At 45.6% G+C, this 144,179-nt stretch overlaps 1 protein-coding gene and 1 gene segment (V, D, J or C); both read right to left on the reverse strand.

Moving 5' to 3' along the window:
- Positions 1–20,498: 20,498 nt before the first annotated feature.
- Positions 20,499–57,555, reverse strand: LOC138579685 (T-cell receptor beta-1 chain C region-like). The segment is given in 7 exon segments: positions 20,499–20,819; positions 24,332–24,438; positions 25,374–25,391; positions 32,469–32,801; positions 35,825–35,901; positions 49,805–50,057; positions 57,480–57,555. Coding segments are annotated over 7 exon segments (876 nt in total).
- Positions 57,556–72,629: 15,074 nt separating this feature from the next.
- On the reverse strand, positions 72,630–88,016 carry LOC138580100 (M1-specific T cell receptor beta chain-like). 2 transcript variants are annotated; one of them, XM_069650381.1, is made up of 6 exons: positions 87,486–88,016; positions 82,890–83,222; positions 79,143–79,475; positions 75,355–75,375; positions 74,458–74,564; positions 72,630–72,953 (listed from the first exon to the last, which is right to left on the reverse strand). In XM_069650381.1, exons 1-6 carry the CDS (start codon positions 87,703–87,705, stop codon positions 72,927–72,929), a joined length of 1,041 nt encoding a protein of 346 aa, XP_069506482.1. In that variant the 5' UTR covers positions 87,706–88,016; the 3' UTR covers positions 72,630–72,926. The 2 variants fall into 2 exon arrangements, with proteins under 2 accessions (XP_069506482.1, XP_069506481.1); XM_069650380.1 differs by having other exon boundaries at positions 72,630–74,564.
- Positions 88,017–144,179: the final 56,163 nt, after the last annotated feature.

A 144,179-nucleotide genomic window follows, 5' to 3' on the forward strand; every position in this document is an offset into this window, starting at 1 on the left:
GCTACTGGTAACTCCAGCAGACATACAGAATTGGCATCTGCAGGGAAAGGACTTTACGGTGAAGGACAACCTATTATATTTCCAAGAACGGTTATACCTGCCCAGCACAGATTTACAGAAAAAGGTAATCTCTTGTTATCACGATTCTTTAATGGAAGGACATCCCGGTATGACCAAGACCTCGGAAAAGATCAAGCGCTACTTCTGGTGGCCGTCTTGGAAAAAAGATATCAGAGACTTTATAATGTCCTGTGGAGTATGCGCCCAAAACAAGAGTCAAAAGGAAAAACCAGCCGGCCTCTTACGCCCTATTGACATCCCGCCTCGCCCTTGGCATACGCTTTCTATGGACTTCATCACCGATCTACCTCCATGCTCCGGATACAATACGATCCTAGTAATTGTGGACCTATTATCCAAGATGGCGCATTTCATTCCACTCAAAGGCTTACCAACAGCAGCAACTCTGGCCCGAGAATTTCTCGAAAACATCGTCCGACTGCACGGTTTTCCTTCAGTTCTAATTTCGGATCGAGGTAGTCAATTTATTTCTCATTTTTGGCGAAGCTGCTGTCGGTCGGCTCAAATTGATGTGAGACTTTCGACCAGCCACCACCCTCAAACCGACGGACAAACCGAGAGGACCAATCAAACTCTGGAACAGTATTTGCGCTGCATGCTACAACAAACTGAAAAAACTTGGAAAGATATCCTTTGGATAGCCGAATATGCCTACAATAACTCTGTCCACTCGGGAACTGGGAAGTCCCCGTTTTTTCTTTTATACGGTAGTCACCCTCGAACCTCGGAGTTGGATCCACTCCAAGATCTTGGAACACCAGCAGTAGACCACCTGCATTCTACAATCACCCAAGCCTTTAAGGAAGCCGTTTCTCACCTTCAAAGGGCTAAAGAACAATACAAGAAAAGAGCAGACCAACATCGGAAGGAAGCCCCCCAATATCAAGTAGGAGATCAAGTCTGGTTATCCACCAAATATCTACCTCTAAAAGGACCACGCACATTCAACCCAAGATACCTTGGTCCCTATTCCATCACTACCATAGTAAATCCAGTAGCGGTCAAGTTGGACTTGCCCCTCACATGAAGATACATCCGGTCTTCCACGTCTCTCTATTAAAACCCGTGCAACCTCAAACCCGACTAACTACATCTCCAAAACCTATTCTAGTTGATGGAGAACTCGAGTTTGAAGTCAAAAGCATCCTGGATTCCAAGATCTCCAAATCTAAAATATTTTACCTGATTGACTGGAAAGGCTACGGTCCCCAAGAAAGATCCTGGGAACCTGCAGAATATGTCCACGTGCCTCGACTAATCGAAAGATTCCATCGAACATTTCCTAACAAGCCCAAACCCCCGGAGAAGCCCGGTTTGGGAGGGGCCTTGAGGGGGGGTGCTGTCATGATCTCTGCTTCCAAAAGATCAGGACTTGCCCGACTCCCTTGGAAGCAGACCCATAACCCCGGTTCCGAGTGCCAGCCAGTCCCAATTGGGACCTTTTGGACCCTGTCCTGGCGCCAGTGGCACCAGGCTCATAAAGATGCCCAGTCCCAGGGCTGGAAGCGCCGGGCTCATAATGCTTGGGTGGACTTACCTGCAGCAGACCATGCTTCTTACTTACCTGCCAGTTGAACCCCTGATCCTCTTCTGTTTGGGACTACTTTTCCTGTTGGGTGGGGCAGGAGCCACTCCCTAGGTTCAGAACACTGGAACTCTTCTGGAAAGCAGGAACTCTTTTCTTACCTAGGCGTGGCTGTGGAAGGAGACACCTAAGCACTACAGGAGGCTATTTAAACCACACCCGATGGATGAATCTTGCTTTGCGTTATTCTGCATTCTCTGCAGCAGAACGCTCATCGTGTCTTCTGCTTCTGATCCTGGGCCTAAGGGAACAAAGGCTTACCATCCTGGAATCCAGTCTTCAGCAGCACCTGTAAAGACAAAGAAAGAACAGGTTAGCACTACGGTCTTCAGTGGCAGCGCATCTCTTACCTGGTCCATCGGCTGTCACCAACGCCTCGCGCTGCATTCCGGCATCTGAAAGACAAAGGCTTACCTACTCTTCGCATGCTCCGGAGGTCTTCGCACTGCATTCCGGCATCTGAAAGACAAAAGCTTACCAGCTCTTCGCACGCTCCGGAGGCCTTCGGCGCTGCATCCCGCATCTGAAAGACAAAAGAAGGTGCGTTTAAAGACATTGGGCAACTTTATTACTCACGTGCCATTACTCCTTCCCACGCCGAATCCAGTGGGTATTCCAGCACCCTTCAGCTTCTCTAAAGCTCCGAACTTGTACCTGCAAGATAAAAGGGACAGTTAGTGCGCATCGTGAAGCAGGCTACAAGCGCTTACTTAAGTGCTTCCAGGCGCTGCTATTCCTCACGCGGGTTCGATCCTCAACTCTCATCAGCCCGCCATCCGCCATCGCCGGAACCCTGCAAAACAAGAGATATCATTACAAAAGACTTTTAAGACATTTGAAGTGCCCAGAACTTACCGTTCGTGCAGTTAACGACGGACAGCAGTCCTCTGAGGTCAAGAGGCCTGCCCCCTTATCCAGTGAAGGAACTGGTTACGGCACCCTGCCCCGAGGCAGATGGAGAGCTCGCCGTTCACTTACCTAAGGAGAGGGTGTTAACCTTTGGGGTTCTACAGGAGAAGAGAAAGGGAAGAGGAGAGAGGCACCCAATAACCCCAGTTCATTAATCCCATATTTTCTATCTGCAGACATCTTACTCTTCGAGTCAGACATACAGTGCACAGAGGTCCAGCCCAAAGAGCCAACCGTGTGTTACACATCACCTTTGAAGATACGGCATTCACCCAGTCAAGACCGGCGCCTCTGCGGGAATCAGGTGAGCGTTACAAGACCCCACACTTCTGCACCATATATACACGATGCAACTGGCTCAGCATGATACATACCTAGTGTTGGTTTGATAGTTAAGCCGCCCATCTCCAGATCAAATATATATACTGCCCCACAAGCCTGAACATTTTCTTTGTGGCCTCAATAATGTGGTCTGACCGATTAGCGTTACTGTTAATGGTCACACCTAAATATGTGACATTTTCCACCCAACCAAGCTTTTTCCTGATGCTAAGATGGGGGGTAGATTTTTGGTCTGCCTGCCGACGCACATGACTTTAGATGCTTTTAATATTTATTGACTAATCTCTGCTATCCATATATTTGACAGAGGCGTGAACAAGATTTTCTAATGCTAATGTAGTGTGTGCCAACAAAACGGCATTGTTGGCATAAGATAGGACACTGATGTTTCTCCCCCAATTCTCGGTGTATCATTTGTGCCTTTATTTAAAACATTTGACAAATTGCAAACGTATATGTTGAACAATAGGGGGGGCAAGGACACACCCTTGCCTGACCCCAGATAAGATGTCCAACCAGGGGGATAGTTTTCTTGCATTGTCTAACAATACCAATGTGTAGTGGGGCCATTATTGCAGGATCTGCCGCCTACCATCCTCACACGAAACAACATTATAAGTTAAGAAAGGACACATTTGAAACTGCACTTTAAATTCTCCCGGAAATGTAGCTGGTACAATAAATAGTTAATTTTGTCAGACAAGTAGGGGACAGATAAGGCATTAGCTTGCACAATTAGTGTGTTTTAAAATAGAATAGATTAGGTGACACGAAGGCGTGTACTAAAGATAGGGGCTCACTACACAAGTAGGGCAGAACAACAGTAGGTAGGGTAAGGTTTCGGCTACCTATAGGTAGGGAGAAATATAATGTGACAGGCATGAATCAGGAACTGGGTAGATAGAAAACAAATGTGTCCTGCAGAGGAAAATAACGTGACAAGCATGCCATTTTAAAACTGCACCAAACACAGCAGAGAATTAAACACTGCAGCTTTAAAGATAGGAGCCCGTTAAGCACGCTATGTGAACAAATACATTTAATTCAGATAAATGCTGTGGCCAGCTAGATGGTAGCTACCTCAAAGGAATGTCATAACCCACGGTTCCATAGGGGAGGGTTACATGGCGGAACAAGATACTTTTATGTACATCCAGCTGTCAAGGTAAATTAAGTTCTTACAACACAGCCAACCATTTAAATCTATGGGATGAGCTGAACATCCCAGGACTAATGTCTCAGCGATCGGCTAGGTGTGACAGAGAAATAAGATGTGACTAAAAAGACGATTAATTACTGCGCACATGGCCAAAGCAGAATGATTAATAATAATAGTTTTTCATAAATTTGTCAAGAACAGGATGGCACGATTACTGTTGCAAGAAGTGTTCCTTGAGACCCGAGACATCATGGCAGGGATAACATAAGCTGTTTTATTTAATTAAGAACAAAAGCAATACGCTTGTCTTCTCCTCCATCTACATAAAACATGTCATCATGCAGCCAGTTCATGGAGAGTGTGACCACATGTTAACTGATAAGCACATGTCTTTTGTCACTGCAGATGTAAATTAGAGCCTACCAATCATATTCAAGCATGATGAGGTAGGACATTTTTATGGGATGGTGTTAATGGGTGGGATCTTAGATAAGAATTGTCCAATCATTATTTTTGGACATATAGAATGAAATATGTAGGGATCCAATGACCAGGAGTGATATGTTTTCATAACTGTGACATCAAAATGTCCATAAAAACTGCTGTTTCCTGTTGAGATGTGGAAAAAAGCTTGAGTGAGAGCTTGGCTGTTAATCTGGTTTTTTCCCCCAGTTTATGTTGCAATGAAGCTGGGTTACCTTGCATTTGGCATACCACAATCCGCTCTGTATTTTCTCTTTTTTGGCAAATATCAATTAGAGTTCTATTTGACTTTTTGACCTCTGTTTCATCTGGTAGTTCGGTTGGAGCTTGTGGACTTTGGGTTGCCGACCCCGTCACGCTCTTTTTGGACAGCGAATCGGTCAGGAGAGCAGATTTCTTTTGTTGTGCACAACTTAAAATGAAGGACAGCAGGGGACGGCTTTGGAGTGGAACCCTGCCTGGTCTCCCAACCCTTGGAAGCAACAGGAGGAGGTGGCAAATTGAGGGTACCCCAGGACCCACAACCCCCAAAAGACAACGGAAAAGTGAGTATGCCATATGCATGGTCACAGTTGGGGGTGGGGAATTCATTGTATGATATTTAAGAAACTGAAGTTGATTAAGAATAGCCCTAGATAAGGCCTTGGAAGAATGTGCAGTAGGGCCCCTGAGAGCGCAACCTTACATTGAGGGTAGATTTAAAGAGACAGAGTGGTAAGGATACCCAGGGGGAAAAGAAAGAAAATGGAAGACAGCTGTATTTTATTGTGTTATATTGTGTTTTAATTAATTACATTGTTGATTGCCGGCATTGTGTTGTGTTGTGAGACAGGTCCTGTAGAGGTGGGTTTTTCTTTGTGTGTTGTGAGAGTAGCTGATAGCATTGTTCGGTAGAGGTTGATGGCGTAAGTATGAACATTTAGATTGTGAGTGGATTTTGTTGTTATGTCCCAGAGGTAGGATATGGACATTGGGGCGTGGCGCCAGACAATGAAAATGGATTTAATAGGTGGTGTACATTTGAAGTGGGGAGGAGGTGTGAGTAAGGGAACCGTGTGAGAGAATTGTGAAGATCATTTTCTGTTCTGATTATTGGTAAGCTGACCACTATTTGTATTGTTTATGCTGTGTAAGTGCCAAGCTGCGCGCTGCTTAAAAGTTGTCACCATGTCAGATACCCCAATAATTCACCTATGCAAAGCATTCCGTAGATATAGTGCCAATATCATTAAATATCATGCTGAGTGGGTGAAAGGGCCTGCTCGGAAGATGTACCTGTCATGGCCATAAGAGAGCACTCACTGTGAAAATGTACTCCAACACATGTGCACATACGTACACACCACACACAAGGGCAGGAAGATCAAGAACTGGCTAAGGGTATTAGAACTCTAAAAGACATTTGAGGAAGAAACAGAGAGGCCTAGGAAGGAATGGAAGCTTAATATGTGTGTGGGGGAACGTGAGCAGCCCACATCGCCGCCGCCTCCTTCCTCGGAGGAAAGCGCTTACACACAGCCAACAGCCTGGCCATCACCAGCTGAGGCAGGCATCCACACAATATTCACAGTACAACCTCCATATGAGGAGAGAACACCAGCCCGACCATCCCAGGAATATACCCGGTACAAGCAGCAGCTGTAGAGTGTAGTAATTCCAGGTATGAATCCCCTCATGAGGAAAGTGATGATGGTAGGAGAAGTGTGAAATTACTAAAAGTAAAGGTGCCATTATTGCAAATGGAGGATGAAGCAGGGCTCTGAGCACAGTTAAGGGATGAGGAAGAGTATGGAGGGCTACATAGCTTAGAAAAGCAGCTAAGAGCAGCCAAGGAATAGCTCCAGAGAGTGAGAAGTATGCAGACAGATGGTCACAGGGCAAGACGCGTACCCATAGGTAATGGAGAGAGTGGAGAGGCCATGATGGAACCAGAGAAATGGGAAGAAGAACAAATAGCATTGAAACTCAATGGGAAAGGCACAGACAATAATTATGTGAAGGTAGTGGAGTATGAAGAAATGTAGGAATCAGCCAGGGAGGAAGTCAGGAGGGAGACACAGGAGGAGATAGAGCAACATGCACAAAGGGAGAAAGAGAGGGGACAGAGAAAAGCAGCAGAGAAGACGCAGAGAGAGTTACTGGAAAGACAAAGAAGGAAGAGGGAGATAGGAGAAAGGGATGAGTATGTATAGAGGCTAACAGAGATGAACAGTAGAAATGCACGAGAAAAGGAAGACATTGAAAAAATTAGGAAGGAGAATTACCCCAGAGACCAGGGACAGAGATGTGTTGCCAGAGATAAGGAGTGGAACATATGTAAGGGAGCCTGATAAGGGAGTGAGTTTTGATCTTATACTAGAGGATGACGAGAGTGGAGAAAGTGACAGAGAAACAGATTGGGTAGACATTGATGGTGAAGAGGGGGAGAAGAGACAGTGCAAGCCCCACAAATGGACACCACAGGACCAGGCGTGGGAGAGATAGATTTACTGGAGCCAAACCTAAGCATGTATCCACCCCTCACTTCAGTACTGCCCATAAATGAAGACAATAAATCACCAGATTTCTTAAGAAACAGGCAAAAATTACAGCGACGCCATGTAGCTGAGACATTGAAAAGGAGAACTTGCGCAGCATCACCTTTGCGCTTGTAAGGGGTTACGCAATTCCCACTGCTCCACAAGGGTTTAGGGCAACCCCAATATACTCCATGTAATTGGACAGACAAAAATAACTTGATGGATAAGCTGCCATCACTGCATCACTGTCAGCAGGGGTGGGCCGTTGGATTTACAAGCTAGAACGAGAGACAGCTGGGATAGCAGTAGCTGCAGTTACAGAACTTAACACCACTACATATGATTGGTCACCCTTTCATAATTACAGAGCTAATGTAGGGAAGAACCTGAGGGAGCAATTTCTAGATCAATCTGACGTAAGTGCCATAATAATTAAGATGGGGCCTACTGAGGACAGTGCTGCCTATATTCAAGACATTAAAGAACATTGGCATTTGAATACTAATGACAATTGGGATACAAATATACCAATGTTTTATCATATTCTATGTCAGGACGTACCTGAAGAAGTACAGAGACAGTCAAAAAATATTGTGGGGATTGACATGAGACCATGGCCAGCAATACAAGTAACTATCGTCCATCAATGTAGGTTAAAACAAGAGAAGGATCAAAAGAAAGTAGAGGAAAGGCAAAAGGAAGAGGCAAAATTGGTAGAGAAGAAATTATCCAAAATGGTGGTAGAAGGATCAGTATTGATAAATACAGGAGACAGGAATAATGGACAGGGAGTTATCGTGCCACAGCAGGCGACGGGTGGTTATTTTGCAGGAAGAGGGGAGAGTAGTTTTTACCCCAGAGGAGGAAGAGGATTTGTTCACAGAAGGAGAGGATTTGGGTTTGGTTGGGGGACAGCCCTGCTTTGATGGGAACTGGAGCAGTGTGTTGGACATGTGGGAACATAGGACACATTTTACAAGTGTGTAGGAGTAGAAGAGCAATGCAGCAAGCTGCAATGCAGTATGGGCCAAGAGGGGGGAATGGGGTATCCAGCACCATATGGTGCCACACAGCAAAACTATGAGTACTATGACTACACACAATATTCACCAGATCAGACACAAGCACAGCATGTGCAGCAACCCCAAGGGCCACAGATACAGCCACAGATAGTGCCACAACAACCACAGCAGAAATTGACGTAGCAACCACAGAGTGCAGTGCAATCAGAGCAAGCAGTGACACAGTGGGATACCAATATTCTGCTCGACATCACAGATAGGAGTGACAGCAGATGTGGGAACACTTTTACAGGGACAGGACTGAACATGTATCCCCAATAGGACAGCAGACAAAATAGCTTGATGTGTCCTATCCTATTATCAACCACAGACACGGAAGAGGAAACGAGGGTGGCGGTATCTACAGGTGACCAGACTCTTTCCTTCTTAGTTAACACTGGGACAGCAACATCCTGTGACAGTAGGGGAATTGACGGTAGCTATCCCATTCCTATATTCCAGGAAGGAAAACACCTGTTAACACATTGGGGAGAGATCCTATGGTCAAATTCAATACGTGAATATCATTAACAGAGGACAGCATAATATGCTGAACACCAGGCATATACTTCCAGACAGAAAAAGCCTCACATTGAAAATAGAGAATACAGGGGTGCCGCAACAAATAATGTTAGCTAAAAAGGTACCGTCATTTAAGGAAAAAGATTTGGCAAGGGCACCATTCACACTATGGATGACCAGTACATATGCAGTGGGGTTGTTAAAAGAATTGAAGCAGTAAAAATAAAAGTGAAGAAAGGGTCAAATTTACCTGAAGTGAAATAGTACCAAATGTCCAAAGAAACAAATTAAGGTATAATTGCTCATTAAGCAGGGAGTGATAGTGCCATCCGAATCTCCTTGCCACGCTGCAGTATATATAGTGAAAAAATATCAGGAGGGGAGTGGAGATTTACTTATTTATTTATTTTACACTTATGAAAAGCACAAAACTCTCGGGCATCACGGGTTAGCAAGATTAGCAAGATTATACCTGACTTCTTATGAGTTGGTGACAAGTTGTAGGATGCATGTGCCCATTACCTCGTCCATGCGCGCGCAGACAGATTCCCAAAGCACTGCCACTGTTTGTAAATATGTTACAGGACTTGTTGATGTCCATGACTAAATACCTCTCTTTTTTATTTCTTGACAGGAAAGGAACGGCGGGGAGGTATCACAAAAGGCACAGAAAAAGACAATAGAATCCAAAGCCACTGCAGATGTCAACGTTTTTTTTATTTTTTATGTTTTCCTGTGGGTCAACATAAGTAACATAAAAACAATAAAAGAGTGCCGCCTCTCTGCCCAGCTACCAGGGTCCTGAGGGAGAAGAGAACAAACCAGACCCAGGACAAGAGCTCAAGTGCATGATGATAAAGAAGATAAAGGAAAAAAAAAACTTGAGAGGAAAGGAGAACGCATTGCACCACTTGAGGAACACTGATGCTGAACTTTGAGGATGAATGTTTGCTGGAACAATAAGAAAGGAGTTGGTGCTTTGACTTTAACTGATTAAAATTAATTAAAAGTTTCTAACGCGCATATCCCAAAGGAACAAAGCGGCAAGCCACATATAGGCGCAGAGTTAACATTACAGTATGCTGAGGACTTTTTGAATACATCACCAACACAGTATTTCTGATACTGCTGAGGACTATTGTTCACAAGAACGACCTTCTACAGCAGACTATTCTCTCTACTTTCCTATCTCAACAGTGTATTAGGACTATTGTATATACTATTCTTCACAGGAGCAAACCATCTTTAACAGACTATGTAGGAATTACCTTCCTACCGCAACAGTGTATCGGGACGATTTTATATACTATTTTTCACAAGGACAATCATCTTTGACTGACAACTTTCTCTACTTTCCTTTCTCTACATTTTTATTGGGACTATTTCTATACTATGTACACAAGAGCATACATCTACAAAAGACTGTTTTTCCTACTTTTTATCTTCACATTTCTTATTGGGACTATTTCTATTTTCCACATGTTTATATTTTTATGTTTTTATCAGCACTATTTTTTTGTATTTTTCAATGAACCACATAATGGTGAAAGTGGTTTCAAAACCATCAATCAAATATTTTATTATTGTCAATGGATGCAAAATGTTTTTAAACTAGTATAGACAGCTCATCTCACTCACTTGAAAAAATATGAATTGACTATCGCCCCGTACTGTATGAACTGTGTGAATGTTTTCATATCCTTATAGTCCTGATATCTTCATAACACCCTGATCAATACACAGCAGGACACCTCTACAAACAATTGACATCATGACTATTGCAGTATTTTTGTTTTCCTTTCTCTTTTGTTGCTTTTATTTCTTATTTTGTGTCACACTAAATTTGACTGATTATGATGAGGTGAATGTGTCCCTATGGCACAATATTAGTGAAGAAGTTAGAAAACAAGTAGATTTCCAGTTAGAGCAGGAAATGCTCTATTCCGGACAGTTGTGGAGACAGTAAGGGCTAGGAGAAGCATTACAGATGAGGATTTCATGAGAAAGTATTTTGATAATTAGATAAATATTGAACGAAACTCATGGTAAAGGTCAATGGAGAGGGTGGAGAGAGAGAGAGAGAGACAGAGAGAGAGAGAGAGAGAGAGAGAGAGAGAGAGAGAGAGAGAGAGAGAGAGAGATATCAAGGGGACGCTGTTTTGTTTGCTCACTTATCTGACAGCCTTTCGAGTATTCATACTTCAAGACGTACCGAGTACAAAGCACATTGCTTGGTACATCTCACAGTATGCCAGACTAGAGGACAATTTCAGGGACAATAGGCTATGATAAAGTATTCCACAGGATCAGAATTCCCATACGTAGACATGTATGTAAAAGAAGCACATATGATGGAGAATGTAAGAATGAAAATTAAGGTACTGAAGTACATACTATCAGGTACAATAGGAGGAGATGTTGAAGTAGTGGATCACCAATATTAAGTTGTAGAGATGCCCAATTTAATTTGAAACATCATTGTGCCGACAGACAGCAATTACGAACAAAAGAGAAAGTATATTCCTCAGGAGGATGGGTTGATGGAATAATGCGATGCAAAGCAGAGGCAGAATGGACTGTACCAATAGAAGTGATAAAAAACGCGGACAGAGTGTGCAGTGAGGAACGGAAAGAAACTGCAACATGTTTAACATGGGTAGAAGATGAAGCAGGACCACTACCCATAACCAAACTGCAAGCACCAACATTATGCTTTAGAAATAATGGTTCAGCAAAGCTTGGCGATAATTAAGGTTGCAAACACATTATGGATTTGCCAGGAAGGAAAGTTGGCACAGCTGTACCAATGGACCATTACTGGGCTTGCAGTACAAGAGTTTATGTGCAGCTTCACCCAACTGGGGTGGCATCTATACCCACACATGATGAGGAGAATGGGACCTTGACAGAGGACATATACTCCCTGAAAGAGCTGCATGATAAAATGGAGGAGGAAGTAGATGACATTGAGGATGATAGCTGGTTCAGTTATCTATTCTCCTGGATGCTGACATGGCTGACAGATGCATTCAAATTTCTGTTGGCAATTTTGGTACTGGTCCTAATGGCTTTTTGCATCTTGAGAATAGCATTAAGCCAATGTAAAAAGACTGTCAAGAAGGCACTCCAAATGACAGTAATGGTTAATGTGGCTGACACCGTACATCAGTACACTCAAACCGATGAGGAAGTTTACTGTCCGATACCAATTAAGGCTGCCAGTCAGACAACCTGGAGCATTGTTTACATGCCCAAAAGATTACCATAACTACAATGAGCACTGAAGGAAATGTGACGACAATGGTGAGTGTTGGCTTATGACATACAGCTCAGCAGAATACGTAGCACAAGGAGTTAATATGAAGGGGGGGGTCACCAGAGTGTGGCTGCCCAAGGATGGCTATAATATGATGAGAAAAAATGAATGTATGGTCGATGACTGTAGTGGGGCAATTTTTGGCTAGAAAGCAGGTGCCCCCCTGCCTTCCCCAGAAAGCACAGAATTACAGAATCAGAAAGAACACATTTGAAACTGCACTTTAAATTCTCCTGGAAATGCAGCTGGCACAAAGAATAGTTAGCTTTGCTACACAAGTAGGGACAGAGGAGGCATTATCTTGCACAATTAGTGTGTCTTTTAAATAGAGTAGTGGAAGGAAAGTGTGTACCGAGGGTCTCACTGCACATGTAGGGGCAGCATGGCTATAATAGGTAGGGTCATGTTGCAGCGTACCCATTTGGAGAAATGTCATGTGCCAGCCAAGCACTAGGCCGGTATAAATGAGTGGTCGATGACTCGATCCATAGGGGGAATGTAGTGGGCCAATTATTGTATGCTCTGTCCCCCTGCCGTCCTCAGAAGAAACCAAAATTATAAAATAAGAAAGTATACATTTGAAACTGCACTTGAAATTCTCCTAGAAATGCAGCTGGCACAAAGAATAGTTAGTTTCGCCACACAGTTAGGGGACAGATAATTCATGAGCTTGCACAATTAGTGCGTTTTAAAATAGAATAGATTAGGTGACAGGAAGGCTTGTACCCAAGATAGGGGCTCACTACACAAGTAGAGCAGAACACCAGTAGGCAGGGTAAGGTTGCGGCTACCTATAGGTAGGGAGGAATATAATGTGACAGGCATTCATCAGGAATATGGTGTCCTGCAGAGGAAAATAATGTGACAAGCAGCTGCCATTTTAAAACTGCACCAAACACAGCAGAGAATTAAACACTGCAGCTTTAAGAGAAGACCCCGTTAAGCATGCTGTGTGAGCAAATACATTTACTTCAATGCTGTGACCAGCTAATGGTAGCTGGTTCAAAGGAATGTCAAAACCCAAGGCTCTGTAGGGGAGGGTTACCTGGCGGAACAAGATACCATTGTGTGTATCTAGCTGTCAAAGTAAATTATGTTACAATAACACGGCAGACCATTTGAAGTCTATGGTATGAACTGAACATCCCAGGACATTTCATAAGTAGTTGGCAGATTAATGTCTCAGCAACCGGCAAGGCATGACAGAGAAATGTGATGCAACAGAAAGACAAGTAATTACTGTGCACGTGGTGAAAGGTGAAAGCAGAATGATTCATAATAATACTTATTCATAAATGTGTCAAGAACAGGATGGTGCGATTACCATTGCAAGAAGTGTTCCTTGAGACTCGAGACATCATGGCGGGGATAACATGGACTGTTTTATTTAATCAAGAACAAAGGCGAAACGCTTGTCTTCTCCTCCCATCTACATAAAACATGTCATCATGCAGCCAGTTCATGGAGAGTGTGACTGTATGTTATCCTATAAGCACATGTCCTTTTTTACCGCAGAGGTAATTTTGAGCCTACCAATAATATTCAAGCATGATGATGTAACATATTTTTATGGGATGGTTTATGTGTGGGATCCTAGATAAGAATTCTCCAATCATTATTTTTGGACATGTAGAATTATATATGTAGCTTAGTAAAGGGAACCAGTGACCAAGAGCAATATTTTTTCATAACTGTGACATCAAAATGTCTATAAAAACAGCTGTTTCCTGTGGAGATGGGGAGAACATCTCGGGGAGAGCTTGGCTGTTAATATTGTTTTTCGCACAGTTTATATTGCAATAAAGCTGGGTTACCCTGCATTTGGCATACCACAATCCACTCTGTGCTGTCTCTTTTTTGGCAAATATCAGTTAGAGGGCTATTTGGCTTTTTGGCCTCTGTTTCAGCTGCTTTCAATCCTGTGATATGTGTTTTCAGAATGGGTGCTAGCAAGCCCATATAATGTCATAGATGCCACAGTTTTCCATGGTTTACCTTATCAAACGCTTGGCTAAGGTCCAGAAACCCCAGGTAAACTGGACAACTGTATCCTTTAGTGTACTTGTCTGTCCCCAGTCTCTCCATGGGTCACTAATTCCATAACCAAGTCATCCCAGCTATAATGGGGTATTAGCCGGTTGATGTGAAAAACCCTGCACATCTGTTTATGTTCTTTGATTTACCTCACTGACTTTTCCAAGTACACAGTATGGCCCAGTCGACTTGTTCTCTTGAATATCTCTGTAAAGCGCTCCGTTGTGTATCTGTATAGTTGTATTCCTCTGTAAAGCACTCTCTTGCTTCAAAATAAAATTTAAAATAATAATAATAATAATAATAATAATAATAATAATAATAATAATAATAATAATAATAAATATTATAGCTGGGAGGATAGCTCAGAGGCAATGCACTTGCTTTGAAACAAGACAACACTGAGCAGCATGGGTTTGAATCCAGGTTCCGCACTCAGAGGCTGGACTCTGGCATGAAGCGTGATATAAGAACATTGTTTCATTTTGTTTTTCCTACTGTTACTGTGTGTCCATGTATGTGACATCACAAGTGGATTTATTTGAGCTAGCAAGAAATGATGCCCTAACAGTCGGTCGAGAAACGTGGTGCTGAACCTCTTAGAATTGTGCACCCAGGGTTACAATTTCTGGTTGCAGTCCGCATCCTCTCAATTTTCTATGTGCACGCCCCTTTGTGTACTTCTGCCAGTCCTATAATTTGAGTGCTTTAACCTTGTGCACCAGCCACTAGACAAACCTAGAGGTGGTCACTTGTATCACTAGCTGTTTAGGTCAGACAAGCCCTCTTCATGCTCTTCACGTACAGCAGTGGCCCTGGGTCGGACCCTTATGTCTGATTTGCATTAACTGGATACGTTGTTTCCAAAGATCATCCGTTGACTGGGCATATTGTTTGTTCCGTTAGGAGTCTATGGGAGTAGGTTATCTAGATGCCTTTTAGCCGCCTGGTTTCCCATAGGAATTCATTTTTGTAAAAAACGAGGCAGATGTCGGCTCGTGTGAGGAGGGTACATGTATTGGTGGCAGACCCCCAGGTACGGCCACCCTGCTGCTGGTGGGACTGCTGGTTTCCAACTGCTCTCCCGCATCGTTCACGAACCATAGCAGCTCTTGAACGAAGCAGGAGATCAAACCACAACATCCATCTCATGTGGAGCCCACCTTAGTGGATATCCTCGTCTTTCCATAGGTGGTGGAGCCTGGATAGAGACATCCTTTTGGGATCCCCTTGGACAAGTAGAACTGGCAGTCTGCAATTTTATTCACAGGAAACCTAAATTAGACTCTTAAGACCTTTGCTTTCAAGTCACATCTGAGCCACTGCTAAGCCCATTGGCAAGGGAACGTGCAAATAGCTCTCAGCACTGGTAAGCAATTGCAACAAGACATGAAGGTCAACTTCATCATACCCAATTCTTTCAACAACCAATTGAAACCCTGGTCCTGACAAATAGAAGCAGAAAAGAAACATCTGGCGAGTCCTCTGAAACCTGGAGATACTACTGCTGCCTCCAGAGCACACGCCACGGAACGGGTTTCAACCAGGATTTTGAAAGCGTGGCTCAGCATGTCAAATGCCCCCAGGCAAAGGGGATAACATTTGGCTTATCTTCTGGTTCGGGGCAGGAACGTTGCGGTTGCAAAGCCATACATCGTACTAGTGTGGTGCCCAATGATGATGGCAAGGAGGCAATCATAGAACGCCTGGAGTTCCATCAGGAAACATGGATGCGCATTACAATCCATCAGACTGTACCTGATGAAGCTCTAAGGGACTTACATTTCTAGATAATTGATCTGACTGAGAAATCGCTCCCAGCTTCCGCTGCTGCTGTCCAAGAAGGCTTGGATTCCACTGAAGTGAACAGTGAAGTGAAGCGCGTCTCTGGTTGAAGGAAACCTTGAGTGTGCTGAGTCCACAAGACTTGAGGGCTGGAGACTAAGATGAAAAGATCCTCAAGGCCACTGTGTCTCACACTCATCCTCAAGGAGAGAACAGGCCGGGGGAGTCCTTGAGACTGGAGGGTTCCACACGCTCCTGAACTGTAGAACAGGCGGTCAAATGCCTTGATACCGCAGAGTGAATACGACTACATCCCCTGTCCCTGTGAAGAGGGGGTCAACTCTTGAGTGTGCCAATTATCACACATCAATGAACTGAGGAAGAGGCTGTGGAATGCCTTAAGACTGTGGAGATATAAAATAGACACGTTATAGGTGTTCCTATGAGGAATATTTTAGGTCACACCAAATTGATCTAATATACTTTCTCGCGCAAATGAAAAGAGGTTCCTTGCTGAAATTTGATAAACAAGATATACATTTTCTAAAGAAATACAGGGCATCACTTATTAATGAATAATTATTCCCTAACACAGATTCACAAACACACACACGTCTACACACAGACACACACACACACACACACACACACACACACACACACACACACCATTCACACGAACAATATTTCTTTAACGAGTATCTTATCTCTGGCTACTGCTCAGGCTGCATTCCTTGCTCCACCCAACCTTCAGCCCCTCACATAAAAGCAGGAAGAATTGAGGACTGTGATTCCAAGTTCGCTCCATGTGGTCCTTTGCAGGCTTGGGAGGCTCGTGACCCAGGCAGCAGAAAGTGGCAATGCCATGAGGTGCAGTGGCAGCCTTTCCCTAGTGGGAGGGCACTGCCTTGGCGCACATTACTGACAGGCCAGGATTGACAAATATTAACCCTTGCATGTATTAATGTGGGCAGTGGAAGAAGGGCATGTCCCTGCATGTATCACAGAAGCAGATATCATACATGTGGTCCTGGTGTCATTTCCTGCCCCCAGCATCAGTGACAGTCTCTGTGGTTTCCTTACATTCAGAGCCACCTTTGCTCACACTGAGACCAGTGCAGTGGGAGAAACCACACTTTACTCTGCCTTGATATCTCTCTTTTACTCAGAAATGGTAACACCACTGCCTCACTCTTCCCTCAATATTCAGAAAATATGTATTTTTCAGGAACACCCACAAAAAGCATAAAACATGAATTTGTGGGATGGGATGGTGGATACCACAAACCTTTCTAAGCAGTTGTTTGTAGTGTAAAGATCTGCATGTTGGACTGCTACAGGATATGTTTTCATTTACCTTTACCCAACTCAATATCCCTATTTTATTTCATTGAAAGGTTGATCAAATCAAACTCCTCCATTGGGGAATATGGACCAATAGGGTATTGGCATCCTCAGCTGTTTCTTGTAAGGTTTTGCGACCATTACTATGAGACGTATTTTATTAGATCATATATTGTTAGTGTTAATGCTATTTATTTATGTTTATTGGGTTTATTTAACTCTATTCATTCATCTACTTGTAATGCAGCCTGAATGCAGTCTTGGTGACCAACCACGTGACGGCACACACTCAACTGATCCCTCACTACCACCGCACCTACTGTTAGGATGCAGCCTCCATCACGGAAATCACACACACTGCACACATATTGAGTGCACCCAAGCACATATCCTACCCTACTCTCTCGACTGACCTGGACTATGGTCCCCAGGGGTGTTCAACCCAAAAGCGCCTTGAGATCATATCAATGATATATAGGGCGCTATATGCATGCCAAATAACAATAACAGCAATCTGTTGTGCATTTAATCACCTTCAAGGTTAATTGACCATTTGAACAGGAAGCCTTCTCCGGGTAGTGGCAGGTTCTGGTTAATGGGCTCAGTCATCTTCTGTGCAGGTGTTCAAAAGAACCAAAGTCTGTGCATTGAGAGACGACGCCGATTGGCGTGTGGAAAGATAGCTGTTCTGATTGCACGTCACACGGACCCTGCGCAGAATCTGGGTATCAGCCTGGCCATTCCTCAGACCCCTCTCATACCCTTCAAGGGCTTAAAAGAAGCCAGTAATACATTTACCCTCCACCGGCCGCAAGGAAGTGCTGTCCTTCTTGAGCTTGCTAGGTACAGGCAGGATCCCAGAAGCAGCCATTGCAGAGTTTCATGAAATCCGCCCCTGAAACCAATTAGGAACTGCGCCAGGGTGTCAGGGGTAAAAGGATGGGGCTGATGGACTGTAAACAAAGGATTCCAGCCTGGTCTTAGCTCTCCAGAAAGTAGACTCGAAAGAATTATGTTCCCTGGTTAGGGCTCTACCGAACTTCGGCTTTGAGTAAGTCTTCGACCGAATTCCGAAGAGATAACGTCTTTGGGCTATCACTTTGTTATCACATTTGAATGTAAGGTTACGGAATTACCCAAATTGTTTACAAAAATGACCGTATGGAAAATTAGGACAAATTCGGACGGTACCATTTGATTGTTTGTAAATGATCAAGTTTGGGTAATCACTACCAAAAATGGAGAGCGGGGGTTGCATGGGTGTCTCCTGATCCCCATGTTTGGTAGTGATGACTGTTGTGGGTAGTGGGGGTGTCCTCCGCTTCCAGAGGTTTGGAAGCGGGGGACTGGAAGAAAAAGAAAAAAAAGAAAGAAAAGAAAAGCGGACTCGGCGGCGTCGGATCTGACCCGCATAAAAAAGGGACGGATCCAACACCAGAGAGTCAGTGAGACAGCGGGGGCCATGAATAAGGTAAGTAGGGGGTGGGTAGGGGAGTGTTTTGGAGGTGTTTTTGTAAAAAAGAAATTGCAGATTTGGCTGCGGCAAAATTGGCTTTGCGGCCGAAGTTGATCATGGTCAATTCGGCCGCGACCAATTGTGCCACGGCCAAACCGTATACAACCAAGGTTGCTACTCAGAGAGGCAGATATTTAGTGCAGATTGCATAAGGTGATGAATTGAACCTTGTCTTGATAATAGACTATGGGCATATGTTTGCGTATAAGGGAGAAGGAGTGGTGAGGATGAGTGAGAAGTGAGCATAGTGTGTTCCTATGTGAAATGCCCAAGGAGAGATGTTATGAACAAGTGGTGGAGACCCGTAGGGCTGAGGTAGCCATTTGTATGTCAGCCAGAGTGACAAGCCCCGCCTCGGAAGCCTCTTTGAGGAAATTCAAGCCGGGATATCTCGCCACTGCACCTGAGGGAGTATGGAGAGGCAGGTGCGAGAGCTACGCACTGTTGTTGAAATTGTTAGGAAGGGAGTTTGTATGGAAATCAGAAGTCTTGCCAAAAGTTGAGGTGTCACTAATGGTCAGTAGTGCCGGGCACGAGGCATTTACATGCCAGGCAGTGCACGATCTCACCAACATTTCCCAAACCACATTGGCCTCTTGGGGGAACTTGGTTTTTTGGATAATTTCTCAGTTGGCATTGTGGGCCAGTCTGCTGAAACTGGAATGGTGTGCGATGGGAGCGCTATTCATGGTGGACAGAGAGAGATAAGGGCCAGTGTAGCTGCTGGTGTGCAGTGGAGGGCTGAGGTGTGTCAGAAGAAGCCATGGGGTCTTTGATCCTCTGGTGTCGTGGGAGGTAGGTGGAATATGTGGAGTTGGTGGTATTGAGTGAGTGCCCAGCAGGTAAGTGCCATTTTAGAGCAGGTAGGGTTTGGGCAGATTGCGTCACTTGACAGATGTTCCTACCTGTAACTAACCATACTTGAATCCGTTCTACCTAGAAGAGTCATCGCCCTCGTTTGGCATATGGGGGAAATAGTTGGGAGATGGAGTCGAAGCATGTCATGATGTACCGTAAAGCGCTGTTCTGCACGAGTGGCCAGAAACCATTTATACATTTCTATGTGAACTACAAGGAGTGCTTGAACCTCAATTTCCATCAAAGTTGCCTTTTAATTTGTAAGAGATTACAATGTTGGTAGTTCACAAGGGCTTATGAAAACTGCAATACCCTTTCTGTTCAGTACAGCTGAACCCTTCTGCATTTGGGGTCCATGCCATTTTGAGTAGTTTTGCACATGCAACATGCGTCTTTACATTTTGTTACCATTTTTTGCTAATCTGCCTTTTCTGGTTTGTGTGTTTTATATAAGAGCGGAATGTTGATTGAAATGAAGAGAAATTAAACATGGAAACTCATTTAAAACTGTGCTTTTGAAGTTTGAAACACGAGTTATTAAATAGAAGAACTAATTGGCTTGATCTTCAGCTTCGGCCGAATGCTTAGTCGAGCCGAGCCGGCCACCTAAATCCTAGACCGGCTAAAATGCACACATGCATCTCCTAATCTAAAACTCATAGAACCTCCAGCACATAGGGCGTTCCAACCACAAAGCGCATTGAGGCCATACAAACGGGGAAAGAGCGCTATATAAATAACCAAATACAATACAAATACAACACAATACAAGTACTATTCATTATTTGGCCGAATACTAATTATACTATTCGGCCGATGCACCGTGGAGGTGATCCAACAGGGATCTTTAAGCAGAAGCTTTAAAACCGAGGGATTACCCAGGACACCAAAGTGAGGGTAGCAACACAGTCTACACCAGAGCCATGCACGCTCATGAGGTGACCACTGAAGCGGGAGCACGAGTACATCAAGACAAAGAAGGCATTATGTATGTCTCAGTTTACCACATATGCCAGTTGGCTTTATTCTTCGATCGACATGAGCAATAGCTGTGCGTGTACTTGATTTCAATAGAAGTAGCAGTGCAGGAAGCCCCAAAGCTAACGTAACATAAGGAGGGCATAAGGAGAAGTACGGTCCATGGTCCGCAAAGATCACAGCACTGCAACTGTTAACAACTGGGCAGCCATCTTGCATCATTGTTTGGGGTTAACAGGTCACGCGTTAGAGATGGTTCAAGCTGAGTGGATTTGCACTTCCGGTCAATTCACAAATTAGTGAGGACACCATCGTCTAATTCGTAGACTAGAAACAGCGGAAAGAAACACAAGGTTACATCAGTGCGTGCCGGAGAGCAAGGTTCTTGCAGCGGCAACATTGGCATAGACATCTAGCTCCATGTTTACCTAAAGCTTGGAGCTTTATTGTGCTTTCACAAGAACCCAAAAGGATTGAGAGATAGTAATAATAGTAATACGAACATACATAAGAACATGATTGTTAGTACTAATAATAAGAATAGTAATAATTGAGAAATGTAAATGTGTGTCTTCCTTTAGTAAGCATAGACACTAATGATCCAACGCAATCGAGATATCTCTGCTTCTAAACTGCAAAGAAAATAGAAGAGCAAGCACTTGTTTGCTTCTACGCTCACTCACTCACTCACTCACTCACTCACTCACTCACTCACTCACTCACTCACTCACACACTCACCCATTCTACATCTACATGTCCAGGCAACACAATCGTACAATGTGGCTTTCTGGTTAGCCTCCTTACTCTGGTTTCCCTCTGGCAAAGATGCCACCCACTTCACGGGCCGACAGATGGTCATGGTTACCTCCTTACCACAAACCCTGGTAGTAAGTACAAAATATCGATCAGAGACCACCAGTGCAACACTTGACACCAGTCAGACCCTGAGGCGTCAGCGTGCATTGTCAAGCATTGAGCACACCCCAATGTCCTGAACTGAGTTGATCATTCAGCGCGGGTTACTGGATCGAACCATTGAAAGTCGCTGACACCACAAGGACTTAATGACGACACAAGGTTTCCCACGGACACTCTATGTGCTTCATCAAGTCTTGCAGACTTCCTGTGGCTCCCACTCCTCCCAGCTTGTTTATCTTTTGTTTCATCTACTTCATTTTCTACATTGCGCTCTCTTCTTCCCTCATCCGGACCCACATTATGTTGCTACGTCGACCGGCAAACTTGACGATGGACTTAGTCAACATTTCACTCAGGACTTCATTGTAATGGAGAGATTATTCCTCACAGGAAGATGTTTCCTACCCTCATAAAGAGGTCCAACTCCATGGCCTTTGGTGACGACCCAACTCTGAACTAGAGCCTTGAATGGACCTCCAGTACCTGCATTAAACGGGTGTGTGATCCTGTCCGCAAGGTGCTGATGGCACAGAAATGTCTGCATGGTTACAACAGTGTCTACTTCAAAAAACAAAACAAAAATAAAACATTGTCCGCAGACACACAATAACAATGGCACTTGGCCACCCCAGAGACCCCAAAAACAATATATTATGCAAAAAACTTCTTAGAGGGTCGGCGGGAGGGAACAAGCACAGCAATGCCAACCTGACATGTGGCACCTTTAAGACCTGAAAAATGCGCTGTGATTGGCTGGCCATTATTGTCCAAATGACGGTGGCCAATCCCTTGTTTGCTGAATGAGGCACCTCCATTTGTGCTTGAGTCCTTTTGGTGCCCAAGATGGCCCATTTACTGGGCTTCGGATCCTCTTGTTGGCCGACCAGCGCCATCCACCAGAAATAGACACCCTTCTTCATTTGGGCTTTAGCCCCTGTTAAGCTTGTTGCCTTTCCACAGGCTGCCGCTGCCCCAAGGACCCCACCATTTAGACATATCCTTGCCATCAGGTATCACAGATTCTGTTTTACCCCCCACCAGCAGCCTCCCACCTGCAGGATCCCGAATCTCACCATGTTTGTTTATGTTGATGAGGTTACCCCATACTTCCAGTTTTCCACTTATTTATTTATTTTTATTTGTATTTGTAAAGCGCACTAACAGCCCTTAGGCATTGAGGCATTGTTGCAAGAGGGTGTCTTAGTTACAGGAACATGTCATTGCTCTTACTCCTTCCCACACCTCTCCCTACTTTTCTTATGTACATTTCTGCCCTTCGGAAATGCAAACACATTGAATTTTCGTCAGAGTGTGTAGTGAAAATGCAATTTGTTAAACCGTAATCGTGAAATAGACCATCCCCTGTTCCATACACAAGCCCAGCCAAAGCCATGTTAAGGCCAGGTCACAGTACCAGGGAGGCACCCACTGAGAAGAATCTGTCTTGGTGTCTCATGGCTCCTGCATTATGTTTACGCTTGCGTTGTCCCCTTTTGTCACCTTCATTTAATGCGCTTAATACCAGAAACCAGTCTCCAAGTGCAGGACCGGGATTTGAACGTGTGTTGCTCAGCGTTGTCTTGCTTCCAAGACAAATGTGTATCCGCTCCGGCTCGCTACATCAGAACACCCTCCTCCTCTTGATAAGCCTGTACCCAAGCAGCAGATATGCCCTTATAATACCCTTCCTGCTCACTTCAGACTTCAGACTGGTCTACCAGGCCTTGGCGATCACCCACCTGGAGGGTGCCAACGCCCTACTGGCAGGTGCCACACCCGCTATGCTGGCCCCTCTAAAATCTGCAAAACACACCACAGCATGCTTCATCACAGGTCCGAAGAAATGCAGCCATATTTCCCCCACTCTGAAGGAGCTACAATGGTTACCCCTCAAAGCTTGCATCATCTTCAAGACAGCCTGCATCACCCTCAAAGCTTGCATCATCTTCAAGACAGCCTGCATCACCCTCAAAGCTTGCATTATCTTCAAGACAGCCTGCATCACCCTCAAAGCTCTAATGTCCAAGACGCCACCCTCCCGAGCCGAAAGAATCACCATCTCAGGAGGTCAATGTGATTCCAGGAGCCAAGCTATCACCAGATTAGAATCCAAGAACATCAAGAAAGAGAAGGCTAGAAGACAAGCCTTCTCCTGCTATGCTCCCATGCTCCAGGAACAACCTTCCGGCTAACAACAGGCCGACTCCCTTGCTCTGGCGATTCAGGAAAGCACTGACGATCCTGCTCTTCAAGGAACACGTCACTGACAAATAAGGACCATAGACCTACAAGACCTTCCCCGCTATTTCCCCTGTCCTTTGTGTACAGCACACCAAGTGCATGCCACATAAATGCCACATGATACGAGAACATTCTGCCTTCATAAAAGTCTGCCAAATTATGCCATCTTTGTGCCAGGCTATGTCAATGCCGCCAGAATATTACAGTATTATATCAAACTATATACCACTCTGGTTGTCAATTATGCAATTTATTAGCCGTGCTATTCTTGAACTATGCCAGCAAGTATCAGCATTGCAGAATAAACCAGCAATGCATAAGAACTATGGCAGAAAATCAGGCAAAGGCACCCACACTATGCAGGAATGAACCATCATTGAGTTGCTTTCTAAGGGGCCCTGTAGGTCTTCGTAGACCAGCGCTGGAGCCTGGAAAGGGGCCCTCATGGAAGCAGCCTTCTTCTGTCCTGAATGCAAAACCCCCAGGAATGCAGGCTACGGACCACAGGAGAGCAAAGCCCACCCCCTACCTGGACACGTGGAATGTGGAGGCAGAGGAAAAGCGCCCACATTATTACTCAGAGAAAAGTTGTAGCCTTTCATGCATTAGAAACATAGACTTCAAGATCCAAGATGACCATCCGAGGAGCCATGAAACGGCACCATAGACTGGGTCTCACCTTCCTCTTCAGCACAAGCAATGTCACCAGGATCCCGTAGAGGGCGCTCTTGCTCATCAGCAACAGATAGGTCAATCTTGCGGTGTTTGCGCTCGTACGAAATGAGTCTGAAATGACAAAATATGCATATTATTCAGTTGGTCAATGGTTTTATATATTTTTTTCCATGAACCTAGCTACTCCTTCCTGCTATTATGGACTAGTGACATACACAACTTGTCCCGGTGTGTAGCTCCCAGGAACAGGCTGGCTGCCTCTATGAGCTGAACTAGTGGGCAATAGCTTTACACACGTCAGTGCAGCTCCTTTCCTGGACCTGTACGTGAGGCCTGGCTGGGTGCAGGTCAGGACTCTGCAGGTGCAACCATCACATGGCACCGTGCGGTAATTATGCCCAGACGCACGAGCGCTGTTCCCTCAGAAGCAATACAAACGCAATGTAAAGTGGGGGACAGAAAATGTGGCATGACTTATCACGTGACACGCAGATCAGACTTGGAAACCCAACCTCAGAAAGAGAACATGTTAAAGGGCCCCAGACATTTCGATTTCTATGTCTAATTATTTATAAAGCGCCAAATCCCTCAGGCATCCAGGCGCTATGTAGTGAGTCCCTTCATTTAAACGACAACACGGTCCCAATGTTAACCATCCCAATGCAAGAATGATTCTTGGGGGGCTGGGCAGGGGGTTGTCAAGGTGACCCAGAGGTCCTTCAGTAAGCCATTAGGTGGGAGTCCTCTATGCGAATGCATTTCTGCTGAGGGTTGACTTTTTGACAGCCAGGGGTATTTCAAATGTATTGGCAGTGACTTTCATAATTTATTTTTGGGGTTTATAAAACGTATATCCCCACACAACGAGTCCATGCGTGCATTTATGTGAATAAACCGCTTCATGCGCGTCCTGTGTGTTTGTCTTTTCGGGGCTGTGAACAGGTGCTGCCATTAAACGTCTGGTCCAGGTTGATGGAAAGATGTGTGTTAACGGCAGCCTGCCGCACGGTGCTGATGTGTATCTCTCCTGCGGTCTTTCAACTCACCTGCTGTTAAACCACAGTCTGGGGAAGGAACAGAGAACACAAATGAATTAATTCCACCTGCATTTCTATCAGTACCTTTTTTAAAAAAAATGTTTTTCATACATATATGAAATGCTCCACAGAGGCAAGAAAGCGGCCACTCCCTGGAGCCCAACCTCTTGTATCTTTCTCTTTAAAAAAGGAGGCATTTCCAAACTTTTTTCTGCTGAATCAGCCCTTGAGTACAAATAACGTTGGCGGTGCCCCACCACAGGCTAGAACTGCCTTTGTTTTCTAATTAAGGCACTCACCATCCTTCATGTTGAAGGTATCGCTACCCATCTCCTACATCCTGTGCCCCTCTCCCCCTGGAGACGGTTTGAAAGCCCCATTTATTTAACATTGCCGTGTGCTTTGTCGGGACACGTGCACGCATGCGAAGTTTACAGAGAAACACAACCCACTGCTTCCATTATGCCCATTAAAAGAGAACGCGGGTACACATTGTGTAGGACCTTCAAGGTTAAGCAATGCTGCCGCCTTGTGCCACTGATGTAGTGAAGGATGTCTGTGAGTACTTAAAAGGGGGTGTCCCGGGATACTCAGGGGCCTGTCTGCAGTAGGAGAAGTTCATATATGGGTTATATTAATTATAATAGGTTATAAACCCAGAGGTTTCGAAGTGTGGACCCAGGGACCGGAACTGTGGTGCTCCGCGTCGTCCGTCTTGCTTCCAAGGTGAGCGCGTTGCCCCTGAGCTATCCTCCCGAGACATGAGATGTCAGTTAAGGAAGCTTCTTATCTGAGTGTCTGTTTTTCAAGACTCTAGACCCAGGACTATTACTATGTTGGATGGATGCAATGTTGGATTGTCCTGAGATGTGTTGGCTGGTCTGGGATGTAAAGTCACTTCGAGAATATTGGCTCTGCTTTATATGCAATACATTGGTAGCTCTAATCAAGCATTGGAGCGTTGATTGCAAGCATTCGGCGTTGGGCTGTTGTGTCAGCATGATCTTATCATTGCAGTTTTCCCAGGGTGGGCGCTGTGTGTTTGGTGCACGTCTGCCCTTTCCTCCTCTTTGTTTTTTGGCTGTTTTTGATGTCATCAACTATCGCTTTTGGAAGACGGGCCTAGTGACACTTGCATGGCACATGGAGTATGTGTCCATCACTGGCCATAGTTTCGAGGAATGAGAGCAGGTGTTTAGGAGTGAGATTCTTGCAGTTCACTTCTGTGCACAGGGGACACACCCAGGGGGGGGGGGGGGTGCCATGTAGGGGGCGGGGGCAGGTGAAGAGGTTTGGATGGACAGTCGCAGGTCCGGGAAGACCCCCATGGGCGAGTTGGCGCGTTACTAAGAATTAAAAAAAATAAATAAATGCCTACATATGAAGAGAGTCTATAAGCCCAGCTTTCCAAGTGGCCGAGGAAATTAATTGAGCCGAGGCGCAGTGGTCAGTTAAGGACTGCGCATCACCACTACACATATGGCCGGATACATAGAAGACCCGTGGTCTCCCCCAATGTGCTCCTCGTCCTACAGTCCCCTCTCCCCCACATTCCTCATTGCTTATTTGTTTTAATGATCACTTTGAAATGATGTGTAGGGCTCGTTACTGCATGCATAGTTTTCACAGGTTTGACTAGTAAATTAGGCTCTGATCAGGCTAATTTTGTATGTGAATCGCAGCAGTAAACTTTGATTCGGCATTCAAATGTATGCATTGTTTGGGGCTGCTTTTTATTCATAAGTACACGTTGCCAACCCTTGCAGCGTCCCCCGAACCTTCCACAAATGTGTCAGAAGGGTCTGAAAACAGAATATAGCGATGAAAGGCGAGATCTGTTCCAAATGATGTTACTTATTAATGAATTAAATACGCTTTGGAAAAGTGTTGCTTGCGTTCCAGAAAGAGGCTGCAGCGATGCCTCCCTCGCATGTACAGTGAGGGTAAGAGAGCACGCGCACTCACCCCTACCTGACCCTGGGTGCCAACTTGCAAGGGTGTTAGAGCCTTTGTACTGTACTACGCCTGATGTAGGTTCGCACATGGGGTGGTATCTGCTCTCTATGCCCTGCCGCTGGTGGCATCTTTGTGTTGGTATGAGATGGTATCTGCTGTTCTACGCCCTGTCGTTGGTGGCATCTTTGTGTTGGTATGAGATGGTATCTGCTGTTCTGTGCCCTGTCGCTGGTGGCATCTTTGTATTGGTATGAGATGGTATCTGCTGTTCTATGCCCTGCCGCTGGTGGCATCTTTGTATTGGTATGAGATGTTATCTGCTGTTCTATGCCCTGCCGCTGGTGGCATCTTTGTATTGGTATGAGATGGTATCTGCTGTTCTATGCCCTTTCATTGGTGGCATCTTTGTGTTGGTATGAGATGGTATCTGCTGTTCTGTGCCCTGTCGTTGGTGGCATCTTTGTGTTGGTATGAGATGGTATCTGCTGTTCTGTGCCCTGTCGTTGGTGGCATCTTTGTGTTGGTATGAGATGGTATTTGCTGTTCTACGCCCTGCCGTTGGTGGCATCTTTGTGTTGGTGTGAGATGGTATCTGCTGTTCTGTGCCCTGCCGCTGGTGGCATCTTTGTGTTGGTATGAGATGGTATCTGCTGTTCTGTGCCCTGCCGCTGGTGGCATCTTGCCGCTGGTGGCATCTTTGTGTTGGTATGAGATGGTATCTGCTGTTCTACGCCCTGTCGTTGGTGGCATCTTTGTGTTGGTATGAGATGGTATCTGCTGTTCTATGCCCTGTCGCTGGTGGCATCTTTGTGTTGGTATGAGATGGTATCTGCTGTTCTATGCCCTGTCGTTGGTGGCATCTTTGTGTTGGTATGATATGGTATCTGCTGTTCTACGCCCTGTCGTTGGTGGCATCTTTGTGTTGGTATGAGATGGTATCTGCTGTTCTGTGCCCTGCCGTTGGTGGCATCTTTGTGTTGGTATGAGATGGTATCTGCTGTTCTACGCCCTGTCGCTGGTGGCATCTTTGTGTTGGTATGAGATGGTATCTGCTGTTCTGTGCCCTGCCGTTGGTGGCATCTTTGTGTTGGTATGAGATGGTATCTGCTGTTCTGTGCCCTGTCGTTGGTGGCATCTTTGTGTTGGTATGAGATGGTATCTGCTGTTCTACGCCCTGTCGTTGGTGGCATCTTTGTGTTGGTGTGAGATGGTATCTGCTGTTCTATGCCCTGCCGTTGGTGGCATCTTTGTGTTGGTGTGAGATGGTATCTGCTGTTGTGTGCCCTGCCGTTGGTGGCATCTTTGTGTTGGTGTGAGATGGTATCTGCTGTTCTGTGCCCTGCCGTTGGTGGCATCTTTGTGTTGGTGTGAGATGGTATCTGCTGTTCTGTGCCCTGCCGTTGGTGGCATCTTTGTGTTGGTGTGAGATGGTATCAGCTGTTCTACGCCCTGCCGTTGGTGGCATCATTGTGTTGGTATGAGATGGTATCTGCTGTTCTACGCCCTGCCGTTGGTGGCATCTTTGTGTTGGTATGAGATGGTATCTGCTGTTCTGTGCCCTGTGCCATGTCGTTGGTGGCATCTTTGTGTTGGTATGAGATGGTATCTGCTGTTCTGTGCCCTGTCGTTGGTGGCATCTTTGTGTTGGTATGAGATGGTATCTGCTGTTCTATGCCCTGTCGTTTGTGGCATCTTTGTGTTGGTGTGAGATGGTATCTGCTGTTCTATGCCCTGCCGTTGGTGGCATCTTTGTGTTGGTGTGAGATGGTATCAGCTGTTCTGTGCCCTGCCGTTGGTGGCATCTTTGTGTTGGTATGAGATGATATCTGCTGTTCTATGCCCTGCCGTTGGTGGCATCTTTGTGTTGGTGTGAGATGGTATCAGCTGTTCTGTGCCCTGCCGTTGGTGGCATCTTTGTGTTGGTATGAGATGGTATCTGCTGTTCTGTGCCCTGCCGTTGGTGGCATCTTTGTGTTGGTATGAGATGGTATCTGCTGTTCTGTGCCCTGTCGCTGGTGGCATCTTTGTGATGGTATGAGATGGTATCTGCTGTTCTGTGCCCTGTCGCTGGTGGCATCTTTGTGTTGGTATGAGATGGTATCTGCTGTTCTACGCCCTGCCGTTGGTGGCATCTTTGTGTTGGTATGAGATGGTATCTGCTGTTCTGTGCATCTTTGTGTTGGTATGAGATGGTATCTGCTGTTCTACGCCCTGTCGTTGGTGGCATCTTTGTGTTGGTATGAGATGGTATCTGCTGTTCTGTGCCCTGTCGCTGGTGGCATCTTTGTGATGGTATGAGATGGTATCTGCTGTTCTATGCCCTGCCGTTGGTGGCATCTTTGTGTTGGTATGAGATGGTATCTGCTGTTCTGTGCCCTGCCGTTGGTGGCATCTTTGTGTTGGTGTGAGATGGTATCAGCTGTTCTGTGCCCTGTCGTTGGTGGCATCTTTGTGTTGGTATGAGATGGTATCTGCTGTTCTGTGCCCTGCCGTTGGTGGCATCTTTGTGTTGGTATGAGATGGTATCTGCTGTTCTACGCCCTGTCGTTGGTGGCATCTTTGTGTTGGTATGAGATGGTATCTGCTGTTCTACGCCCTGTCGTTGGTGGCATCTTTGTGTTGGTATGAGATGGTATCTGCTGTTCTGTGCCCTGTCGTTGGTGGCATCTTTGTGTTGGTGTGAGATGGTATCAGCTGTTCTGTGCCCTGCCGTTGGTGGCATGTTTGTGTTGGTATGAGATGGTATCTGCTGTTCTATGCCCTGCCGCTGGTGGCATCTTTGTGTTGGTATGAGATGGTATCTGCTGTTCTATGCCCTGCCGCTGGTGGCATCTTTGTGATGGTATGAGATGGTATCTGCTGTTCTGTGCCCTGCCGCTGGTGGCATGTTTGTGTTGGTATGAGATGGTATCTGCTGTTCTGTGCCCTGCCGTTGGTGGCATCTTTGTGTTGGTGTGAGATGGTATCAGCTGTTCTGTGCCCTGTCGTTGGTGGCATCTTTGTGTTGGTATGAGATGGTATCTGCTCTTCTGTGCCCTGTCGCTGGTGGCATCTTTGTGTTGGTATGAGATGGTATCTGCTGTTCTGTGCCCTGCCGTTGGTGGCATCTTTGTGTTGGTATGAGATGGTATCTGCTGTTCTGTGCCCTGCCGTTGGTGGCATGTTTGTGTTGGTATGAGATGGTATCTGCTGTTCTGTGCCCTGCCGTTGGTGGCATCTTTGTGTTGGCATGAGATGGTATCTGCTGTTCTACGCCCTGTCGCTGGTGGCATCTTTGTGATGGTATGAGATGGTATCTGCTGTTCTATGCCCTGCCGCCGGTGGCATCTTTGTGTTGGCATGAGATGGTATCTGCTGTTCTACGCCCTGCCGTTGGTAGCATCTTTGTGTTGGTATGAGATGGTATCTGCTGTTCTACGCCCTGCCGTTGGTGGCATCTTTGTGTTGGTGTGAGATGGTATCAGCTGTTCTGTGCCCTGCCGTTGGTGGCATCTTTGTGTTGGTATGAGATGGTATCTGCTGTTCTACGCCCTGCCGTTGGTGGCATCTTTGTGTTGGTATGAGATGATATCTGCTGTTCTACGCCCTGCCGTTGGTGGCATCTTTGTGTTGGTGTGAGATGATATCTGCTGTTCTGTGCCTTGTCGTTGGTGGCATCTTTTTGTTGGTGTGAGATGGTATCAGCTGTTCTGTGCCCTGTCGTTGGTGGCATCTTTGTGTTGGTATGAGATGGTATCTGCTGTTCTGTGCCCTGTCGTTGGTGGCATCTTTGTGTTGGTATGAGATGATATCTGCTGTTCTACGCCCTGCCGTTGGTGGCATCTTTGTGTTGGTGTGAGATGATATCTGCTGTTCTGTGCCTTGTCGTTGGTGGCATCTTTTTGTTGGTGTGAGATGGTATCAGCTGTTCTGTGCCCTGTCGTTGGTGGCATCTTTGTGTTGGTATGAGATGGTATCTGCTGTTCTGTGCCCTGTCGTTGGTGGCATCTTTGTGTTGGTATGAGATGGTATCTGCTGTTCTGTGCCCTGTCGTTGGTGGCATCTTTGTGTTGGTATGAGATGGTATCTGCTGTTCTACGCCCTGCCGTTGGTGGCATCTTTGTGTTGGTATGAGATGGTATCAGCTGTTCTGTGCCCTGTCGTTGGTGGCATCTTTGTGATGGTATGAGATGGTATCTGCTGTTCTACGCCCTGCCGTTGGTGGCATCTTTGTGTTGGTATGAGATGGTATCTGCTGTTCTACGCCCTGCCGTTGGTGGCATCTTTGTGTTGGTATGAGATGGTATCTGCTGTTCTACGCCCTGCCGCTGGTGGCATCTTTGTGTTGGTATGAGATGGTATCTGCTGTTCTATGCCCTGCCGTTGGTGGCATCTTTGTGTTGGTATGAGATGGTATCTGGTATTCTACGCCCTGCCGTTGGTGGCATCTTTGTGTTGGTATGAGATGGTATCTGCTGTTCTATGCCCTGCCGCTGGTGGCATCTTTGTGTTGGTATGAGATGGTATCTGCTGTTCTACGCCCTGCCGTTGGTGGCATCTTTGTGTTGGTATGAGATGGTATCTGCTGTTCTATGCCCTGCCGTTGGTGGCATCTTTGTGTTGGTATGAGATGATATCTGCTGTTCTATGCCCTTTCATTGGTGGCATCCTTGTGTTGGTAAGACTAGTGGCTCTCATAACGTGGCAAGTGATAAAGTGGTAAAGAGCCACTGAGCTTGCAATAACAAGAGTACTTCCGCACCATTTTCCTGAATTGTAAGTTCCAAGGTTAATTAAAAAAAACTTTTTATTCATCAAACAATATCTAACTAAGCAAGTTTGGATTGATTTCGCATTCCTATTGTTGTCTTATATCCAAGTATCGAACTACTGATCAGATTGCTTATCGAAGACTACCACTTGTCACGGTATGAGAACCACTGGTCCTATTAAACAACTGAAGCCAATCTATATAGTACAGTACCATACTGCTCTCTGGTCTACTCAAGCAATGGCATTACATGAATACAGTAAAGAACACAGGCCACATTGTTCTGAAAATCATGTAGAATACAATATACAGAGTAGAAACGAACAAGAGTCGAGTCGCTTTCTGAAGATATGGACCAGCAATTTGGACATGTTCGGTGGTGCTCACTAGCGTCTTACCTTCGCGGCCTTTGGTCTCCTTGGAGACAGTGATATTCTTGGGGTCGAAGTACACGCTACACCTGAAGGTATTGTGTGGGTTCATCCACTCCCTCTTCGTAAGCCGGAGTCGGCTGCTCAGGGAGTACATCCTGTCACTGCCCCGGGTGGGGGAGTCATCGGTCTTCACCCCGGTGGTCGTCTCTTTGCCATTCACAGACCACCTCAAGGTGACGTGGTCAGGGTAGAAATTGGTCGCCAGACACACCAGCGTGGCTTTGCCCTGTTCTTTAATCTCTTGTGGCGATGGATCGAAAAGGACGACGCTCGGTTGGGTGACGCTGAGCCCCTCCTCTGAAAGTCACAGTAAACACAGATGCGAATTACGATGAGTTTCACCAGAGAATCCTGACATTACGTGCACCGTGCCCGGTGCATTTCGTTAGTGACTACAGACACGGCATCTCCTACACTTCGTGTTTGCATGGGATAATGAGTGTATTTCCAAGCTCTTTGTTCCTAGACCTCCCAGTCAGACGCCCAGGCTGTCAAAGGCATTGGTCTAACAGAAATGCTACAGCCATCCCCACAGAGGTCTGACCTGCAGTCCGCAGGTTGTGCAGGTTCCAGGCCTATCAACAGCGATCTCCTCTTAGTAACCGGATAATAGAGAGCTGGCGCTTCTGGCCTTTCATTCCCATCAACTACACTCTTTTCACGGTCATACAATGTTCACCCATCAAGTGTCTATCATTGGATTAAGCAGAACCGCCTAGAATTGCAGGCATCCACCCTCCTCTTCTCTGCCTGTCACCCTATACCCTTCACCGCCTCCCTTTTAGCTGCATCCTGTGGTTCCCTGTTAAAATACACATAGGTTTTTGAACATAATCCAAATGCATTATGGTTTTGACATTGGCTCTGCAATGTCAAATAGCTCAGATCAATAAACAGTATTGCAAGTGCAGCCAGGCTCAGGGTATCCAGTAAAAAGGTAGCCAACAGAAATGTAGTCGGTGAAAAAGTCGTTGTGAAAATACCTCTGCTGTGAAAAAGTTGCCAAACAAAAAGTTGTCTAAAATGCAGCTGAAAAGTAGCCACAACTATAGTGCTGCTAGGGTGATTGTTAGGGTTAAGGAGGCTTTTGTGAGCTTGTGATTGCCTGGTTTAGGGTTAGGATAGGGGTTATGGTAAGGCGAGGGGTTAGAGTCAGGAAAGGGATTAGGGTTAGGGTTAATATGTTGGGATTTGGGTAGTGGTTAGGGTGGATTAAGTGTCAGGGTATTAGGATATGGGCCTGGGTAAGGAGAGGGGCTAGACTTGGTTAGGGTTAATATGTTGGGGCTTGGTTAGTGTAGTGGTTAGGGTGCATTAAGTGTCAGGGTATTAGGATATGGGTTTGGGTAAGGAGAGGGGCTAGGCTTGGTTAGGGTTAATATGTTGGGGTTTGGGTAGTGGTTAGGGTGGATTAAGTGTCAGGGTATTAGGGGATGGGTTTGGGTAGGTGTTAAAGATAGGGCTAGGAAGCTTGGAGTTTGCTGGTGAGGTTGGCGTAGGGCAGCGGTTAGGATAAGCCTAGTGGTTAGGGTACAGTGAGCATTAGGGTAAGTGCCAGAGTTGCAGGTAGGGTGAGGTTAGTATTACAGCAAGGGTTTGAGTCAGAGCAAGGGCTATGCCATTTGGGGCAATGCAAGCTGGTGATGGGGTTGGAGAAAGGGAAACACTTGTGTATAGGCGCGTTATAAATGCCATATCATATCATATCACTCTTCATGTTCTATTTATTTTGTATTCAGTAATATGCAGAATGAATGCATCGGCCCGCTGAAGGGTTAGTGTCCTGTGAGAGTTCAGGATAGCACAAGGGTTCTACTTAGAGTTATGGGAAGGTGTGCAAATGGAGCGAGGGTGATTGTGGAGGTTTCGTTAGAGGGTTGGGTCCTGTTTACGGCTACAGCCTCGTACTTTTGAGTGTTTAAAAATTGCTTTTGCGACGACCTTATTACTGGCAACAGTTTCACACTTGGCGTTGCTTCCATTGAATGACCACATTTTTCAAACCAACTTTTTGCTGATTACATTTTCACATGACTAGAGTTTCCCGGGGACATTTTCACATAGAACGCCGCTGAGCTGTAGGCGCGTTAGCGAGAATCCCCGATATTAGCAAACACCCCTTTCTCTGAATGTTGCAATGTAAAACTTATTTTCAATTTGAAGTGTGTACATTATTCTGTCTGAATGTATTATTTCCAACACCCTGAACCGTGAACCATTATTATCCTTGTAAAGAGTTGGAGACGTCAGAATGAATTCACGTATTGACAATACGATTGAAGATGACTTCACGTCTCACCAACCAGAGGGCCTCTTTTTTTCCTGCAATACGGCACACTTACCTTTTAACCCCTTGAGTGCCAATAACGAGTATGCTCATCCTTTTTGCATAGACTTGAATTATAGCCCAGCACTGAGAAATCACCATATATTTTCTATTAAGAGTGCAAATGCATTGATAATGATATAAATACAAAGAAACTTGGCTAGATAACTGGAAGCATTTGTAAGCTTTCATGCTCTTCTAAATACCCTCCTCCACTTTCTGGATCCAACTGTGAGAACCAAGAGCTAATTTCCAAACATTAAGGGCCCGATTCATGGAATATGTGCCCGGTTCAAAGTGAATTTGCACGGCTGAAAAGTGACTTTGCACTTCCGACACAAACCCTGATTCATGGAACTGTGCAAAGTATATTTCTGCCGTGCAAAGTCCGTGCAAAGTCAGTGCATAGAAATGTTTGCAGTACAAGATGACTTTGCCCGGACTTTGCACGGCAACAATACACTTTGCAAAGTTCCATGAATCAGGGTTTGGGTCAGCAGTGCAAAGGGACTTTTCAGCAGTGCAAATGTATTTTGAACTGGGCAAATATTCCATAAATCGGACCATAAATTGATCCTTGTTACCACACGGTGTTCCGTTACTTTCTGAGCCTTACAATGCAAATTTTATAGAGCGTGCGCCTCTCCTTTGCTAATTTACAATCATAAGCCGTGTCCACGGTATCCGGTCATTGCATCGACAACCAAAGCATTGACAGCCATACCATCTAAAAAAAAGCATCTAAAAAAAAACATCTAATGCATTTTTTTAGATGGTGAAGGGTTTAGTTTAATAAACATGGGTTTTAAAGGTTAAAAAAAGGGAGGTTGGGGTGGGGGGGCCACCATAAAAATAAAAATGCATTAGATGCTTTTTTTTAGATGCTTTTTTTTTTAGATGCTTTTTTTTTAGATGGTATGGCATTGGATGCTTTGGCTGTCGATAGAATGACTATAAACCGTGACCACGCGTTGCTTGATCCAGGATTCCTTACCTAGTACCGTCAGTTTGGTGCCGGATCCAAAGTGCTGCTCATAGCCCGAGCACAGAGAGAAAAGGCCGACACAATACCTGCGCGCAACGCCTCACCACTTCAAAGCACTTGGGCTGTGCGTCCTTCTACGGATGCCTTGAAAGGCCATGTCATTCGGAGGCAGGAGTAGCCTCAGTATACTGATAACATACAGGAGATTGCGACAATAAAATATGGCTACCTTACTTATTAGAGGTGTTTTTATATTAAAAAATATCACACTTTTAGTCATTGTCTAATGATGTTAGAAAAGACCACCCATACTTTCTCCCAGCTAATAACTTTGCAGGGAGTCATTGGCAGGGATTATTGTAACACACTATACCTGCATTAAGCAACGTCTACTAATGCTATATGTATTGTAGATGGATACAATAGTTCTGTGATGTGAATAAAACACAATACTTACCTAAAACTGAGATTTTGGTCCCACTGCCAAAATACAACACATTGGCTGCGCCATAGCACAGCCCTTTATCACTATTACAAAACGTTCTCCTTGAGCTCAGCCGTGTGCTAAATTCTCAATGTTCTTCTGAGCGGGTAAGACTCGCACTAGTGCACGTGTTTCACTGATGGTGGTGAAGCTAAGACTCCACAAGTGCTGGTCAGCTGCATTTTTGCTTCACCCACTTGAGTTTTTCAACCATCCTGGGTGTTCAAGAAGCAGTCCTCTTACCAACAACGAACAACTGACCGCCTCCCAACATGATCGCTGACCTCACCCAAGACTCTAAGCCCCAGACCCCCGGATCAGTCTAGCATCTAAACCCCAGGACCCAGCATCTTACACCTCTTCACGGGCCTTTGAGGTCTTCAATATACAGTGAAATGAATCATTTGTAAAATGGAGCTGTTCATGTTACACTCATCAAGAACATTTTGGATCAAAGTAACTGAAACCATCAACACAGTCTTGGTATTAGACCAGGATTTTGAATTTCGGACCTGTGTTTTGGGGGAACACAGGCTCCTGGAAGATCTTACGTACCCCCAGAAATGTTGGTTTTTCAGGGCTTCCTTATCTGCTAGAAAGAGTATACTGAGAGATTGGAAGAGTGATCATGTTTCTCCTGCTCTGAGTGGGTTGGAAAGAGTTATTACATTCTGTAAATTAAAGAAGAAGAATCTGTATGAAGGAATCTGGGGAAGGTTCTTGAATCTGTTGCAATTGTTTTCTCTTTTCACTTGTTAACCCCTTGGAGTGGGCTTGTCTTGTTGTATTGTAATAAACGGTTTCATAATAATGTGAATACAAATAAAAAAAGCTACATTCAATTGCTTCTGATTTCCCTCTGAAAATGTAGGTTGAACTGAGACTTTCGACTTTCTGAAGCACCCACAGATTCAGTGCACCGACAGTAGGCGCTATTTTATAATTATCTTGCATTTATTCAGATGCATGTACGGATGCACTAACAATGAGCATGTGTTTGATTTGTCAGTGTGTGTGAGTTGCAACACCCATGAAGGTTCTTCCTCAACTCTAATTGAGACACAGCTAATGGCAACATTCACACAATATGAAGCGCCTAGAGGCTCACACCACTAGGCACTGGTGATATGCATAGCACGCATTTTCATGGATACCCCCCCAGCTTCCATCGCACTTGGGTGCATTGAGCACCCGTTTAATGGTGCAATGACCAAGAGGTTTGGCTTACCGACGACAGTGAGCTTGGTCCCTTCTCCGAAGTACTGCGTGTCCCTGGAGCACAGCCTGAAGAGGCCGTTGTAAAACTACAATGCCCTCAAGAGACTCTGCTGTGAGGCTGCGTCCTGCTTGCGCCCTCTAGGGTCAGGGCATTTTAGATACCAAAGGAACTCTTGGCTATGCCAGCCATGGGCTTCATGCAATGCGCCGCGTGCTTTCGAACAATGAAAGAAAATACAAATGCACCCTCAAGATGTGCATTGGATAACAGTGTGCATTACTTTAGGACCCACCACCCACACCGTGCGCACCGTGCGCTGTGGATGGTGGGTGCCATGATGGTTATTGCATAACACACCCAGGTGGGGAGCATAGTCCTAGATTAATGCAAGGGAACAGTATGGTTGCATGACACTGGCATGTACAGGAGGCAAACATATTGCATGTAGTATGTGGGAATAGCCCGCCATACACTGCGGCTGGGGGTGTTTTGGGAAAGTGGTTATTTTAACAAAAGAGCATGTTTGGGAATTGCCCCACAATTCATGTTGTTGTTGTTGGTGTCCAGTAGAGTCTGTTGATAAAAGAGAGTCGGTCAAGTGTCCTTAGGCACCCTGTGCTTGGACCTTTGAAACTTTGCAATTCAATTCATCCTGGTCCATTTCCCTTAACACCTTTCCATTTTTTTTTATCAAACTAGAAAGATCCAAGCATTAGCTGATCTGTAAGTTATCCCCAAAGACTTTGCGCCTTCAACTACACTTAAAGAAGAAAGCATTGGCCCCTGAATATTTGTTCAGGGGGGGCTTTCATTTATAAGTGGGGAAAATACATCTGTCATACAGAACAAAGTGACAAGCTACCCCTCCCTCAGATCTCCAGTTCTAGTCAAAACTCTATTTCTGGTGCAGATATATCGTTAGAAAGATGCAATAGGCCGGGTTTCCCCTATGAAGGTAAAAAGGAGACTACAAGTGTTACTCTAATACACTGTGGCCTGAACAAGCCGAAAAGACTCACCGAGCACTGTTAACTGTGTCCCCCGGCCGAAGTACTGCTGAGAGTTGGATCACAGTGCTACAAGGCCGGCGCAAATGCGCCGCACCCTTGAGTGCGCGGCACTGCCGCGGAACTAAACCGCTGTGAGCAGAGTTCCATCTTGATGCTCAAGAGGGGTGGATATAGAAAATGGGTGTGATGTTTCAAGTTGTGTTCTGAATCTTGAACCCATGGCAACTCCCTTTGGAAAACCAGTCCCTGATCCCACTATCAGGGGATCCTGCCAGTTTACTCCATTCGTGGTCAGCTTTTTCAATCCAAGAAACGGGGAAATAAAACTGTTCAGCTGGACTGTTTTGTTTTATAGTTTAAATAATCCACAAAGGTGTGTGAGGGGCGGTGGGCAAAATGTGTGCAACAGATTTGTATCCCTGCCCCCCCCCCCCCCACAACCCACCAGGCCTGCAGAAGACAGTTCACAATTCAAACACACACGCTTGATGAGTACTTCAAAGAGAAGCACGTGGTAATGATTAATTTCATATAGGTATTGTTTATTTATATAGCGCCTATTCACAAGCAGGTCTTTCAGAGCGCTCATATACTTAAACATATCAATATGGTGTCGCTAAGCACTGACATCCATTCCTTCCATTTGGAAACCCCACATCTTTATTTTCAGTTTGTAGTTTTCAATAAAGAAGAAAATAAAATATAACAACACAATTTGATATAATTAAAACACTACTCACTCGAATACAGAACATGGCAGTTACTTACTCAAACAGAGCTTGGACACTTCTACGCAATATTTGAAGCCCTCTCCAGGTGGCTGGCATGGAACAGTGCCCTCTGCTTGGATTTACTGCATAACTGACACTGGAAGGACAACTTGCGACGCAAAACCCTTGTCTGCCTCTCTGGGAATGTTTCCTGCGAGTCCAGCCTCTCATTCCTCTGTGTGAGGTGGGAGCAGGCGCCCTCAGTACGCACAGGATGGAGTCAGGGTGTTTTTGTAAAGGCGGTCCATTGCTCTGCAGCACGGTGTCCCCCAGTCCCCACAACATTACAGTGTCGTACAAGAAGAGTCCCTCCCCTGAGTACGCCCCCCCTCCCCCTGCAGCTGCCAGCAGACTCCCTGCGAATCGGTTAAGTTTCTGAAGGTTCCCCAGTCCCAGCACAGGAAGCTCTCTCTCTCTATCACACACGTTTAGCGGTGAGGGGAGCACACCTGCTTCCGGAGGGCAGCACCCTAACAGAGATAACCTTAGGCATGGGCCAGGCTGGGGTTCTACTGAGATACAGGGAAGTAAACAAGCTTTGGCAAAGCCATCGGGGCTGGTTAGTTGTAAGCATATGTCTTTTGAACACAGTAGATTTGTGTATTCCGGGAACATGGACGGATGTGTTGTTTGAAGTGTATGTTGGAGAGTTTGTGTCTGTTTCTGTTTTTGGTGATATCCTTGTGGTATGTGTGGTGACAGTTTATTAAGTATTGAAGGCTGTGCCACTGTTACTTTGTAGGAAGGGCACCATGTGCCCAAGAAGAGCCGTATTAGCATGCCCTGCTATGGCTACTGGCCAGATAATGTATATGCACACCCACTATATGCCAGGCCGAGGTATTTTATGGCATGGTCATTCCACGATATGCCAATGTACTCTTCTGAGGCATTGCCATCTGGCGAGGGTGCAGAGCCCTGGCTTTGTCGATATAAGTATCAACAAAGCCAGGGCTCTGCACCCTCGCCAGATGGCAAAGCTTCAGAAGAGTACATTGGCATATTGTGGAATGTACTAAAATTATGCAAATGATTCCTTCTTCAAAGGGGTGATTTGCTCACCAGATCCCCCTCTATCACAACTCCATGCCAAAGGCATAACACACATGTGCCCTGCTGTGTCACTAGCTTGAGCTGCAGCACCTGATCGGCTCATGCCACAGAGAAGGTTCAAAGCTCATGAGATGCCCACTCGACAGCCGCAGCGGCGGCAACATCACTGCAGCACAGGGGCGACATTTAAGATACGTTCCCTGAACTCAAACTACGACGATCATCAGTACCCCATGATAGTGAAAGGTTAATCTCAAAGAATGAGCTATGCCTGAGGTTATGCACAGGGCATGGCGATACTTATGATTGTGACTGCCACAAACCAATTGATAACGCACATGTGTCGGCTCCTGTGAGGCAGCTCTGCTGTGGAAGGGAATGTGTATTCGGGTCAGATCGGTCGATACTGCCACACGGCAGGAGAGGAACCCAGAGTACCCAGGCTCGCTTTCATTCTCTTTAGGAGGGTTGGTAATCCCCCCACCCCAGAGGCAGGTGCACAGCAGGCAGCTGTCCCTGGCCAAAGTATCAAAGGAACTGAACCATTCTGGGGGAGTAGCCTCACACCAGGGTGCTGCATATCCAAAGGTCTTTTGTTGTCAGTAGAAGGGAAGGAGACGTGGGTCGGATATACAGGAGTGCTCTGGACACTGGAAGACGCCTTCCGCCATCTTGTTCTTCACTGTCTCTCTTTCCCTTTCCTGTGTCCTCTTCTTCCCCTGGAGGAAAGCATTTTAGGTCCAAAATCAAGAGGGCAAAGTCCACTCCCACCAGGAGCAGGGATTGGTCCCCTAAAGCAGGCTAGCCTAAAACCAATCACTTGAGGACTTATGCCCTTAAAAGAAGGTTTCTCGTACCTTCTTCAACAGAATACCTTCAGTTCTTTAAGGATCCTTTTAGGCTGAAAAGACATTCTGGGGAAACTCACCTGGACTTCCTTTGGGACAGTTTCACTGTCCAAAGCCCTCAGCATGAGGTGAAGAAGGAGCCGTCCAAGACAGATGGAAGATCTGTCCGCTAACTACTCACAGGGACTATCAGGAATACCCAGTGCCATGGACCAAGACCAGGACCCGACTAACCAATCTGCAACGGAACGTCTGTGCAAGAAGAGCTGATCCTGAACTGGATTATCCTGTCCGCGAACCCTTTGCAGAGGCCTCACAGCAACCTGGAGTGTCAGACCAGCCTAAGATCCCTGTTCAACCGCACTGAACCAGTCACCATGTGTTCCCTGCATCCTGGACAAGTGGGAAGACACTGGTGCTGGTATCTGCATTCCTTGGACCGCCCGAAGGATTGCACTGCATCTCCATCAGCCTGACATGGAATCACACCCTGTGGAGCCTGTCAAGTGCCAGGCCTGAAGTGTCTGCTCAATGCTACTCCTTAAGGGATACCAGGTCACTCGCCGATCCTACCCAGAGGTTACCTTATGGCTCGGCCCAGCTGGCCTGAGAAACGTCTCCTCATTGCATGCAACTCAATGCCCCCTTGATCATAACTTCACAACTGCCACCCACCGACTCGCCCTTTTGGGGCGTCGCTCTCTTTTCCTTCTACTTGCAGATGGTGTGTTTGATTAAAGTGTTTATATTTTTATAGAACCTTGAATGTACATTCCCTTTATGTTGGACTGTGATACTGTGTTCTTTGGGTCTCTACTGATTCACCTGCACACCCCTCTTATGAGTATAGCCCTACATCGGCCAGGGTTAACGCAAAAGGCGAAGGGGGTATATCTCTTAAATGTCCCTGTTTTACCTTGATGATTGTGTTGGGTTTTGGTTTGTAGAAGTGTGAGGGCTGAGTAAACCATTTTGTCCCTGCTCACCCATGCACTCCTGCAAAGCAGAATCCAATTTGTCACAACTCTTAACCCCTGTGTGACTTCATAACCCCTGGTTCTTCCTTGTTAGTCTCAGTATTGCCATCACATTTCCGTACATGCTCAACATACACACAGGAAGTCAGTCTCATCATAACTCCATGCAGTACCCGCGCATGCCATCCTCTACCAGGCTATGCCCATGTTCACTTGCACTTAATGAAAATACACACTATCACAACAACACAAGCATCCACCGACAGACATGCACTTAACAAGCACACAGACGCCTGCGCTCACCCATGATGACACATGTACTGCAACACATAACAATATGTTTTCACATACACCAATGCAAGCTCTTAAATGTGCACACATACCCACACATGCACTCAGACAGTAATAGGCCTTCACTTACACAAATGCAATCACTCAATCAAACATATCCAAATTCACTCAATCACATACGCTCACAAATACATGTATGCAGAGGCACAAACAGAGACACACACAGAGATACACACAGAGACAGACACGCACACACATACACACAAATATCATGCCACCCACACAGATTAGTAGCTGGTGCCAGTTTTCAGCATCCCTGTATGTCCAATGCGAGAGGAAGGGAGAGTGGGCAATGCCACATGTCAAGTGTGGGCACTGCAGTGATGGGCGGGGCAACTGACATGTGCAATACCCACTGTGGGGAATGGAACTTCAATTATGATTTGTGTATTACAAGTTGGCTCAAGGACTCATACCATATGCTGCAAATATTCTTCATACGTTCAGTTCCAGCTTATAAAATAGGTAGTGGTATCATATGTTCAGGTAGTGCCAAACATGCCCTAGACTCACCGGGACTTTACTCCGACTGATATGCTGATATCAGGCACGCAGGACAACCTCCCAGGTGCTGCTATGTGCCCACGTATTCACTTCATTGGCCATTTCTCGGCCAGTCTCGGGAGGATAGCTCAGGGCAAAGTGCTCGCCTTGGAAGCAAGACGACACGCAGCACCACAGGTTTGATCCCTGGGTCCGTGCTTATAAACCTCTGGGTATTAAGTGTGTTATAAATAATCTATCATATCATATAATTTACCGCCATTGTACTGACTAGGTATTAACGGTTCCATGTCATTTCCCCGACACTCGAATGGAAATGTCATAAAAATTATTTTTGGGTGGGGTTCCACCACCAAGCACCCCTTAATTTTACAATTATTTTTATTTCCCTCCCCCCTACCCTTTATTTGCCCTTTCCCACCCCCTAAAAAAATTCAATTGAGTTTTTTGCAAAAACTCCCACATCAAAACACCTGTCGTAAAAACGGGTGTCGGCGAAAGGATGCCATACTGCACTAACACCACATGTCTTTCTGCCATGGCGTACCCTGGTACTCTCCACACATGCCAGGCCTTATCCTGATATTACCATATACATTTGGAATTTGCCCAGACATTGGGCCTCATTACGAGGTGGGCGGTAAGGGATTACCGGCACCGGTAAGGACACCGGTGCCGGTAATCCCTTACCACCCTATTCCGAGGTCCCTTAGCGGATCCCTTCCTCAATGCCTGGTTTTGTCAGGCGTTATGGAAGGGACCCGTTAAGGGACTTCAGAGCTAATAACGGGCCTGCTAATAGCGGGCCCGTTATTAGCTCCATCCCCATTCCCATTGAGCCCTACGGGGGCTCGAATGGGAATGGGGAATGGTTCCCGGAATGCGGACTTACCGGGTCCTCCAAGGTCGGAATGACCCGGTAAGTCCCTATTCTGGGAACACAGACCCGGAATGCGGTAAGGGGATAGCCATGGCACTAATAGTGCCATGGCTAACTCCTACCTCGTAATGAGGCCCATTTCAATTACTGTATAATGGGCCTCATTACGAGTTGGGTGGTATACTGGCGTTAAATTCACCAGGATGCTGCCCAAACGAATTGCCGTTACCACCACTTGGTCCGGCAGAATTTCCACCAGATTACAAGTGGTGGTGGTGGCGTAATCCCCCATTTATTTTGTGTCCATTGGACTCAATGGGGCTTCTTTGGCAGAATTTCCGCGGTGGAATTTCCACCACGGTAATTCCACCGATTCTGTCGATTTATTTGGCGGTAAGTTCGAGGATTTGCCTCCAGGATTTTCATGGAGTCAAATCCTCCACTCCAGGCCTGAACTCGTAATTTGGCGTAGTGGTAAAGTTGTCGGTAACGGAGTGACAAACAAAGTAAGTGCTTCTTGGGAGCACATTTTGGGATACACGATTCTCAAAATATGCCTTCTGAAGCCATTGGGCGGTGACATTTATAACAAACTCTCAGATGTACTGTCTGCCAAGTCATTAATTGTACCACAATGCCCCTCAAAAGTGCCTACAATGGCCTGTTGGGCATGCCCCCTACTGACTAATGGCCTAGTCAGAGCCAGGACAAAGTTAATTTACAGATAAACGCTGAAATAGAGTCAGTCACAGCCCCTAGAGTAATTCTCCATACAATAATGCCAGTGCCATACACACCATGGGCCTCATTACGAGTGCGGCAGTAAGGGGTTAACGGAGCCAGTAAGGATGCCGGTGCCGTTAACCCTTTACCGCTGCATTCCGAGGTCCCTTAGCAGGAGCCGCTAAGGGACCAGAGAGCTAATAACGGGCCCGCTATTAGCGGGCCCGTTATTAGCTCCCTCCCCATTCCCATTGAGCCCTATGGGGGCTCAAATGGGGATGGGTTTTTTGAATGGGGACTTACCGGGTCCTCCAAGGTTGAAATGGCCCGGTAAGTCACCATTCAATGAACCCGGACCCGGAATGATTTTGGAGGCAGCCATGGCGCTAATAGCACCATGGCTACCTCCAAACTCGTAATGAGGCCCCATGTCTCCAAATGGATTCATATGACTATGTTTGTATCATTGTGCAGCAGCTAAGGGACCCTATTCAAAAGCATTGGTTACCTAGAAATAGGCCAGATCTGGCCATTTTGTCCATCCCTGATTTTAGTATGTATTTCTTGGGGCTGTGCATCAGTGCAAATAATGCACTGACCAGTCTGCTTGCATTCATTAGCGTCCTGAGGGCAATCATTTCACTAATATTCCGACTACTCACACATTTCCCAGTGATAGGCCCTTAGACTGATGTTCCCTACGATTTGTTTAAAAGAAAAGAAACCATTTCTGTCCGACAATGCATAGAAGGGTCACAAATAGCTCTCTCTTGCATTGCACAGTCTCCTTTCTTGTTCCAAACAGGCCCAGGGGGATTTCATTTCCTGTACATTTCAAAATGCATATCTGGAGTTGGGATTCAGTTTCAAATGCACAAAACTACTCCCTTCTGCCTCTGCTTGGCACAGTTGCTGGAAGAGTTTAGCAAATGGCATCTGATTCTGAGCATCTATTAAATGTGACCTGGGAAAGCATCTCTCAGTTGAAGGGGCAACACTAGTACATTCCATCTCTTGCGCCAAAAACAGTTGTGCTAATTGGTCCCACGGTGATGTGTGTGAGAAACATTGCACATATTAGCAGAGAGGATAGCTTAGGTGCAACACAACCAGAGCAACACAAGTTTGAATCCCGGTCCTGCACTTAGAGACTGGTCTCTGGTATTAAGCGTGTTATAACAGATTAATTAATGTAAGCTAATCACACAGTTATTATTGACTTTGCCACTATTAGTATGAGATTGCTTCTGCCCGGTGGGCGATAGACGGGCAAGGGAGACGTTGTGGTCAAGCTTAAATGAGTCCTCATGAAATATGAAAAGCGGTTTTATAATCCTACCTTTTGTGCTTGAACAAGGCAGCATGTGATTATTTTGCTGAAATTGTTAATTTGTTATTTGTTTGCTGTCTAGTCCTTTCACAGTTTCAGCCGGTCTATTCAGGATTTTGAACTGGTCTCTATCAGACTCGACTCCAAGGCACAAACAGAGGGTGCAAGGCACAAGCAGCGGGTTCACGCAAGTGGGTGATGTCCGCCCACTTTTTTAAGAGTCCCCATTGATATTTTTGAGGCTGTGAATTAAACAATGTTAGTCCCCTCTTCTGCCAAGAACGTTCTGTTGAAAGAGGGTACAAGCAGAGGCTTAAAAGGGGACACATCGTCATTGCGATGCTATACATACAGTAAAAACCTGTGCGGCTGGTTGGTGTGCACCTATACAGGATCCGCCTGCCCCATAAGGGATGCCAGGTCATTGGTTCCAGCCGGGTCTGTCAATCTTCCATCACGTGGGTGCTGCAGAGATCATCTTCTCTCAATGATGAAGGTCAAAGTACAAATTAAGAATGCTCCTAACACAATGCGACCACATCATTATACTGTGCACCTGGCAGGCTTTAAGACTGGCACAAAGGAGGTTCTGGGGCACTCTAACCTTCACACACACATTTCACTCCCATCCGCGCCATCCGGCTCCAAGGTCTCCATCCTCGTTTTGAACTATAATGTATCCCTCCCAGCACCACGCAATACAAATCATACGATTGTCGCTCAATGATGTGACCTGTTCGTCCTATTTGAACATTTCAGGACTTGTTACTTTGAGGTTGGTGGTCAAAGGGCACCTGGTGCCATGGAATTCAGGGATCTTAGGGTTTAGTCAATTATATGGGCTATAACTTGTAGTCCCCTTGGGATGGGCTGGGTCATGCTTTGGCCAGTGTGGGATAACATGCACACCAGGCGTCGGTCTGTGATCATTGCCTTGTAGGGCATATTCCTCTTGAGTAAAAAAGACATCTTTGCAACACTGTTCGAACAATTAATAGGTGTTGAAGCGGTTGGGGGTGTGGGCTGTCTTCATGGGAACTCGGTCATGGCTGGAGTTGAACCTTTTCTCGGATTTTGGGCCTAGTGCTTGCTATGCTGCATTCGTCACGTAGGCCGTACCTTCTAGCTATGATAACTAATATCTGCGCAAAATAGCAATGCTGTTCGTGCCCTGTGCTACACTACGTGCTTTGATTATATTTGATTATATTGAAGTGGGGTCCTTTATATTGGGAGGTGGTCCTTTCATTGTCAGCCCTCCCCCAGGCCCATTATAGTACTTCAAATGCATCTCACCTCACTCTAAAGTGCTTAGGGGGGATGGGACGGAACTGCCGCTTCCCAACACTACTTGCTTTGCTTTTGAGAGTTCAAGTATTTTTGTTTGATTGTGGCAACATTGTCCTCCGCAACACATTCAAATGCCCTCAGAAGACGCTGGAGACCTATACGCGTCCTGTCAATAAGTAAGAAGGTGTACATGTATGCACTCCATGGGATATTAAAATTCCAATTTTGGGGGAAATAAAATCAGCACGGCCCAAATAATTATTCACATCTGAAGAAGTCAGGGAGGCAATGCGTATCCCTGTCTGAGACCAATCCTTGCATCAATCCTACGGGAAAGGTTTCCTTCCTTGTTTTATCCTACTCAGATTTCAGACCCATTAAGTACTCCAATAATCAAGGTCAATAACCCCTCTGGAATACCGCCAACGCACCAGCTTTGGCCACAGTATGCTACGAACTACAGTATCAAACGCCGCAGATGGGTCGATTGATGCAACAGACGCCTGACCCTGTTTCTCTTTACAAGCCTGTTCCTGAATAAATCTATCCACCATCCCATTTAGATTGGTCCCACGGCCCCTCCGTAAGCCAGTCTTCTACACATTTAGTCTCCTTACGGACTTAACCCACTCCTCAAGATGTAACAAGAAAAAAAGGGACTCAAAGACTTTGCTATCTGCATCCATCAATGAGATAGGTCGGTAATTCTTGGGATCAGTCATTGAAAATTGGCAGCATACAAGATGCACTCCATGATTCTGGGAAAGATTCTGTATCTATAATATCATTATACAGAATTGTTAGTAGACAGGACCAGCCACCTGGTTCACTCTCGAGTAGTCTATTTGCGAGCTTATTTGGCACCCCCCCACCCCTCACCTGTGATCCAATGCCCCCCCTTGACCCTCCTGACAGATGACTGAAGCTCTATTGTTTACACTATCATACCTGAGTTTGCCTCTTGTTCTGTATATTTAAGTGTTCATGTTGAGGTAGGGTCATACTAACGAGTCTCTCAATGGAGTCATCATAATTGTTTACACCAAAATATTTCAATTTCCGCTCATATGTTGTTTCATGCAGGATCTCTTCTATCTTTTGATTTAAATTTCTAATGCCGCGGATCCCTAAGGATGTCTATTTCCCAACATTATTGCAACAAGTTGAAGTCTGTGAAGAAGTCGTCCAGAGTGGACTTATGCTCCCCCCGTACCATGTCTAACCTTGATGGGTACCCACTTGAATATACCCATTTAGCATATAGAGTCCTAAGACGCCAATCCCACTGACCACTTCCTCCCAAACCTCACATTGTCATTCATCCCGAAAGTCCCCTCAATGCCGTTCCACACAGCTTCCTCCATTTTAATTTCTACACACGTGGAGTTTAGATCACCCACCAAGATAACTCGACCATTAGATTTCATACATTTCCAGTCTAAAATGAATCCAATGATCACCTTCAAAACGTGATCAAGTTATCAAGGTCACTCACACTTCTGTTCCAGTATATATTGGTAAATATATTGGCAAATGGAAAATTAGGCAACCTTCTAGCAACAGTCTAGCTTGTAGATTCTGACACAACCTGATTGCTGATATTGAACCAACTCATGACCTGCCCCCCACACTAGGGTTTGCCTCCTGGGTGAATACTTTGAAGCCATCCCACACCCTAAACTGCCACAATGCAATTCTCATACCACTTCCATGCTAAAGAAAATGCTTATTGCTTGCCCCCGGCTTCGTTAATGCCTCGATCATTCAGGACCAGTCTACTTTTGTAGGGATTTCAATCTGATTAGCATTTCCAAATAATATTTCCGGCTCGACCCCGCTAGGGCCTGCAGTGACACTACTATATCCTGGCCCCAATCCAATATGCTATTGTTCTCCAAAGTCTACTGACCCCTCCCCAACTGTGTTTATCTCGAAACCCATGCTACACAATGAGGATTGTTTGCTTAATTTAATATCTCTAACTATAAGGGACCCAAAATGTAGAACACAACTGTCCCTCCGGACGTGGTTCTTGAACTCCACTCGTTCAATGCCAAAAAATGACACTGCCCTGAGATTAGGAATTTCCGAAAAAATAGCCAAAATATTGCCTCTATTTAACAGATTGGAATGCGTCTACCCCATAGACTTGTTATCAATACACTATTTCTTTCAAAGACCTCCCGCAACTCTATGCGTTTGATGGCAATCTCTGGTTTTGTTCTCATTTGCATTGCCCCTCCACATTATTCTCTTTACTGAGAACTCTTCTCACCACACTACACCTAGTCCTCTGTGGAGACCCTCCAGTACTTTGCGCTGTCAGCCCTTCATTTACACTCACAACATCTTGAAACGCCCCAATTACTTCATTCAAGAACTGGCTATTATGTTCATCAGCACAGTCACACTTCCCACACCCATTTTATTTTTTTAGCTGACAAAGCCAGTGCAATTTCCTCCAAAAGTTGTCATGCCTACAAAGAAGTATCCCCCCATTGCCCTGGGAGACCTGTCTTTCCCCGTCATTAGCACCAAACCGTTTCTGACCTATTTCCTCGCACGCCCCCGCGATCCCCACCCCCCTGAGTCAGCTTCTGAACCTCCACCTGCTGGAGGACTATGTTCTGCCCATCAGTCTGTGCTGCAGAGCCCACCACAGCTCGTGCAGAGGGACCACGCTGCACCCGCTCCTCAGGTGATCTGTCACCATTCTCCAAGCTCAAGTCCCTCTCCCCCACACAATCCAGGATAGATTCCAAATGCTTCTTTTCAACCGTTTCCTTATCACTCTTCCCTCTTACTGTACGAAGAAAAAATGAGATTTATTAAGAACTTACATGATTACTTTCCTTTCAATCAACTAGTCTTTACATTTTTCAATTTTTTCCCCTGTTTTTTACCCGCTACTTTATTTAACTCTCTGGTTGTTGCACCCGAAGCACCCGCCCGCGGGTCGTCTTCCGTACACCGATAGCCTCAATTTCTTCCTACCCGTGATTAACTAATACCATAGACCTATTCACTTTCAACTTTCTAGCCTCAACCTTTTCACAATGTTTCTGTTTCTTATCTGTCTGCTTACCCTCATCCTCTTACATTTCAGAGTCGGACATATCAAGGGCATCGGAATCCCCTCTTCCGCTCACTGCCCCCCACACTGTTATCACCCAAGGGTAAAATATCTCTTCTGATTACAATATCCTGATCACTTCCCAATCGTTTGGGGCTGTCCTCTTTGGTATCCCTCCACCCTGATGCTTCTGAACACTGGTATTATTTAGACCCGCCTGCCCCATACTTTTACATTTCTACACCCATCAATTCTATGTTTACTTTTATTTGACTCAATAACAGGGCGTGAGCTCTCACTTTGTTGCGCATATTGTCAGAAAGCTCGTCGAAGGAGCCCAACACCATGCTTAGTGCTAAAATGGTGGGAGAGAGCTTGATTCGCTCATCCACCTCACTTAAAGTGAGGTGTAAAGACCCCCCACCCCGGCCCCCGGACAACTTAGCCGATGCCGTGCCGCTTTCAGGGCGTTGCACAATAATGTTGGGTCAATCAAAAATCACAAATGCCAACTGCAATATTGTACCGAGCCGACCGCTCCCAGGCACAGTCCACTGACCGCCTTCTGTTCTTACTCGGGGTTGTGGACACTGTCTAAGTAATCAACTTCAAGTTTTAGTTCAAGGGTGAGTCCCATCACTTCCCTGTGCTCACACTTCAATTGCAGACAGGCACGGTGTACTCACCTCCTGCCCCGCTGTGAAGCAATGTAAACCAGTCCGCACCACTCATTATCTACAGGCTGGATAATTGAAATGACATAGTTGCAAACCTCCTTAAGTAGACAATTCAGAAACTACAAAGAATTCTAAAGGAGGCAGTCATATCTTGCCTAAACATCATCAAATATAGACATGGTATCTCCATCCTTGATGGCTCTATTCTGATTAGTGAAAGAGATTCTATTCAAGGACCGCTGCATTCTTTCGAAGGCCTTTGGGTGTAGGATGTGTGTTTCCAGCCCTGGCAAAACATCAGTATGTTAGTCCAGCACTGCTAATGGGCCAGCCTCCTCAAACAGACTTGCAGGCATCACCAGCCTTTTAATTTACAGGTGGAAATTACTCAGTCAAGTCCGAACCTGAATCACTCTATCCCAGCCTATGAACTCGTAAGGGTGACAGTGGCCATGATGGATAAAGAGAGGATTGGGGCAGCTTAATGCACAGTTGGAAGGCCATGCAACAAAAATAGTTGGGTCAAGAGAGATAAAGATATGAGGCAGTACAAAGATAGAAAACTTTCATGGGGATGGGCTAGGCATGCCAGATGAAGGGCACTAGAGGGAGGCAAATATGGTGGGTGCTTTAATTCGTGGAGAGGAAGACAGGAGGTTGGTGGGGAACCCCCTCCCAACAAAGACCGTTTTAGGCAGCACCAATCTGAATCAATGTTGAAGACAAACGAGGGGCACAGTGGGGTACTTTGGGTCAATGGAAAAGAACAGAGCAACTGAATGTTCCTTGCCCACAGGAACACGTTTTCCAACCAATCCTTCCTGAACGGGCTCAGATGGGGAAGCACAGAGAAGGAACACAGAGTATAAAGGGGCCAGGTTAACTATCAACATTGTTCTGATACTGAGATCAGAACAGAATTGCCATTGGTTTAGAAGAAATTGAAGACCTCCATGCTCAAACAAATACTTGGTTGCTGACTGCAGAGTCAGGAATACCCCCACCTTCTTGCATTAGACCGGGCCCTATTGCTATCCTGCTTGCAATCTGCACTTAATACTACAGGTGAACCATATGAACACTTGGGGTATTCCATCCTGCCACCAAAATCAAAAACACATCTTAGATAATCCCACATTGCAATGAAGGCAAAGAGACACTGCCAAACTGGTCAAGATGATTGGTGCTGTCAAGCAGGTGACAGTGATCGAAATCCCAACAAAGATGAAATGATCAGAAACTTAAATTGTATTAAGGGAATTAAAAAAGAAATGGCCAAAATAAGAAAATGAAGAGGAGTCATGGAATACCACTTTTACACTTTTGGTTCCTATGCTGCTCAAAGTGTCCCAGAAATAAGGATAAGGGGGAATATTGTTATCTATATAACACCCTGGCAAAGGCTTACTTGTTTGACTAAAGTCAGGCCTAAGGGTATCCCACCCTCTTCTTCGTTATCCCAGTCTCACCCTTAAAGACGTCTGTACCCTTTCTCTCTCTAACTCTCGTTCTTCAGCATATGGTTATTCAAAACCCTTATTCTTTCTTCCCTTTCTCTGCTCAAGAGTCTACAACACCTTCTTCTCTCGACTAGCCCTCTATGTAAGTGATTCTTGCACCCTTCTTCTGTCTCTGAGTCTCGGGTTTAGGGGTTTTGTGCATGCTTTTTCTCTCTCTCCGGCACTCTGATTCAGCACCTGGTTTCGTCTTTGGTTTCTCAAGTATTCTCAAGGGCAACATGGTGATATCTTCAAATTCTGTATTATCTAGGGCAGCTTCCCCAGGATCGTTAGCTAGAACCGAGGAGCCTGGATGTACCTCAACACTCTCAGTGCCCTTCAGAGATTCCTCTGATTAGTAAGCCTCTAAGGTTTTCCTCTCCAGAATGCCTCTCTGCTCTGGCTCTAGCACTCCTCGACGGTGAACCCTGCATTCATTCCTCCTCCCAATTTGGGTCCAATGAATTTTCCCTGGGGTCTTCCCACTGCCACCAGCCCTGGACCCAACTGGCCTTCCCGAACCTTCATGTGCTGTCTCCTCACGCTGATGGTTCTTCTCCAACCTCCACCTGCCTTCCTCAACCACCTCTTTTTGATGTTCAACTACCTCCTCCTAGTCTCCAGTCAATACCTCCTCCTGGGGTTAACCAAACTCCTCCTTATCTCTTCTTGCCACCTCCTGCTGTTACTCACCAATCACACCTGTGCCTTCCTCTGTCTCTGCCTCACGCTCTAAATCAACCTCTTCCTTAAATCCTTCCTCCACCTCCTTCTAATGGTTATATGCCTCCTCCTTACTTCTTTCTGCATCCTCATCCAGATGTTCAACAATTTCGTTCTCAAGATATCACATAGGTCGCCTGCTGTTTGGTTGAAGTCTAGCACGAGACAGTGATTTTTGAGCAGTGTACTATATCTTTTTCTATCACAGCTCACAGTCCTGGTCTTTTACATGGGTGGTGTTGCTAGTATAAGGAGAGAGCACATGCCATTGATGTCCAAGGGCTGTTGGTTATGGGCTGGTTGCTTATATTCTGAAAGATGTGTTGTAGGCCTACATTCATGATGGTCATTGATAATGAGGCCAACAAAGAGTGAATTGGGCAAATTATAGTATTGCAACTTCAGATCTGTTTCCCCCAGCTGGAAATATATCTACCACTTTGCATATTACTTCTTCCACCCTCCTGTGTAGTCCCATCTTCCAACTCCTCTTGACATTTGCCAAATTCCTCCTTAGTTTCTTCTTCCACTGCCTTCTTATTCTCAACCACCTCCTTTTCCGCTGCTGGTTTCCAAGCTCCTCTCTGAACTTCTATTTTGTCCCAACCTCTGCAGGATCCTCTTTCTTTCCATCCTCGACTTCTCTCCACCCATCTCCAAACTCTTGCCAGCAAAAAAAACTGCATCACTGTCTGACCTTGTGCCTGGGTGTATACATCCCCCCCTCTCCTTCTCCTCCCCTCCCCAATCCAGATGCCCTGCCTGCGATGGACTGCACATGTGATGGCAAATTGATGGGGGATTAGGATTGGTTTGATTACCTGTCCTCACTAATTGACTGGGGACCCATCCCAGAGATGGCAAAGACACCACCCAGACACTGGAACCAAGTCCTTCCAATGACTCGCAGCTTTAGAGGGAAGAAATATGTCCCAGAAATCAAGGAAGAAAAAACCAAGGGAGGAGATCAGAAATATAAAGAGAGGGAGAAGGAAGGCTGGCAGAAAGTAATGAAAATAGAAGCCGGAATGCAGGAGCAGACGGAAGTAGAGGAAGAAAGAGGACAAAGGAGACCAGAATGGAAACAGAGAGATTGAAGCAGAAGAGTGAGAGTGACGGAATTGCAGACAGAGAGTGACAGAAAAAAAGAGAGAGCTAAAGGCTCGGAACAGCAAGGAGGAGAAACAGGGGCAAATAAATGGAGGTGGCAGAAGGGGGAGCCTAGAAGGAAGGAGTCCAGGAGTTGCAAGGTGGGGGTGGGGGCGATGTCAGAAAGACGTGGGTGTTGCAGGAAGGGAGCAGGTGCCCCAAGCCATTCCAGCCACTGAAATGCATGCACTGTGACATGGAGTCAAGTTTAGATGCGCACAATTATTCAGCATCCTGTGTCCTTCCTTAAGGGTTACTATCAGGGAATGGTTGCCTGCACTTCTCCACTGCATTAGTGCATAGTTCTGTGTCCAGCAGCGCAAGCACTGTTAACACCGAAATGGATGCAAGATTTGGTGACCCCTCCCCTGGCTCGGTGGCTGCATTTACTGTTTGCAGATCAATCTGATGGATGCGAGTTGATGGTGATGTCCAGAGACCCTCAGATATTGATTTCCAGTCCAAGATGGCCGCCTTTCAATGCCATTGGTGAGAGAAGGGTAACGCTGCAGTTCACAACACTCCTGTTTCTGTTCACAGACCTGAACCTGGTTTCTAAAAGTAGGGCTGTGACCTGCATAGCACACACACACACACCTGCACTAAGTGGCTGCACTTGGAGATTAAATCTGTGTTAGTGGGACTGGCGAATACCACATGATAGAATCCCCAGCGAGATGTGGTCAGTTCACACCACAGAAACACACCTGCATGTGGTTGTGTTCTTTTCACCCGCAATTCTGGCAAACGAATGACGGCGACGTGCAAATGTCAAACCACGTTCTCTGGGCCCAGAAGTGCTGGCACTCGCATGCTGCTCCAAGAGGCACTAAGGAGAAACAAACAGGATTAACAGGAAAAACGGAGACTACCTCTGTGAATTTGGCCCTTTGTCGTGTATGGATAAGCTAATTTCTGGTTGTGTTTTAGGGACCAGTGAAACTGTAGGTATTACTTACAAGCCGTGGGAAAGCAGGAAGGATTTTCGCTCCTCTCGTGATCAGCGCTCCTCTGAGGCCTAGCGACAACGGCGCTGGAGGTATCGATCAGGGCTCGGCTTCCCCTGGCAAAAACGGTACTCCTCCTGCCAAGGATCACCTGCAAGGGCAGGCGGGGCACAGGCAATAATGGTTTGTGGAGCTTTGGCCAAGAGTGGACTTGGTTGGAAAAGGGGGGAAGCAATGTTTTGAGATGGAGCTGCCGGCTGGTCGCCGCACCTGGAGAACAATTCCACAAACTTTGCTTATGCAGTGATGAGAACCATGTAGTTTTTAGTAATGTTGTGAAAATAAATCTGCAAGCTTTTATGTCAATAAAGAAAAATTTCTCCATCTGCACCTTTTTGCAAAAGAGGGAGGAAAGGGTAACTAATGGAAAGAGCAATAATGTTGGTATAACTATGGACAAATGCCCAGGTTATGTGTCCAGAAGTGCAAGCACTGTTAACTCCGAAATGGATGCAACATTTGGCGATCCTCCCCTTGCTCTGTGGCTGCATTTACTGTTTGCAGATCAATCTGGTTGTTGTGAGCTAATGGTGGTGTCCCAGAGACCCTCAGGTATTGATTTCCAGTCCAAGATGGCTGCCTTTCATTGACATTGGGGGGAGAAGTATATTGCTGCAGTTCACATCACTCCGGTGCCTGTTCATAGACCTGAGCCTGTTTTCTAAATGTAGGGCTATGACCTGCATTGCACACACACACACCTGCACTGCCAGTGGCTGCGACTGTTTCAATGTTCATCTTCCGCGCATGGGATCGTGCACTTGGAGATTAAATCTGTAGTAGTGAGACTGGCTAATACCACATGATAGACACGCCAGCGAGATGTGCTCATTTCACACCACAGAAACACACCTGCATCTGCTTCTGTTCCTTTCACCCGCATTTCTGACAAACGAACAACGGTGACGTGCAAATGTGGGGTCCGCTAACAGGCAAAACTGAGGCTACCACTGTGAATTTAGCAATAGTGCATTGCTGGCCCTGTGTCCTGTACGAATAGGCTCATTTATTGGCGATAAATAATACTGTGTGTGCTAATTGCATACAGGTGACCGCCAACGCTTGCACTTACCTATTGCTGGTCCCCCCCAGGCAATCTTCCAATTGCACAAAGCGGGGCGTAACCGCTTCCCTTAACTCTTCAGTTTGTGAGAAATAAAACACCACCTGCAAATTACACCTGGCAGGCGGGATTTCACAATGGATTCCAATGGAATCTTGTTGCTATTCTCCCGCTGCAAGGCAGATTCTATAGGAATCCTTTGGAAAGGGAAGGAGAGATGCTGACTCAGCTTTGCTAACCTCCTAAACCTTGGAAAGGCACAACAATGATCTGGAGCGCAAAATGAAAGCATAAAGGCACTGTTGCACTTCCAGCAACATTTCTTACGAGTATTCAAGGGATGAGTTTAGCTGGCAGTAAATGATGCAAAGATAAGGGTGCTTGTGGATTCCCCTGTGATGTGCCACCATTGCACGCGCCTAGATTCATTTACACTCCGGTATCGCTGGCACAAGGCAGGACCACATTAGAATCTCAGTGGTCCTCAAAGTACTTCACTCTGTTACCTCCTGATGAAGCTGTTGTTGCAGTGAAACACGTGTTGGCAAAATAGGGAAACTAAGCAGTATGACTCACCTAAGATGGGCAATTACTTGGATAACATATTAGTGGAATAAGAAATAGGTGATGTGTATGATATGGATATTTCTAAATAATAAAACTGGAATACTAGTAAATATAGAACAGCAATAATGGCATAAATAGGATACGTAAATATTTAAATAATAAAACAACCTCAGAGTACTTTTAAATACACTATAATCAAAATCATTAGTCTTGCATTTTTGTAGAAGCATAAAGAAACCCAATCTACTAGCCCACTGCTTAACATGCCTTTGTATGCAGTAAATGCTGTGCATGGAAGCAGACAGCCCTGCCAATGACATTGAAACTAGAACCTGCAATTATCTGGATATGATTTTGAACTTTTCTAACTGTAAAGACACAGTGCTGCTTCACTCAAAAGATCATTGTATTGCAGGTACTTATTCAGGGTGTTCCAGCGCTATGCAAAAATAAAACAACACACACACCTGCAGCTATGAATCCATAAGGAAAATCCCAGTGAGCTAGTTTTGCATCTTTCAATATTGTGCAAAACCCCGCCATGGTTTTACAACATGATGATGGGGTAGATGGTGAGCTAAATTATCAGCTAGATGATGAACTAGATTATCAGATAGATGATGAGCTAGATGATCAACTAGATGATGAGCTAAATGGTGAGCTAGATTATCAGATAGATGATGAGCTAGATTATCAGATAGATGATGAGCTAGATTATCAGATAGATGGAGAGCTAGATTATCAGATAGATGGTGAGCTAGATTATCAGATAGATGGAGAGCTAGATTATCAGATAGATGGTGAGCTAGATTATCAGATAGATGGAGAGCTAGATTATCAGATAGATGGTGAGCTAGATTATCAGATAGATGATCAGCTAGATGGAGAGCTAGATTATCAAATAGATGATGAGCTAGATTGTCAAATAGATGATCAGCTAGATGGAGAGCTAGTTATAGATGAATTAATGGGGCTGAAATGACGGATAGGCCTGGAGTGGCCGCTTGTGTGGGGATGTGTGTTTGGGGGTAAGATCAGCAGGATATGTCGGAGGTGAGTCAGTCAGGGAGAAAAAAATGAGTAGACAAAAGAGGGGTGAAAATAGGGAGGGGAGAAACAAAATGGTGAATGCCATCTGGGAGCGAGGTAATTGACACTATCCTGGACAATTTTGTCACTGTCTTCTAGTGTTTGTGGTACTAGTCATTCTATTCTATTTTAGTTTTGTGGAGTCTGAAACAAGCAAGTCTGTATCCCAATAATCTTTGTCAGCAAGTTCTGTGCGAGTTCCTGGTATTTTCCTGTAATTTAAGTGGTGCCTATTTTTGGCCCAAGTTGGCCCGTGTAGGTGTACAGTTATTTGGGGGTATTGTTGCTGCTCTCCTGCTGCTGTTATTTGAATGGCCAGATTTTAAAGTGATTTCTGAATGCCAAATGGTCTTTTGTGCAGAGGTGTTTGGACAGAGAGTTACAGAGTTTGGCTACTAAGAGTGAGAAGTAAGTTGCTCCATTCTAGTTCCGATTGAAACTTGGCACTGTTACGAGTGCATTGCGGTTGGACCGCTGTGTTCCTATTGAATGGCACACATTGTGTGAACTTACATGTAACCCAGCCATGGCATGAGTGCGGCGTGAGGCGTGGAATGTGTAAGTGAATGCACCTTTTGATTCAGAGCCTGTAGAGTTTGCCGAGTGCTGGAGTAATGTGTTTGCTTCTTTTCTGTCTTAGGAGCAGCCCGGCTACTACATTGTGGAGTCTTTGTAGTCTTTTGAGTAGGGAGTCCAGTATTAAAGGCTGTTTGCATATTCATGTCTTGATAGTACTAGTGTGATAACTAGCATTGGTTTATGAGTCAAGGTCAGGTAGGGCATGGAGCATAGGATGGCATCGAGCTGGAAGAAGCAGCTCCTCAGGGTACCTTTTAACCTGTGGTTCTAGTGAAAGGTCACTGTCCATTGTGATTCTAAAGTTCCTTCCTGTTGAAGTCTGCATTATGGAAGAGACCATTTTGTCTGGCCAGGAGATTTGGGTGGAGGTAGGTGTTGTTGCACCGCAGATCGTGAGCTATGTTTTTCGGTTCACTTGATTCTGAGGTCTTCCAGCAGTCAACATGTGTAAGGCATGCGCTGAGGACCAAGGTGCCCGTTGTTTGTGTCTTTTGTGATTTCTTAAATTGTGTGTCATCTATTTAGTTGAAACACATGTTGTTAATGAGATCCAGGGGTTGGATCACGGCTATGTTGAAGAGACGAGGTGATGTGCGTGATCCTCAGGGCACTCAGCTTGTTGAGTTGCAAAGATGTGACCTGAAAGTGTCCATGGGCTTTGCTCCAATTCTCAGAGTCAGTAAAGAGACAATTCAGCAAATAGCGATTCTCTTTAATGCGATGTACTCAGGTCTTTCTATCACGTGAGTGATAGGGTCAACGATTTCTAAAATGGCCGACGGAACGAGCGCATTGGGTGAGGTGGTCAACATCTGGAATCTGTGGATTCTCTTACACTCATTGGCTAGATTCTACTTTGGTGATTTCTGGAGGATGCTGTAGTTTTCAACATATTCTTAATTACAAAGTAATCACCAGTGTTTCTGCTGTAATCCTCCAAAAGTATAATTCAGTTCCATGACTAAGCAATTACCAGAAGGCCATCATTAAACTTTGACTATACTGGCTGAGAGCTATGCACAAGATTCAAATGAAGCAATGTGGTTTGTACCAAGCCGCGCAACGCCACCATGCAGATTACAGGTGTACCGTGCCAGCCGACTCACAAGACAATTAATAGTTATTTCCTTGCGTGGGGCAATAATTACCTTTTGATCTGGCAAACAGTGTTTTCTATGACACTATATGGCTACACTTTGACTGAGACAATGATTAACTATTTGTTATCCGGGACCCCAATGCCACCATGCACACAAATGACACCTGAACCCCTAAAAATGAATGACTGGGCAGCATGAGTAATACATCACCCTCTGTTACACTGTGCCAGCGGTGGGAAGAGGAGAAGAGAATTCTATGACGAGGGAAGGCAGGTGGTGGCAACGGGCATATTGTTTTCTGCAATCGGAGGGTCCTGACCGGAGTTCTGTGACAGTGTTATATACATAGCAGGACCAGGTGCAGCCGCTGAATTCCTCAATGTGATTGGTTCCAAGGACAGGGCACCCCCAATCGAATACACTCACTCATGCCCACCTGCACAAAAGAATGCTGCACAGTAGACTTAATACCTGACCAAAAAATGGCTTCCAAGACGGACAGGAAATACTGTTGATGAAATGATACAGTGAGTAAAATTCTCCGCCAAGCAAATACGCGGTGGCTCAAACAAAGCAAAGCCCACATGCATTAGGAACAGGGGTCCAAATCCTTCCATCACAGACAAAGTGATGGCAGAAAACCACAGGTATGTAAGCAGGAGGTATGGAAGCGGTCTGAAGCTTTCTCTAGCCAAACCTAAAAAAGCTAACTTGTGTAATTGCTGTGTTACCAGGAATATAAAGTGTAGTGCAGAAAACCACTCACTACCAGGGTGACAACAGCTAGGTGACATGTCGAGAGGGGGGGTTACTAAAAAGGTGCACGGTAAAAAGCCCAAGTCAGATGAGGACGATGGTACACAGAAGTGAAGGAAACAATGACTGCGAGGTTTGCGAAGATGACATTCACCCTTTTCTTTGCTGAGTGTAACAGGAGTTGTTGCATCCAGCCAAGCAAGTGCAAGCTAGAATCCTGCCTTGCATGTTCGCGAGTGTGCCACAACAGTCATAAAAAACAATATCCCACCCAGAAAACCAGGCGCTCATGAAGAGAAGTCCCACAAGGGCGCCGTACAGGCAAAGGGGACACTTCAGAAGGTGCTACTGTGGGCACCGCGTGGGCACCGCGCAAGATCCGCATGTCACGGACAGTGTAGGAGCAACACTGTAAGATGGAAAGCCTAACGCATCACCTGAGTGTACATGCTACAGGAATACCACACCAGTGCTGTGTCCAGGGCAAACTTTGCAGTATAAAACCATAAAATACGACTGAAGCAAATTAGCTCCAATACTGTGTGCTCACAATATAGGTGCCCAAGAGTAAAGCAAGATACAAAAGCTTGTGCAAAACAGATATTTATAATCAGAAACACAACACTACGATGTGGAGACATAGGAGAGCACATATCATGGCCATTGCGTTGCGGACAGCAAAGTATCCTTCGTCAGGGCACAGCCGGTTATCATGAAATGTACAATCAGCTTAATTCTGTCTCTTGGGCGCAAAAAGGAAACGCATGTGATAGCAGAACAAAACACCACTAAGGAGCAGAGTTAGTAGACTTGGAAAAGGCAGTTCCTCTCTCAAAACTTCAGTGGAAGCATAGATTTTCTGACGCACCAAGGAACCCATGCCCACAAATATGGGCGAAGCTCAATGAGAAAAAAGGCCTCACCAGTCACCAGAGGGGGAGGAAAACCTTGCTATGCTTGCTTGCAGGCCCATTCTGGGATAGTAGATATATATACATCATATATAACATGCTTTTTTGATGTCATTTAGTTATTTATTTAATTGTTTTTTATAACGCGCCTGATCCGGGATTCGAACCTCAGTTCAGCTGCGTGATTGTGCTTCCAAGACCTGCACGTTGCCCCTGTGCTATTCTTCATGTGTTTAATGTGTTTGTTTTTGAAAAACAAAATATTTTTTTGATGTATTGTGTTGTTTATACATGAAATATGTATTAATTAAATATAGTTTTGTATGTAAGATAGGTGTTTGATCATTACAATACCAATTGGCATGGGTCCGTGGCATAGTTATTGACGCCTTTTTATGTTTTGTCTACTAGTAATTCTGTCAGTGTAAACACAGATACAACCATTTTACTTGCTGAGGTTCCACTAAGGGGTGCCGCTGTGTACAAAGCACAAGCCTTTTCATTGCCAATGCCACTTTTTCTCATGCGCCTGCCTTCCTGGCGCTTGTGGTCTTCTTGGAAATTACGGCGCCATTGATCTTGGTTCTAGTGTTTTACTTTCCTTTTCTTCACTTCCTACTTTAGCCCTGCCCTTCATTCGCTCTGTGCGTTGCAACCCCGTTCACTCGTCTTGTGCTTTGGGTGAACACTTCCTAGTTTTCCACTTGCAGTTGCTACTGCCTGCTTTCCTTGCCTTTCCCTCCTTTCTGTCTTCCATCTACCTCCTTGCTGTTTTGCCTTCTGCACTTCGGTTTTCCTTCCCAAGTGCCCTTTGCTTTCCGCTTCCCGCTTTGGTTTCCGCCTTCTGTTTTCCCTTTGCTTCCTTCCTCACTCTGCTACGGTACTTACCTGGTTTGTTCCGTTCCGCCTTCCTCCCTTGTTACCTTCCTCTACAGTTACGAGTTGCTACTTTGGCGCCGTCCTTACTCGTTGGTACAGAGCTTACCTTCACTGAGTACTTACCATTACTCTGCGGTCCTCTTCAACATTCTCTGGATACGCAGCGGTCGCTCCAAGAGGTTTTCTCAAGCCTTTGGATTTTTTCCTCTTGACTTGGCATTCTCGGGAGGGGGTCCTGTATTCTCCGGCTTCTGTCTGCGCCACAGTGGCTTCCTTCCAGGGACGACCGTATCTCTATCAAAAGAAAAAGACCACCAGATGAAAGAAAGACAAAGGACCTGAGGTCATTCAAAGGATTCAGGTGATGAGGAGGGGGAGTTGACAGACACTGAAGATATTGTTATCGACAAACCTCGCACAGTTGACACTGTTAGGCTTGAAATAAGCATTGCTTCTGTTCCAGTATGTGAAAAATAATCTTTCCCATTGGCTTATATTGGAGGTGAACACAAATCTCTCCCTTTTGCTGATATTGGAGGTGTACAAGAATCTCTCCCATTTGCTTATATTGGAGATGATCAAGAATCTCTCCAGTTGGCTTATATTGGAGATGACCAAGAATTTCTCCCATTTTCTCATCTTGGAGTTTTACAAGAATCTATCTGATTTTCTGATATTGGAGGTGTACTAGAATCTCTCCCATTGGCTTATATTGCAGGTGAACAAGAATCTCTCCTGTTGGCTTATATTGGAGGTAACCAAGAATTTATCCCATTTTCTGATCTTGGAGGTGTACAAGAATCTATCAAATTTGCTTATATTGGAGGTGAACAGGAATCTCTCCCGTTGGCTCGTATTGGAGGTGAACAAGAATCTCTCCTATTTTCTGATATTGGAGGTGTACAAGAATCTCTCCCATTTGCTTACATTGGAGGTGATCAAGAATCTCTCCCGTTGGCTTATATTGGAGATGACCAAGAATTTCTCCCATTTTCTGATCTTGGAGGTCTACACACATCTCTCAGTTTGTCCTATATTGGAGGTGTACAAGAATCTCTCCCATTTGCTTATATTGGAGGTGAACAAGAATCTCTCCCGCTGGCTTATATTGGAGTTAACCAAGAATTTCTTGCATTTTCTGATCTTGAAGGTGTACAAAAATCTATCTGATTTACTTATATTGGAGGTGAACAGGAACCTCTCCCGTTGGCTTATTTTGGAGGTGTACAAGAATCTATCCCATTTTCTTATATTGGAGGTGAACACAAATCTCTCCCACTTGCTTACATTGGAGGTGAACAGAACTTACCCCGATTTGCCTATAATGGAGGTGAACACAAATCTTTCCCATTGGCTTATATTGGAGGTGAACATGACTCTCTCCCATTGGTTATATTGGAGGTGAACAAAAATTTCTCCCATTTTCTGATCTTGGAGGTGAACACAAATCTCTCAGATTTTCTGATATTGGAGGTGTACAGGAATCTCTCCTATTTGCTTATATTGGAGGTGAACAAGAATCTCTCCCCTTGGCTTATATTGGTGGAGAACAAGAATCTGTCCCATTTTCTGATATTAGAGGTGTACAAGAATCTCTCCTGTTTGCTTATATTGGAGGTGAACAAGAATCTCCCCCATTTGATTATATTGGAGGTGAACAAGAATTTCTCCCATTTGCTTATATTGGAGGTGAACAAGAATCTTTCCCATTGGCTTATATTGGTCGTGAACAAAAATGTCTCCCATTTGCTTATATTGGAGGTGAACAAGAATCTCTCCCATTTTTTTATATTGGAGGTGAACAAGAATTTCTGCCATTTGCTTATATTGGAGGTGAACAAGAATCTTTCCCATTGGCTTATATTGGACGTGAACAAAAATGTCTCCCATTTGCTTATATTGGAGGTGAACAAGAATCTTTCCCATTGGCTCATATTGAACGTGAACAAGAATCTCTCCCAATTGCTGATATTGAAGCTGAACAAGAGTTTCTCCCATTTGCTTATATTGGAGGTGAACAAGAATCTTTCCAATTTGCTTATACTGGAGTTGAACAGGAATTAGTCCCATTTGCTTATAATGGAGGTGAACAAGAATCTGTCTGATTGATTTATATTGGAGGTGAACAATAATCTCTCCTGTTGGCTTATTTTAATAATAATAATAATAATAATTAGGCTTTTATATAGCGCTACAAACCCTCAGGTATCTGAGCGCTGCTTATTATTACCCACGGTGTGTGGTGCTCATTTATCGACCTCGGAAGGATGAAAGGCTGAGTTTGGCCCCGCCGGGATTCGAACCTGCGTTAACAGGCTCTGCACGGGTGTCAAAGCGGGCGCTCTACTCGCTGTGCCACTTGACCGGCTTGAGGTGCCATCCGTTCAGATTCAAATTCTGCATAAGCTGACCTGTCGCTCTCAGAAACAGGAGTTGTGTTGATGGTGTTGTAGAAAAGGAGGGATATTGGAGGTGAGTGTTTTGGGGGCTAAAGGAAAAGTGGGTGGTTTAAGGGTGCATATCTGAGCTTTAAAGAAGAGTTGTGGATCCAGGGACTAGTGGTAGAGGCAGGTTTATACTGAAACTGCACTGGTTTTTCTGGCCACCCTCTGAACTCGGGCCCAGGCCACCCCCCCTCCGCCAGTCGCACAACTGCACTGCCGCCCTGGATACCCCCACACTTGGGGACTGTTCTCTGTATCCCTACAGTCCTACCACGAGCACTTGACACCTGATGCGTGCACTTACCCTTCTCCCTTGCACTTGCCACCTGCTGGCCGTACTTTATTTTGTTATTTATTGTATTATCCCATGTATTGCACTGTCCCCTTCCCCTTCTCCCCCTGCACTTTTCCCTTCCCATGCACTTGCGCAATCTGAATGACACTTTGCCTAGTAGGATCACTGTCTGTCTTCCCTCTGTTCCTCCTCCCTTGCCTCGTCGTGCCTTGAAACACTTGTGTATAGGCGCGTTATCAATGCCTTATCATATCATATCATAGCAGCAGTGCCACAAAGCCCAACTCGTAACGAAAGGGAAACTAGAAGTGGTAGAATAGCAGGCTTGAGGGTTACAGGAGTCCCCCTCGTAAGTCGCAGTGCTTTTTCACGCTGCAAAGGTAAAGGTGTTCACACTGGGAACTCCCTGTGGGACATAACTCACATCCTTGTGTTACTAGGGAAGGTCCATTCACTATGAATAATGCATCAAGATGTGTGTAATACTTTCTGCTGCATGAATGTGAGGTTCTCTGTTAGGAACTGACATATGTGTTTGTCTTTCATTCCTGATCTGAGCAGTCAAGCAGTGCAGGGAGGTCTGATACCTCAAGGTACCTTCATCGCCTCCAGCATATCATAGTGTAAACCTGCATATTTGTGGCCAAATGATATATGTAATTCTACAAGGGGTTTGAGTACGTACAAAGGGTAAATAAACTGTGCATGTTTCACTCTTTGCATTGGTTTTCCCAAAATGTCAAATGTTTTCTCACATGCACAGCATAAATTGTGGGGCACATTTTTGCAGAACTAGAAACAAGTTGGGCTGAAATCAATTTTAGTAAATCCTTTGTTTGTTTGGTGTAAATTCATCCAGTAGTTGTTTAAAGTTTGTAGGTTAGCAGGGATCTCCCGGACCGAAAAAGTTAAGGTTTTTCATTTCTGAAAACCTGTCATCTTAAAAATTGAGATTCAAACCTACATTATTTTTTTTTAAACGCCACAAAATATGATATCAGCACACTGAGTATGGTAGGTATGTGTTAAGGAGAATTCTCCAGAATGGCTAATTTCCCGTACCTATTGAGTCCCTCAGCAGCTTTGCTGGATTTCTAGGATTTGTTTTTTCACCTGGTAAGAGTGTGAGCCTTTTTTCCCACTCTTACATGTGTTTTGCTGTGTGTTGTCAATTTTTTTGCTCATGGGCTATGGAGTCTCACCCACCCCACAGGCATCCTCTTTTTACTGTGTGTCACACAGCACCTCCCGTGCAGTGACACAGGGTTCTCTTGTTCAGACTTCCCACTCTAAACTCCATTTTCTGGGACTGACTACTGTCTCCCAGAACATGTGAAGTTGCCATTGACTTTACTAGTCTTTTTAAATTTACAGACCCAGTACAACCTATCTTCCAATAGAGTACTGGAGGGGTTAATCGTTATCCCCTTTTGTCTGATTCTCATGGAACATTATTATCTTCCCCTTTCTCTAAGATTTGGCTGCTGGCAGTGGTATCTACCATTTTTATTCTACCACGAGCTATGAAAATAGCCTCGGTACCGTTGGAGCCTATGGTGGTAGCCTCAAACTCAAACCCGGTAATCCACTTTTAATTTTACTTGGTTACGTTCGAGTTCTTTTGTCATTTCTTTTTGTAAATGTCTTTCTCGTGTTTTACTCTGCGCGCCAAACCAGGTTTGGTTCCTTTGTTTGCTGTCCTTTGACAGGCTTCTGCACAGAAGCCCTCCTTAGGCGCCTGAGTGTCTGGGTGAGCAGGATATGAGCGAGGGGTTTGAAGTCCCGCGCACACAGTCTCCTTGGAGACCGAAGTCGCACTCTTGTTTGATTGGCTAGGTGGCTGCCCTGCCAGGACAGGCACCCTGCTGTGTGATTGATAGCCAGGCTGTACGAATGGGGGATTTGGTGCATAAAAAGCCAGTCTTTGGGACTGGAAGGCAGAGTCGCCACTGGAATGAGAGAACAAACGAGAAGCTGAAGGATGATGACTGCTGCAACTACTGGACACCCGGTGAAGCCCTGCTGCAGGCCCGAATCGCCTGAAACTTCGACGACAGAGGAGATCTGAAAGGAATCTTCTCCGTTTGAGCTTGGTGGGAACAACCAGCTCGCCAAATGCCAGACACCGGTCCTCATCCTGGTCGAATTTGCTGTGCATCGCTGCAATAGATCAGATAGCCAGTGGGAAGAGAATCAGTTTGGGTTTTAAGGAGCACACCTTTTATTTGTCGTTTTGCTCCGCTGCTGGCTTCTTCCCTGGGCAGTGCAGGACCCTCCAGCCGTCCTCCTTCTTATCAACATGACTGAAGCTTCAGGAACCGTGAGCCTGCAGGAACTGCCAGGAACAACTGCCTCAGCTACAGCATTCTTCTTTTTTTAAGGTACTGTGCAAACTTGGTGGTTCGTTCCGTCCGACCGCAGTGAAAGTGCTTGAAATCTTTTGCCTCTCTGAAGGCTTGTCCTTCTCTTCTCTTTTGAATAACTTTTCCTCCGACCAACTTCGTTTTGAACTCTTGGCAAAGACTTAACCGCAAACTACTTTGAACTGTGTGATCCTCTGCAAAGACTCTGAACCATTAACATTGGCCCAGACCTATTGACTTGAATCCTAGTTGTAGTAGCCTTTTCTAGATTACTCTGCTTATAACCTGTTGGTGTTATTGATTTTGAATAACTTGTCTTTTCTCCCTTTTAAATTGCTGGAGTGCCATTTTGCTCACACTTCATTTTGAGCTTACCTTTTCCAGAATTGATTGGGTGCTGTTGTAGTATATTAAGACTGCGATTTTCTGCTGCTTTATGATAGTGAACTGTTTTATAACTGATAGTGTAAATAAATATATATTCTTTTACTTAGAAACCTTGAGTCAGTGTTTGCCTGAATCATAGTAATTGCTGTCCTTTGTGTAACTATTTGTACTGCTCATTTACTCCTGAGATAAGTCTGGCTGCTCCGCTACTGCTACCACTATAACTGTGTAGTACAGGCTTGTACCAACGGTGAAATTGTACTTACACTTCTAGTCTTAATTATTTGTAGTGTTCCAAAAGGGTACTGCATGTGATTCTGCCTAAAGATATGTGACTGGGGAGAACGTGGCAGTGTAAGAGAGGAGGATTTGTGAAGGTTGGAGACTCTGAGAGTACAGATTTGGTTTTGTTTAAGCATTTTTCCAAGATCTATATCTAAGATCTAGATTTTTTTCGAGCGGCAGTGGAAAAGAGTAAATGCTGCACAAAAATATAATAATGAAATGTGGCAATCACAGGGGGGAGAGGGGTAGTATATGTCAATTTAGGAAGCAATCCCTGTGTTTTTGTTATGGACAGATCTGGACTGCTTCTTAAAATAACCGAACATGTTTAGCAGGGTGGTATTAGGGTGATATTATTGTTTTGGGATCTTGGGTTAGCTTTGAACACTTTACTTTGTTTATTGACACTGAAAAGATGGGTGCAAAAGAAGAACAGGTGGTGCTGATGCATGTTTCAAGAGCCTTTGTTTGATTGGAAAAAAGTTTCGCAACATTTAATAATGTAGATCTCGAGTTTCCCGGCACATTAGCAGTGAATATCCCTCCATTTCCTCCACCTCACTCTTCTCGTCCCAGTACTCCACTACCACCACCTCTCTCTTCTGCGTCCAAGTACTCCATTACCCCAACCTCCCACTTCTTTATCCCAGTAACCCATTAGTAATTTGTCACATTACTGCCACTTGCCTATTCCTTGTCCGAGCACTCCACTACTCCCACTTCTTTCTTCCTCATCACAGTACCCCAACAGTAATTCATTGCATTACCCCACCTCCCTTTTCCTCATCCCGGAACCCCATTAATAATGTGTTGCATTACCCCACCTCCCTTTTCCTCATCCCGGAACCCCATTAATAATGTGTTGCATTACCCCACCTCCCTTTTCCTCATCCTGGAACCCCATTAATAATGTGTTGCATTACCCCACCTCCCTTTTCCTCATCCCAGAACCCCATTAATAATGTGTTGTATTACCCCACCTCCTTTTTCCTCATCCCGGAACCCCATTAATAATGTGTTGTATTACCCCACCTCCCTTTTCCTCAACCCGGAACCCCATTTGTAACCATTGGATTACCCCACCTCCCTTTTCCTCATCCCGGAACCCCATTAATAATGTGTTGCATTACCCCACCTCCCTTTTCCTCATCCCAGAACCCCATTAGTAACCATTGCATTACCCCATCTCCCTTTTCCTCATCCCGGAACCCCATTAATAATGTGTTGCATTACCCCACCTCCCTTTTCCTCATCCCAGAACCCCATTAGTAACCATTGTATTACCCTATCTCCCTTTTCCTCATCCCGGAACCCCATTAATAATGTGTTGCATTACCCCACCTCCCTTTTCCTCATCCCGGAACCCCATTAATAATGTGTTGTATTACCACACCTCCTTTTCCTCATCGCAGAACCCCATTAGTAACCATTGTAGTACCCCACCTCCTTTTCCTCATCCTGGAACCCCATTAGTAACCATTGCATTACCCCATCTCCCTTTTCCTCATCCCGGAACCCCATTAATAATGTGTTGCATTACCCCACCTCCCTTTTCCTCATCCCAGAACCCCATTAGTAACCATTGCATTACCCCATCTCCCTTTTCCTCATCCCGGAACCCCATTAATAATGTGTTGCATTACCCCACCTCCCTTTTCCTCATCCCAGAACCCCATTAGTAACCATTGCATTACCCCATCTCCCTTTTCCTCATCCCGGAACCCCATTAATAATGTGTTGTATTACCCCACCTCCCTTTTCCTCAACCCGGAACCCCATTTGTAACTATTGCATTACCCCACCTCCCTTTTCCTCATCCCAGAACCCCATTAATAATGTGTTGCATTACCCCACCTCCCTTTTCCTCATCCCAGAACCCCATTAGTAACCATTGCATTACCCCATCTCCCTTTTCCTCATCCCGGAACCCCATTAATAATGTGTTGCATTACCCCACCTCCCTTTTCCTCATCCCAGAACCCCATTAGTAACCATTGCATTACCCCATCTCCCTTTTCCTCATCCCAGAACCCCATTAGTAACCATTGCATTACCCCATCTCCCTTTTCCTCATCCCGGAACCCCATTAATAATGTGTTTCATTACCCCACCTCCCTTTTCCTCATCCCAGAACCCCATTAATAATGTGTTGTATTACCCCACCTCCTTTTCCTCATCCTGGAACCCCATTAGTAACCATTGCATTACCCCACCTCCCTTTTCCTCATCCCGGAACCCCATTAATAATGTGTTGTATTACCACACCTCCTTTTCCTCATCGCAGAACCACATTAGTAACCATTGCAGTACCCCACCTCCTTTTCCTCATCCTGGAACCCCATTAGTAACCATTGCATTACCCCATCTCCCTTTTCCTCATCCCGGAACCCCATTAATAATGTGTTGTATTACCCCACCTCCCTTTTCCTCAACCCGGAACCCAATTTGTAACCATTGCATTACCCCACCTCCCTTTTCCTCATCCCAGAACCCCATTAATAATGTGTTGCATTACCCCACCTCCCTTTTCCTCATCCCAGAACCCCATTAGTAACCATTGCTTTACCCCATCTCCCTTTTCCTCATCCCGGAACCCCATTAATAATGTGTTGCATTACCCCACCTCCCTTTTCCTCATCCCAGAACCCCATTAGTAACCATTGCATTACCCCATCTCCCTTTTCCTCATCCCGGAACCCCATTAATAATGTGTTTCATTACCCACCTCCCTTTTCCTCATCCCGCAACCCCATTAATAATGTGTTGCATTACCCCACCTCCCTTTTCCTCATCCCAGAACCCCATTAATAATGTGTTGCATTACCCCACCTCCCTTTTCCTCATCCCGGAACCCCATTAATAATGTGTTGCATTACCCCACCTCCCTTTTCCTCATCCCAGAACCCCATTAATAATGTGTTGTATTACCCCACCTCCCTTTTCCTCATCCCGGAACCCCATTAATAATGTGTTGTATTAACCCACCTCCCTTTTCCTCAACCCGGAACCCCATTTGTAACCATTGCATTACCTCACCTCCCTTTTCCTCATCCCGGAACCCCATTAATAATGTGTTGCATTACCCCACCTCCCTTTTCCTCATCCCAGAACCCCATTAGTAACCATTGCATTACCCCATCTCCCTTTTCCTAATCCCGGAACCCCATTAATAATGTGTTGCATTACCCCACCTCCCTTTTCCTCATCCCAGAACCCCATTAGTAACCATTGCATTACCCTATCTCCCTTTTCCTCATCCCAGAACCCCATTAATAATGTGTTGCATTACCCCTCCTCCCTTTTCCTCATCCCGGAACCCCATTAATAATGTGTTGTATTACCACACCTCCTTTTCCTCATCGCAGAACCCCATTAGCAACCATTGCAGTACCCCACCTCCTTTTCCTCATCCTGGAACCCCATTAGTAACCATTGCATTACCCCATCTCCCTTTTCCTCATCCCGGAACCCCATTAATAATGTGTTGCATTACCCCACCTCCCTTTTCCTCATCCCAGAACCCCATTAGTAACCATTGCATTACCCCATCTCCCTTTTCCTCATCCCGGAACCCCATTAATAATGTGTTGTATTACCCCACCTCCCTTTTCCTCAACCCGGAACCCAATTTGTAACCATTGCATTACCCCACCTCCCTTTTCCTCATCCCAGAACCCCATTAATAATGTGTTGCATTACCCCACCTCCCTTTTCCTCATCCCAGAACCCCATTAGTAACCATTGCATTACCCCATCTCCCTTTTCCTCATCCCGGAACCCCATTAATAATGTGTTGCATTACCCCACCTCCCTTTTCCTCATCCCAGAACCCCATTAGTAACCATTGCATTACCCCATCTCCCTTTTCCTCATCCCGGAACCCCATTAATAATGTGTTTCATTACCCCACCTCCCTTTTCCTCATCCCGGAACCCCATTAATAATGTGTTGCATTACCCCACCTCCCTTTTCCTCATCCCGGAACCCCATTAATAATGTGTTGTATTACCCCACCTCCCTTTTCCTCAACCCGGAACCCCATTTGTAACCATTGCATTACCCCACCTCCCTTTTCCTCATCCCGGAACCCCATTAATAATGTGTTGCATTACCCCACCTCCCTTTTCCTCATCCCAGAGCCCCATTAGTAACCATTGCATTACCCCATCTCCCTTTTCCTCATCCCGGAACCCCATTAATAATGTGTTTCATTACCCCACCTCCCTTTTCCTCATCCCGGAACCCCATTAATAATGTGTTGTATTACCCCACCTCCCTTTTCCTCATCCCAGAGCCCCATTAGTAACCATTGCATTACCCCATCTCCCTTTTCCTCATCCCGGAACCCCATTAATAATGTGTTTCATTACCCCACCTCCCTTTTCCTCATCCCGGAACCCCATTAGTAACCCTCGCATTACCCCAGGAGTGTTAACTCATCCGCTTCCCACCGAATCTGCATTATGCTCTCAATGCGCTACATGGAGCTACAAGCCTCCGACATGTACAGCAGCCAGACAGCACACCTGTTTCTACTCAGCAATACATTTATTCCAGTTTCTCTTTGACGTGCAGGACATCACTCTTTGAAGGTCTTGATAATGCATCTTGAAAAAGAAACTATGGCAGCAACATTCCATATTTTGAACGTGAAACGGATCAAGCGTGGTCATACATGCAAGAGTGTGTGCAGGCATTTCTGAAGCGCTATGCCAAAGGTCATTCAGCTGCGATGGGGGCTGTTTCCGGGTTATTCTGATGCTGAAGTGAGGGAAGATGCGTGGATGCCTGTAACCCTCCCAACTTCCAAGGTGTTCACAATATATTCAGATGAAGTTCTTCTCTCTTCCATTCTATAAATAAAGACAATAGCGCATGAATGGATATAACACCGTTCCTGCAACATTTGCTTGGACTACAACACCCATCAGCGCTAGCCAGCATAGCCAATGGTGAGGGATCATGGGAGTCATAGTCCAAAACATCTGGAGAGCTGCAGGTTAAAGACCCCTCTAATGAGTGAATGCTTGATTAAATGAAAGAGTGAATGACAACATCAAGGAGCGATGGAATGACTACTTGACATGCAGCTGGGATGGCACATAGGTTGTATCAGGAAATTGTCTGATAACCGGCCGATCATTACATGTGGTTGGGCATGAGCAGTACACCTTGACCACAATGTTAACTTGTTATAAACTAGTAAACAATAGGACAGGCTGGAAATATGTGGTGGGTGGAGGGCACTTGAAAATGTGGTTTGGGGGCCCCTTGCCTTCAGTTTTTAATACCCGCAACTGTAGGTTGGCAACAGAAATGCCTTGATGCGGTGTACCTGCACAATCCTCTGCACAGCACCAACAAGGGCAGGAAGCGGCGGCATGAAACCGAAATAACCAGCAAACAAAAGGATATACATTGGGCCTCATTACGGGTTTGGAGGTAGCCATGCCGTTTTTAGCGGAATAGGGCTCAGCCCCATAGGGCTTAATGGGAATGGGGAGGATGCTAACAGTCCCGTTAATGACGGGCCCGTTGTTAGCATCCTGTACAGCTAGCGGGACCCGCTCTGCACGTCTGGTCTGGCCAGGCGTGAAGAGCGGGACCCGCTGCAGACCTCGTAATGTGGCGGCCCGGAATGAACGGTGCCGGTCCCTTATCGGCACCGTACATTCCGTGGCTGCCACCCTTGTAATGAGGCCCATTGTCTTTGTCCAATTCACCAGCGGCTCCCCCCCCCCCACCATTTTCCCCCCCTTCCAAGGTGCGGGAGCAGCTTTAGATTGAATAACATTAAAAAGCCCTGAACCAGGTCCTGCTAATAAATTACTGCTGGTCAATTATCAGAGAATGTCTTGAATATCACCATCACTCCGTGACCCCGCGGCGCCTCTAAAACTGACAACGCAAGGAAAAAAATGAAACAACAATATCATTGGCAAATTAAGCAAATAGAAGTGAACGCAAAGTGAGGAAACAAACTCTGAAAAATCTAGAGGGTCATCAGCACTTGGAATGGGGGAGTTAACCCTGCGGTTTGAAGGTACTTCTGTGTGGCCCATATGGGAAACCATGTAGTTTTGACCAAGGACACGCATCAACAAGAATCGGATCCGGTTGATCTCCATAGACAGGAAGCCAGCGCTGATCACAGAGAACATCTGTATATCGAATGATATAATGGTCATTCTTGAAATTCTAATAAATGCATTGGTTGTGTTAAGAGGACTCCACAGGTGTGTTCATAAAACATCTCTTTAAATCTGTACAGTCGCCAAAGGGGTAGAAGTGAAGCGCTGCTGCTTCACTGCTGCTCTGTCCTTAGAGGCCATTGAAGCCACTTGGCAAAGGTCTCACCTTCAATTTCCACACAAGAAATGTCACAAACAGTCCATAGAGGGCGCTCTTGCTGATCAGCAGCACATACGTCAATTTCGCGGTGTTCGCACTTGTGCGATAGGAGTCTGAAAAAAAAAGAAGACCTTGTATTATTCGTTGCATAATTCCATATTTCTGTCTTAATGGCCTTTCCGTGCAAATCCACTTAGCTTCGGCGTGTACCTCAACCGCTCTCTGCACGCTCTCTCACTGTGTATCTCACTCACTCGCCCACTACCTCACTCACTCACTCATTCACTCGGGTGTTTACTCACACATACCGTGTAATTGTAAGGAGTTTCCCAATTAGAGTCCAGGCGCAATCTTTTATCTTAGCAGTCACATCCTAGTGATGCTTAGTATTAAAAGTGCTTGTGTGGACTTGTTTGGACCAGGTGACATCATGATTATGTATATTCCCGACCCCCCCTGCATACTTAGGACATAGTGGGCCATTTTAATTGTCCCCTTTCTTGTGGAAACTCCATGATCCCTGGCAATGATTATGATTAGTTTTTTATATAGCGCCTTAAGCCAAAGTGCTTTACAGAGAACACATTTACATAAAAGTATCAACCCACCCGAAGTTGGTACTCATTTCTCGACCTGGGAAGGACGAAAGGCTGAGTTGGCGTTGCCGGGATTCAAACCTGAGACCTGCAGATCGCAGCAGAAAGTGCTCAACCCGCTGAGCTATCTAACCGGCTGCAATGCTCTTGAACATGCTGACCCCGTTTGTAAATGATGATGGAATGGTGCAAGCGGCATCCTTTGTAGTTGATGTTATAAATGATGTGTTCTTTCCTTTTTATGGTCTATTGTAGAATCCAAAAGGGATCATTTGTACAATTCTGAGCAGTGATTTCTGAGACTAACCTGGAGTCACGCCGCAACATCCTGGTGGAAGAGAAGATAGAATAATGTCACCATAGTCCCTTTTATGCAATTATTAAAGAAGGCAACACATGATGTGTGTCCTCATTATAGAATCCACATAGTGTCATCATTATCAAAACCTGGGGTCTGGCAATTGCACGCCAGGGTCTTTTTCTCATTGTATTTGCTAGAGCAGATTGTCAAAACCTTACAGAAGCAGAAGAAACCTTACACACATGCCAGCTAGCTCCGAAGAGCCACCCAGATGGCCTTACAGCTCCTACTTCAATTATCCATACTTGGACTCACGGACAAACTTTATTAGTGATATTCAACCTGCAGAAAACTGCATTCTTTAAATCCTGAAAATGCAGAGGGTCACACATACTATTTGCCTTCTCTCCAGGCCGACTCGATGCTTGAACATGTCATTGTTTCCCTCCCCCAGCTGCCATGGGGAGCTCGATTGCCGCTCTGAGACATATCGTATTCTGTGTAAGTACTGCTTGCTATTTCTAGTCTGGGTCCCTGCCATTCCTGAACCTCTTGTGCTCAACATCTCTAGGGGCCTGAACCGACCAAACAGAACAACAGACCCCATTTTGTGGACGGCTATATATGTTCTGAAAGAGTCATATTAAGACACACACGTCCCTATACCCGTTACTACTTCTGTGCAATCTCACCCATTCAGATATAAGGGAGTATTTCCTCAAGCCACTTTGGTTTGCATTATTAATGCAAAGCTAAATGCGCTTGAATGTTGCCCGCGCCCGATGTGCCACGCATTGGGCTTGATTCACAGAGCATTTTTTAAAGGAATTGCATGATTAAAACCCACTTCCGTGAATCAGGCCCACTGACTTTAAATGTAGCGGATCTCATAGTAAATACAATGAAACTGGATGACACTGTCACTGGACACCCCTTGCAACTCTCCAAGTCTCTCTAAGTCGTATATATCACCACGTCTTTGTGGGATCTCTCTCAATCTCGGTGTGTCTTGGATATCTCTGGGTTTCTTGAGATCATGCATCAATCTAAGGGTCTCTAAGACTTGGGTCTCATTAATCCATTTCAGATGTCTCTTAGTCTTTGGATCCCTCCAGGTGCTGATTTTTCTAGGTTTTGGATCTGTAAGCATTGCACAACTTTGTAGGTCCCTCCAAATCCTGAATGCCTCTCAGCCTCTTTAAGTATTCAATATCTGTAAGTCTTAGATCGCTTTGTCTCTCTATGTCTTGGATCATTCTCTCTGTCTACGTCTTGGATCACTCTCTCGCTCTAAATCTTGGATCGTTCTGTCTCTCTACGTCTTGAATCGCTCTCTCTCTCTACGTCTTGGATTGCTCTGTCTCTCTACGTCTTTGATCGCTCTCTCTCTCTACATCTGGGATCACTCTGTCTCTCTACATCTTGGATCACTCTCTCTCTCTACGTCTTGGATCAATCTCTCTACATCTTGGATCCCTCTGTCTCTGTACGTCTTGGATCGCTCTCTCTCTACATCTTGGATCACTATGTCTCTCTACGTCTTGGATCGCTCTCTCTCTCTACGTCTTGGATCAATCTCTCTACATCTTGGATCACTCTGTCTCTACGTCTTGGATCGCTCTCAGTATCTCTAAGTGTTACACGTATCTGAGTCTCTCAGAGCCGTACATTTCTCTAAAGCTTGGATCTCACAAAGTCTCTCTAAGAGCTGTACCGCTCTGACTCTGTTCAATCCTTGATATGATATGATAAGGCATTTGTAACGTGCCTATACACAAGTGTTTCAAGGCGCGACGAGGCAGGGGGGGGGAACAAGGGGAGACAGACAACGATCTTACTAGGCCAGGTGTCATTCAGATCGCGCAAGTGCAAGGGTAGAGGGGAAGGGAGAAGTGCATGGGGGAAAGGGAGAGGGGAAAGTGCAGTACAGGGTTATTAGCATACAGCATACAGGATAAATAACAAGGGCCAGCTGGTGGCAAGTGCGAGGTAAGTGCAGACAAGTGCTGGGAAGGGGGGCTGTATGGATACAGACACAGTCCCGTAGTGCAGGGGTTGCCGTGGGGGCAGTGCAGGGGAGAGTGGCTGGGCCGAGAACGGTGAATCGCCCAGTTGCAGATTCAGTGCAGTTTCAGTAGTATTAGCAGGGGAGAGGGGGAGAGAAAACGGAGGCAAAGAGGAAGGTTTTGAGGTGCTTCCGGAACTGGAGGTGGTTCTCCTCAAGTTTCAGGGAGGTAGGAAGGCTGTTCCAGAGGGAGGCCCCTGCAGTGGAAAGAGATCTGCCCCCAACTCGTTGTTTGGAGAAGCAGCTGACCCTGAGGGAGTTGGAGGCGGATGAGCGAAGAGCTCGAGAAGGAAGATATTTAGGAAGAGAGAGTTGAAGGTATTTTGGCCCAAGGCCCCAGACGGCCTTGTGGACAATGCAGAGGGTTTTGAACTTGATCCTCGCAGTCACTGGGAGCCAGTGTAGTGATTTCAGTCCTGGAGAGATACGGTCCCTGGGCTTGAGGCGAAGGACAAGTCTTGCAGTCCTGTTCTGGATGAGTTGCAAAGGGCGGAGAGTAGAGGCGGGCAGATTAAGATAGAGGCTGTTACAGTAGTCCAGCTTAGAGAGAACCAGGGCTCTAGAGACAGTGAGCTTCTGGGGGAAGGAGAGGAAAGGAAGGATACCTCTGAGGAGGTGTAGCTGGTAGTGTGACTTCTTAGATACGTCGGATATGTGAGGAGAGAAGGAGAGTGTGGAGTCGAAGATGACCCCAAGGTTTTTTGCCTTGCAGGTAGGAGCAGGAAGAGGGCCCAGAGAGGCCGGCCAGAGAGCAGCAGGGAAGGAGGGAGTGGGAGTGCCGATGCTTCCCACTAAGCCAGAATTCCCTAAATATTGGCTCTCTCGCAGTCAACCAGCTCTCCAAGTCTCTACAAATCGTGTGTGTATCTCAGCAGCTTTAAGTTTTATGTCTCTTTAAGCCACTCAAAGTCATATATTTCTATTAGTTCCTTTATGTCTCTGATCTCTCCAGGTTTCTCCAAAACAAGGATTTATTTAAACCTGTTCTAGTCTTGGATTATGCTAATTCTATCCAAGACTTTACTCAGTCCATTCAATAAGTGAATCGACGCAACTCATTTATACTAATTTGCAATGAATGTGATCTATGCTTCAAAGTTAAGCTACATAATTTGTTATTACACATAGTCACTGTAGGTCATATTTATTTAATGGGTAATGTTTACACCACCTGTGTAAAGAATGCATGATTGATCTTCATTTCATTTTAAATCACACACCCTGAGTTTAATCTCAAATTATAAAACATGTTGTATACAACTTACCCCCTTGTGCAGGAAACTGAACAATCTACTTCAAAAAGGAATTTCACTACATATAAATATACAATAAAAAGTGGAATGCTAGGGATTGCTGATATTAGCCAACATACAGACACCGAAAGGAAGCCATGAGCTGAAAATGATTGCAGGGAGAACTCCTAAAAGTTACCCACATGACCTGTTACGCGGACATTGCGAAAGATCAAAACTCAGATGAAAACAAAATGAATTGAAGCCTCAAAAAATCATGAGGAAGCAAACACCAAATAACCGAAATGTGAACAATGTCAATAGGGATGCATTTGTAAGAAAGGAAGTGAAAAATCCAATTATGCAGTTTAAATGTTTTTTATGGCTACATTGAAGGAAGAAGCAATGGGACATGAGGCTGTATAATTTGCTATACAGGGAACTGTTTGCTAGACCATAAAAATATGCATTTTGAAAATCAGAAATGCTGGGCTTACCTTCACGGCCTTTGGTCTCCTTGGAGATTTTGATATTCTTGGCGTCGAAGTACATGCTACACTTGAAGGTATTTTGTGGGTTCGTCCAGTGCTTCTTCGTAAGCTGGAGTCGGCTGCTCAGGCAGTACATCCTGTCACTGCCCTGGGTGGGAGAGTCATCGGCCGTCACCCCGGTGGTCGTCTCCTGGCCATTCACAGACCACCTCAAGGTGACGTGGTCAGGGTAGAAATTGGTCGCCAGACAAACCAGCGTGGCTTTGCCCTTTTCCCGTAACTCTTGTGGCGATGGGTCGAAAAGAACAACGCTCGGTTCGGTGACGTGGAGCCCGTCCTCTGAAAGTCACAAAAAATAAACAATGATTTCCTGATAGCGTTTCATAGAAGCTGTATGAGCCGCTGAAGGTGGTGCTGGTTATTGCTTGAATATCCACGCAATGAAGAGATAACGCAGTAAATCCGAATTAATGCATGCTTTCACTTGCACATTTCTCAGGATTCCTACACTCTGCTCTTTAACCAAACTAGGAGCTTCCAATGGCAGATCCAAATACCTACCCCCTCCTCACGCCCAGAACCCAACTACATGCCCTGCTATTTACTGGCACATTCTACGATCTCCCATTTTAATGATATATTGGCACTTGGTAAAGACCAATGCAGAAACATGTTCGATTGTTTACTACCTCACAATGAGATTGACTTAAATTAGTTTGTGGATGACTGAAGTCAACGGTACATGTCTACATATTAAGAACCAAAATAACTATAAAGGATTACCATCTGAAGGTGTAACTTGGACAACAGGACCGAAAGGGGGCTACATGAGCCAGTCAACTTGCTCTACATGACCCAAGTGATGCATTGAGAACAGGACATTTGACAGCCCATATCTGAACCTGACTGGGTGATAGTTGACCTTAGAAGCCAAGAAATGGGATTTGTGTGCATATGATGTGCTGCAAAGGGCACTGCAAAGGGCACTGCAAAGGACACTGCATAGAGCGCGTTATCCTGGCCCTGGGCGCAAGCCACATATGGCCGCAACATTCCTGCTAACACCACCATGCACTGTCCTTGTCAGGTCGCAGTCAAGTATTGGGCTCCCATTTGGGCAAGTTGCGGCATCTCTAGAGAGAAGGTTCTTCAGCAATTTCCACGCGGTCCTTCTTCCGATCCTGCCTACTACGCTAAAACACCAGAGCATAGCTAACCCCAGTGCTGATAATCTACCAAACGTCATGAGATTTCATGTGATTTTAGGTGTGTGCACAGTACACTGGTTCCATGCACAGCTGCCAGCATGGAGAAGGCTCTGTCGCATGTACCTATGTGTATGATTATGGAGCTTTCTATAGTGACCTGTATGTTGAAGCTGGGCCTTTAATGTTGGTATCTGATGTTTAGAAATAGAGAACCAGTTCAATAACAAGACTGATGGATGGCACAGAGGGGGTCGAATTAGATTCACGTGGCCGCAGCCAGCATGCACCACTTACTTGCTTACCTAGTAGGCATGAGTCAACTAGGACGGGCATAACTCAAGCCACCATGGTTCTAATCCCACAGACCACCGTGACCTGGTGCCGATGCCCAATCATAATGTTGATTCCCAGAGCAATGGATAGAGCTGGACGAGACAGGAGCTCTTAATATGTAGCTTTGCCAGACAGCATGAAAGAAGCATGAACTGTAGATCTTACTCCAGTGTTAATTCCTCTAGTGGAGCCGGCTTCCTCGCCTTCCAATGGAATAGCTCCAGTACATCACATATCCTCTACGGACCGGGAAGTTTGCGTGGCGACCTAACGAATGAGTCGATGGATAACGACAGGCAAAGCCCACTCTCCCGATTGTGAGCCTTCGCTGACCATGCAAACCGTATATGGTCTCCAGCCTTACCCATGCTCGTTGAGTAAAGTTGCTCCCCTGCGTCTGATCGCAGGCTATTGAAGCCGCGCTCTGTTTGAACACACCATGGGCCTTTTTGAATGGGAAAGTGCCATTGAAAAACGCTTTGCAGATCAGGACCCCTCTCCGCTGCAGGAGGAGGGCACTTTTGGGGATAACAGGCGAGAGCGCGTTCAATGTGCGCGCCGCCCTTTCTTTTAAAATAAGTCTCTAGTATCACTTCTCTTACTCTACCCATAAGTAGTCCTCTGCTTTCAAAGTAATGACGTTTATACTTTGTGCACGGCTTTTTTTTTAGCTCAATTACACTGAAACAACAATTAACAGAATAACATACACATTCCTAACACAAGATCACTACACATAAACCGTACATAAACTCGTGTTCTTTTTGTATACGCAGACTTCCATCCAAAGTTCTTGGATCACTCTGTCTCTCTACGTCTTGGATCGCTCTCTCTCTCTCTCTCTACGTCTTGGATCGGTCTCTCTCTCTACGTCTTGGATTGCTCTATCTCTCTACGTCTTGGATTGCTCTATCTCTCTACGTCTTGGATCGCTCTCTCTCTCTACGTCTTGGATCGCTCTCTCTCTCTACGTCTTTGATCGCTCTCTCTCTCTACATCTTGGATCACTCTGTCTCTCTACGTCTTGGATCGCTCTCTCTCTCTACGTCTTGGATCGATCTCTCTACATCTTGGATCCCTCTGTCTCTGTACGTCTTGGATCGCTCTCTCTCTACATCTTGGATCACTCTGTCTCTATACGTCTTGGATCGCTCTCAGTATCTCTAAGTGTTGCAAGTATCTGAGTCTCTCAGAGCCGTACATTTCTCTAAAGCTTGGATCTCACAAAGTCTCTCTAAGAGCTGTACCGCTCTGACTCTGTTCAATCCTTGCTTCCCACTAAGCCGGAATTCCCTAAATATTGGCTCTCTCGCAGTCAACCACCTCTCCAAGTCTCTACAAATCGTGTGTATATCTCAGCAGTTTTAAGTTTTAAGTCTCTTTAAGCCAAAGCCATATATTTCTATTAATTCCTTTAAGTCTCTGATCTCTCCAGGTTTCTCCAAAACAAGGATTTCTTTAAACCTGTCCTAGTCTTGGATTATGCTAATTCTATCCAAGACTTTACTCAGTCCATTCAATAAGTGAATCGACGCAACTCATTTATACTAATTTGCAATGAATGTGATCTATGCTTCAAAGTTAAGATACATAATTTGTTATTACACATAGTTACTGTAGGTCATATTTATTTAATGGGTAATGTTTACACCACCTGTGTAAAGAATGCATGATTGATCTTCATTTCATTTTAAATCACACACCCTGAGTTTAATCTCAAATTATAAAACATGTTGTATACAACTTACCCCCTTGTGCAGGAAACTGAACAATCTACTTCAAAAAGGAATTTCACTACATATAAATATACAATAAAAAGTGGAATGCTAGGGATTGCTGATATTAGCCAACATACAGACACCGAAAGGAAGCCATGAGCTGAAAATGATTGCAAGGAGAACTCATAAAAGTTACCCACATGACCTGTTACGCGGACATTGCGAAAGATCAAAACTCAGATAAAAACAAAATGAATTGAAGCCTCAAAAAATCATGAGGAAGCAAAGACCAAATAACCGAAATATGAACAATGTCAATAGGGATGCATTTGTAAGAAAGGAAGTGAAAAATCCAATTATGCAGTTAAAACATTTTTTATGGCTACATTGAAGGAAGAAGCAATGGGACATGAGGCTGTAAAATTTGCTATACAGGGAACTGTTTGCTGGACCATAAAAATATGCATTTTGAAAATCAGAAATGCTGGGCTTACCTTCACGGCCTTTGGTCTCCTTGGAGATTGTGATTCTCTCGGGATCGAAGTACACGCTACACTTGAAGGTATTGTGTGGGTTCGTCCAGTGCTCCTTCGTAAGCCGGAGTCGGCTGCTCAGGGAGTACATCCTGTCACTGCCCCGGGTGGGAGAGTCATCGGTCTTCACCCCAGTGGTCGTCTCTTTGCCATTCACAGACCACCTCAAGGTGACGTGGTTAGGGTAGAAATTGGTCGCCAGACAAACCAGCGTGGCTTTGCCCTTTTCCCGTAACTCTTGTGGCGATGGATCGAAAAGAACAACGCTCGGTTGGGTGATGTTGAGCCCGTCTTCTGAAAGTCACAAAAAATAAACAATGATTTCCTGATAGCGTTTCATAAAAGCTGTATGAGCCGCTGAAGGTGGTGCTGGTTATTGCTTGAATATCCACCCAATGAAGAGATAACGCAATAAATCCGAATTAATGCATGCTTTCACTTGCACATTTCTCAGGATGCCTACACTCTGCTCTTTAACCAAACTAGGAGCTTCCAATGGCAGATCCAAATACCTACCCCCTCCTCACGCCCAGAACCCAACTACATGCCCTGCTATTTACTGGCACATTCTACGATCTCCCATTTTAATGATATATTGGCACTTGGTAATGACCAATGCAGAAACATGTTCGATTGTTTACTACCTCACAATGAGATTGACTTAAATTAGTTTGTGGATGACTGAAGTCAACGGTACATGTCTACATATTAAGAACCAAAATAACTATAAAGGATTACCATCTGAAGGTGTAACATGGACAACAGGACTGAAAGGGGGCTACATGAGCCAGTCAACTTGCTCTACATGACCCAAGTGATGCATTGAGAACAGGACATTTGACAGCCCATATCTGAACCTGACTGGGTGATAGTTGACCTTAGAAGCCAAGAAATGGGATTTGTGTGCATATGATGTGCTGCAAAGGGCACTGCAAAGGGCACTGCATAGAGCGCGTTATCCTGGCCCTAGGCGCAAGCCACATATGGCCGCAACATTCCTGCTAACACCACCATTCACTGTCCTTGTCAGGTCGCAGTCAAGTATTGGGCTCCCATTTGGGCAAGTTGCAGCATCTCTAGAGAGAAGGTTCTTCAGCAATTTCCACGCGGTCCTTCTTCCGATCCTGCCTACTACGCTAAAACACACGAGCATAGCTAACCACAGTGCTGATAATCTACCAAACGTCATGAGATTTTATGACATTTTAGGTGTGTGCAGAGTACGCTGGTTCCATGCACACCTGCCAGCATGGAGAAGGCTCTGTCGCATGTACATATGTGTATGATTATGGAGCTTTCTATAGTGACCTGTATGTTGAATCTGGGCCTATAATGTTGGGATCTTATGTTTAGAAATAGAGAACCAGTTCAATAACAAGACTGATGGATGGCACAGAGGGGGTCGAATTAGATTCATGTGGCCGCAGCCAGCATGCACCACTTACTTGCTTACCTAGTAGGCATGAGCCCAATCATAATGTTGATTCCCAGAGTAATGGATAGAGCTGGAGGAGACAGGAGCTCTTAATATGTAGCTTTGCCAGACAGCATGAAAGAAGCATGAACTGTAGATCGTACTCCAGTGTTAATTCCTCTAGTGGAGCCGGCTTCCTCGCCTTCCACTGGAATAGCTCCAGTACATAACATATCCTCTACGGACCGGGAAGTTGCGTGGCGACCTAACGAATGAGTCGATGGATAACGACAGGCAAAGCCCACTCTCCCGATTGTGAGCCTTCGCTGACCATGCAAACCGTATATGGTCTCCAGCCTTACCCATGCTCGTTGAGTAAAGTTGCTCCCCTGCGTCTGATCGCAGGCTATTGAAGCCGCGCTCTGTTTGAACACACCATGGGCCTTTTTGAATGGGAAAGTGCCATTGAAAAACGCTTTGCAGATCAGGACCGCTCTCCGCTGCAGTAGGAGGGCACTTTTGGGGGAAACAGGCGAGAGCGCGTTCCATGTGCGCGCCGCCCTTTCTTTTAAAATAAGTCTCTAGTATCACCTCTCTTACTCTACCCATAAGTAGTCCTCGGCTTTCAAAGTAATGTCGTTTATACTTTGTGCACGGCTTTTCTTTTTAGCTCAATTACACTGAAACTACAATTAACAGAATAACATACACATTCCTAACACAAGATCACTACACATAAACCGTACATAAACCCGTGTTCCTTTTGTAACGCAGACTTCCATCCAAAGTTCTATTTTTTATAATTGTGTTCAGACAATTGTGTACAAGGTGCAACACACACACACAACAACTGCACGTGTAAGTGAAAAGCACTCATTCAGAACAGATAGATTTCACTCATACTCTTCTCTCTTTCAAATTTTCATATTCGATTGTGCATTTGCGTTTTTTTTTCTAAATGATCAGAAATCTTTTAGTTAACTAAAGTTAGATCTGTGATGGCTTTAGGAATGCTCTAAGAAAATCCAGTTCTCCTTTTTGAAAACTAAATAATACATTTGGTTGTGTTTTTGGTACATGTTTCATTCTAATTTGGACTTATTAGACAGTAGACAATATGCTATTTTTGTTTGTTATTTGTGAGTTTTCACAATGTTATTTATTTCTTTTTTCCGGAAGTCAGTGGGTCTTTTTTTCCAGGAGTCGGTTGGTCTAAAATGTACTCTCAGTATTGCAATTTTGTGAGAGTCCTTTGGCTTGTACATCACCCCTGCGTTTGTTATATCTCTTCCATCATAATCATTAAACAAAAGAAGCCTTCATATGAAGTTAAATATTTCAAATTTGTGTAATTTAGTTCAAGTTTTTCTAGTGTTTCAAATGAATATCTTTAAGTGAAGTTTTCCTAAAATGGTTTACTCGTATGGAAACATTTTTAATAAAACACTTCACTGTTTGATAATAACTTCTCCTTTGGATACTCGAAAATAGTAGAGGGAGGTGCTGGTCTAATCCACTTTCAGACCCAATTCCTTCTGAAACAGTAATCCAAAACAAAGTGCCATGTAAGTGTGTAGCACATAATGGTGTGTAGAGCCACTACTCTGAGGACCCCTACCTTCTGAAATGTATTTTTGAGTCAAACTTCAATATTGAATAATACTGTACATTTTTGCCCCATCACTATGTTCCCTTCACTCAGTTTATTTAAAAATTCAGCTTTCATATTTATTTTTCATTTTTATGATTTTGAGTATTCTAGATTCTCCTTAAACTTACCTATCATTTTCTTTTTTTCCCCATTGTTTAAGAAGGTGGCTTCTAAACTGCAGGTGTGTTAGCAGAGTGATATCTTGCAGAGCAGTGAATTGATCCAGGATATCATGAGAAGTGTTCTGGCAAGTCCTGGGGAGATCGCTACAGCCCATCACATTCACAGACATGCATGTTTAACCTGATCCAGAAGAGTGATCAGCTGCTTCACACAACTCCGAAAGAATGACACGTGGCCATTATGATCAATGTCCAGGGCCGGTCACATTCTGGGGCGTGTTTATTTTAGTTGCCAATGATTCATTTTTGGAAGATCACCTGTCAGATGCAAGCAGGTTTTAACGTAAAAGTGAGTATCAAAATGCAGCAGAGGAATCTTGATGTGTTGCTATCATGTATAGACTGCAAACTCTTTGCCTATACAATGACCCAGAGCACAGCCATTCTCTTGGTCTGGATGTTATGTGTCTGTTTGCTGAAGACTCATATCAAATTTCCAATTTAATAAAGCAGGCTTCACTATCTGTATTAATGTCTTGATTCGTCTGTGCTATCCGACTGCGGCATGTACTTACCCAGCACCGTCAACTGTGTTCCTTCGCCAAAGTAGACATGTCCGACGTTCACACTGAATCTTGTGCAGTGTGGTCTTATGCGTGTTCTAAACCTGCCTCACTCGGTGTCGCCAGGGTTGCACATACTCTGCAGTGGTACTGCTACACGGCGTGTTCAGTGAAGAAGGGATACTTTGCTTGTCCAATGGATCACATCTTCGGTTCTCTGATGAACCATCACATTAGTTATTGTCCACCCTGTGCCAACAATTTATTTTTTGCATCTCATTTTGCCACCAATGAGGGGCTTTCCCTCATAGCCCCACCTCCCCAACCACTGCATACCCCCATTTAACCAGTACCCCTATACTCATTTACAGTGTGATGGGGCTTTTGAAATTCGGGATTCACAAACTTTTTTCAGGATAAGGGAACTTTGCTCAATTTACAAACATAAAGGGCTCAGCGTTGTTTTCCTATGTTTCCCAACATGGCGCAAGTCCTTCACCTTAAACATATGATTGAGAGGGTGTCCGGTCAAATGGTCGAAAATAAATGGTCGAATGAACATTTGATCGAATCAAAATGGTCGAAAAAAAAAGGTTGATTTCTTTTATTTATTTATTGATATTTTTTTTAAAGTTTTGGCTGCTTAAAACATATTTTTAATAAAGAAAAAGGGGGGTTGGAGGGGAACCCCCCATAAAATAAAATTAAAAAAAAAATAATCGACCTTTTTTTTCGATCAAATGGTGATTCAACCATTTGGTTTTCGACCAAATGACTGGTAACCGATTGAGAGCAAAGCTTGCTTACCCAGCACCGTCAGTCTGGTCCCCTTGCCGAAGAACAGTTTAAAGTAGAACACAGTGATGAACCGGCCACGCAATACTTCGCCGCCTGAGGAAGGTAGGTAGTGTCTCCATTGCAAGAGCAGAAGATCCTTTCTAGAAACACCTGCAAAGCCATGTTCCATGAGGTGGATCTGAGAAAGACCACCAGTCGAAAATCCGACACTATTCCTCTCCATTGACATTGAGCTTGGATGAGGTGGTAGGACCGGAGGTCCGCTGCGTCGCTGTGGTCATGTGTAGCGGTTCCCTGCTCGCTGCATGCAGAGGCACCCAGAAATGCAGGCGTTGCACAGTTACTCCGCCTGCTGCTGCTGTGGGACAGGCAAAGCCGCTCACTTCACAGTCATCAGCAGGTTTTTGTAAAGGCACCTCATTGAAACGTGTCACGGTGGACCCACGTAGCCACGTACCCACTGCGTTACAGGCTCATACAAGAAAGCGCTCCTCCCCCAGGTTACAGCATGTTTGCAGCGGGACAATGTCTGATGGCTGGTACTGGGGACACCTGTGTACATAGAGAAGCGGGGGGGGGTGGGCACCTTGCAGGAACTGGAAGCCTTCATTCACAAACCACAATGCCATCCTGGCATTCGTGAAAGAGGGTGCCGAAACCACGTGATACAAACTCTTCTAAGAGGCTTAAGGACCTGAATACCGCCTCCAAAGGACTAGAGAACGAGCACACAATACATCACACTTTACTTGTGTCAATACACACATTAACGAGCAAAAACGATCGGTATAGGTCAGAGGTCTGAAACGAGCAGCTCCCCTGATGTTTTGGACTGTGGCCCGCATACTACTTCACCATTGGATATGCTGCTAATGGGGGGCTGCCAGTGCTTTGCAGAGTCCAAGCTTAGGGCGTCGAACTAACACAACTTCAGGTTTTCTCCTTTTACTTTCCCTCCTTCTCCCCAATCTCTTGCCTCTGCCTGCTTCATCCTTCTCTTCACATATGATGGCATCCCCTGCTTTCTCTCCGTTGCCTGCCTTGCCTAGTCGCCTGTGTGCTTCATGTCTGCAAACCTAACTCAATTCTCCTCTTCCTCTCCTCTATGAAAAAGAGCCGCTGCTGCATTGAAGATAATATTTTGGCCTGGTCTCGGAAGGATAGCTCAGGGGCAACGTGCTCACCTTGGAAGCAAGAGGAAGTGGAGCAACACAGGTTCGTTCCCCGGGTCCGCACTTAGAACCCTCTGGGTATTAAGCGCATTATAAATAACCTATCATATCATATTTCACTTAATCTGCAAGGCACAAAGTCAGGTGCGATGTCAAACAGGCAGTATTTGCAAATACGGCCTCTTTTTATTGTTACTGTCATTCTTATAATGAGAGAGTATGTGTCCCGGAAGCCAGGCAGGAAACAGTGATCTCCAGAACTCTGGAAAAGAGATATCGACAAGAACAAGACATATATTAGCTGCATTCTGGGAAAAGAGAGGCTAGTACCAAAGCGTTACAGGAGCAAGAGAAGACTGCACACTAAGGAGCAGAGAGCGAGAGTGAGGGAGAGAGAGAGAGGGTTGAGGAAGAGGAAGAGAGAGAGAGAGAAAGAGAGAGAGAGAGGGAGAGAGAGAGAGTTCATTGAAACATTGACGTTTGGGGAACAGAGAAAGTCTAGCAAGAGAACTATCATGCAAACACTGCACAGAAGCAAAATATTGAGCATTGAACGACTGCAATTTGAGGAACTAAGGGATTCTAGCCAGAGAAGAAACATTGAAACCTTGCCCTTTGAGGAGTAGAGAGACAGTCTAGCAAGGGAAGGAGTATTGAAACACTGTACTTTGAGGAACAGAGAAGGAGTCTGGCCAGCGAAGGAGCCTTGAAAGACTGCATTTTGAGGCACATAGAAGGAGTCCATGTAGAAAAGGATTATTGAAACATTGCCCTTTGAGGAGTAGGGCGGCAGTCTAGAAAGAGAAGGAGCATTGACACACTGTACTTTGTTGAACAGAGAGGGAGTCTAGCCAGAGATGGAGCCTTGAAACACTACACTTTGAGGAACAGAGAAGGAGTCTGGCCAGAGAAGGAACATTGAAACACTGCACTTTGAGGTACAGAGAGGGAGTCTAGACAGAGAAGGAACATTGAAACATTGCCCTTTGAGGAGTAGAGAGACGATCTAGCAAGAACAGGAGTATTGAAACACTGTACTTTGAGGAACAGAGAAGGAGTCTAGCCAGAGATGGGGCCTTGAAACACTGCACTTTGAGGAACAGAGAAGGAGTCTGGCCAGAGAAGGAACATTGAGACACTGCACTTTGAGGTACAGAGAGGGAGTCTAACGAGAGAAGGAACATTGAAACATTGCCCTTTGAGGAGTAGAGAGAAAGTCTAGCAAGAGAATGAGTATTGAAACACTGCACTTTGAGGAACAGAGAAGGAGTCTAGCCAGAGATGGAGCCTTGGAACACTGCCCTTTGAGGAACAGAGAAGGAGTCTGGCCAGAGAAGGAGCCTTGAAACACTGTACATTGAGGCACATAGAGGGAGTCCAGGCAAAAAAGGATTATTAAAACATTGCACCTTGAGGAACAGAGAAGGAGTCTGGCCAGAGAAGGAACATTAAAACACTGCACTTTGAGGTACAGAGAGGGAGTCTAGCCAGAGAAGGAACATTGAAACATTTCCCTTTGAGGAGTAGAGAGACAGTCTAGCCAGAGATGGAGCCTTGAAACACTGCACCTTTAGGAACAGAGAAGGAGTCTGTCCAGAGAAGGGGCTTTGAAACACTGCACTTTGATGCACAAAGAGGGAGTCTAGGCAGAAAAGGATTATTGAAACATTGCCCTTTGAGGAGTAGGGCGCCAGTCTAGCAAGAGAAGGAGCACTGAAACACTGTACTTTGTTGAACAAAGAGTGAGTCTAGCCAGAGAAGGAGCATTGAAACATTGCCCTTTGAGGAGTAGAGAGACAGTCTAGCAAAAGAAGGAGTATTGGAACACTGTACTTTTAGGAACAGAGAAGGAGTTTAGCCAGAGATGGAGCCTTAAAACGCTGCACCTTGAGGAACAGAGAAGGAGTCTGGCCAGAGAAGGAACATTGAAACACTGCACTTTGAGGTACAGAGAGGGAGTCTAGCCAGAGAAGGAACATTGAAACATTGCCCTTTGAGGAGTAGAGAGACAGTCTAGCAAGAGAAGGAGTATTGAAACACTGTACTTTGCGGAACAGAGAACGCGTCTAGCCAGAGATGGAGCCTTGAAACACTACACTTTGAGGCACATAGAGGGAGTCCAGGCAGAAAAGGATTATTGAAACATTGCCCTTTGAGGAGTAGGGTGGCAGTCTAGCAAGAGAAGGAGCACTGACACACTGTACTTTGTTGAGCAGAGAGGGAGTCTAGCCAGAGAAGGAGCATTGAAACATTGCCATTTGAGGAGTAGAGAGACAGTCTAGCAAGAGAAGGAGTATTGAAACACTGTACTTTGAGGAACAGAGAAGGAGTCTAGCCAGAGATGGAGCCTTGATATGCTGCACTTTGAGGAACAGAGAAGGAGACTGGCCAGAGAAGGAACCTTGAAACATTGCACTTTGAGGTACAGAAAGGGAGTCTAGCTAGAGAAGGAACATTGAAACATTGCCCTTTGAGGGGTGGAGAGACAGTCTAGCAAGAGAAGGAGTATTGAAACACTGCACTTTGTGGAACAGAGAAGAAGGCTGGCCAGAGAAGGAGCCTTGAAACACTGTACTTTGAGGCACATAGAGGGAGTCCAGGCACAAAAGGATTATTGAAACATTGACCTTTGAGGAGTAGGGTGGCAGTCTAGCAAGAGAAGGAGTACTGAAACACTGTACTTTGTTGAACAGAGAGGGAGTCTAGCTAGAGAAGGAAAATTGAAACATTGCCCTTTGAGGAGTATAGAGACAGTCTAGCAAGAGAAGGAGTATTGAAACACTGCACTTTGAGGAACAGAGAAGGAGTCTGGCCAGAGAAGGAGCCTTGAAACACTGTAATTTGAGGCACAAAGAGGGAGTCCAGGCAAAAAAGGAATATGGAAACATTGCCCTTTGAGGAGTAGGGTGGCAGTCTAGCAAGAGAAGGAGCATTGAAACACTGTACTTTGTTGAACAGAGAGGGAGTCTAGCCAGAGAACGAGCATTGAAACATTGCCCTTTGAGGAGTAGAGAGACAGTCTAGCAAAAGAAGGAGTATTGAAACACTGTACATTTAGGAACAGAGAAGGAGTTTAGCCAGAGATGGAGCCTTAAAACGCTGCCCCTTGAGGAACAGAGAAGGAGTCTGGCCAGAGCAGGAACATTAAAACACTGCACTTTTAGGTACAGAGAGGGAGTCTAGCCAGAGAACGAGCATTGAAACATTGCCCTTTGAGGAGTAGAGAGACAGTCTAGCAAGAGAAGGAGTATTTAAACACTGTACTTTGAGGAACAGAGAACGCGTGTAGCCAGAGATGGAGCCTTGAAACACTGCACTTTGAGGAACAGAGAAGGTGTCTGGCCAGAGAAGGGGCCTTTAAACACTGCGCTTTGAGGCACATAGAGGGAGTCTAGGCAGAAAAGGATAATTGAAACATTGCCCTTTGAGGAGTAGGGTGGCAGTCTAGCAAGAGAAGGAGCACTGAAACACTGTACTTTGTTAAACAGAGAAGGAGTCTAGCCAGAGAAGGAGCATTGAAACATTGCCCTTTGAGGAGTAGAGAGACAGTCTAGCAAGAGAAGGAGTATTGAAAAACTGTACTTCGAGGAACAGAGTACGCGTCTAGCCAGAGATGGAGCCTTGAAACACTGCACTTTGAGGCACATAGAGGGAGTCCAGGCAGAAAAGGATTATTGAAACATTGCCCTTTGAGGAGTATGGGCGGCAGTCTAGCAAGAGAAGGAGCACTGAAACACTGTACTTTGTTGAACATAGAGGGACTCTAGCCAGAGAAGGAGCATTGAAACATTGCCCTTTGAGGAGTAGAGAGCCAGTCTAGCAAGAGAAGGAGTATTGAAACACTGTACTTTGAGGAACAGAGAAGGAGTCTAGCCAGTGATGGACCCTTGATATGCTGCACTTTGAGGAACAGAGAAGGAGACTGGCCAGATAAGGAACCTTGAAACATTGCACTTTGAGGTACAGAAAGGGAGTCTAGCTAGAGAAGGAACATTGAAACATTGCCCTTTGTGGAGTAGAGAGACAGTCTAGCAAGAGAAGGAGTATTGAAACACTGCACTTTGAGGAAGAGAGAAGGTGTTTGGCCAGTGAAGGAGCCTTGGAACACTGCACTCTGAGCCACATAGAGGGAGTCCAAGCAGAAAAGGATTATTGAAACATTGCCAGTTGAGGAGTAGGGCGGCAGTCTAGAAAGAGAAGGAGCATTGAAACACTTCTCTTTGATGCCCTGAGAGGAAGTCCAGCCAGAGAAGAAACATTGAAACACTGCACTTCGAGGCACAGAGAGGGAGTCTATCCTAGCCAGAGAAGGGGCATTGAAACACTTCACTTCGACGCACAGAGAGGATATATAGCCAGAGAAGGAGCAATGAAACATTGCCCTTTGAGGAGTAGAGAGACAGTCTAGCAAAAGAAGGAGTATTGAAACACTGTACCTTTAGGAACAGAGAAGGAGTTTAGCCAGAGATGGAGCCTTAAAATGCTGCACCTTGAGGAATAGAGAAGGAGTCTGGCCAGAGCAGGAACATTAATACACTGCACTTTGAGGCACATAGAGGGAGTCCAGGCAGAAAAGAATTATTGAAACATTGCCCTTTGAGGAGTAGGGTGGCAGTCTAGCAAGAGAAGGAGTACTGAAACACTGAACTTTGTTGAACAGAGAGGGAGTCTAGCTAGAGAAGGAACATTGAAACATTGCCCTTTGAGGAGTAGAGAGACAGTCTAGCAAGAGAAGGAGTATTGAAGCACTGCACTTTGAGGAACAGAGAAGGAGTCTAGCCAGAGAAGGAGCAGCCTTGAAACACTGTAATTTGAGGAACAGAGAAGGTGTCTGGCCAGAGAAGGGGCCTTGAAACACTGCACTTTGAGGCACATAGAGGGAGTCTAGGCAGAAAAGGATAATTGAAACATTGCCCTTTGAGGAGTAGGGTGGCAGTCTAGCAAGAGAAGGAGCACTGAAACACTGTACTTTTAGGAACAGAGAAGGAGTTTACCCAGAGATGGAGCCTTAAAACACTGCACCTTGAGGAACAGAGAAGGAGTCTGGCCAGAGAAGGAACATTGAAGCACTGCACTTTGAGGTACAGAGAGGGAGTCTGGCCAGAGAAGGAACATTGAAACATTGGCCTTTGAGGAGTAGAGAGACAGACTAGCAAGAAAAGGAGTATTGAAACACTGTACTTTGAGGAACAGAGAACGCGTCTAGCCAGAGATGGAGCCTTAAAACACTGCACCTTGAGGAACAGAGAAGGAGTCTGGCCAGAGAAGGAACATTGAAGCACTGCACTTTGAGGTACAGAGAGGGAGTCTGGCCAGAGAAGGAACATTGAAACATTGCCCTTTGAGGACTAGAGAGACAGTCTAGCAAGAGAAGGAGTATTGAAACACTGCACTTTGAGGAAGAGGGAAGGAGTTTGGCCAGTGAAGGATCATTGGAACACTGCACTTTGAGGCACATAGAGGGAGTCCAAGCAGAAAAGGATTATTGAAACATTGCCCGTTGAGGAGTAGGGCGGCAGTCTAGAAAGAGAAGGAGCATTGAAACACTTCTCTTTGATGCACTGTGAGGAAGTCCAGCCAGAGAAGAAACATTGAAACACTGCACTTCGAGGCACAGAGAGGGAGTCTAGCCTAGCCTCTGTACTTTGTGGAACAGAGAGGGAGTATAACCAGAGAAGAAGTATTGAAAAACTTCACTTCGAGGCACAGAGAGGGTATATAGCCAGAGAAGGAGCATTGCAAAACTGCACTATGAGGAATAGAGAGACAGTCTAGCAAGAGCATGAATATTGAAACACTGCACCTTGAGGCAGAGAGAGGGAGTCTATCCAGAAAAGGAGCATTGCAACACTGTACTTTGTGGAACCGAGAGTAAGTCTTGCCAGAGAAGGCACATTTAAACACATTGAAAAACTGCACTTTGAGGGGCAGAGAGAGAGTGTAGCAAGAGAAGGAGCATTGGAACACTATACCTCGAGGCACAGAGAATGAGTCTAGCCAGATAAGGAGAATTGAAACACCGCACCTTGAGGCGGAGCGAGTGAGTCTAGCCAGAGAAGGAGCTTTGAAACACTGCACTTTGAGGAATAGAGATTCGGTCTAGCAAGATAAGGTGCATTGAAACACTGTACTTTGTGGAACAGAGAGGGAGTCTAGCCAGAGAAGGAGCATTGCAACACTGTACTTTGTGGAACCAAGAGGAAGTTTTGCCAGAGAAGGCACATTTAAACACATTGAAACACTGCACTTTGAGGGGTAGAGAGACAGTCTAGCAAGAGAAGGAGCATTGGAACACTGTACCTTGAGGCACAGATAAGGAGCAATGAAACACTGCACCTTGAGGCAGAGAGAGTTAATCTAGCCAGAGAAGTAGCTTTGAAACACTGCACTTTGAGGAGTAGAGAGACAGTCTAGCAAGGTAAAGTGCATTGAAACACTGTACTTTGTGGAACAGAGAGGGAGTATAACCAGAGAAGAAGTATTGAAACACTAAAAGTTGAGAAGACAGACAGTCTAGCAAGAGAAGGTGCATTGAAACACTGTACTTTGAGGCAAAGAGAGTGAGTCTAGCCAGAGAAGGAGCTTTGAAACACTGGACCTTGAGGCAGAGAGAGGGAGTCTATCCAGAAAAGGAGCATTGCAACACTGTACTTTGTGGAACCGAGAGGACGTTTTGCCAGAGAAGGCACATTTAAACACATTGAAACACTGCACTTTGAGGGGCAGAGAGACAGTCTAGCAAGAGAAGGAGCATTGGAACACTGTACCTTGAGGCACAGAGAAGGAGTCTAGCCAGATAAGGAGCATTGAAACACTGCACCGTGAGGAAGAGAGAGTGTTTCTAGCCAGAGAAGGAGCTTTGAAACACTGCACTTTGAGGAGTAGAGAGACAGTCTAGCAAGAGCATGAGTATTGAAACACTGCACCTTTTGGCAGAGAGAGGGAGTCTATCCAGAAAAGGAGCATTGCAACACTGTACTTTGTGGAACCGAGAGTAAGTCTTGCCAGAGAAGGCACATTTAAACACATTGAAACACTGCACTTTGAGGGGTAGAGAGACAGTCTAGCAAGAGAAGGAGCATTGGAACACTGTACCTTGAGGCACAGAGAAGGAGTCTAGCCAGATAAGGAGCATTGAAACACTGCACCTTGAGGCAGAGAGAGTGAGTCTAGCCAGAGAAGGAGCTTTGAAACACTGCACTTTGAGGAGTAGAGAGACAGTCTAGCAAGGTAAGGTGCATTGAAACACTGTACTTTGTGGAACAGAGAGGGAGTATAACCAGAGAAGGAGTATTGAAACACTACACATTGAGAAGACAGACAGTCTAGCAAGAGAGGGAGCATTGAAACACTGCACTTTGAGGAATAGAGAGACAGTCTAGAGAGAGAAGGAACATTGAAACACTGTACTTTGTGGAACAAGGGGGAGTCTAGCAAGAGACAGCGCATTGCATCACTGAATTTTGAGGTACAGAGAGGGAGTCTAGCCAGAAAAGGAGCATTGAAACACTGCACCTTGAGGCAGAGAGAGTGAGTCTAGCCAGAGAAGGAACATTAAAACACTGCACTTTGAGGAGTAGAGAGACAGTCTAGCAAGAGAAGGAGCATTGAAACACTGTACTTTGTGGACCAGAGAGGGAGCCTAGCCAGAGAAGAAGCATTGAAACACTGCACTTTGAGGAGTAGAGAGACAGTCTAGCAAGGTAAGGTGCATTGAAACACTGTACTTTGTGGAACAGAGAGGGAGTATAACCAGAGAAGAAGTATTGAAACACTACAAGTTGAGAAGACAGACAGTCTAGCAAGAGAAGGTGCATTGAAACACTGTACTTCGTGGAACAGAGAGGGAGTCTAGCCAGAGAAGGAGCATTGCAACACTGTACTTTGTGGAACCGAGAGGAAGATTTGCCAGAGAAGGCACATTTAAAAACATTGAAACACTGCACTTTGAGGGGTAGAGAGACAGTCTAGCAAGAGAAGGAGCATTGGAACACTGTACCTTGAGGCACAGAGAAGGAGTCTAGCCAGATAAGGAGCATTGAAACACTGCACCTTGAGGCAGAGAGAGTGAGTCTAGCCAGAGAAGGAGCTTTGAAACACTGCACTTTGAGGAGTAGAGAGACAGTCTAGCAAGGTAAGGTGCATTGAAACACTGTACTTTGAGGCAAAGAGAGTGAGTCTAGCCAGAGAAGGAGCTTTGAAACACTGCACCTTGAGGCAGAGAGAGGGAGTCTATCCAAAAAAGGAGCATTGCAACACTGTACTTTGTGGAACCGAGAGGAAGTTTTGCCAGAGAAGGCACATTTAAACACATTGAAACACTGCACTTTGAGGGGCAGAGATACAGTCTAGCAAGAGAAGGAGCATTGGAACACTGTACCTTGAGGCACAGAGAAGGAGTCTAGCCAGATAAGGAGCATTGAAACACTGCACCGTGAGGAAGAGAGAGTGAGTCTAGCCAGAGAAGGAGCTTTGAAACACTGCACTTTGAGGAGTAGAGAGACAGTCTAGCAAGAGCATGAGTATTGAAACACTGCACCTTTTGGCAGAGAGAGGCAGTCTATCCAGAAAAGGAGCATTGCAACACTGTACTTTGTGGAACCGAGAGTAAGTCTTGCCAGAGAAGGCACATTTAAACACATTGAAACACTGCACTTTGAGGGGTAGAGAGACAGTCTAGCAAGAGAAGGAGCATTGGAACACTGTACCTTGAGGCACAGAGAAGGAGTCTAGCCAGATAAGGAGCATTGAAACACTGCACCTTGAGGCAGAGAGAGTGAGTCTAGCCAGAGAAGGAGCTTTGAAACACTGCACCTTGAGGAGTAGAGAGACAGTCTACCAAGGTAAGGTGCATTGAAACACTGTACTTTGTGGAACAGAGAGGGAGTATAACCAGAGAAGGAGTATTGAAACACTACACATTGAGAAGACAGACAGTCTAGCAAGAGAGGGAGCATTGAAACACTGCACTTTGAGGAATAGAGAGACAGTCTAGAGAGAGAAGGAACATTGAAACACTGTACTTTGTGGAACAAGGGGGAGTCTAGCAAGAGACAGCGCATTGCATCACTGAATTTTGAGGTACAGAGAGGGAGTCTAGCCAGAAAAGGAGCATTGAAACACTGCACCTTGAGGCAGAGAGAGTGAGTCTAGCCAGAGAAGGAACATTAAAACACTGCACTTTGAGGAGTAGAGAGACAGTCTAGCAAGAGAAGGAGCATTGAAACACTGTACTTTGTGGACCAGAGAGGGAGCCTAGCCAGAGAAGAAGCATTGAAACACTGCACTTTGAGGAGTAGAGAGACAGTCTAGCAAGGTAAGGTGCATTGAAACACTGTACTTTGTGGAACAGAGAGGGAGTATAACCAGAGAAGAAGTATTGAAACACTACAAGTTGAGAAGACAGACAGTCTAGCAAGAGAAGATGCTTTGAAACACTGTACTTCGTGGAACAGAGAGGGAGTCTAGCCAGAGAAGGAGCATTGCAACACTGTACTTTGTGGAACCGAGAGGAAGTTTTGCCAGAGAAGGCACATTTAAACACATTGAAACACTGCACTTTGAGGGGTAGAGAGACAGTCTAGCAAGAGAAGGAGCATTGGAACACTGTACCTTGAGGCACAGAGAAGGAGTCTAGCCAGATAAGGAGCATTGCAACACTGCACCTTGAGGCAGAGAGAGTGAGTCTAGCCAGAGAAGGAGCTTTGAAACACTGCACTTTGAGGAGTAGAGAGACAGTCTAGCAAGGTAAGGTGCATTGAAACACTGTACTTTGAGGCAAAGAGAGTGAGTCTAGCCAGAGAAGGAGCTTTGAAACACTGCACCTTGAGGCAGAGAGAGGGAGTCTATCCAAAAAAGGAGCATTGCAACACTGTACTTTGTGGAACCGAGAGGAAGTTTTGCCAGAGAAGGCACATTTAAACACATTGAAACACTGCACTTTGAGGGGTAGAGAGACAGTCTAGCAAGAGAAGGATCATTAGAACACTGTACCTTGAGGCACAGAGAAGGTGTCTAGCCAGATAAGGAGCATTGAAACACTGCACTTTGAGGAGTAGAGAGACAGTCTAGCAAGGTAAGGTGCATTGAAACACTGTACTTTGTGGAACAGAGTGGGAGTATAACCAGAGAAGGAGTATTGAAACACTACACGTTGAGAAGACAGACAGTCTAGCAAGAGAGGGAGCATTGAAACACTGACTGCACTTTGAGGAGTAGAGAGACAGTCTAGAGAGAGAAGGAACATTGAAACACTGTACTTTGTGGAACCGAGAGGAAGTTTTGCCTGAGAAGGCACATTTAAACACATTGAAACACTGCACTTTGAGGGGTAGAGAGACAGTCTAGCAAGAGAAGGATCATTGGAACACTGTACCTTGAGGAAGAGAGAGTGAGTCTAGCCAGAGAAGGAGCTTTGAAACACTGCACTTTGAGGAGTAGAGAGACAGTCTAGCAAGGTAAGGTGCATTGAAACACTGTACTTTGTGGAACAGAGAGGGAGTATAACCAGAGAAGGAGTATTAAAACACTACACGTTGAGAAGACAGACAGTCTAGCAAGAGAGGGAGCAATGAAACACTGCACTTTGAGGAGTAGAGAGTCAGTCTAGAGAGAGAAGGAACATTGAAACACTGTACTTTGTGGAACAAGGGGGAGTCTAGCAAGAGACAGCGCATTGCATCACTGAATTTTGAGGTACAGAGAGGGAGTCTAGCCAGAAAAGGAACATTGAAACACTGCACCTTGAGGCAGAGGGAGTGAGTCTAGCCAGAGAAGGAAAATTAAAACACTGCACTTTGAGGAGTAGAGAGACAGACTAGCCAGAAAATGAGCATTGTGACACTGTACTTTGAGGTACAGAGAGGGAGTCTAGCCAGAAAAGGAGCATTGAAACACTGCACTTTGAGGAGTAGAGAGACAGTCTAGCAAGATAAAGAGCATTGAAACACTGTACTTTGAGGTACAGAGAGGGAGTCTAGCCAGAAAAGGAGCATTGAAACACTACAAGTTGAGAAGACAGACAGTCTAGCAAGAGAAGGAGCATTGAAACACTGTACTTTGATGCACAGAGAGGGGGTCTAGCCAGAGAAGAAGCATTGAAACACTGCACTTTGAGGAGTAGAGAGACAGTCTAGCAAGATAAAGAGCATAGAAACACTGTACTTTGAGGTACAGAGAGGGAGTCTAGCCAGAAAAGGAGCATTGAAACACTGTACTTTGAGGAACAGAGAGGGAGTCTAGCAAGAGAAGGAACATTGAAACACTGCACTTTGAGGAGTAGAGAGACAGACTAGCCAGAAAATGAGCATTGTGACACTGTACTTTGTGGAACAGAGAGGGAGTCTAGCAAGAGAAGGAGCATTGTATCACTGCATTTTGAAGCACATAGAGGGAGTCCAGGCAGAAAAGGATTATTGAAACATTGCCCTTTGAGGAGTAGGGTGGCAGTTGAGCAAGAGAAGGAGCATTGACACACTGTACTTTGCTGTACATAGAGGGAGTCTAGCCAGAGAAGGGGCATTGAAACATTGCCCTTTGAGGAGTACACTGACAGTCTAGCAAAAGAAGGAGTATTGAAACACTGTTCTTTGCGGAACAGAGAAGCAGTCTGGCCAGAGAAGGAGCCTTGAAACACAGCAATTTGAGGCACATAGAAGGAGTCCAGGCAGAAAAGGATTATTGAAACATTGCCCTTTGAGGAGTAGGGCGGCAGTCTGGAAAGAGAAGGAGCATTGAAACACTTCACCTTGAGGCAGAGAGAGTGAGTCTAGCCAGAGAAGGAGCTTTGAAACACTGCACTTTGAGGAGTAGAGAGACAGTGTAGCAAGGTAAGGTGCATTGAAACACTGTACTTTGTGGAACAGAGAGGGAGTATAACCAGAGAAGGAGCCTTGAAATACTGCACTTTGAGGAACAGAGATGTCTGGCCAGAGAAGGAACATTGAAACACTGCACTTTGAGGTACAGAGAGGGAGTCTAGCCAGAGAAGGAACATTGAAACATTGCATTTGAGGAGTATAGAGACGGTCTAGCAAGAAAAGGAGTATTGAAACACTGTACTTTGAGGAACAGAGAAGGAGTCTAGCCAGTGATGGAGCCTTGAAACACTGCACTTTGAGGTACAGAGAGGGAGTCTAACCAGAGAAGGAACATTGAAACATTGCCCTTTGAGGAGTATAGAGATGGTCTAGCAAGAGAATGAGTATTGAAACACTGTACTTTGAGGAACAGAGAAGGAGTCTAGCCAGAGATGGAGCCTTGAAACACTGCACTTTGAGGAACAGACAAGGAGTCTGGCCAGAGAAGGAGCCTTGAAACACTGTACTTTGAGGCACATAGAGGGAGTCCAGGCAGAAAAGGATTATTGAAACATTGCCCTTTGAGGAGTAGGGTGGCAGTTGAGCAAGAGAAGGAGCATTGACACACTGTACTTTGCTGTACATAGAGGGAGTCTAGCCAGAGAAGGGGCATTGAAACATTGCCCTTTGAGGAGTACACTGACAGTCTAGCAAAAGAAGGAGTATTGAAACACTGTTCTTTGCGGAACAGAGAAGCAGTCTGGCCAGAGAAGGAGCCTTGAAACACAGCAATTTGAGGCACATAGAAGGAGTCCAGGCAGAAAAGGATTATTGAAACATTGCCCTTTGAGGAGTAGGGCGGCAGTCTGGAAAGAGAAGGAGCATTGAAACACTTCACCTTGAGGCAGAGAGAGTGAGTCTAGCCAGAGAAGGAGCTTTGAAACACTGCACTTTGAGGAGTAGAGAGACAGTGTAGCAAGGTAAGGTGCATTGAAACACTGTACTTTGTGGAACAGAGAGGGAGTATAACCAGAGAAGGAGCCTTGAAATACTGCACTTTGAGGAACAGAGATGTCTGGCCAGAGAAGGAACATTGAAACACTGCACTTTGAGGTACAGAGAGGGAGTCTAGCCAGAGAAGGAACATTGAAACATTGCATTTGAGGAGTATAGAGACGGTCTAGCAAGAAAAGGAGTATTGAAACACTGTACTTTGAGGAACAGAGAAGGAGTCTAGCCAGTGATGGAGCCTTGAAACACTGCACTTTGAGGTACAGAGAGGGAGTCTAACCAGAGAAGGAACATTGAAACATTGCCCTTTGAGGAGTATAGAGATGGTCTAGCAAGAGAATGAGTATTGAAACACTGTACTTTGAGGAACAGAGAAGGAGTCTAGCCAGAGATGGAGCCTTGAAACACTGCACTTTGAGGAACAGACAAGGAGTCTGGCCAGAGAAGGAGCCTTGAAACACTGTACTTTGAGGCACATAGAGGGAGTCCAGGCAAAAAAGGATTATTGAAACAGTGCCCTTTGAGGAGTAGGGTGGCAGTCTAGCAAGATAAGGAGCATTGAAACACTGTACTTTGTTGAACAGAGAGGGAGTCTAGCCAGAGAGGGAGCATTGAAACATTGCCCTTTGAGGTGTAGAGAGACAGTCTAGCAAGAGAAGGAGTATTGGAACACTGTACTTTGAGGAACAGAGAAGGAGTCTAGCCAGAGATGTACCCTTGATATGCTGCACTTTGAGGAACAGAGAAGGAGACTGGCCAGAGAAGGAACCTTGAAACATTGCACTTTGAGGTACAGAAAGGGAGTCTAGCTATAGAAGGAACATTGAAACATTGCCCCTTGAGGAGTAGAGAGACAGTCTAGCAAGAGAAGGTGTATTGAAACACTGCACTTTGAGGAAGAGAGAAGGAGTTTGGCCAGTGAAGGAGCCTTGGAACACTGCACTTTGAGGCACATAGAGGGAGTCCAAGCAGAAAAGGATTATTGAAACATTGCCAGTTGAGGAGTAGGGCGGCAGTCTAGAAAGAGAAGGAGCATTGAAACACTTCTCTTTGATGCCCTGAGAGGAAGTCCAGCCAGAGAAGAAACATTGAAACACTGCACTTCGAGGCACAGAGAGGGAGTCTAGCCTAGCCAGAGAAGGGGCATTGAAATACTTCACTTCGACGCACAGAGAGGGTATATAGCCAGAGAAGGAGCATTGAAACATTGCCCTTTGAGGAGTAGAGAGACTGTCTAGCAAAAGAAGGAGTATTGAAACACTGTACCTTTAGGAACAGAGAAGGAGTTTAGCCAGAGATGGAGCCTTAAAACGCTGCACCTTGAGGAACAGAGAAGGAGTTTGGCCAGAGCAGGAACATTAATACACTGCACTTTGAGGTACAGAGAGGGAGTCTAGCCAGAGAAGGAACATCGAAACATCGCCCTTTGAGGAGTAGAGAGACAGTCTAGCAAGAGAAGGAGTATTGAAACACTGTACTTTGAGGAACAGAGAACGCGTGTAGCCAGAGATGGAGCCTTGAAACACTGCACTATGAGGAACAGAGAAGGTGTCTGGCCAGAGAAGGGGCCTTGAAAAACTGCGCTTTGAGGCACATAGAGGGAGTCTAGGCAGAAAAGGATAATTGAAACATTGCCCTTTGAGGAGTAGGGCGGCAGTCTAGCAAGAGAAGGAGCACTGAAACACTGTACTTTGTTAAACAGAGAGGGAGTCTAATCAGAGAAGGAGCATTGGAACATTGCCCTTTGAGGAGTAGAGAGACAGTCTAGCAAAAGAAGGAGTATTGAAACACTGTACTTTTAGGAACAGAGAAGGAGTTTAGTCAGAGATGGAGCCTTAATACGCTGCACCTTGAGGAACAGAGAAGTAGTCTGGCCAGAGAAGGAACATTGAAACACTGCACTTTGAGGTACAGAGAGGGAGTCTAGCCAGAGAAGGAACATTGAAACATTGCCCTTTGGGGAGTAGAGAGACAGTCTAGCAAGAGAAGGAGTATTGAAACACTGTACTTTGAGGAACAGAGAAGGAGTCTAGCCAGAGATGGAGCCTTGATATGCTGCACTTTGAGGAACAGAGAAGGAGACTGGACAGAGAAGGAACCTTGAAACATTGCCCTTTGAGGTACAGAAAGGGAGTCTAGCTAGAGAAGGAACATTGAAACATTGCCCTTTGAGGTACAGAAAGGGAGTCTAGCTAGAGAAGGAACATTGAAACATTGCCCTTTGAGGAGTAGACAGACAGTCTAGCAAGAGAAGGTGCATTGAAACACTGTACTTTGAGGCAAAGAGAGTGAGTCTAGCCAGAGAAGGAGCTTTGAAACACTGCACCTTGAGGCAGAGAGAGGGAGTCTATCCAGAAAAGGAGCATTGCAACACTGTACTGTCATGATGCCTACCCCCGGAGCACCAGGCCAGGCCCAGCACCCCCAGGAGCAGGCATCACGCCCCCGAGTAAAAGCCCAGCCGCCATTTATAGGGGCTCTTTGGACTCTGTCCTGGCGCCGTTGGAGCCAGTCTCATGTTGGACATCAGTCCTGGCGCCTTAGGCGCCAGGCTCATAAGGGGAAGTGTTTGGTGCACTTACCTGAAGCAGACCATGCTGCACACTCACCTGATGCAGACCATGCTGCATGAAGAACCAAGCCAAAGGAGGCTTAGGAGTGACTATTTTTCTGAAGGAACTATTTTGTTACTTGGGTGGGGCTGTGGAAGAATACTCACCTGGAACTTCTTCCAAGGCTATTTAAGCCACGCCCAGACAGCCACACGTGGTTCGCGTTGTTCTGCATCCCAGCAGCTGAACGCTCACCGTGTCTGTTCCTGCACCTGGACTCCAGCCACGCCCGCCTCGAACCTGGAACACCTGTAAGGGAATAAGAGAAGAGAAAGGTGAAAACCAAGATCTTATTCAACCTTCTTACCTGCATCCGGAATCTTCACACCAGCATTCCTGAAGGAAGACTTCCATTTAAAAGCACCGCGTTGCTCGCTGCAGCGCCGCGCTTCACTCACCTGTTCCCGAGATGCCGCCTGGCTCCATCGCGGCTCTCAGCACCGGTCGCCACATCTCTGCACCTAGGGGAGAGAAGAAGAGACAAAAGGTGAGCAAGGGAACAAAAGAGGAAAGCCGAATTTTCAGCCATATTACTTACCGGCTTTTCTTGTTGAACCATTCCACATCTCGGGTCGGCGCCGCATCTTTGGCAGGTAACGCACCCCGGCCCCTATGGGGAAATGACAAAAGACATTACTGGGGAATTATAAAGACATTTAGAGGGGTCGCCCTCATCACTAACTCACATGATTTTACCACCGGCAATTTAACCCCTCAACGCTCCGCCTTCGTTCTGCACCTGAAATAAAGGACAGAAAAAACAACATAAAAGGAGGCTCACACTTGAACTTTTGCATCTTCATACTTACGGCGTATCGCTCAGAAAAGTCAAGTGGATTTGCTAACGCCATTCTGAAAACCAGTGAAGTAACTGGACGAACGCGCGCCCCTGCACCAGAAGCAGGATGGAGAGTTCATCCTTCCAAACCATAAGGTGAGCTTAAACCGGGGGTTTTGGAGGAAGTCAGAGGAGAACGAAGGGGGGAAGGGGGGAGCAAGCACACTATTCAGCAGACAGTTAATCCCCTTTCTCATCTGCAGAAAGATATTCCTACGGGCCAGACAAGCAAGATTTGGGGGTCCTGTTCAATCGGTGGTCCGAATTCTGCGCATCACACTTGAAGAGGCCACAGCAACCCAGACCAGACCAGCGCCTCCGTGGGAGCCAGGTGAGCGTTACATGTACTTTGTGGAACCGAGAGGAAGTTTTGCCAGAGAAGGTACATTTAAACACATTGAAACACTGCACTTTGAAGGGTAGAGAGACAGTCTAGCAAGAGAAGGAGCATTCGAACACTGTACCTTGAGGCACAGAGAAGGAGTCTAGCCAGAGAAGGAGCTTTGAAACACTGCACTTTGAGGAGTAGAGAGACAGTCTAGCAAGAGCATATGAGTATTGAAACACTGCACCTTGAGGCAGAAAGAGGGAGTCTATCCAGAAAAGGATCATTGCAACCCTGTACTTTGTGGAATCTTTGTGGAATCGAGAGTAAGTCTTGCCAGCGAAGGCACATTTAAACACTGCACTTTGAGGGGCAGCGAGAGTGAGTCTAGCCAGAGAAGGAGCTTTGAAACACTGCACTTTGAGCAGTAGAGAGACAGTCTAGCAAGATAAGGTGCATTGAAACACTGTACTTTGTGGAACAGAGAGGGAGTCTAGCAAGAGAAGGAGCATTGCAACACTGTACTTTGTGGAACCGAGAGGAAGTTTTTCCAGAGAAGGCACATTTAAACACATTGAAACACTGCACTTTGAGGGGTAGTGAGACAGTCTAGCAAGAGAAGGAGCATTGGAACACTGTACCTTGAGGCATAGAGAAGGAGACTAGCTAGATAAGGAGCATTGAAACACTACACCTTGAGGCAGAAAGAGTGAGTCTAATCAGAGAAGTAGCTTTGAAACACTGCACTTTGAGTAGTAGAGAGACAGTCTAGCAAGGTAAGGTGCATTGAAACACTGTACTTTGTGGAACAGAGAGGGAGTATAACCAGAGAAGAAGTATTGAAACACTACAAGTTGAGAAGACAGACATTCTAGCAAGAGAAGGTGCATTGAAACACCGTACTTTGTGGAACAGAGAGGGAGTCTAGCCAGAGAAGGAGCATTGCAAAACTGTACTTTGTGGAACCGAGAGGAAGTTTTTCCAGAGAAGGCACATTTAAACACATTGAAACACTGCACTTTGAGGGGTAGTGAGACAGTCTAGCAAGAGAAGGAGCATTGGAACACTGTACCTTGAGGCATAGAGAAGGAGACTAGCTAGATAAGGAGCATTGAAACACTGCACCTTGAGGCAGAAAGAGTGAGTCTAATCAGAGAAGTAGCTTTGAAACACTGCACTTTGAGTAGTAGAGAGACAGTCTAGCAAGGTAAGGTGCATTGAAACACTGTACTTTGTGGAACAGAGAGGGAGTATAACCAGAGAAGGAGTATTAAAACACTACACGTTGAGAAGACAGACAGTCTAGCAAGAGAGGGAGCATTGAAACACTGCACTTTGAGGAGTAGAGAGTCAGTCTAGAGAGAGAAGGAACATTGAAACACTGTACTTTGTGGAACAAGGGGGAGTCTAGCAAGAGACAGCGCATTGCATCACTGAATTTTGAGGTACAGAGAGGGAGTCTAGCCAGAAAAGGAACATTGAAACACTGCACCTTGAGGCAGAGGGAGTGAGTCTAGCCAGAGAAGGAAAATTAAAACACTGCACTTTGAGGAGTAGAGAGACAGACTAGCCAGAAAATGAGCATTGTGACACTGTACTTTGAGGTACAGAGAGGGAGTCTAGCCAGAAAAGGAGCATTGAAACACTGCACTTTGAGGAGTAGAGAGACAGTCTAGCAAGATAAAGAGCATTGAAACACTGTACTTTGAGGTACAGAGAGGGAGTCTAGCCAGAAAAGGAGCATTGAAACACTACAAGTTGAGAAGACAGACAGTCTAGCAAGAGAAGGAGCATTGAAACACTGTACTTTGATGCACAGAGAGGGGGTCTAGCCAGAGAAGAAGCATTGAAACACTGCACTTTGAGGAGTAGAGAGACAGTCTAGCAAGATAAAGAGCATAGAAACACTGTACTTTGAGGTACAGAGAGGGAGTCTAGCCAGAAAAGGAGCATTGAAACACTGTACTTTGAGGAACAGAGAGGGAGTCTAGCAAGAGAAGGAACATTGAAACACTGCACTTTGAGGAGTAGAGAGACAGACTAGCCAGAAAATGAGCATTGTGACACTGTACTTTGTGGAACAGAGAGGGAGTCTTGCAAGAGAAGGAGCATTGTATCACTGCATTTTGAGGCACATAGAGGGAGTCCAGGCAGAAAAGGATTATTGAAACATTGCCCTTTGAGGAGTAGGGTGGCAGTTGAGCAAGAGAAGGAGCATTGACACACTGTACTTTGCTGTACATAGAGGGAGTCTAGCCAGAGAAGGGGCATTGAAACATTGCCCTTTGAGGAGTACACTGACAGTCTAGCAAAAGAAGGAGTATTGAAACACTGTTCTTTGCGGAACAGAGAAGCAGTCTGGCCAGAGAAGGAGCCTTGAAACACAGCAATTTGAGGCACATAGAAGGAGTCCAGGCAGAAAAGGATTATTGAAACATTGCCCTTTGAGGAGTAGGGCGGCAGTCTGGAAAGAGAAGGAGCATTGAAACACTTCACCTTGAGGCAGAGAGAGTGAGTCTAGCCAGAGAAGGAGCTTTGAAACACTGCACTTTGAGGAGTAGAGAGACAGTGTAGCAAGGTAAGGTGCATTGAAACACTGTACTTTGTGGAACAGAGAGGGAGTATAACCAGAGAAGGAGCCTTGAAATACTGCACTTTGAGGAACAGAGATGTCTGGCCAGAGAAGGAACATTGAAACACTGCACTTTGAGGTACAGAGAGGGAGTCTAGCCAGAGAAGGAACATTGAAACATTGCATTTGAGGAGTATAGAGACGGTCTAGCAAGAAAAGGAGTATTGAAACACTGTACTTTGAGGAACAGAGACAGGAGTCTAGCCAGTGATGGAGCCTTGAAACACTGCACTTTGAGGTACAGAGAGGGAGTCTAACCAGAGAAGGAACATTGAAACATTGCCCTTTGAGGAGTATAGAGATGGTCTAGCATGAGAATGAGTATTGAAACACTGTACTTTGAGGAACAGAGAAGGAGTCTAGCCAGAGATGGAGCCTTGAAACACTGCACTTTGAGGAACAGACAAGGAGTCTGGCCAGAGAAGGAGCCTTGAAACACTGTACTTTGAGGCACATAGAGGGAGTCCAGGCAAAAAAGTATTATTGAAACAGTGCCCTTTGAGGAGTAGGGTGGCAGTCTAGCAAGATAAGGAGCATTGAAACACTGTACTTTGTTGAACAGAGAGGGAGTCTAGCCAGAGAAGGAGCATTGAAACATTGCCCTTTGAGGTGTAGAGAGACAGTCTAGCAAGAGAAGGAGTATTGGAACACTGTACTTTGAGGAACAGAGAAGGAGTCTAGCCAGAGATGTACCCTTGATATGCTGCACTTTGAGGAACAGAGAAGGAGACTGGCCAGAGAAGGAACCTTGAAACATTGCACTTTGAGGTACAGAAAGGGAGTCTAGCTATAGAAGGAACATTGAAACATTGCCCCTTGAGGAGTAGAGAGACAGTCTAGCAAGAGAAGGTGTATTGAAACACTGCACTTTGAGGAAGAGAGAAGGAGTTTGGCCAGTGAAGGAGCCTTGGAACACTGCACTTTGAGGCACATAGAGGGAGTCCAAGCAGAAAAGGATTATTGAAACATTGCCAGTTGAGGAGTAGGGCGGCAGTCTAGAAAGAGAAGGAGCATTGAAACACTTCTCTTTGATGCCCTGAGAGGAAGTCCAGCCAGAGAAGAAACATTGAAACACTGCACTTCGAGGCACAGAGAGGGAGTCTAGCCTAGCCAGAGAAGGGGCATTGAAATACTTCACTTCGACGCACAGAGAGGGTATATAGCCAGAGAAGGAGCATTGAAACATTGCCCTTTGAGGAGTAGAGAGACTGTCTAGCAAAAGAAGGAGTATTGAAACACTGTACCTTTAGGAACAGAGAAGGAGTTTAGCCAGAGATGGAGCCTTAAAACGCTGCACCTTGAGGAACAGAGAAGGAGTTTGGCCAGAGCAGGAACATTAATACACTGCACTTTGAGGTACAGAGAGGGAGTCTAGCCAGAGAAGGAACATCGAAACATCGCCCTTTGAGGAGTAGAGAGACAGTCTAGCAAGAGAAGGAGTATTGAAACACTGTACTTTGAGGAACAGAGAACGCGTGTAGCCAGAGATGGAGCCTTGAAACACTGCACTATGAGGAACAGAGAAGGTGTCTGGCCAGAGAAGGGGCCTTGAAAAACTGCGCTTTGAGGCACATAGAGGGAGTCTAGGCAGAAAAGGATAATTGAAACATTGCCCTTTGAGGAGTAGGGCGGCAGTCTAGCAAGAGAAGGAGCACTGAAACACTGTACTTTGTTAAACAGAGAGGGAGTCTAATCAGAGAAGGAGCATTGGAACATTGCCCTTTGAGGAGTAGAGAGACAGTCTAGCAAAAGAAGGAGTATTGAAACACTGTACTTTTAGGAACAGAGAAGGAGTTTAGTCAGAGATGGAGCCTTAATACGCTGCACCTTGAGGAACAGAGAAGTAGTCTGGCCAGAGAAGGAACATTGAAACACTGCACTTTGAGGTACAGAGAGGGAGTCTAGCCAGAGAAGGAACATTGAAACATTGCCCTTTGGGGAGTAGAGAGACAGTCTAGCAAGAGAAGGAGTATTGAAACACTGTACTTTGAGGAACAGAGAAGGAGTCTAGCCAGAGATGGAGCCTTGATATGCTGCACTTTGAGGAACAGAGAAGGAGACTGGACAGAGAAGGAACCTTGAAACATTGCCCTTTGAGGTACAGAAAGGGAGTCTAGCTAGAGAAGGAACATTGAAACATTGCCCTTTGAGGTACAGAAAGGGAGTCTAGCTAGAGAAGGAACATTGAAACATTGCCCTTTGAGGAGTAGACAGACAGTCTAGCAAGAGAAGGTGCATTGAAACACTGTACTTTGAGGCAAAGAGAGTGAGTCTAGCCAGAGAAGGAGCTTTGAAACACTGCACCTTGAGGCAGAGAGAGGGAGTCTATCCAGAAAAGGAGCATTGCAACACTGTACTGTCATGATGCCTACCCCCGGAGCACCAGGCCAGGCCCAGCACCCCCAGGAGCAGGCATCACGCCCCCGAGTAAAAGCCCAGCCACCATTTATAGGCGCTCTTTGGACTCTGTCCTGGCGCCGTTGGAGCCAGTCTCATGTTGGACATCAGTCCTGGCGCCTTAGGCGCCAGGCTCATAAGGGGAAGTGTTTGGTGCACTTACCTGAAGCAGACCATGCTGCACACTCACCTGATGCAGACCATGCTGCATGAAGAACCAAGCCAAAGGAGGCTTAGGAGTGACTATTTTTCTGAAGGAACTATTTTGTTACTTGGGTGGGGCTGTGGAAGAATACTCACCTGGAACTTCTTCCAAGGCTATTTAAGCCACGCCCAGACAGCCACACGTGGTTCGCGTTGTTCTGCATCCCAGCAGCTGAACGCTCACCGTGTCTGTTCCTGCACCTGGACTCCAGCCACGCCCGCCTCGAACCTGGAACACCTGTAAGGGAATAAGAGAAGAGAAAGGTGAAAACCAAGATCTTATTCAACCTTCTTACCTGCATCCGGAATCTTCACACCAGCATTCCTGAAGGAAGACTTCCATTTAAAAGCACCGCGTTGCTCGCTGCAGCGCCGCGCTTCACTCACCTGTTCCCGAGATGCCGCCTGGCTCCATCGCGGCTCTCAGCACCGGTCGCCACATCTCTGCACCTAGGGGAGAGAAGAAGAGACAAAAGGTGAGCAAGGGAACAAAAGAGGAAAGCCGAATTTTCAGCCATATTACTTACCGGCTTTTCTTGTTGAACCATTCCACATCTCGGGTCGGCGCCGCATCTTTGGCAGGTAACGCACCCCGGCCCCTATGGGGAAATGACAAAAGACATTACTGGGGAATTATAAAGACATTTAGAGGGGTCGCCCTCATCACTAACTCACATGATTTTACCACCGGCAATTTAACCCCTCAACGCTCCGCCTTCGTTCTGCACCTGAAATAAAGGACAGAAAAAACAACATAAAAGGAGGCTCACACTTGAACTTTTGCATCTTCATACTTACGGCGTATCGCTCAGAAAAGTCAAGTGGATTTGCTAACGCCATTCTGAAAACCAGTGAAGTAACTGGACGAACGCGCGCCCCTGCACCAGAAGCAGGATGGAGAGTTCATCCTTCCAAACCATAAGGTGAGCTTAAACCGGGGGTTTTGGAGGAAGTCAGAGGAGAACGAAGGGGGGAAGGGGGGAGCAAGCACACTATTCAGCAGACAGTTAATCCCCTTTCTCATCTGCAGAAGGATATTCCTACGGGCCAGACAAGCAAGATTTGGGGGTCCTGTTCAATCGGTGGTCCGAATTCTGCGCATCACACTTGAAGAGGCCACAGCAACCCAGACCAGACCAGCGCCTCCGTGGGAGCCAGGTGAGCGTTACATGTACTTTGTGGAACCGAGAGGAAGTTTTGCCAGAGAAGGTACATTTAAACACATTGAAACACTGCACTTTGAAGGGTAGAGAGACAGTCTAGCAAGAGAAGGAGCATTCGAACACTGTACCTTGAGGCACAGAGAAGGAGTCTAGCCAGAGAAGGAGCTTTGAAACACTGCACTTTGAGGAGTAGAGAGACAGTCTAGCAAGAGCATATGAGTATTGAAACACTGCACCTTGAGGCAGAAAGAGGGAGTCTATCCAGAAAAGGATCATTGCAACCCTGTACTTTGTGGAATCTTTGTGGAATCGAGAGTAAGTCTTGCCAGCGAAGGCACATTTAAACACTGCACTTTGAGGGGCAGCGAGAGTGAGTCTAGCCAGAGAAGGAGCTTTGAAACACTGCACTTTGAGCAGTAGAGAGACAGTCTAGCAAGATAAGGTGCATTGAAACACTGTACTTTGTGGAACAGAGAGGGAGTCTAGCCAGAGAAGGAGCATTGCAACACTGTACTTTGTGGAACCGAGAGGAAGTTTTTCCAGAGAAGGCACATTTAAACACATTGAAACACTGCACTTTGAGGGGTAGTGAGACAGTCTAGCAAGAGAAGGAGCATTGGAACACTGTACCTTGAGGCATAGAGAAGGAGACTAGCTAGATAAGGAGCATTGAAACACTGCACCTTGAGGCAGAAAGAGTGAGTCTAATCAGAGAAGTAGCTTTGAAACACTGCACTTTGAGTAGTAGAGAGACAGTCTAGCAAGGTAAGGTGCATTGAAACACTGTACTTTGTGGAACAGAGAGGGAGTATAACCAGAGAAGAAGTATTGAAACACTACAAGTTGAGAAGACAGACATTCTAGCAAGAGAAGGTGCATTGAAACACCGTACTTTGTGGAACAGAGAGGGAGTCTAGCCAGAGAAGGAGCATTGCAAAACTGTACTTTGTGGAACCGAGAGGAAGTTTTTCCAGAGAAGGCACATTTAAACACATTGAAACACTGCACTTTGAGGGGTAGTGAGACAGTCTAGCAAGAGAAGGAGCATTGGAACACTGTACCTTGAGGCATAGAGAAGGAGACTAGCTAGATAAGGAGCATTGAAACACTGCACCTTGAGGCAGAAAGAGTGAGTCTAATCAGAGAAGTAGCTTTGAAATACTGCACTTTGAGTAGTAGATAGACAGTCTAGCAAGGTAAGGTGCATTGAAACACTGTACTTTGTGGAACAGAGAGGGAGTATAACCAGAGAAGAAGTATTGAAACACTACAAGTTGAGAAGACAGACATTCTAGCAAGAGAAGGTGCATTGAAACACCGTACTTTGTGGAACAGAGAGGGAGTCTAGCCAGAGAAGGAGCATTGCAAAACTGTACTTTGTGGAACCGAGAGGAAGTTTTGCCAGAGAAGGCACATTTAAACACATTGAAACACTGCACTTTGAGGGGTAGAGAGACAGTCTAGCAAGAGAAGGAGCATTGGAAAACTGTACCTTGAGGCACAGAGAAGGAGTCTAGCCAGATAAGGAGCATTGAAACACTGCACCTTGAGGCAGAGAGAGTGAGTCTAGCCAGAGAAGGAGCTTTGAAACACTGCACTTTGAGGAGTAGAGAGACAGTCTAGCAATGTAAGGTGCATTGAAACACTGTACTTTGTGGAACAGAGAGGGAGTATAACCAGAGAAGGAGTATTGAAATACTACACGTTGAGAAGACAGACAGTCTAGCAAGAGCGGGAGCATTGAAACACTGCACTTTGAGGAGTAGAGAGACAGTCTAGAGAGAGAAGGAACATTGAAACACTGTACTTTGTGGAACAAGGGGGAGTCTAGCAAGAGACAGCACATTGCATCACTGAATTTTGAGGTACAGAGAGGGAGTCTAGCCAGAAAAGGAGCATTGAAACACTGCACTTTGAGGAAGAGAGAAGGAGTTTGGCCAGTGAAGGAGCCTTGGAACACTGCACTTTGAGGCACATAGAGGGAGTCCAAGCAGAAAAGGATTATTGAAACATTGCCCGTTGAGGTGTAGGGCGGCAGTCTAGAAAGATAAGGAGCATTGAAACACTTCTCTTTGATGCACTGTGAGGAAGTCCAGCTAGAGAAGAAACATTGAAACACTGCACTTCGAGGCACAGAGAGGGAGTCTAGCCTAGCCAGAGAAGGGGCATTGAAACACTTCACTTCGAGGCACAGACAGGGTATATCGCCAGAGAAGGAGCATTGAACAACTGCACTTTGAGGAATAGAGAGACAGTCTAGCAAGAGCATGAGTATTGAAACACTGCACCTTGAGGCAGAGAAAGGGAGTCTATCCAGAAAAGGAGCATTGCAACACTGTACTTTGTGGAACCGAGAGTAAGTCTTGCCAGAGAAGGCACATTTAAACACATTGAAACACTGCACTTTGAAGGGTAGAGAGACAGTCTAGCAAGAGAAGGAGCATTGGAACACTGTACCTTGAGGCGCAGAGAAGGCGTCTAGCCAGATAAGGAGCATTGAAACACTGCACTTTGAGGAGTAGAGAGAGTGAGTCTAGCCAGAGAAGGAGCTTTGAAACACTGCACTTTGAGGAGTAGAGAGAGTGAGTCTAGCCAGAGAAGGAGCTTTGAAACACTGCACTTTGAGGAGTAGAGAGACAGTCTAGCGAAATAAGGTGCATTGAAACACTGTACTTTGTGGAACAGAGAGGGAGTCTAGCCAGAGAAGGAGCATTGCAACACTGTACTTTGTGGAACCGAGAGGAAGTTTTGCCTTCTCTGGCTAGACTTCCTCTCTGTTCCACAAAGTACAGAGTTGTAATGCTCCTTTTCTGGCTAGTTCCCTCTCTCTGCCTCAAGGTGCAGCGTTTCAATGCTCCTGCTCTTGCTAGACTGTCTCTTTTCCTCAAAGTGTAGAGTTTCAATACTCCTTCTCTGTCTAGACTCCCTCTCTGTGTCTCAAAGTTTAGTGTTTCAATGCTCCTTCTCTTGCTAGACTCCCTTTCTGTGCCTCAAGTACAGTGTTTCAATGTTCCTTCACTTGCTAGACTGTCTCTCTACTCCTCAACGTGCAGTGTTTCAATGCTCCTTCTGTCTAGACTCCCTCCCTGTGTCTCAAAGTATAGTGTTTGAATACTCCTCCTCTTGCTAGAATCTCTCTCTACTCCTCAACGTGCAGTGTTTAAATGCTCCTTCTCTTGCTATACTGTCTCTCTACTTCTCAAAGTGCAGCATTTCAATGCTCCTTCTTTGGCTAGACTCCCCCTCTATTCCACACGGTGTAGTGTTTCAATGCTCCCTCTCTTGCTAGACTGTCTGTCTTCTCAATGTGTAGTGTTTCAATACTCCTTCTATGGTTAGACTCCCTCTCTTTGCCTCAAAATGCAGTGATGCAATGCTCCTTCTCTGGCTAGACTCCCTCTCTGTTCCACAAAGTACAGTGTTTCAATGCACCTTATCTTGCTAGACTGTCTCTCTACTCCTCAAAGGGCAGTGTTTCAATGCTCCTTCTCTGGCTAGACTCACTCTCTCTGCCTCAATGTGCAGTGTATCAATGTTCCTTTTCTGGCTAGACTCCTTCTCTGTGCCTTAAGGTACAGTGTTTCAATGCTCCTTCCCTTGCTAGACTGTCTCTCTACCCCTCAAAGTGCAGTGTTAAATGTGTTTAAATGTGCCTTCTCTGGCAAGACATCCTCTCTGTTCCACAAAGTACAGTGTTGCAATGCTCCTTTTCTGGCTAAACTCCCTCTCTCTGCCTCAGGGTGCAGTGTTTCAATGCTCGTGCTCTTACTAGACTGTCTCTCTATTCCTCAAAGTGCAGTTTCGCAATGCTCCTTCTCTGGCTATACACCCTCTCTGTGCCTCGAAGTGAAGTGTTTCAATGCCCCTTCTCTGGCTGGACTGGTCTCCCTCTCTGTGCCTCGAAGTGCAGTGTTTCAAGGCTCCTTCGCTGGCCAAACTCCTTCTTTGTTCCTCAAAGTGCAGTGTTTCAATACTCCTACTCTTGCTAGACTGTCTCTCTACTCCTCAAACGGAAATGTTTCAATGTTCCTTCTCTAGCTAGACTCCCTCTCTGTACCTCAAAGTGCAATGTTTCAATGTTCCTTCTCTGGCCAGTCGCCTTCTCTGTTCCTCAAAGTGCAGCATTTCAAGGCTCCATCTCTGGCTAGACTCCTTCTCTGTTCCTCAAAGAACAGTGTTTCAATACTCCTTCTCTTGCTAGACTGTATCACTACTCCTCAAAGGGCAATGTTTCAATGCTCCTTCTCGGGATAGACTCCCTTTCTGTTCAACAAAGTACAGTGTTTCAATGCTCCTTCTCTTGCTAGACTGCCGCCCTACTCCTCAAAGGGCAAAGTTTCAATAATCCTTTTCTGCCTGGACTCCCTCTATGTGCCTCAAAGTTCAGTGTTTCAAGGCCCCTTCTGTGGCCGGACTCCTTCTCTGTTCCTCAAAGTGCAGTGTTTCAAGGCTCCATCTCTGGCTAGATGCCTTCTCTGTTCCTCAAAGTACAATGTGTCAATACTCCTTCTCTTGCTAGACTGTCTCTCTACTCCTCAAAGGGCAATGTTTCAATATTCCTTCTCTGGCTAGACTCCCTCTCTGTACCTCAAAGTGCAGTGTTTCAATGTTCCTTCTCTGGCCAGACTTTTTTCTGTTCCTCAAAGTGCATCATTTTAAGGCTCCATCTCTGGCTAGACTTCTTCTCTGTTCCTCAAAGTACAGTGTTTCAATGCTCCTTCTCTTGCTAGACTGCCACCCTACACCTCAAAGGGCAATGTTTCAATAATCCTTTTCTGCCTGGACTCCCTCTATGTGCCTCAAAATGCAGTGATTCAATGCTCCTTCTCTTGCTAGACTCCCTCTCTGTTCCTCAAAGTGCAGTGTGTCTATGTGCCTTCTCTGGCCAGACTCCCTCTCTGTTCCACAAAGTACAGTGTCCCAATGCTCATTTTCTGGCTAGTCTGTCTCTACTCCTCAAATCGCAGTGTTTCAATGTTCCTTCTCTTGCTAGACTCCCTCTCTGTTCCACAAAGTACCGTGTTGCAATGCTCCTTTTCTGGCTAGACTCCTTCTCTGTTCCTCAAAGTACAGTGTTTCAATGCTCTTTATCTTGCTAGACTGTCTCTCTACTCCTCAAAGTGCAGTGTTTCAATGCTTCTTCTCTGGCTAGACCCCCTCTCTGTGCATCAAAGTACAGTGTTTCAATGCTCCTTCTCTTGATAGACTGTCTGTCTTCTCAACATGTAGTGTTTCAATGCTCCTTTTCTGGCTAGACTCCCTCTCTGTACCTCAAAGTACAGTGTTTCAATGCTCTTTATCTTGCAAGACTGCCTCTCTACTCCTCAAAGTACAGTGTTTCAATGCTTCTTCTCTGGCTGGACCCCCTCTCTGTGCATCAAAGTACAGTGTTTCAATGCTCCTTCTCTTGCTAGACTGTCTGTCTTCTCAACATGTAGTGTTTCAATGCTCCTTCTCTGGCTAGTCTCACTCTCTCTGCCTCAAGGTCCACTTTTTCAATGCTCCATTTCTGGCTAGACTCCCTCCCTCAAAATTCAGTGATGCAATGTGCTGTCTCTTGCTAGACTCCCCCTCTGTTCCACAAAGTACAGTGTTTCAATGTTCCTTCTCTTGCTAGACTGTCTCTCTACTCCTCAATGTGCAGTGTTTCAATATGGTAATGTTCCTTCTCTGTCAAGACTTCCTCTCTGTTCCACAAAGTACAGTGTTGTAATGCTCCTTTTCTCGCTAGTTCCCTCTCTCTGCCTCAAGGTGCAGTGTTTAAATGCTCCTGCTCTTGCTAGACTGTCTCTCTTTTCATCAAAGTGTAGAGTTTCAATACTCCTTCTCTGTCTAGACTCCCTCTCTGTGTCTCAAAGTTTAGTGTTTCAATGCTCCTTCTCGTGCTAGACTCCCCCTCTATTCCACACAGTGCATTGTTTCAATGTGTCTTCTCTGGCTAGACTGCCTCCCTACTCCTCAAAGGGCAATGTTTCAGTGCTCCTTTTCTGGCTAGACTCACTCTCTCTGTCTCAAGGTGCAGTGTTTCAATGTTCCTTTTCTGGCTAGACTCCTTCTCTGTTCCTCAAAATACAGTGTTTCAATGCTCTTTATCTTGCTAGGCTGTCTCTCTACTCCTCAAAGTGCAGTGTTTCAATGCTTCCTCTCTGGCTAGACCCCCTCTCTGTGCATCAAAGTACAGTGTTTCAATGCTCCTTCTCTTGCTAGACTGTCTGTCTTCTCAACATGTAGTGTTTCAATGCTCCTTTTCTGGCTAGACTCCCTCTCTGTACCTCAAAGTACAGTGTTTCAATGCTCTTTATCTTGCAAGATTGTCTCTCTACTCCTCAAAGTACAGTGTTTCAATGCTCCTTCTCTTGTTAGACTGTCTCTCTACTTCTCAAAGTGCAGTGTTTTAATGTTCCTTCTCTGGCTAGACACACTCTCTCTGCCTCAAGGTCCAGTGTTTCAATGCTCCGTTTCTGGCTAGACTCCCTCCCTCAAAATTCAGTGATGCAATGTGCTGTCTCTTGCTAGACTCCCCCTCTGTTCCACAAAGTACAGTCTTTCAATGTTCCTTCTCTTGCTAGACTGTCTCTCTACTCCTCAATGTGCAGTGTTTCAATAAGTTATTGTGCCTTCTCTGTCAAGACTTCCTCTCTGTTCCACAAAGTACAGTGTTGTAATGCTCCTTTTATGGCTAGTTACCTCTCTCTGCCTCAAAGTGCAGTGTTTCAATGCTCCTGCTCTTGCTAGACTGTCTCTCTTTTCATCAAAGTGTAGAGTTTCAATACTCGTTCTCTGTCTAGACTCCCTCTCTGTGTCTCAAAGTTTAGTGTTTCAATGCTCCTTCTCTTGCTAGACTCCCCCTCTATTCCACACAGTGCAGTGTTTCAATGTGTCTTCTCTGGCTAGACTGCCTCCCTACTCCTCAAAGGGCAATGTTTCAATGCTCCTTTTCTTGCTAGACTCGCTTTATGTACCTCAAGTACAGTGTTTCAATGTTCCTTCACTTGCTAGACTGTCTCTCTACTCCTCAAAGTGCAGTGTTGCAATGCTCCTTCTCTGGCTAGACTCACTCTCTCTGCCTCAAGGTGCAGTGTTTCAATGTTCCTTTTCTGGCTAGACTCCTTCTCTGTGCCTTAAGGTACAGTGTTTAAATGCTCCTTCCCTTGCTAGACTGTCTCTCTACCCCTCAAAGTGCAGTGTTTAAATGTGTTTAAATGTGCCTTCTCTGGCAAGACATCCTCTCTGTTCCACAAAGTACAGTGTTGCAATGCTCCTTTTCTGGCTAAACTCCCTCTCTCTGCCTCAAGGTGCAGTGTTTCAATGCTTGTGCTCTTGCTAGACTGTCTCTCTATTCCTCAAAGTGCAGTTTCGCAATGCTCCTTCTCTGGCTACACACCCTCTCTGTGCCTCGAAGTGAAGTGTTTCAATGCCCGTTCTCTGGCTGGGCTAGACTCCCTCTCTGTGCCTCGAAGTGCAGTGTTTCAAGGCTCCTTTTCTGGCCAAACTCCTTCTTTGTTCCTCAAAGTGCAGTGTTTCAATACTCCTTCTCTTGATAGAAAGTCTCTCTACTCCTCAAACGGAAATGTTTCAATGTTCCTTCTCCGCTAGACTCCCTCTCAGTACCTCAAAGTGCAATATTTCAATGTTCCTTCTCTGGCCAGTCTCCTTCTCTGTTCCTCAAAGTGAAACATTTCAATGCTTCTTCTCTGGCTAGACCTCTCTGTGCATCAAAGTACAGTGTTTCAATGCTCCTTCTCTTGCTAGACTGTCTGTCTTCTCAACATGTAGTGTTTCAATGCTCCTTTTCTGGCTAGACTGTCTCTCTACTCCTCAAAGTACAGTGTTTCAATGCTCCTTCTCTTGTTAGACTGTCTCTCTACTCCTCAAAGTGCAGTGTTTTAATGTTCCTTCTCTGGCTAGACTCACTCTCTCTACCTCAAGGTGCAGTATGTCAATGCTCTGTTTCTGGCTAGACTCCCTCCCTCAAAATTCAGTGATGCAATGTGCTGTCTCTTGCTAGACTCCCCCTCTGTTCCACAAAGTACAGCGTTTCAATGTTCCTTCTCTTGCTAGACTGTCTCTCTACTCCTCAATGTGCAGTGTTTCAATGCTCCTTCTCTGGCTAGACTCCTTCTCTGTTCCACAAAGTACAGTGTTGTAAGGCTCCTTTTCTGGCTAGTTCCCTCTCTCTGCCACAAGGTGCAGTGTTACAATGCTCCTGCTCTTGCTAGACTGTCTTTCTTTTCATCAAAGTGTAGAGTTTCAATACTCCTTCTCTGTCTAGACTCCCTCTCTGTGTCTCAAAGTTTAGTGTTTCAATGCTCCTTCTCTTGCTAGACTCCCCCTCTATTCCATACAGTTCAGTGTTTCAATGTGTCTTCTCTGGCTAGACTGCCTCCCTACTCCTCAAAGGGCAATGTTTCAATGCTCCTTTTATGGCTAGACTCGCTTTCTGTGCCTCAAGTACAGTGTTTCAATGTTCCTTCACTTGCTAGACTGTCCGTCACTCCTCAACGTGCAGTGTTTCAATTCTCCTTCTGTCTAGACTCCCTCTCTGTATCTCAAAGTAGTGTTTCAATACTCCTCCTCTTGCTAGAATCTCTCTCTACTCCTCGACGTGCAGTGTTTCAATGCTCCCTCTCTTGCTAGACTGTCTGTCTTCCCAATGTGTAGTGTTTCAATACTCCTTCTCTGGTTAGACTCCCTCTCTTTGCCTCAAAATGCAATGATGCAATGCTCCTTCTCTGGCTAGACTCCTTCTCTGTTCCACAAAGTACAGTGTTTCAATGCACCTTATCTTGTTAAACTGTCTCTCTACTCCTCAAAGTGCAGTGTTTCAATGCTCCATCTCTGGCTAGACTCCTTCTCTGTGACTTAAGGTACAGTGTTTCAATGCTCCTTCCCTTGCTAGACTGTCTCTATACCCCTCAAAGTGCAGTGTTTAAATGTGTTTAAATGTGCCTTCTCTGGAAAGACATCCTCTCTGTTCCACAAAGTGCAGTGTTGCAATGCTCCTTTTCTGGCTAAACTCCCTCTCTCTGCCTCAAGGTGCAGTGTTTCAATGCTCGTGCTCTTGCTAGACTGTCTCTCTATTCCTCAAAGTGCAGTTTCGCAATGCTCCTTCTCTGGATATACACCCTCTCTGTGCCTCGAAGTGAAGTGTTTCAATGCCCCTTCCCTGGCTGGGCTATACTCCCTCTCTGTGCCTCGAAGTGCAGTGTTTCAAGGCTCCTTCACTGTCCAAACTCCTTCTTTGTTCCTCAAAGTGGAGTGTTTCAATACTCCTTCTCTTGCTAGACTGTCTCTCTACTCCTCAAACGGAAATGTTTCAATGTTCCTTCTCTAGCTAGACTCCCTCTCTGTACCTCAAAGTGCAATGATTCAATGTTCCTTCTCTGGCCAGTCTCCTTCTCTGTTCCTCAAAGTGCAGCATTTCAAGGCTCCATCTCTGGCTAGACTCCTTCTCTGTTCCTCAAAGTACGGTGTTTCAATACTCCTTCTCTTGCTAGACTGCCGCCCTACTCCTCAAAGGGCAATGTTTCAATAATCCTTTTCTGCCTGGACTCCCTCTATGTCCCTCAAAGTGCAGTGTTTCAAGGTCCCTTCTGTGGCCAGAACCCTGCTCTGTTCCTCAACGTACAGTGTGTCAATAGTCCTTCTCTTGCTAGACTGTCTCTCTACTCCTCAAAGGGCAATGTTTCAATGTTCCTTCTCTGGCTAGACTCCCTCTCTGTACCTCATGGTACAGTGTTTCAATACTCCTTCTTTTGCTAGACTGTCTCTCTACTCCTCAAAGGGCAATGCTTCAATGCTCCTTCTCTGGCTAGACTCCCTCTCTGTTCAACAAAGTACAGTGTTTTAATGCTCCTTCTCTTGCTAGACTGCCACCCTACTACTTAAAGGGCGATGTTTCAATAATGCTTTTCTGCCTGGACTCCCTCTATGTGCCTCAAAATGCAGTGATCCAATGCTCCTTCTCTTGCTAGACTCCCTCTCTGTTCCTCAAAGTGCAGTGTGTCTATGCTGCTTCTCTGGCTAGACTCCCTCTCTGTGTAAAAAAGATACAGTGTTTCAATTCTCCTTCTCTTGCTAGACTGTCTATCTACTCCTCAAAGTGCAGTGTGTCTATGTGCCTTCTCTGGCCAGACTCCCTCTCTGTTCCACAAAGTACAGTGTCCCAATGCTCATTTTCTGGCTAGTCTGTCTCTCTACTCCTCAAAGTGCAGTGTTTCAATACTCCTTCTCTTGATAGAAAGTCTCTCTACTCCTCAAACGGAAATGTTTCAATGTTCCTTCTCCGCTAGACTCCCTCTCTGTACCTCAAAGTGCAATATTTCAATGTTCCTTCTCTGGCCAGTCTCCTTCTCTGTTCCTCAAAGTGAAGCATTTCAATGCTTCTTATCTGGCTAGACCTCTCTGTGCATCAAAGTACAGTGTTTCAATGCTCCTTCTCTTGCTAGACTGTCTGTCTTCTCAACATGTAGTGTTTCAATGCTCCTTTTCTGGCTAGACTGTCTCTCTACTCCTCAAAGTACAGTGTTTCAATGCTCCTTCTCTTGTTAGACTGTCTCTCTACTCCTCAAAGTGCAGTGTTTTAACGTTCCTTCTCTGGCTAGACTCACTCTCTCTACCTCAAGGTGCAGTATGTCAATGCTCCGTTTCTGGCTAGACTCCCTCCCTCAAAATTCAGTGATGCAATGTGCTGTCTCTTGCTAGACTCCCCCTCTGTTCCACAAAGTACAGCGTTTCAATGTTCCTTCTCTTGCTAGACTGTCTCTCTACTCCTCAATGTGCAGTGTTTCAATGCTCCTTCTCTGGCTAGACTCCTTCTCTGTTCCACAAAGTACAGTGTTGTAAGGCTCCTTTTCTGGCTAGTTCCCTCTCTCTGCCACAAGGTGCAGTGTTTCAATGCTCCTGCTCTTGCTAGACTGTCTTTCTTTTCATCAAAGTGTAGAGTTTCAATACTCCTTCTCTGTCTAGACTCCCTCTCTGTGTCTCAAAGTTTAGTGTTTCAATGCTCCTTCTCTTGCTAGACTCCCCCTCTATTCCACACAGTGCAGTGTTTCCATGTGTCTTCTCTGGCTAGACTGCCTCCCTACTCCTCAAAGGGCAATGTTTCAATGCTCCTTTTATGGCTAGACTCGCTTTCTGTGCCTCAAGTACAGTGTTTCAATGTTCCTTCACTTGCTAGACTGTCCGTCACTCCTCAACGTGCAGTGTTTCAATTCTCCTTCTGTCTAGACTCCCTCTCTGTATCTCAAAGTAGTGTTTCAATACTCCTCCTCTTGCTAGAATCTCTCTCTACTCCTCGACGTGCAGTGTTTCAATGCTCCTTCTCTTGCTATACTGTCTCTCTACTTCTCAAAGTGCAGCGTTTCAATGCTCCTTCTTTGGCTAGCCTCCTCCTCTAGTCCACGCAGTGCAGTGTTTCAATGCTCCCTCTCTTGCTAGACTGTCTGTCTTCCCAATGTGTAGTGTTTCAATACTCCTTCTCTGGTTAGACTCCCTCTCTTTGCCTCAAAATGCAATGATGCAATGCTCCTTCTCTGGCTAGACTCCCTCTCTGTTCCACAAAGTACAGTGTTTCAATGCACCTTATCTTGTTAAACTGTCTCTCTACTCCTCAAAGTGCAGTGTTTCAATGCTCCTTCTCTGGCTAGACTCCTTCTCTGTGCCTTAAGGTACAGTGTTTCAATGCTCCTTCCCTTGCTAGACTGTCTCTATACCCCTCAAAGTGCAGTGTTTAAATGTGTTTAAATGTGCCTTCTCTGGAAAGACATCCTCTCTGTTCCACAAAGTGCAGTGTTGCAATGCTCCTTTTCTGGCTAAACTCCCTCTCTCTGCCTCAAGGTGCAGTGTTTCAATGCTCATGCTCTTGCTAGACTGTCTCTCTATTCCTCAAAGTGCAGTTTCGCAATGCTCCTTCTCTGGATATACACCCTCTCTGTGCCTCGAAGTGAAGTGTTTCAATGCCCCTTCCCTGGCTGGGCTATACTCCCTCTCTGTGCCTCGAAGTGCAGTGTTTCAAGGCTCCTTCACTGGCCAAACTCCTTCTTTGTTCCTCAAAGTGGAGTGTTTCAATACTCCTTCTCTTGCTAGACTGTCTCTCTACTCCTCAAACGGAAATGTTTCAATGTTCCTTCTCTAGCTAGACTCCCTCTCTGTACCTCAAAGTGCAATGATTCAATGTTCCTTCTCTGGCCAGTCTCCTTCTCTGTTCCTCAAAGTGCAGCATTTCAAGGCTCCATCTCTGGCTAGACTCCTTCTCTGTTCCTCAAAGTACGGTGTTTCAATACTCCTTCTCTTGCTAAACTGCCGCCCTACTCCTCAAAGGGCAATGTTTCAATAATCCTTTTCTGCCTGGACTCCCTCTATGTCCCTCAAAGTGCAGTGTTTTAAGGCCCCTTCTGTGGCAAGAACCCTGCTCTGTTCCTCAACGTACAGTGTGTCAATACTCCTTCTCTTGCTAGACTGTCTCTCTACTCCTCAAAGGGCAATGTTTCAATGTTCCTTCTCTGGCTAGACTCCCTCTCTGTACCTCAAAGTACAGTGTTTCAATACTCCTTCTTTTGCTAGACTGTCTCTCTACTCCTCAAAGGGCAATGCTTCAATGCTCCTTCTCTGGCTAGACTCCCTCTCTGTTCAACAAAGTACAGTGTTTTAATGCTCCTTCTCTTGCTAGACTGCCACCCTACTACTCAAAGGGCGATGTTTCAATAATGCTTTTCTGCCTGGACTCTCTCTATGTGCCTCAAAATGCAGTGATCCAATGCTCCTTCTCTTGCTAGACTCCCTCTCTGTTCCTCAAAGTGCAGTGTGTCTATGCTGCTTCTCTGGCTAGACTCCCTCTATGTGTAAAAAAAGATACAGTGTTTCAATTCTCCTTCTCTTGCTAGACTGTCTATCTACTCCTCAAAGTGCAGTGTGTCTATGTGCCTTCTCTGGCCAGACCCCCTCTCTGTTCCACAAAGTACAGTGTCCCAATGCTCATTTTCTGGCTAGTCTGTCTCTCTACTCCTCAAAGTGCAGTGTTTCAATGTTCCTTCTCTTGCTAGACTCCCTCTCTGTTCCACAAAGTACAGTGTTGCAATGCTCTTTATCTTGCTAGACTGTCTCTGTACTCCTCAAAGTGCAGTGTTTCAATGCTTCTTCTCTGGCTAGACCCCCTCTCTGTGCATCAAAGTACAGTGTTTCAATGTTCTTTATCTTGCTAGACTCTCTCTCTACTCCTCAAAGTGCAGTGTTTCAATGCTTCTTCTCTGGCCAGACTCCCTCTCTGTTCCGCAAGGTACAGTGTTTTAATGCTCCTTCTCTTGCTAGACTGTCTCTCTACTCCTCAAAGTGCAGTGTTTCAATGCTCCCTCTCTTGCTAGACTGTCTGTCTTCTCAACGTGTAGTGTTTCAATACTCCTTCTCTGGTTATACTCCCTCTCTTTGCCTCAAAATGCAGTGATGCAATGCTCCTTCTCTGGCTAGACTCCTTCTCTGTTCCTCAAAGTACAGTGTTTCAATACTCCTTCTTTTGCTAGACTGTCTCTCTACTCCATAAAGGGCAATGCTTCAATGCTCCTTCTCTGGCTAGACCCCCTCTCTGTTCAACAAAGTACAGTGTTTCAATGCTTCTTCTCTGGCCAGACTCCCTCTCTGTTCCAAAAGGTACAGTGTTTCAATGCTCCTTCTCTTACTAGACTGTCTCTCTACTCCTCAAAGTGCAGTGTTTCAATGCTCCCTCTCTTGCTAGACTGTCTATCTTCTCAACGTGTAGTGTTTCAATACTCCTTCTCTGGTTATACTCCCTCTCTTTGCCTCAAAATGCAGTGATGCAATGCTCCTTCTCTGGCTAGACTCCCTCTCTATTCCACAAAGTACAGTGTTTCAATGCACCTTACCTTGCAAGACTGTCTCTCTCTGCCTCAAGGTGCAGTGTTTCAATGCTCCTTCTCTTGCTAGACTGTCTCTCTACCCCTCAAAGTGCAGTGTTTCAATGTGTTTAAATGTGCCTTCTCTGGCAAGACTTCCTCTCGGTTCCACAAAGTACAGTGTTGCAATGCTCCTTTTCTGGATAGACTCCCTCTCTCAAGGTGCAGTGTTTCAATACTCGTGCTCTTGCTAGACTATCTCTCTATTCCTCAAAGTGCAGTTTTGCAATGCTCCTTCTCTGGCTATATACCCTCTCTGTGCCTCGAAGTGAATTGTTTCAATGCCCCTTCTCTGGCTAGGCTAGACTCCCTCTCTGTGCCTCGAAGTGCAGTGTTTCAATGTTTCTTCTCTGGCTGGACTTCCTCTCAGTGCATCAAAGAGAAGTGTTTCAATGCTCCTTCTCTTTCTAGGCTGCCGCCCTACTCCTCAAAGGGCAATGTTTCAATAATCATTTTCTGCCTGGACTCCCTCTATGTGCCTCAAAGTGCAGTGTTTCAAGGCTCCATCTCTGGCTAGACCCGTTCTCTGTTCCTCAAAGTACAGTGTTTCAATACTTCTTCTCTTGCTAGACTGTCTCTCTACTCCTCAAAGGGCAATGTTTCAATGTTCCTTCTCTGGCTAGACTCCCTCTATGTACCTCAAAGTGCAGTGTTTCAATGTTCCTTCTCTGGCCAGACTCCTTCTCTGTTCCTCAAGGGGCAGCGTTTTAAGGCTCCATCTCTGGCTAAACTCCTTCTCTGTTCCTAAAAGTACAGTGTTTCAATACTCCTTATTTTGCTAGACTGTCTCGCTACTCCTCAAAGGGCAATGTTTCAATGCTCCTTCTCTGGCTAGACTCCCTCTCTGTTCAACAAAGTACAGTGTTTCAATGCTCCTTCTCTTGCTAGATTGCCACCCTACTCCTCAAAGGGCAATGTTTCAATATTCCTTTTTTGCCTGGACTCCCTCTATGTGCCTCAAAGTACAGTGTTTCAAGGCTCCTTCTCTGGCCAGACTCCTTCTCTGTTCCTCAAAGTGCAGTGTTTAAATATTCCTTCTCTTGCTAGACTGTCTCTCTCCTCCTCAAAGGGCAATGTTTCAATGTTCCTTCTCTAGCTAGACTCCCTTTCTGTACCTCAAAGTGCAATGTTTCAAGGTTCCTTCTCTGGCCAGTCTCCTTCTCTGTTCCTCAAAGTGCAGCATATCAAGGCTCCATCTCTGGCTAGACTCCTTCTCTGTTCCTCAAAGTACAGTGTTTCAATACACCTTCTCTTGCTAGACTGTCTCTCTACTCCTCAAAGGGCAATGTTTCAATGCTCCTTCTCTGGCTAGACTCCCTCTCTGTCCATCAAAGTACAGTATTTCAGTGCTCCCTCTCTTGCTAGACTGCCGCCCTACTCCTCAAAGGGCAATGTTTCAATAATCCTTTTTTGCCTGGACTCCCTCTATGTGCCTCAAAGTGCAGTGTTTCAAGGCTCCATCTCTGGCTAGATGCGTTCTCTGTTCCACAAAGTAAAGTGTTTCAATACTCTTTCTCTTGCTAGACTGTCTCTCTACTCAGCAAAGTGCAGTGTTTTAATTTTCCTTCTCTGGCTAGACTCACTCGCTCTGCGTCAAGGTGCAGTGTTTCAATGCTCCTTTTCTGGATAGACTCCCTCTCTGTTCCACAAAGTACAGTGTTTCAATGCTCCTTCTCTTGCTAGACTGTCTCTCTACTCCTCAAAGTGCAGTGTTTCAATTCTTCTTCTCTGGCTAGACTCCCTCTCTGTTCCACAAAGTACAGTGTTTAAATGCTCCTTCTCTTGCTAGACTGTCTCTCTACTCCTCAAAGTGCAGTGTTTTAATTTTCCTTCTCTGGCTAGACTCACTCGCTCTGCCTCAAAGTACAGTGTTTCAATGTTCCTTCTCTCTCTAGACTGTCTCTCTACTCCTCAAAGTGCAGTGTTTCAATGCTCCCTCTCTTGCTAGACTGTCTGTCTTCTCAACGTGTAGTGTTTCAATACTCCTTCTCTGGTTATACTCCCTCTCTTTGCCTCAAAATGCAGTGATGCAATGCTCCTTCTCTGGCTAGACTCCTTCTCTGTTCCTCAAAGTACAGTGTTTCAATACTCCTTCTTTTGCTAGACTGTCTCTCTACTCCATAAAGGGCAATGCTTCAATGCTCCTTCTCTGGCTAGACCCCCTCTCTGTTCAACAAAGTACAGTGTTTCAATGATTCTTCTCTGGCCAGACTCCCTCTCTGTTCCACAAGGTACAGTGTTTCAATGCTCCTTCTCTTACTAGACTGTCTCTCTACTCCTCAAAGTGCAGTGTTTCAATGCTCCCTCTCTTGCTAGACTGTCTATCTTCTCAACGTGTAGTGTTTCAATACTCCTTCTCTGGTTATACTCCCTCTCTTTGCCTCAAAATGCAGTGATGCAATGCTCCTTCTCTGGCTAGACTCCCTCTCTATTCCACAAAGTACAGTGTTTCAATGCACCTTACCTTGCAAGACTGTCTCTCTCTGCCTCAAGGTGCAGTGTTTCAATGCTCCTTCTCTTGCTAGACTGTCTCTCTACCCCTCAAAGTGCAGTGTTTCAATGCTCCTTCTCTTGCTAGACTGTCTCTCTACCCCTCAAAGTGCAGTGTTTCAATGTGTTTAAATGTGCCTTCTCTGGCAAGACTTCCTCTCGGTTCCACAAAGTACAGTGTTGCAATGCTCCTTTTCTGGATAGACTCCCTCTCTCTGCCTCAAGTTGCAGTGTTTCAATACTCGTGCTCTTGCTAGACTATCTCTCTATTCCTCAAAGTGCAGTTTTGCAATGCTCCTTCTCTGGCTATATACCCTCTCTGTGCCTCGAAGTGAATTGTTTCAATGCCCCTTCTCTGGCTAGGCTAGACTCCCTCTCTGTGCCTCGAAGTGCAGTGTTTCAATGTTTCTTCTCTGGCTGGACTTCCTCTCAGTGCATCAAAGAGAAGTGTTTCAATGCTCCTTCTCTTTCTAGACTGCCGCCCTACTCCTCAAAGGGCAATGTTTCAATAATCCTTTTCTGCCTGGACTCCCTCTATGTGCCTCAAAGTGCAGTGTTCCAAGGCTCCTTCACTGGCCAAACTCCTTCTCTCTTCCTCAAAGTGCAGTGTTTCAATACTCCTTCTCTTGCTAGACTGTCTCCTTACTCCTCAAAGTGCAATGTTTCAAGGTTCCTTCTCTGGCCAGTCTCCTTCTCTGTTCCTCAAAGTGCAGCATATCAAGGCTCCATCTCTGGCTAGACTCCTTCTCTGTTCCTCAAAGTACAGTGTTTCAATACTCCTTCTCTTGCTAGACTGTCTCTCAACTCCTCAAAGGGCAATGTTTCAATGCTCCTTCTCTGGCTAGACTCCCTCTCTGTTCAACAAACTACAGTGTCTCAGTGCTACTTCTCTTGCTAGACTGCCGCCCTACTCCTCAAAGGGCAATGTTTCAATAATCATTTTCTGCCTGGACTCCCTCTATGTGCCTCAAAGTGCAGTGTTTCAAGGCTCCATCTCTGGCTAGACCCGTTCTCTGTTCCTCAAAGTACAGTGTTTCAATACTTCTTCTCTTGCTAGACTGTCTCTCTACTCCTCAAAGGGCAATGTTTCAATGTTCCTTCTCTGGCTAGACTCCCTCTCTGTACCTCAAAGTGCAGTGTTTCAATGTTCCTTCTCTGGCCAGACTCCTTCTCTGTTCCTCAAGGTGTAGCGTTTTAAGGCTCCATCTCTGGCTAAACTCCTTCTCTGTTCCTAAAAGTACAGTGTTTCAATACTCCTTATTTTGCTAGACTGTCTCGCTACTCCTCAAAGGGCAATGTTTCAATGCTCCTTCTCTGGATAGACTCCCTCTCTGTTCAACAAAGTACAGTGTTTCAATGCTCCTTCTCTTGCTAGATTGCCACCCTACTCCTCAAAGGGCAATGTTTCAATATTCCTTTTTTGCCTGGACTCCCTCTATGTGCCTCAAAGTACAGTGTTTCAAGGCTCCTTCTCTGGCCAGACTCCTTCTCTGTTCCTCAAAGTGCAGTGCTTAAATATTCCTTCTCTTGCTAGACTGTCTCTCTCCTCCTCAAAGGGCAATGTTTCAATGTTCCTTCTCTAGCTAGACTCCCTTTCTGTACCTCAAAGTGCAATGTTTCAAGGTTCCTTCTCTGGCCAGTCTCCTTCTCTGTTCCTCAAAGTGCAGCATATCAAGGCTCCATCTCTGGCTAGACTCCTTCTCTGTTCCTCAAAGTACAGTGTTTCAATACACCTTCTCTTACTAGACTGTCTCTCTACTCCTCAAAGGGCAATGTTTCAATGCTCCTTCTCTGGCTAGACTCCCTCTCTGTTCATCAAAGTACAGTATTTCAGTGCTCCCTCTCTTGCTAGACTGCCGCCCTACTCCTCAAAGGGCAATGTTTCAATAATCCTTTTCTGCCTGGACTCCCTCTATGTGCCTCAAAGTGCAGTGTTTCAAGGCTCCATCTCTGGCTAGATGCGTTCTCTGTTCCACAAAGTAAAGTGTTTCAATACTCCTTCTCTTGCTAGACTGTCTCTCTACTCAGCAAAGTGCAGTGTTTTAATTTTCCTTCTCTGGCTAGACTCACTCCCTCTGCCTCAAGGTGCAGTGTTTCAATGCTCCTTTTCTGGATAGACTCCCTCTCTGCTCCACAAAGTACAGTGTTTCAATGCTCCTTCTCTTGCTAGACTGTCTCTCTACTCCTCAAAGTGCAGTGTTTCAATTCTTCTTCTCTGGCTAGACTCCCTCTCTGTTCCACAAAGTACAGTGTTTAAATGCTCCTTCTCTTGCTAGACTGTCTCTCTACTCCTCAAAGTGCAGTGTTTTAATTTTCCTTCTCTGGCTAGACTCACTCGCTCTGCCTCAAAGTACAGTGTTTCAATGTTCCTTCTCTCTCTAGACTGTCTCTCTACTCCTCAAAGTGCAGTGTTTCAATGCTCCCTCTCTTGCTAGACTGTCTGTCTTCTCAACGTGTAGTGTTTCAATAATCCTTCTCTGGTTATACTCCCTCTCTTTGCCTCAAAATGTAGTGATGCAATGCTCCTTCTCTGGCTAGACTCCCTCTCTGTTCCACAAAGTACAGTGTTTCAATGCACCTTATCCTGCTAGACTGTCTCTCTACTCCTCAAAGTACAGAGTTCCAAAGCTCCTTCTCTGGCTAGACTCACTCTCTCTGCCTCAAGGTGCAGTGTTTCAATACTCCTTCTCTTGCTAGACTGTCTCTCTACTCCTCAAAAGCAATGTTTCAATGTCCCTTCTCTAGCTAGACTCCCTTTCTGTACCTCAAAGTGCAATGTTTCAAGGTTCCTTCTCTGGCCAGTCTCCTTCTCTGTTCCTCAAAGTGCAGCATTTCAAGGCTCCATCTCTGGCTAGACTCCTTCTCTGTTCCTCAAAGTACAGTGTTTCAATACTCCTTCTCTTGCTAGACTGTATCTCTACTCCTCAAAGGGCAATGTTTCAATGCTTCTTCTCTGGCTAGACTCCCTCTCTGTTCAACAAAGTACAGTGTTTCAGTGCCCCTTCTCTTGCTAGACTGCCGCCCTACTCCTCAGAGGGCAATATTTCAATAATCCTTTTCTGCCTGGACTCCCTCTATGTGCCTCAAAGTGCAGTGTTTCAAGGCTCCATCTCTGGCTAGACGCGTTCTCTGTTCCTCAAAGTACAGTGTTTCAATACTCCTTCTCTTGCTAGACTGTCTCTCTACTCCTCAAAGGGCAATGTTTCAATGTTCCTTCTCTGGCCAGACTCCTTCTCTGTTCCTCAAGGTGCAGCGTTTTAAGGCTCCATCTCTGGCTAAACTCCTTCTCTGTTCCTAAAAGTACAGTGTTTCAATACTCCTTCTTTTGCTAGACTGTCTCTCTACTCCTCAAAGGGCAAAGTTTCAATGCTCCTTCTCTGGCTAGACTCCCTCTCTGTTCAACAAAGTACAGTGTTTCAGTGCTCCTTCTCTTGCTAGAATGCCGCCTTACTCCTCAAAGGGGAATGTTTCAATAATCCTTTTCTGCCTGGACTCCCTCTCTGTACCTCAAAGTGCAGTGTTTTAATGTTCCTTCTCTGGCCAGACTCCTTCTCTGTTCCTCAAGGTGCAGCGTTTTAAGGCTCCATATGTGGCTAAACTCCTTCTCTGTTCCTAAAGGTACAGGGTTTCAATACTCCTTCTTTTGCTAGACTCTCTCTCTACTCCTCAAAGGGCAATGTTTCAATGCTCCTTCTCTGGCTAGACGCCCTCTCTGTTCAACAAAGTACAGTGTTTCAATGCTCCTTCTCTTGCTAGACTGCCACCCTACTCCTCAAAGGCGAATGTTTCAATAATCCTTTTTTGCCTGGACTCCCTCTATGTGCCTCTATGTACAGTGTTCCAAGGCTCCTTCTCTGGCCAGACTCCTTCTCTGTTCCTCAAAGTGCAGTGTTTCAAGGCTCCATGCTCCTTTTCTGGCTAGTTCCCTCTCTCTGCCTCAAGGTGCAGCGTTTCAATTCTCCTGCTCTTGCTAGACTGTCTCTTTTCCTCAAAGTGTAGAGTTTCAATACTCCTTCTCTGTCTAGACTCCCTCTCTGTGTCTCAAAGTTTAGTGTTTCAATGCTAACACCTCCTGGATATGCAATGTGTCAACTTGAAGTTAGTCCCCACCCCTCTGCATGAAGGACAGTGAATGGCATGTCTTGGTCCACTCTTTACTGTAAGCAACTCCTGCAGAACGGACACTTTCAGAGGGATGACATATGTGATTTAAGGTGATTTGTGATTAAAGTCTGTGATTTAAGTCTGTTTGCACCACAAATTTCAAGGGAGACCTACGCTTTCATCAAGAGGTACAGAGGCCTCAGTTAATCAGAGAGAAACTTTTATCTACGGCGCAGTTAATCAGAGAGAAACTTTGATCTACGACTGACAGGACGATGGATGGGACTTAGGAGTACATGTTGTCACCTCTTGCCTTTCATGTTGCAAAGCACTCTGGTCCTGACCTCGGGCATAAACAGAAGACTGTTGGTAGGGAACCAGGATTGGTTCATTTAGGTATGCTTAGCCTGCACCACTCAGTGCATCCCATTTGGCGTTAAAAGAGGGCCGACCTTCTCACTTAGCAGTTCATTCAACAACTTCAAAAGGCATAAGGAGAAGGACTCATTTGGACCCTGGCTGAAAGTATAGTCTGCCTTACATCTTCCGCCAGTGAAAAAAGGCCATGATCTCCAAGAGGGAAGCAAGATTCCTCCCCTAAACATATCCCAGGGAACAGAGGCAGATACTGGACTCAAAAGACTGGTCAAGCAGCTCCAGAACCGATACCCAGCCAGCACACATGTGGGATGTCTTAACCCACTAATCCAAGCCCTGCAAGATCACTGTGCATTGCTGGCAGCAGAAATATCATAATGGCTGCCGGAAAGCGTGCTGCTCGCTCGAAATCACCAGAAAGTGCGCAGTGAAAAAGCTGAAAAATAGGCCACCATCTACTTTTGCCTATGTCAGTGGTAACCCAGGAGACCACTGCCAAAACCCATCATTTGGCTGCTCACAGAGTAAAATCATTGCAAAAGAAACAGAGCTAGTTTCAAAAATCTGTTTTATTTGTTGTCATATTTGCACAAATCATGGCTCACAAACCACCCAAATAGATCCAACCTCCTTGTTGGGTGGTCAACATAATTTTCCTGCAAGAATCCACATAAATATAAGGCCCACAGAAGTGTATCAATATCTGAACAAAGTCCACTTTTGAGGATTGCTTGCTGGAAGAAATCTGTCAAAAATGGGTGTAATACCGTTACTCACCTCTACCAGAAGCCGGCGTTTTAAAACCATTTTGTGTAAAGTTGAACATTGAACCCAAACTATGCCAAAGAAAGACTTGCTATCAGAAGCCTAAGAGGTGGATACAATTTAAAACTATATTCTGAAAAGGCTTGAAGCAAGAAATTGTTTAATGTATGTGTTAAAAATTTGAGTTATATTATAAGAAAAGACAATTTTTAGACATTGGGTTAAGAGTTAAAGTTTCCCACACTGTGTTCAAACAAATTCCACACCTTCTCCCTGGACAAAGGATACTTCCCCCTGCCCTTGGCTAAGAGATTGACAGGCTGGTGTCAAAAGGAACTGGGAGTGGCACCCTGGCCTGTTGCTCTCAGTGCAGACAAAGGAATCCTTGAGCTGAATAGAAAATGCTAATTCGGGTGTGACTGACAACAAACTGCTAGCACGAAGGAGAGACATGTGACCTCTGAGTCAGCCCTGACCTTGGAGGCAGAGACAAACCATTGTGTGGATTCAGAAAGCACAGCAAATGTATGTTTTAGAAAAATACATATAACAAATTGCATTGGACTGACAAAAATGTGAAATTTTGAGATTGTTAAAATGAAAAATGTGCTCACAGTTTAAGACTAAGCTGGACTCTGTGCGATGTTCTGAGACCAAACCCCGGAATTATTCATATTATAGCCACTGTGTTTATGCTATGAACATAAAAAAATTCAGAAATGTGCCCAGATGGGGTGTGAATGCATGTCTAAAAATTGGTGCAGAACTAATATTGAGAAACACACCAAAAGGGCGAAAAAGTTGTCATTTCAGGACCAAAGCTCTTAGGAAGATGAGAGTTGAACAGAAATGTACCTTAGGCAATCTGGCATGTCATTTATGTAGTATTAACAAGTTGTGTACCTTGTAAATATTTTTTTTTAATGAAAAATAAGATATACCGTACAGCGAAAAGGGGAGGGTCTTTCCCCTAAGCCATAAACATGACACATGATGACACAGGATGACATGCTGTTCCTTTCTCCAAATAGGGGACAGGGAATCCTCTGTCCTATCAGATCCTTAGAGGGTTGGGCATAGAGAATCAGCCTCCCCACCCACTTTGGAAATACATAAATAGGGACTGCTGAGGATAGGCAACACACACACTTTTCCACTACTCAACTGATTTCTTGGCGAAGCACCCGGCAAGAAGATCCAGACCAGATCCAGAAAATATCCAGACAGAGACTCTAGAACCAAACTCTAGAAGCTTGAAGCACAGAGGCCTACCCAAAAGCTGAACTCTTCTCAGCAGGCCTGCAGAACCTTTTGCAACCTGATTCTAACCCCTAAACCTCCAAGGGGCTCTCACATTCAACAGCCTGGCTGAGCTGTTTTGCTATTCTAGCTAAGAACCCTGTGCTAGAACCAAGATCCAGACCCGCAGAGCAGAGCTGTAACCCAGAATCTGTCAGATCCAGTCCAAGAGGCCGTGGAGACCGCAGTGCTGTGCTGAGACCAGAGTGCCTGAGACCTGTTGGTGGCGAGAGAATCCCAGCCAAACCGTTGACCAGATCTTTGATCGGGCCCACTCCATTCCAAAGCCATAGGAGTGAGTATCCAGTCTAGAACTGTACATAACCAATCTCTTAGTTTAAGTAATCCCATTCCATCCATTTCAATCTGCCCAGAATTGCATTATAGAACCTCTTTTGTCTATCCTAAATTCTCCTCTCCTCCACATAATTCTCGATAAATTGTAGCGATAATCATCTATGTGCTGATATTTTTTCAAGTGTCTTGACACACAGCAATCAGAGTGGAAGGTGCCCTGTTTCTGGTGGTTGTCCCATTGGGTATCTTGTAGTTTCATACCCTTAGTATAAGTCCATATTGATATCTAATCTCTAAAGTGCAATCTGTCATTTTGAATCTTGACTTTATTTCTGAAAAATATACCTTCACAAAAATCTCTGTAACTTTTAAACCACACGTCCTAGAAACAAAATGTAACTGTCATGTTGAAGCTAAGATCCTAAGCTTTCCAAGGAATAAGGCAATTCCTTATAGTTTTTCCACAATTGTGTTTCCCGCATGTGGAAATGTTGCCCCGAATTGCAATTTAGCTCGATTTAACCACATGTCAAAATAGCTGTTTCTTGTTTTCAACTGAATTTCGTTTTCAATCTGATAATCATTCATGAATCATTGCTAGTGTTGTCATGAACTAATCCAAAGTAACTATCACTTATCCTGAATCTCCTTTAGTGAATTAAAATAATTTTAGCATATTTTCCCTTACATTGCAATCACATTCAAAAGTTGTCTTACCTGTTTCAAAAGCATACCTGTTTTCTCTAAGCTTGCTGGGGGAACTTGGATTGAACTGCATTATTGATGGTATTCCTGTAACCTGTGTGCCCTCATTTCCATCTCTTCATTTTGCATAGTTGGGGGAGTGAGTAGTCACAGGGGAAAAAGTGATTATATTATCTTTTGATTGAAATCATATCTAGTTGTATTTCTGTGTTGCATTTTTCCTGTCTTGCATTTCCTTGAACCCATACAAAGTATTCTCTGCTACCTTATTCTCCTATTCCTACTCCTAACTGATTAAAGAGATTATTGATATTGTAATATTACCTATTGCTGATGACCGTTCACATTCATAAGTGTGCTATTCAGATATTATTCTATTCATAAACGTGTGATATATATATCGTTCGATTCTTCAAATAAATCTTTTAATTTGCAAAACAAACCTACTTCTTGGCTCAGTGAGGTCGGGGAGATTCAAAGAGAGGGGTGTTATATAAGGGTTCATCATCCAGATTTAAAGAACTTTGACATATAAATATATAAATAAGGGCTTCCATTGGGCATCCCATAGTAGGCATTGACTTAGTTGGATTGCTGGATTGAAGTCACTTACAGATTGGGGGCTCATGCGGGATCTCTGGATTAGATCTACCACTTGTACAGTTTAATACCTTGTGCTAACTAATAGGATACATAAATCCTGTTGGACTACCACGCGGTGGTACGCTGTAAAAGCACCCCACAAAAATGAATGCTCTCAGGAAACAGTCTGTTTTGCAAAATGAAATAATAAACTTCTGTAAGTCAGGAAGGAAATAAATTTCCAGAATGGCAACATTGGTAGACATCAAGATAGCTAGAGAGCACCTTTTACATAAGCTATTTGTGAGAGGTGAATGGACTGAGCAGGACCAGAATGTGTGGTTGCAGGCAATCACACAACAGATCACTGCAACTGGGTTAGATGTCTGGAGAGATCAGGGTCCCTTACATGTGGCCCTGAGTGAACTATATATGGCCTCCAAAGTCAAGGATGAGCACAATAAGATTGCCAGGGTAGTGGCATACCTATATTTGTCTATGGGAGCCATACAGGACAAATGTGCTGAAGGCCAAGATCTGGCAAGTAGGCAACTGATGGCATTAGAGAAAGCCCAATCAGATGGGATCTTCTGAGCAGAGGCTGCAGAGAGCCAGGAGTCAGAAAACAAAAGTAGGCAGTATCTAGTTAAAATCAAAGAGGATATGGGTATCCTGCAACAGGAAAAGGCAGACCAGGATACCAGCATTCTGGCCTTGCAGAAGGAGTACCAAGAAGGTTTGGACTCCCTACTGCAGAGCCAGAAAAAGCTGGAGCAACAACTGGATTTCAATAGGGTATGCGCAGAGCAGGTTGTCACCCTGCAAAGCCACCTGGATAGAGAGAAGGCAGAGTGCAACAAATTATTTCTGAAAGACATGGACACCTAGGCAGAATTTGAGGAGGAGCGCCAGAAAGCTGGCGCCCTTCAAAGGCAGAGGGACGACCTGACGGCGCAGAGACAGGCTCTTGCTCAGGAAAGGGATACCTTAGGCCAGGAAGTCTGTAACTTAAAAGGGAAGCTGGAAGAAAATCACCTGGCCCTCCAGGGACTGAGTGACCTCCAAAAAGAGCATCAAAACTTGTTAGAGCACACCAGGCGGGTGGAAGATGCTCTGGCAAGAAAGGAGCAGGCCAGTAGGGATGAGACTCAGGTGGTAACCCTCCTACAGCAAAGACTAGGCCAGTACTCCAAGACAAACCAGGAGGCACAGTGAGAAAATGAGGCTCTCTGTCAGCACAATGATAGGCTCCAGCGACAGGTAGCCATGCAAGAGAGACTGATAGAATCTAGTAAGGCCTTGATTGAGGAACAGAAAGCTCAGGCTCTTGCATGGCAACAGGGAGCAGGGGCTGATAGAGATGAGATTCGCTGGGAAAGGGAAACACCTGAGCATAGCCACAGGAGCCCTAGTACCAGAGGCCTTCATCTCTCCCAGTCCCGGGACTCTGCCACCCCCATGTCCCCTGGCGCCCATGAGCCCAGGGCCACGGGGATGGCAGATTACTATCCAGTCAGAAGTATGGGGCTCATAGGCCAGTACCTCCCAGGAATGGATGGGCGGGCAACTGGGTATGAGCACCCAAGTACTGTGAAGTTTAGTGGGGAACCTCAGGAGAGTAGGCCCACTAAGGGCATCCTTAAAACCTCTGCCCAGTTAGGTCAGTGGGGGGGAGAAAGGAGGAATCAGAAGACTCCCAGGACACAGGAGACTAGGTCCCCACATTCTGCCAGCCATTCCCAGGCTTGCAGAATCCAGGAAAACCTGGATGATCAGACGGGCACCTCTGGGAGCAGTGCCTCTGAGTCAGGGGATGAATGGACCAGGGTTACCCGAATCAATAAGGCCAATAAGACAAAAAGGGCCTTGCTTAAGGACCCCTTAAAGCAGATTAAGGCAATAAGGAGTGTAATCACCCCTTATCACAAGAACGCCAAGTATTCTGTGTGGGACACTTAGAGCTGTTTGAGAAAATGATGGAGACTTTCCATTTGAAAGACAGCAGTAGCTGCATTCAGTACGTAAAATGGACATTCTCCCCAGAATACTCCAGTTTCATTGCGGAGCTGGAGGACCAAAATCATTCAAGAAGGTCCACCTATCGGGCGCCCATCCTTAAGCATTTTTCTGTTCACAGAAATCCCCAAGAGGCTCGCAAGGCAGCCTACAATTTACAATGTGGGGAGGATCAGGCCCCACGGGAATTTTTGCAGGAGTTGAAGCGTGCCTACCAAAAGGGTGCGCACGGACAGTAAAGCATTTGTTAATACGTTTTTCCATGTGCTGCCAAAATACATCATGATCCAGCTAGTGAGAGATTTTCATGATAAACGGTCACTAGACTGGGTCATTGAACAGGCCACCCGAATCTATGAGGTGCAGAAGCCCATAGAAAATAAAAATAATGCTCAGAAAAGCCCCAAACCGACCAGCTCCCCTGCCGCTGCTAAGGTGGCAGAGGTAAAGGCTGCCCCCATTTTAGATTTGGAGATGGGGGGGCCTAAAAACCTGCCTTCACAGAATAATTCCAAGCCCAGAAGGCCCTCGGGCCAGTCACAGACAGGGAGTCAAGGAGGTAGTCCAACCAATGGTATCCCTCACTCCCCTGAATTTGTAAATCCCCGCTACAAGGGAAACCGACCCATACTGGGTTATGTGTGGACTCCTCCAGCCCAAGGGGGGGGGATCCAACCCAGCACCTAACCCAGGGAACTTCCCTCCTAACTTCCCCCAGGAGTGCAGAAATTCCCCAAATCCTGGGCAGTACTTTTTCCCCAGGTACCCACAGAACTTTCAACCTCAAAATCATCCATCCTTCTTTCCCCACTTTCCTGAGCCCAGACTATCTAATCCGGGAGAGGGGAGGTCAAGGGTGGAGGGGTACCCAAATCTTCCAAACCTGGGGTACTACCAGAGAAGGGATAGCTACCCTTTCCGGGATCAGCCAGGGGAGAAAACAGAACCCCGTATCAGCCTGAGCGGGTTTCACAGTTAGAGCTCCAGGTCCAAAACATGGCACAGGATCTGGGTTGCATGCTGAGGGTTAAGCAAAACCCTCAGATGAGCATGCCGGCACAGAATGCCCCAAACTCTGGACCTGGTGCTCCAGAACAATGACGGGGCAGCACCCGGATAACTCACCGGTTCCCAGGGAGGAGGCACAAGGGGAAGGGGGGTGTAAAGCCTTGGAGGAAGCTTCCTTCCCCACTTGTAAACAGCCCCTGGAAACCCAGGAACCGGAAACAAAATCTCCTGCCCCTGAAAGTCTGCCACCCAAGGAGCAGAGGGGGGTAGGAGAAACAAAGGACCCAAACAAACCCACTTTGAGGAGGAGGTACAGATCTTCCAATTTGAAGGAGAGGGATCCTCAGAGGATCCTGGGAAAAGGATCTTCTCCTTCAGTGATGGGGGAACTCCTCCCAAAGAAAAATGGGTCCCAAGCAATTCACATCCAGACTGGGTAGAGGTGGGGACTGAGCTAGCGTCGCCCATCATCCCATTCCAGAACCAACAACATGAAAATCCCCTGGTTCAAACCCATCCTGGTGACTGCCTCCAAAAAGGGGAGGGTGGCCCAGAACGGGAACCAGGGGAACTCAAAACGTCTCCAATCTTCAGATGCCAACTTTTTCTTTCAGATCCCCAAGACTCCCCACAGAATTCTGCCCAAATCTCTTCTCTCTCCATGTCCAAAACTAAAAAACTAGCCCACCAGTTGTCCAAAAATGTGCATTATCTGTGCCCCCTTGCAGAGAAGGAGGGAAAATACTATGCCCCAGTTCAAGTAAAGGGGCAGGGTACAATTTTGGCAATGGTGGACACTGGATCCCAAGCTACCCTTCTGTCCAAAAAAGGCCTTCGATGAACTGAATTCAGGAAGGGGGGAGAAATACCAAATTATTCTCACCTCTCTTGCTGGACAACTTCAGAACTTTGACGGGAAGGAAATTCCCGCGGGGGACTGCAAATTTGTACATTACAATTGGGTGACACACGCTGAAACACCTGGTCATAGTAGTGACTCCAGAGGGCACCCCTTGTTTACTGGGGAAGGACCTCCTGAGAAGGTTGTCACCCCTAACAGACTGTGTAAACAAGGTCCTCTGGCCCCAAACTAGCTGACCAATAAAATTAAAACAGAGTGTCAATCATGTTAGTTTAAACAGCACCTGCCACATGGTTGAACAAATATCTGACCTAGTAGAATTTAACTTCCAGAACAATCAAACTCCAGACGTGACAGTAATAGCAGTAGTACAACAGACTGGTAATGGGGGGTCCTCTCTATTTCTGAAAATCAGCCTTCCTTCCAGTTTAAGGTGGTATTCCACACTGGAAGGAAACACTCTTCTTTACCAATCCACAATCAAACATTCCCACTCCTATAGTCCAGAAAGATGAGAAATCAGCACAGAGCCTGGCTGATGTTCAGCAAATTGAGGAACAGTTGTTCATCCCAATTCAGTTAAATGAAGGGAAGGTCTCTGTTCTCGCCCGAGTGTGTGTGAACAATGTTCAGAGCTTCATCAGCGAAGCCATGTTCCGCCAACTCCCAAAAGATCCAGCCATTCCCACATTTAGACTCATAGACAAATGGGAAATAGATCTGGAAGCACCCAATTCCAAACATCTCCTGCCAAGCAGGTGTATGCTCAAAATCTCCATAGGCAACAAGAGCATAGTCCATAATTGGTGGGTCGTGCGAGACGTCACTGCCGCCTTTTACTTAGGTAGTGATATTTTCAATCGCTTTGCCATTAGTTTGGACCTAATAAACATCAAAGCTTGGTCCCGATTAGCGGATGATCCCATGGGCTTTGATGATCGAGAGAAAGCATTTAGGTCAGCTCAATTGCTGCCTTATGCAGTTGAAATTCAGATTGGACAGGGAGTCACAATCCCAGAAAGGACACAACAATTCTCCCTGGAAGTGAAAGTTAAAAGAGGACAGAAAATGAAAAACCCTGATGCCTATGTTCATCTAAATGCTTATCTCCAACAGCAAGGGTTGGGGGTAAACCCAACACCATTATTCAACATAGAACAAGACACCATTCCAATAGAGATGGATAACAGCGAATTAAAGAGTATCACTCTAGCCGCAGGCACCATTATTGGAATGGTGGTTGATCGCCGACATTTTTCCATTGATTTAGGAAAGGAACTGTTAGGACCCATCCCCAAGGACTGTTTTGACAGTGACAGTGATGACAACAGAACACCAGACGGGATCTTTACCCGGCATGGGGGGAACTTCCTGGTGTACCCTTCCTGCCCTTATGGTAAGGAAGATGTGACTTGTGACTTCAGGAGGGATAAGGTGATTTTCCAGGTACATGAGGGCTGACTTTCCCGCCTGAAGCCACTAGTCCAAATCAGCACTCTGACCAGGGACTTCTCCACCCAGCTGGAGGAGGCCGCTGAGATAGCGAAACCAGGAGTCTTTCCAGGCTTTTTAGCACATGATTGAAGAGAGAGTCAACCTAGCTGATGCCTGCGTGACTCTGGAGCAAAGGCAAAAGTTGAAACAAGCTTTCTTGGATTTTCAAGATCTCTTTGCGGTGGACTCATATGACTGTGGTCGCACTGACATTCACACAACAATTCCCACAGACCCTGGCATGACTTCAGTGTTTGTGAAGCAATATCGCTTGCCTCTCGCATCAATGGAGTCCCTTACTGAAATAATTAAGAACCTTGAGTCCCGTGGGATAATCCACCCAGTCCACAGCACCTTCAATAATCCGGTGCTGGGGATATTGAAGCCAAACGGCCAGTGGAAACTCTGCGCCGACCTTAGCGAGCTCAACAAACGGGTCCATACTTCCCGATGGCATCTTCCCTACATTGACCAAGGGCTGGCCCAGATCCAGGGGTCACAGGTATTCATTGCAATAGACCTGACCAATGGATACTTGTCTGTACCTGTCAGTAGGGAGGACCAATACAAGCTGGCTTTTACCTTTGGGGGCCAGCAGTACACATGGACCCGGACTCCCTTCGGATGCCTCAACTCCGGCAATGAATTCAACATTTTCCTACATAAGGCCTGGCCCGACCTGGGTGAAAGGGGTAACCTGGCTTATGTAGATGATGTCCTCATCAAAAGTTCATCTGTTTAGGAACATATAGCGGAGATCAGTTATGTTCTGACACAGTGAATGCTGCCGGAGCAAAACTTTCCTTTCAGAAACCACAGTGGTGTAGAACCTGTGTTAATTTCTTGGGGCATGAGATTACTACTCAGGGTCTCTGTCCCCAGGAAAAGAAAGTGGAAGCACTCCAGAAACTGAAGGACCCCACAAAACTGCGGGAACTAAGGAGCCTCCTTGGACTGACTAATTATAGTAGGAAGTTCATTGAGGGCTACGCAGAGATCACCAGACCCCTGATTCATCTTTTGAAGGGTGGGGTCAAGTGGGAATGGGGTCCGGAACAATCCGAGGCAGTAAGACAAAACAAAAGAAGCCTCTCACAAGCGCCTTGCCTAGCTTACCCTGTCAGAAACAAGGAGTTCTTCTTGGAGACAGGGTTCTCTAATACATGCTTGACTGCAGTAGTATACCAAAAGCATCAATAAAGTAATGTCCTATGCGAGCAAAACTCAATCCTCTGTGGAGGAAAAATTCATTGATTGTGAGAAGGCACTCCTGGCAACGGTGTGGGCATTGAAGAATTACCGACCGTTTATCCAGGGGGAACACATCATAGTGGAGACTCCACACCAGCCTCTGCAATATCTCCAAAGTGACAGAATCCGGGCCGGAAATATGAGTAATTCCCAAATTACTTCCTGGATTCTGTCAATGCAAGGCTTTCCCGTGGAGGTCAGATATGGCCAAAACAAGAAGAGTACCCTCGTGCAAGGTCTGGCTGACTTGCATGATTGTGCCAGAGAAAACTGTCTCGAGGACGAAAGTCTAAAAATCAAGGACAACATGGAGGCATACCTCAATTCCCCACACAAAGTCTTTGAAGAAGACAAGTGTGAGGGAATGTCCACTATCTATGTGGATGGATGCTCTTACCATGTTGACAACAGCTTGGAAAAATAACTTGTGGCCGGCGTAGGGAATGCATGGGTGAATGGTCCCCAGAACCCTCAGCTGGGTACAAGATTAGTCCCCAAAGTAGTAAAGTGGCAGAATTGATGGCTGTGCATCAAGCCATCCTCACTGCTGTCCAACATCAACTAAACAAACTGGTCATAATCAGAGATTCAGATTATGTGCGAACAGGTTCGTGGAGCACCTGGTTAACTGGAAAACCAGAGGGATGTTATGTGCCAATAACAAACCCTTGAAACCTGGGAAGTTAATCCAAAATATTGATGATCTGGTCACCTTGAATGGGATGACCATCTGCTGGAAAAAGATCAAGGGTCATTCCAAAGTAGAGGGACCAGACAAAAGTGGAAATGATTTAGCTGATCAGCTGACCAAAACCGGGGCCATCCAAGGGGATCTAATAGAGATCGAGTCGCTGTTGGGGGAAATCCAGGTCACTGCTATCACTAGGTCCCAGACAAATGCTCACAATGATCTCTCAACTGCACAATGGAGTAAGGAGACCCCAGATGCTGATTTGATTACAGCTCAGAAGGGGGATCAAATAATTGGTAAGTTTTATCAACACATTGAGGACCCTGAGAACTTTCCCCTGACGGATACCGATTACATTGGGAAAGAGGACCTCAGAGTGTTGATGAAATGTCCAAAAATGTTCTGAATCCAAGACGGTTTGTTGGTGAGGAAATCCCTAGCTAGCCACGATCAGTTGGTGGTTCCTACCTCATTCCGAAGCCTGATGTTAAGTCACGCCCATGATGCGGCCACAGCCGGTCATAGGGGGTTTCATACAACACTTGAAATCTAACGAGAGGTTGCATACTGGCCACACATAGGGCAGGACCTCAACCAATATTTGAAGGGTGTCTTGTGTGTGCACAATTTCAGCCAACATCCCTCACACACTGTGCACCTCTCCAAAAGAGGGGGATGACACTGCCATGGTCAGATTTGCAA

The sequence above is a fragment of the Ambystoma mexicanum genome, chromosome 3p (genome assembly GCF_040938575.1).
Source record: "Ambystoma mexicanum isolate Mex_15411 chromosome 3p, UKY_AmexF1_1, whole genome shotgun sequence".
Lineage (NCBI taxonomy): Eukaryota > Metazoa > Chordata > Amphibia > Caudata > Ambystomatidae > Ambystoma > Ambystoma mexicanum.

Bases quoted from the DNA above. Each gene is read 5' to 3' on its own strand.
- LOC138580100 (XM_069650380.1), bottom strand. From the start codon at position 87,705: ATGTCAATGGAGAGGAATAGTGTCGGATTTTCGACTGGTGGTCTTTCT. The intron at 83,223-87,485 runs GTAAGCAAGCTT...TGTGACTTTCAG, and splicing joins GACCAGACTGACGGTGCTGG to AAGACGGGCTCAACATCACC. The intron at 74,565-75,354 runs GTTAGTCTCAGA...TTTTTTTTTCAG, and splicing joins ATGTTGCGGCGTGACTCCAG to ACTCCTATCGCACAAGTGCG.